This window comes from Argopecten irradians, chromosome 16, assembly GCF_041381155.1.
Source record: "Argopecten irradians isolate NY chromosome 16, Ai_NY, whole genome shotgun sequence".
Taxonomy (NCBI): Eukaryota; Metazoa; Mollusca; class Bivalvia; order Pectinida; family Pectinidae; genus Argopecten; species Argopecten irradians.
In genome coordinates, this window is record NC_091149.1 from 13282454 (window position 1) to 13406213 (window position 123760).

The following is a 123760-nucleotide window of genomic DNA, read 5'->3' on the forward strand; positions in this document are numbered from 1 at the left end:
CTCGTACTAAAATCTGCATTTGTTTACAAGTAAAGTAACTCACACTGTCGCCTTCGTTTGATATCTTATGACAGAGAAACGAGAAACAAAGGTTTAAATAAGTCGTGTTCAGAATTGTATTAATGGATATGGAAAAAAAATATTTTGGTAAAGGATTTTAGTCACTTGAAACATTGTGCAACTGATCGACGTCCACTGTATAACTAAAATGAATTGGATAATTAGTTATCAAGCTTTGCATTATTTGTTAGAACCAAAGACAACAAAGACTATGAAGCAAGTACGTTATGTAGAATAGCAGATTTCAAAACGGTCAAATGGAACACTGATAATAGAAATACATACAGCTATATCCCTGCTGTAAGCGCAACCGGTTGAAATTGTTCAGGAATCGCAGTTTCTAGCCCACAGTTCTGCCATGTTGAGTACGCATCATTTGAATAAAGTCAGCCATGTTGTTCAGTTTAAAAGCTGTTGCCCAGTGATAATTTTTGCTTGTGAGAAGACTAACAAGCTAATTTCATGCATGTACTAAATCGTGAAACAGTATACCTTAAGATATAAACTGTGATATATTAAATTAGAGAAAAAGATAAAGATATCTGTGCATGGGTATAACCAAACACACCATTTAGAATTCTAAACTATAATCGACAGCATGTCTATTTCGAGCTTTCCAAACTTCAATCTCTTTATCGTTCTTTTTATATTTGGGTATGGTGATATTGATCATACGGAGCATGTCTATTTCCATGGTAACGATTGGTGCAGGACTACTATTGTACTCCCGTTCGTAACATGTGATTGATAACTTGGTGTATGTCGTCAAACTAGTAACCGGTGACATATTAAAAGGGATTTCCCAATCGCCAGCTGAAAACATACAATTACAACATCAATATCAAAATATACAGCGTCAACGACATTTAAAATATATTTTATGTTTTAAGCAAGCTTATATCTACACGACACGAATTCTGTATATCTATATTACAAAGTTATCTGTCCTTACAGCGTTACATCATACGTTTAAGAGAAAACGACGTGTGTTTCGCTGAAAGAGTTATGTGGTCACAATGGATATCTTATCGCAATGGAGGCAACCCCGTAATGTGCAAAGACGGAATACGACCATTACAAACATTGATACTTATTGCTGGTAATAATTTCAATGATATCTAATATTTATTGGTTTAAGTCTTTATACGCGTGGTTGGTAGACTATTTGATAATGGCTTTATGCTTTTGGGAGACTGCAAAATATAGTTTTTCTCCTTGTAGAAAATGAATCCCTGTCCTTTTTTAATGCTATATTACTGAAAATTGCCACTGAACACACGGAACAGCACGCTCCTCTGATCACAATATATTTATAATAGGCAATGAAATTGGGTCAGTACTCATGAAAGATCATAATTAAAATCTAAAATAAATAATAATAAGAAGAAAAGTCGCAATGTGTAACCGACTGTATTTTTTCGGATTCTGGAATCTGTATATACAATTTCCATAACTTATTAGACGGCAAAAAAAATGTTCTTTTTTTCCTTTGCAAAAAACTTTTCGGGTCTAACTTGCTTTCGTAGCAGAAATGTTTATTTAATTCCGTCTTTATTACAGAGTTTCTACTTTGTGACAAGGATTCATGTCAATTTTCTCTGAAACTTGTGCACAAAAATAAATGACGTCACAATCAATATTAACTTACAAGAGATGACAACTCTTGAACATACATTTGTAGAAATTATTTTCGCGAAACTTTTGTTCACTCAATTTATTTCCAAGGATTTATACTCATTATGTAGACATATCCACTCCCGTCTTTTAAACATCGACCGTGAAATTCCACATCAAAATAAATCAGCATTCATTTTTTTTGGAACGCGAATAATTACATATCATTAAATATTCAATGTTATTCAATAACTTTTTAAACATTCGATTAGTTTATTCTAGGATTCAATGCATAATTTCTTGAATTAACATGCAAAGGCATTAATTTTCCATATAAAAGCAATATCAAGGTCTGAATTTAGAATGTTAATTTTAGGCTTGAACAGTTAAGTGCATTCGAAAAGATGTTGTCATGTTTAATAAAATGTTAAAATATTGATCCATTTGTCTCCCCTTTGTAACCGCGTTAGCGCTTCTCGGAAGATATGTAGATAGCTTCTGCTATTCATAGCCGCTATGAACATTAGAAAAATACATTCAATCCATATATTTACATTAGAATAATTTATCAAAATAAAAATTATTGAAAGGTTTTTATTTTACATTAAAATTATGACAACCATATACGACGAGAAACGAGATTAATGGAACAGCTGGATGACAAAGGCGTTCCACAACGTCGCGTTTTCAAGCTTCCGCCTTCCGGCGACCTATATTTGCAAATGACACAGGATGAATAAGAAATATAGTTACAATAAGTTTTGATTGACTTATTTCAGTAAACCTTAGTTGGTTCTATATCAAGAAACAACTCATTAGAGATTATACATTAAAAAATTGTGGGGAACTATCTTTATTGATATGAAACTGTTGATTGTTTGAAATCAGCTGATCGATGCACGGAATTCGTTGTATTCATAGTGTATTCATAGTGTTTTCATAGGCAAAATGTTTGTTTTTGTCAGTTGATTGATTTACTCAGAATTTGAATATAACGCCATATTTTTACACATAAATATGTCGTAATATTTTGTGCAAAAGCTAATGCCGTAGTAATCAAAATGATATTTGTACTGTCAATGCTGCATCCCCGTTCCGATTGGTCAAATGCGACTGAAAATATTTTCACCGGAGTAATGTATATCGCTTTTACATGTGTGTTCACAATTAACCTTATATTTGACCGAGAAAAAAAAGTACTAAAGTCTCTTACAACAACAATAACGTCGGGGAAATATATATTAATTTCCTTAGATGAAATTACAACACCACACTGTTAATATAGGAATTCTAGTATCTTTCTGGTCAATTCTACCCTTCGATAAAACCACTGGAAAGATATGTTATCTATAAATGAATCATTATACTAATACAAGTTGTGACAAATATAAAGGTTTTATTTTCCTTCCGCCATGTCCTCGACTTTCTGTGGATATAACACGTCTTGAAAAACCCATAAACTTGATATATATGCTTTGCACTATACTTACTCTAAAACGCTTATTCCTATCTCAACCCGGCGATATCATGATTGTATAATTAAAAGTTACTCATCGAGTTATGATGCAATTTTAGCAAAGTTTATATATTATCCATCTTCGATATATAGTTGTTACACAAATCTGGCAATGTTTCAAAATTTGTATCAGATTAGCTGCGATACACCAGCTAATGTTGTATTCAAGTCCGAAAAAGACATTAAAACGGTGGACCATCAAGTTAACAAGACAATAAAATGATGGACCATCAATCGTTAACTAATGTTGTATGTAAGTTAAAAAAAGACGTTAAAACGCTGGACCATCAATCGTTATTTGTGATTATCACAAACAAATTCAGCAAACAGCTTCCATCAATATAAAACTAATGTACTGTGATCGTAAGATTTGCATGTTGAAATATTCATTAAATTTAGTATTCAAACCACCCATCCTTACCAAATTTAGTAAACCGTATTAATATAGCAACCCAAATGACGTATACAGCTTCTCTACAGTTTTATTTAAGATACTATGTAGCCGGTTATTTATGTGATTTAAAATTTACGCATTTTTGAGGTTAAACGAAAAAAAATAAATTTTAATGGATTGATCATTTATTTGACAATTAGGGCATAAATATTTCTTCAATATTTCTTAATATTTCACGGATCATTTCTCAGTATATCATTACTGCGAAAAATTACCAACTACATGGTATAAGGCCTTTATAGGGTAATTTTACTATTTTAACATTTTCCTCATGAGTTTTACAGATTACAATAACGTTCTATTACAGTCAGGGTTTAGATGGTGGATTAAAACCGGTAAAAAATAAAAATGAAAATGAAATTCTAATTTTTAAAGTTACATTTAATAAGATTAACAATTACATTTCTTATTGAAGGAGTTACATCCCCTTATCTTCATAATGTACATATATTTTATACAACTGTTGGTTTGTCTAATCCTATTGACACTTAATATCTTGCTGTCAATAAAATATTATAATCACCGTTCTGTACGCCAACTGATGCACATGGAATACGGGGTTTTCGAGTTCCCAAAACGACGTACTATTTACCGTCGATTAGTCCCACCTTCCGGTGATTATGACGTCGTAATTTGACGTGATTTTTGTGACGTCGACGGTAAATAGTACTTTACCCACGTCGTTTTGGGATCTCAAAACCCGCGTATTCAAACCACGGTCCCGTCTTAATCAAAATACTGTCCTGATATATTTGCTCTAGGCTATGTACATGCAGCTTTCTAAACCTTAAACGCATTAGCTCAAAATAATTAAATGCTAGAGAATAGCCGGTTCGGTACCACGGCCAGCGTAAAATAAATTATAAGGGAAATTTTATGAGTATATGAAGAAAAATAATATCTATGGTAATCAATGACCTTTTAATGGGGTTTTTTTCAAATCTCTATCAGTAATTATTGTTTAAACAATCCAGATATTACTTACAAAAGTAAAACAAAGGGCAAATGAATTAATTCAATACATAACTATTTAAACTCAGGGAAACAACTATGTACAACTCAATACTGTCGTCTGCATTTTGGTTTTCTCCCATGCCGCCAAGGTAAGTCAATATATAGCTATTTGACACAAACTTTGATTTAAATTTCATTAAAAAATGGTTGATTAATTGATGAAACTTAGATTTGACAATAAAAACAAGAATTGCATGACAGTCGACTTCATAAAGTGCGTCGAATATCTCAGAACACAGAACAATATTTTAAACCGAAAGAACGTTGGTTTACTTTACATACATAGCCAAGTTTTACAAATGACTCCAGTTATGCATGCAGTCATGAATAAATAAAACGTACTAAGATTAAAATCAGACTGTAGTCATAATTCATAAACTTTATTGGTTTTTTTATTTCCTTTCCCTTTTAGTTCTTTACATTTCGCTCCATTTCGTTTCGCTTCATTTCGTTTCCTTTTCAGTAAATTTCATTTCTTTTCGCATATTACCCGACTCGCGTTGTATACAGCTAGACCTACTGTGGATGATTTGTGCTATTTGAAGAAATGACAAAAACATAACAAGAAGAGACGAAATGGATACACGCTAATTAGCGACTTAAATTTTCATTCTTTCGCTTTAAAAGTCTCGTCTTTTCGGTATTTTTTTGTCCAGAATATTATTAGAAGCTTGTTTTCATTTAAAACATTAAAACAATTGCGACGTAATTTTGAAGGCGAAAAATCGAAAACATGAAGGCGTTTAATAGCATGTGTCAATTTTGTCTATTCGTATTTGACTTTTCGTCTTTTCTTTCCAAAATGACGAGGTTTAAGAATTTTTATTTTCGTCTTTTAATTCTTTTTCCACAAAAAGGACGAAAAAATGAGTATTGTGATTTCAAATTATCGTCCTATCGGGGCAAGAAGAACGAAATGCACAAACCAGCCACCATACTGGCCAAAGTAATGGTAGACCATGACCAAGTTTCATGAACATTTCTTTACTTTAATAAATTTCTTTACTTATAATTCTCAATAGGAGAGCATGAAGGAAACATATTGAATTAAGGTGACTTCTTTAAAATCCCAAAGGCTTTCCTATGGTGGATATTAAGTTAAGAGATTCCTTAAAGATTTTCCACAGCCACCAGAGTATAAAAGGTAAAAATCATTCGAAAAAAAATCATGTTTTATCGTGTATATTTAGATCTATTTAACACAAACAAATCTATAAAACAATTGACTGTGTTCTTGTTGCATGATCAATTACTTCTTCATTCCATATATGAAATAGTACCATTGATTTTTTTACGGGACTCATATTTTAATGCTTTTATTTTGTAAAATGTGTAGCTCAACCATTCCAATGGTGGTAATGGTGTTAATTAAGTAAATTTTATAACTAAAGAAAAATATTTATTTGTTTACTCCTGGATTTGATAGAGAAAAAATACCATTTTTCAGCGGTAAAGCATCTTTAAATATAAGGAATGTTCATGAAATCTGGCCAAGCTCTATCGAAATGAGAACGCATGCACATGCGTTATCAATCATTAGTTTTAAAAGCCTACGTCATTGGCGAATAACCAACATACATGTAGATAAAATGTAATATTTATTTACGAATGAACGCGTGTGTTATCTACCTGACTGACTGTATCAACCAAATAAATTATTGTATACATATTATTAGTTATCCATAGCGTATAAATAATATTTACTAACACCGAATTGAAGATGTGTCTCTTATTGCACCAAAAAGTGTACGTAAAAACATGGTAATCTCCCCTGACTACGTCTAAAAGATACCACATATCGTTTGAATCGTGAAAATCGAGGAATCATTAAAAGTATAATAAAGTTAAGTTTGATAATGTTGCCAATAACATAAACTATTAGGTGTACTATGTATTACACAACCACCAGACCAATCAGTGTGGGCGTTGATCTTTCCTTGTCCTCGGTGGCGTGTTTTTTTTTACAAACTATAATGCCTTTTTTCTGGATGTCATTAGGCTGGAAATTATAGTGTATATGGACTGTCTTCGTACATCTCTACTTTCATGTCACCAAAGGCTATTTCAAAAAAATAATTTGCACTTTATTTTTTGCATTTATATATTTATTTATTATTATTTTTTTTTTTTTTTTTTTGCGGTATGTACTTATTTTATTGGTGGTCATCAATAACACATTGTTTTATATCTTACTTGAAAATGGAGGAATAATTAAAAAAAAGATAGATTAACAACTAATATTTACAGTTTGCACTGACATGGACTCAATAACCATGCTTTCTAGTATTATCATTATCAGTGTATAATGTTAGCACAACACGCGGGGCGATGCTATTGTTACGGGAATAGTCGATGGCGTAGCAACTGGGGGTCATGACTCCACTTTTGGCGGGAACATATGAATGACTCGATTCCAATCACCTGTTTAATCGAATTCGTTGGCGATGACGGGAGAGAAGAAAAATATGGGTACTTTAATAAAAAATATGCAACTACCGCGGGAATAAATAATATCAATTTACTTGGAAAACTGTAAATATAAGGAATAGATGTTTATTTTGTTGAGGTTATGAGGGTATAATGATAATGGAGCCCGTGTAGATTTTATGTAAACCGGTAATTTACACGTGCTCCATTATCATTATACCCTCATAACCTCAACAAAATAAACATCTATTCCTTAATTATCTCGATTATTATTACTTTGAGTACAGCGAACACAATTACCGTACGACTAAATCCCACGGGCTACTAAAGATGGCGAAAATATATCATTGATATGTTTTAATTTTGATACTTTCACTCGTTTATGATCAATTGAAATGCAGCATTGACAATGAAAATTAAAAAAAATCTTTAGTTTTAACACAAGAATGACGTCATGATTTTTGTCTAGAAATATGACGTTATGCTCACAAAAATACGACGTAATAACCGCATGGGCAAATAACTCTGTAAAATACAATTGCCGAATACCCTTCAGCGGAACTAGTAGTGATGTCTTCTTCTGAATGAATCGAAATATGCCCCTCTGTGGAGGGATCGATCTAGAATAAATAGAAATATTTCAGGGGAGACAATGTTGTGTATCCCGACCTAGGGACATTATTTATTATTGCAAAATTAAAAGAATTTTAAAGAAAAAGTTTTTCACGTTGGTTGCTACTGTAAACAAGCATTGTTTTGTTTATCAACTTCCGGTCACGTGCGGAGCTTCCAACGGGTTAATTCCCTGGGGTTATTTTCCCTCGGGGGTTATTTCCCTGGGGTTATATTCACGATAATTCCGGGGAAAAACATCTAACACACGTGATTTTGTGAACTTTCTATTTCAAATTAATCATTTTGTATGTTAGTGTTAAAAAAAAGAGAACGGTGGTTGCTCTGTGTATGCATTTGTTTGAGAAACGCAATCCTACTATTCACAATACACCTTCACATCGTGATTTTGGGAACAACTTATCTTCGAATAAAACTGCAATTGTTTATATCGCACCTCAATAATAAAATAACCTCTGATCACTAGTTTTACAAATCTTCCTTCAAATTAATACTTCCATACGACCCAAAGCGTATTAAATTTTATCGCTATATATCAGGTTAGACCGCAATGGCCGAGTGGATATTTTGTGATCTTTCTCGTGGTACCGGGACACTTAAGTAACAGTGTACCTAAAATGTAGATACGAGACGTATGTATGTTACCCTTGGCTATAAATACACAATGTATCCATCCGTAGGACAGTGATTTTTCTCGTTGTACTTTAGTATCAATAACACTATACCTGAGTGGAAGAAACGTCACACAGGGATAATGAATAATGAATGTATCTATGCGAATCCGTCAAACAGCGACTAAAGACGTGTATTAGATCTGTAACAGTGCGTACCCAGCTTACTAAACTTTCATGCCTGATATAAAATGGTCCCTATGCGTGCTAATGAAGCCCTGTCACAGTAAATCACTCCGACAACATTTTTATGTGTTTTTTTTTAGGTATCCATGTGTTTATCCTTTTTGCGTAAAGCAGCAACACAATATTTGTTATTTTACCAGTCACAAAACGTCAATTTCACAATCTGTATAATTGTTATCATTTTGTCTTCTTTTAACTGACCGACATGTTTGTATGTAACGCTTTTACACGTTCCCGAGTAGATAAGAGATAAAAAGCTGACCGAACCAACAATATATCTAAAGGTTTATCTAGAGGAAAAAACACATTTTGCACAAGGGGTTCACTGTTAAATATAATTAGAAAAATGCAATTACCACAGTTTTATAATTATCTACTTTACATGTACCAGAATTTCTCTATACGGTAGTACATTTGTAATACAAAAGCTCAAGATTTCAGAGTACAGATTTATGTCGCCTGTTATATCAATTATATATAAGCACAACGTTATTTTTCTATAAATATACAACGAACATCTAAGTATTTCTAATTATCTTGGGGTTTATGATACATGCTTGATCATCCGTTAAATCTTTGTAGATACCTATGCTTCATAAAATGTCCCTTTCACATATATTATTAACAAGTTTTCTAATTTCAATATAGACCCTGGTTGAAAAGACATATATTCTTTATGTGGTCAATATCAAGGTGTCATTAACCTTTAAATGATAGCTATGAGGTATAACGTTAATCGGTGGGTCATGTAGTCGATAACCGATAATTAACTTAGCCATAAAACCCATACATCATCCATAGCAAACCTTATATATTATGTGCAAATCAAATCAGAAATGTCGCTACTAGATTTGCAGAGAATGACTTTCAAAAATATATATGTTGACCTTCACTTTGACCTACCTATCATGCGATTCAAACAATGAAGGGATGTTTCTTATCTGACGTTCTGGTGACTGTTGCGATTATCTGTACACTGTCTTACTGGTCTGACAACCTTATGAGGTAACAATGTACACAAACATCAAACAACCATATGCCTAAGTATAAACCATACTTTTCAACAATAATATAATGACACTACAGCATTGATGTCACTATGTTTTGAAATTCTGCCGGTATAAAAATGGTTTGCAAACTGTGTTAATCTGCGTATATCACATACGTGACAATTTAATTGACTAAGAACACGGAATTTGGCAGTCCGGAAAACTCGTAATCCGGACGGTTTAGGCTGGGAACGAAAGTGTCCGGATTATCGAGGGTCCACTGTATAAAAATCATAAATATCAAAATATGATATTGATATCGTAATCATGTATCAGAATATATAACGTAATGTTACTAGTATGTGCTTGATCAGTTGAGCTAAAGTCAGTGAACTCTACGTCTCCGAAATGTACCATGTACTGTTAACCGACTGTCTGTCGTGTGCAGTTTATTTTCGCGATCCATGTTAATAGGCGCAAATATGTTATCCGCAAATTATGTCTACATTTTGATAAGGAAATTAATTTCCAATTTATTTATTTTTAAATTCGAGAATGTTAATATTCGGGAACTGAATTCTCGCATTTCGAAATAAAACTATAATGGAAGTGAAATATAAAACAATAATAGCAGTGACAAATATTATAGTATTGATCAATATTTTGTGTTTTGTTTTGTTTAAGATAGTTCCCTGAATGAAGCACTCTGCAACAAGAAACACTATGTTTGGTGTTTGAATCCTTATATAAATGGTCCAATGTAGAATTGTATAATCACAATACTTGGGAGATTGAATATGATTAATGATATCCAAAAGAATAACTTACTGTATTACAAAGGTGTTCGAATGATAATACCAAAGAACATTATTTAAAGGTAAGGATCTTTTAAATTTTACAAAATATGACACTGATTAAAAAGGGATATCTATTGAAAAGGGAGCGACCATTAATCAGAATTATATATTTTCAATTTTTGCATGAAAGATTATTGAATTTTAAATATGATTGAACGGGTATATGTTTGTGTGACAAAAAATCATTCATTCTCTAAAAGAAGAGAACGCCCTGTCCTTGCGTGACTTTCGTAAAAACAATCACATGTATGAACTTGTATACCATAATGGTAAAGGACAAGAATTAAACTATGAACGGTATAATGTGGTTGGTTGTATAGTTAATGATTAATATCGTGTGATCAGATCTGAAGAAGTGAGAAGTAAAAATGTATCGTAAAGTCTCCGCGTAAAACATGTTATTACATTTTCCGCAGTGAATTATATGGTTTTACAATGAAAATAAAAGCAATATACTTCACCCAAGTAAAAATATTTATTTTGATATTTTTACTCGCTTTTGACCAATCGGAATATTGACAATGAAAATATCATTTTGATTGTTACGTCATTAGTTTGTGCACAAAAATGTTCAGAAATATGATGTTATACTCTAAAATATGCGACGTAATAATCGCAAGGACATATATTACTGTACTATCAAATGGTGGAATAACCTTTTGAGGAACTAGTAGTGATGATCTTATATAAATAGAAGCGAGAAATAAGTAAATTAAATTGAATATTTCTTGTCTCTTACCAGTAATATTTCATCTAGTGAAGTGGATACTTTTGTTTCCACCTCATTTGATGTAATATAACTGGTATTGATCTAGAAACAAGGAATATTCTCTATACATTCTATTCATTTTCTACCCTCTTGTCCACGCCTCATGTTTGAATTTGTTCGGACATATCTGAATAAAATAAAGTATTTTCTTTGTGAACTGATTGTACGCAAATAAGGCGAAACATGATTTAATGAACATATGTGAACCAAATGTTTTTAAGAAGCCAAACAATTGACATATTTTAAGAATAACGATAGCTCCTATCATTTTACATATCCGTACATATATTGTAAGTATCTATCATAGGAACTAATATTCGCAAATGTACTTGGTTATCTAATCGGGAAACTTACTTCCATATTTTTATCACTGACATAACAATACCAAACAAATAAATGTATTACTGTAATAGTAAAAATTCAAACTAACACTATCTGCAGTATCATCTAATGATGTAAATATGACACTTCAGGATATGACTTCCTCAATAACATAATTATATTGCCCAAGGTTTGTTGAGCGACGGACAGGTCACGTGATGCAAACGAGATGTTATCGCTAGTACCCAGTAAACATCTCATAATTGATCACTTGAAATAATGAATGATATGTCTTCTACAATCTATTAAATGTTCGAAATGTGGTTTTATTTCGCATGTTCAAAATGCTTCAAAATAATCCTTTTGGAATAGAATTTATTAATAATATCTAAAGACTATATTAATAATATCTAAAGACAATACGTCTCCCGAACACCAAAAGACCAGATTTGCACGATTTTAAAACACGTTTTACATATTTGAACGAATTCTTAACGAATGTGACCGAATCTGTAAGACCTATGCTATTGATGATCTAAACAACACTTTGTATTTTGAACACGCGGTTCAATGTATTTTTGGTCATGAATATCCGAACAATTTGGTTTTGTTTATTAGATCATTCTTGACCCGGTTGTTTAAAACCTGATTAGCTTAATCAAATAATTAGTGAAATTCTCATGTCTCATTTACTGCAAAAAATGTGATTATATCTAAACTCCAATTTTATAAAATTTGTATTACCAGAAACTATTTCATCTTGATTTGAAAATTATCGTTAAACTGTGATTAGCCTAATCGGCTAATTTGAACAACTAGGACTTTGTCATTGGTGGAAGGTCACTTCTGTATGCAATATGTTGTAGTGTGAGAATTACTGTATGCTTAGAAGGTCGTGTTATATTCGTGTTGTCTATCCTTGCTAATATTCCATATCAAAGAAACACAATTTAACAAAGCATGACAATATATTTACTCGTGCCCTATCCGGGCCTCGAACTCACGATCTACGGCACCCAATCGCCTAGCCAAACAAACATGCGCCTTCTACCACTGCGCCACATCCACGTCCCCAAAAAGGGCGTTTCTATGACGAAGTGATAGTCGGTTCTATATGCTGACATGATCAATGTGGAAATTGTAAGATTAAATCTTGGGATCAACAACACATAGTGCATATGAAACATTGTGTTAAGTAAATATTAAATATCAAAGAAACACAGTTTTAACAAAGCATGACGATTTATTTACTCGTGCCCTATCCGGGCCTCGATCTCACGATCTAAGGCACCTAATCTTGCTAATATTCCTATATACATAAGATTGTCTTTTAAATGTCCATTTCCTGTTTGATTTATTTACCGTTGTAATGTCCAAATTGAATATAGTAATATAGACAAATCTGTCTCTGTACCGCTGCTGTATGAAGACTACCTGCTTGATGCTTGATAATATTGCGTTCTGATATCCCCAAATGGTCAATATCAATACCATTTGACCCCTAGGTTATAAAGATTTTTTTTTTATTTCTTAAACACATTCTTATCAGACATGTTTACAGTATTGCGTATTTCATGTTGCTTAACAGTCAGATATGTACATTTTTTAGACATATACAACATTGATACACTAACTCTTTACATAAAGAATTATTTTTACTTTAAATTTTTATTAAAAATCATACTGGTACACAGTACAATGAAGCTCTCTTGATATCATATATACGTTATTGTTATCATTTAGACACAGAGCAAAATGAAAGAGTATCGCAGACACTTGTGCTTTTTTTTTTACTTGTAGTAACATATTTGTTTTCCGACAGTATTGTGTGAATGTACCAGCGCGCATGCCCCAATCGTGAGCTTTCCCTGTCCACGTGTGATATCTTAGGTGTTTTTCGTTTGGTTGATACCAAATATTATACCGACTTTGTACGTCAGATATGTTGCTTGTCTTCACTTCTAGATTTTTATAGCTATCAAGTTAAAGGTTTAAAATATATAATGAGTTGCATAACGTTTGACTTCAAGTAAAGACTGGCTGATATTGACGATTGAAGAAATCCTTTGCCCCATACACATCCTTATTAGTACAGAGCTACACAGAAAGTGTTCTGATTGGTTGTACAGATTTATTTTGAATATTTAATGCAGCGTGACGTTTGTATAGCTGGCACAGAGGCTATAGCCTTTGAGGTGACTAAAAGGTGTTTGTAGATATTGGTTGTGGTTATTAGAGACACTTTATTAGACTGATACTCTTCTGAACAACGACGTTTAATCCTTAGCAGCGAATCATTGACTGGATCAAAACTCTCCGGTAGATTTTACTACCTTGCGTTTGAGATGGATGCAATGAAGCTTATACTCTTGTTTTTAATTATGCGTGTCTCGAATGGTAAGTATTTTTATATAAGATATCGAACGCATATTTAATGTATGACGTTATTCCATATCATATATTTTAATAATGTAATATTTTATCGAATTGAAATGTCTGCCTTGTATCACATAATGTTTGCAGTATAAAGTATCTTCATATCCTGGGACCTATCCATTTTCAGAGAGCACTCATGTGTGTCTCAAATAGTAGGTTCCTATGTACAAATCCCACTTGCATTATTTTATTTTCTAATTAACAATTTATAATATGTATAATGAATAAGATATGTATTTGAAATCGGATATATGTATGCAATGTATTGGTAAAAACTGTCAAGTACACTGGTATTTTGTATACTCTCAAAATACTTGTGTTGTGTTTTGTCGTAAATAAAAGATAGGAGTTAAGACAAATATTGAAGATGAAATAGTACATTTCCTTATTTATACAGTATACTGTTTTCTCATCTATTTTAGTAGCTGATATTGAAGGGGAGAGGGGGGATAAAACAAATATAACTCTATGAAATATTTATTTGGATGCTTTTCATAGAAATTATCGGCATAAAGTACTTATCATCCACTCATAAATTGTCTTGACGTTTGTTATCCTTTACTTAGCAGCTTCTTTTGTCAGATTGAGAATATTTTGTGTTCGCGGGGTATTTTTTCGCGATTCCATGGGACATTGATATGATCACGAAAATTTGATCGGTGAAATATTGGGAAGACATATTAATCTTATTAGGCCTTTCAGCTAGATCCGCCAGAAAATTTGAAACCGCTAAAATTTTGTTTCCTTGTTTTAATTAAAATAATAAAAAAATATTACTCGAGAACGTAGCCGGCTTCACATTAGATATGAATATGTTCCTTAAATATCCGTATTTTGTAAGCTTATTTATCTGTGTATAACCTGCTGTAAGGTTTACTAAAGTATTATTTGTTTTAAACAATCTATCTAATATGGCAAGCGACATCAATAAAGAATTCTATGTCACCGCAACCGATGGCATTGTGACTGGTGGATTTCCAAATCTATGCATTTATATTATAACATAAAACGCAGCACAGCGTGTTATATCGGTACTTATTATATTTAAAGTAATAACAAAATAATAAAATCAATTAACACTGTCCATGGAAATGGCATTTCCTCTTCTATTGTGTTAATACAAGTTTACAGAGAGCCATTACAATTTTCAAACATCACAGAGAAAAAATCACATCATAATATTAAGACATCGAATCTCAGCACATGATTTATACTTGATCCATATCAGCCAAACGAACGGAAATATGTTAAGGGCTCTAACGTAGCTATCTTAAGTTCCTGACATGACTAAATAGCTAAAAAAAGACTTGGACCTTCATTGGCTTTTGTAGTGCCCTAATTAAGCTATCTTACGTTCCTAGCATAGTTATCATTTTGTTACAGTCTCCACTTAATATCATTCATGACATTTTTAGAGTCATTATTCACAAAGCTAGCCCCCCTCCATTTACGTTTTAGTACCCTGAACTAGCTAACTTAGGAAACATATTTATTCCTAATTTCTACATATCAAACGGGTAAAGTAATATATATATATAACTAAGCTAACAAAAGGACCCAGCATAGCTTTCTTTGATTCCTAACATAAAAACATTAATATTTAAAAGTCCTAACGATTATAGCTAATGTGCAGACATTGCTATTAAGGATCCTCGACTTAGCTAACTAACCCTAACTAAATGCCCCAAGACAGCATCATAACCGTAACTAAGTAACCTACATGCATATTTCGAGAGTCCTTATTTACATAGCAAGGTTCATTTTTGATGTTTTAATTAAATAAAGAATCTGCTCTGGTGGAAAGGCATTTTTTTCTGATTACTAACTCTCTTTCTTTATTTAATTTTTTGGTAAAATTGACGTGCTTTGTAATTTTTACCGGAATTTCAATATTTCGAGCATACACACGAAAAACTAATGCAACATTTCGCAAATTAGTTGTCTGGTAAGTATGAATATTTGCAAAATTATCAAAATAAAATTTCTTTAAGAAAACAAATCCATTATTTTTGCTTAGAGTAGGTGTATATGTTACCCCTATACTATACATTTTGAAGACGAAAAATTCTTTTAAATTCTTTACATATTAAACGCTTCAAGGGAATATTTGGATGACTTCAAAAAATTGGTAGTTCGAAAGCAAAGAAGTTGCTGTTTCTAAATCCATCGTGAATTAGAGGGTTTGTGTGCTTGATATTTTGCCCACAAAATTTGTTAATATTTAGCATTTTTAACTAAAAATTCATACAACTTTGTCTTTACTTAATTGTGAATTAAAAGCCAACAGGTTATAACTCAAGATCGAAATGCTTATCATTTTCATCGCAGTAAACGTAAAAAAGATAAACAGCAATACGTAACTCTATATAGCTAAACACTTTGTTGCACTGGTCAGATAAGTAAATATATTAAAGTAAAAAAGGAGAAATTCCACCTCTCTACAAAGTGTAAGAAATGCAACTTTTCAAAAAGGTTTGAACGTAAATTTCGATCTATGAATAATTACCTGTCAATTTTTTTTTTTTTATTTTGAAATTCTTAATTAAGCAGCCAATCAGTGGTCGGGTCAAATTCTATATTGGGCCAAACTTCTATACATTGGGCCCTTCATATCGCATATGTATATATGAACAAGAAACTCAACATATATAGTGCATCTTTAATTTCCTTATATTCCCGACGGAAGAAAACAACTGAACCATTCCTATACGTCATTCTAATTACTAAATCAATACAAACTAATTAAACTGATTGATCGAAAATGTTTGAATATTAATGAAGTATTTTATAGGTTTCTACAGCCTTTGTGATAGTTGTTTGTATTGGACGGTTGTGATTGACATATAAAGACTTGATTGGAGTAATATCCTCTTGGATTGTTCAAGTCCGCCGACATCTAGTGCCAGTGAAAAACATACATTGCTTACTAACCTGTACAGATTTTGCACCTTCTGTCATTTGAAATGGAAGTAGTCCGGCTGACCCTGTTATCTGCAATTGTGTGTGTCTCGGAAGGTGAGTATTTCTCAGCATTTAATATATGCCTGTAACCGGCATTTCCATCATGTGCAAATTTAGTCCATTCGCCACTAAAAGAACTATAAAGACGCTGCCGTTTGTAATATCTGATTGGCTGAAATAGCGACGAAATTATTTCAAAAGAAAATAAATTTTAGATTACCAGGAGATGAATATGTAATATCGCTTCTGATTTGGCAGAAATAACGGCGTGATTATTTCAAAGGAAACATAATTTGGAAATTTGAAGAGATCACGTATCATATAATAGTGGATTTACAAATGAATTGGAAAGGACTTAAAAAGGTGTAGTCTGATACCCAACGTAATCAATGAACGAATCAATAAAATCTTGTTGAAATTGAAATTACATAAATATCACAATTTATAGAACCGAAATATAAGACATATATAAAAATATAACACAGATATGACTCAAAATATGAGTGTATTAATTCATCATGAACCGCGAGGTCAACTCAGAATGAATAAATTAAACTCGTATACAATGAATGACTTAATCTTATACCAAAATATGGTCGTGTAAAGTCTTTTTTGCATAAAGTCCTTAATTGTCATATGAGTAACTTTTTTTCTTATACAGGTTTTTGGAAATGGAATTAAATATATGGAAGTGTGTTTGATTTTGAACTGTATATTTTGCGTATCATAGATTTGACAGCAATTTATTCGACATAAGTTGACTGATTAGTAAGATTGTTTGCAAATTTGACAAAACCAGTGTTTTATATTTAATAAATAATAGTAACACAGTCAATCCACTTTATTTACTCAGAATACCGACATATACTAATCCTAACGCTTAATATATTAAGATCAAAATACTCCTTTTTCACAATTTGTGGCAGATTCAACGCTTCATACAAATAGTTTTGATTACAAACTTTTTTTTCTAATATTTTGCATTTTACACACTGTTAATAAAACAAACATAAAATTGTTAGTCAGAGTGTTGGATTTATTGTCCAGATGTGCTTTATTTAAAAAACTTTACTGTTAAAACTAAAAATAATATGTGAGCACAATAGCGATATAAGTGATATTTTGACTCTGTACAGAGCTTAATAAGCTGAATAAACAACATATTTTTCATATGGCAACTTGCTATAATTAGATTTTTTTCAGATCACAAAACCTTGACCTTTTTGATCAAGGTTTAAACGAGACTTCATAGACATATGTCAGCGCCGTAGATTACTAGGGTAGGGCCCAAAGGTGGCTATGTTTGGGCCGTAGATTACTAAGGTAGGGTTCTAAGACCTAAGATGGTCCCTTACTTAGTAACCCAGGACCCTAACTTACCTCTTTCTGAGTCACAACTTTGTAACAAAAGGTCGAAACTTACTGTAAATCAACTTTCTTTCTCTGCTACCCACACAATTTTCATTTTAAAACAGGTACGAGAATATTAGCATTCTTAGATTTGGAAATTGTTTGAAATTCCTATAGTATCAATGATGCAGATGTTAATTGGTGGGTGGAAATAAACTTTCGCGAACGTACTTTGATTGTGAAATCCGCGAAGTAAATCGTATGCTAAAGTAAAGAGCACGCGAAAGTAAATCGCAAGCTAAAGAAAATCACATCGCACACGTCGAAAGTAAATTAATCACGCTCGAAAGTAAACCGCACGCTTAAGTAAATCACACGCGAAAGTAAAAATCGCGCACTCGAAAGTAAATTGCACGCTAAAGTAAATCGCACCCGCGAAAGTATACCGCACGCTTAAGTAAATCACACGCGAAAGTAAATCGTAACGTTAAAGTAAAGCGCACTCGAAAGTAAATCGTACGCTAAAGTAAACCGCACGCTAAAGTAAATCACACGCGAAGTAAATCGCTACGTTATAAGTAAGCGCACTCGAAAGTAAATCGTACGCTAAAGTAAGAGCAACTCGAAAGTAAATCGTACGCCAAAGTAAAGCGCACTCGAAAGTAATTCGTACGTTAAAGCAAATTGCACGCTAAAGTAAATCGCACGCGAAAGTAAATTAAACGCTCAAAGTAAATCGCCACGCGTAAAGTAAATCGCATGCAAGAAGTAAATCGCACTGCTAAATAAAGTTGGTTTTTTGGTATCTATATCATTATTGTTTCTTCAGCAGTATATTTATAACATCCTTCTTTGTAATATATCGATCAAAATTAGAAATTTATATGAAAGGCAACCACTCCACCAAAGAATGAAATTGACTATTCCAATTAAACATGTATCGTTAAGATAAACACCATCGTAGCCTGACCTACACTTTACCGATGTGCTTGATTCGTTTTGCTCTCCCACGCAGCTAAAAACAACTTAATGTAGTGGGTCAATTGAGTTTAATGATGCTACTACACACAAAGCTATTTCACATCTCAGTATTTATTATTATTTAAAACGCATATCATGGTCATTATCCATTTTTCGTATGAAATGGAGGCTGTTAATCTTTCGTATGCGTAAGTACAACTAGTGTATTGATACAATGTTTGGTACTGATAGACAAATTTGTTCATTCATGGTTGTCACAATGTTTGTAGTAGGTGTATTACGAATAATGCTTATAACGTAGTGATTTCGTTGGTCACAGGAGTTTCGTTATAAACGTGTTACAACGTACATATGAAAGATACATAATACAAACGTATGTAAATGTTGAACACCCTATCACTGGTGTGTATAAAAACACTAAAACTAATCAGAAGTGGGGTATATGGAATATCTATGAAAATAAATCTAAAAAAACTACCCTTAAACAAATAGCTGTGGATGAATACAACCATAGCCGTAGTTAATAGTGATGGATGAGCAGACGACAATACTACTCTAGCGATTCTGATACAGATTTTATACCATTCTCTATTCGATTTATCAGTACGTTGTGATTTAAACTTTTTTTTCTATTCCGTTTTGTTTGCCTTACCTGGATTATACATTTGAGAGCAATATGCATGTCATTGTGTACATATGCTTTAGAACACTTGAAAGTAATGCTTGCAACATTGGACGTGAAATTGCATTGCATAAACTCAATATTTTTGATAACCATTTAAAAATTTGAAAGCAATATTTGTTACGCAAAACTGCTTAAAGTCCCAATTTCCGTATCTGTCTTATTTTTTTCCATGATTTAAAAGAGTGCTGAAAAAAACCTGTCCTAAATCATGCAGAGACAAGACTTAATTGAAGTCAAGATGTTTACAAGTATCGACTTTCAACAACTGCTGTACCAAAGTTATTAAGAAAGCATTATAAATATTCTTTGAAATAACTTAATTTGAAAAACATCTACAAAGTACAAACAATATCGGGGTCGAATCTAACTTGATTCTTTTGTTGGTAGTTACGTATAGTGTGGCTTCAACAAATGTCATATGCATGCCTAGGTACGAAAAGGATTGCTTTTATATCGAAATCTGTCAAACGAACACTGAAGGTACCGACTTAAGTCATTTGACGAGGCATAATGGCTTGGCTATTTGGTGACAGAAATATGTTCCTGATCTGGTGGAATATTGTTTCCTGAACTGCACTTATCGTGCAAAGCTGCAAGCTACGCACCAATTTAGGAATCCACATTAATACCTGAAGTTATCTCGTATAGACTTTTATCAAATTAGTTATAATGAAGTGCAGCGAACAATTTATATATTTACAGGCATGCAAAATATGATTTGTTTTTAAGCACAGGATAAGTACTTGGGTACAAACCGGGTCTGCGTTATGAAAAACTACGGCTCTAACGACTGAGCCAAAGAAGCACGTTCAGCTGAGTAACATTTTTTTTATAAAATTTCTAACAACATACAAGTACATTTCGAAGAATCCCCTGATAGAAGTCTATGTAATAGTTAAAAGCAGGTGCATTATAGAGATCAACCAACTAAATGCTTTTACATAGACCACAGTATTGTGGTTTTGTAATGTATTATTAAAACAGCAGAATATTGGTTAGCTATTGTGTTCTATAATTAAAGTCTAGATTCTCATATAACACTATATAGAAAAAGATTGGGATATTTAGCTCAAACTCCAACCAAGGTAACTATTTTGAAATAAGGTGCATTTTGCACTAAGAAATCCTGAACAATGTTTTAACTTAGTTATTATGAAATTGATATTTTGAACGTAAATTTCAATCTATGAATAATTACCTGTCAATTTTTTTTTTATTTTGAAATTCTTAATTAAGCAGCCAATCAGTGGTCGGGTCAAATTCTATATAATGGGCCAAACTTCTATACATTGGGCCCTTCATATCGCATATGTATATATGAACAAGAAACTCAACATCTTTAATTTCCTTATATTCCCGACGGAAGAAAACAACTGAACCATTCCTATACGTCATTTCTAATTACTAAATCAATACAAACTAATTAAACTGATTGATCGAAAATGTTTGAATATTAATGAAGTATTTTATAGGTTTCTACAGCCTTTGTGATAGTTGTTTGTTTGTATTGGACGGTTGTGATTGATATATAAAGACTTGATTGGAGTAATATCCTCTTGGATTGTTCAAGTCCGCCGACATCTAGTGCCAGTGAAAAACATACATTGCTTCCTAACCTGTACAGATTTTGCACCTTCTGTCATTTGGAATGGAAGCAGTCCGACTGATCCTGTTATTTGCAATTGTGTGTGTCTCGGAAGGTGAGTATTTCTCAGCATTTAATATATGCCTGTAACCGGCATTTCCATCATGTGCAAATTTAATCCATTCGCCCCTAAAAGAACTATAAAGACGCTGCCGTTTGTAATATCTGATTGGCTGAAACAGCGACGAAATTATTTCAAAAGAAAATAAATTTTAGATTACCAGGAGATGAATATGTAATATCGCTTCTGATTTGGCAGAAATAACGGCGTGATTATTTCAAAGGAAACTTAATTTGGAAATTTGAAGAGATCACGTATCATATAATAGTGGATTTACAAATGAATTGGAAAGGACTTAAAAAGGTGTAGTCTGATAACCAACGTAATCAATGAACGAATCCATAAAATCTTGTTGAAATTGAAATTACATAAATATCACAATTTATAGAACCGAATATAAGACATATATAAAAATATAACACAGATATGACTCAAAATATGAGTGTATTAATTCATCATGAACCGCGAGGTCAACTCAGAATGAATAAATTAAACTCGTATACAATGAAGGACTTAATCTTATACCAAAAAATATGGTCGTGTAAAGTCTTTTTTGCATAAAGTCCTTAATTGTCATATGAGTAACTTTTTTTTCTTATACAGGTTTTTGGAAATGGAATGAAATATATGGAAGTGTGTTTGATTTTGAACTGTATATTTTGCGTATCATAGATTTGACAGCAATTTATTCGACATAAGTTGACTGATTAGTAAGATTGTTTGCAAATTTGACAAAACCAGTGTTTTTATATTAATAAATAATAGTAACACAGTCAATCCACTTTATTTACTCAGAATACCGACATATACTAATCCTAACGCTTAATATTTTAAGATCAAAATACCCCTTTTCACAATTTGTGGCAGATTCAACGCTTCATACAAATAGTTTTGATTACAAACTTTTTTTTCTAATATTTTGCGTTTTACACACTGTTAATAAAACAAACATAAAATTGTTAGTCAGAGTGTTGGATTTATTGTCCAGATGTGCATTATTTAAAAAACTTTAATGTTTAAAACTAAAAATAATATGTGAGCACAATAGCGATATAAGTGATATTTTTACTCTGTACAGAGCTTAATAAGTTGAATAAACAAAAACATTTTTCCATATGGCAACTTGCTATAATTAGATACATTTTTTTTCAGATCACAAAACCTTGACCTTTTTTGATCAAGGTACAAAACGAGACTTCATAAACATATGTCAGCGCCGTAGATTACTAGGGTAGGGCCCAAAGGTGGCTATGTTTGGGCCGTAGACTACTAAGGTAGGGTCCTAAGACCTAAGATGGTCCCTTACTTAGTAACCCAGGGACCCTAACTTACCTCTTTCTGAGTCACAACTTTGTAACAAAAGATCGAAACTTACTGTAAATCAACTTTCTTTCTCTGCTACCCACACAATTTTCATTTTAAAACAGGTACGAGAATATTAGCATTCTTAGATTTGGAAATTGTTGAAATTCCTATAGTATCAATGATGTAGATGTTAATTGGTGGGTGGAAATAAAAAAACTTTCGCGAACGTATTTTGATTGTAAATTGATTGTGTAAATCACCCGCGAAAGTAAAAATCGTATGCTAAAGTAAAGAAGTAATTGCACGCGTAAATCACCCGCGAAAGTAAATCGCAAGCTAAATCACAAAGTAAAAACTAAGTAAAGCGCACTCGAAAGTAAATTGCACGCTAAAGTAAATCACCCGCGAAAGTATACCGCACGCTTAAGTAAATCACACGCGAAAGTAAATCGTACGCTAAAGTAAAGCGCACTCGAAAGTAAATCGTAAGCGCCCAAGTAAAAGTAAAGTAACGCACGCAAGTAAATAAAGTAAATCGTACACTAAGTAAACGCACTCGAAAGTAAATGCACGTAAAGTAAACCGCGAGTACCGCACGCTTAAGCACGCTAAAGTAAAGCGCATCGAAAGTAAACGTACGCTAAAGTAAACGCACGAAAGTAAATCCACGCGAAAGTAAATCGTACGTTAAAGTAAAGCGCACTCGAAAGTAAATCGTACGCTAAAGTAAAGCGCACTCGAAAGTAAATCGTACGCTAAAGTAAAGCGCACTCGAAAGTAAATCGTACGTTAAAGCAAATTGCACGCTAAAGTAAATCGCACGCGAAAGTAAATCGCACGCTAAAGTAAATCGCACGCGAAAGTAAATCGCATGCTAAAATAAATCGCACGCTAAATAAAGTTTTTTTTTGGTATCTATATCATATTGTCCTGCAGCAGTATATTTATAACATTCCTCTTTGTATGATATCGATCAAAATTAAAAATTTATATGAAAGGCAACCACTCAACCAAAGAATGAAATTGACTATTCCAATTAACATGTACGTTAAGAAACACATCGTAGCCTGACCTACACTTTACCGATGTGCTTGATTCGTTTTCTCTCCCACGCAGCTAAAACAACTTAATGTAGGTCAATTGGTTTATGATGCTAACACAAAGCTATTTCACATCAGTATTTATTAATATTAAAACGCATTCATGTCATTATGTTCCCAGTGTCCTTTATCAGATTTATATTATTTCTAAGGAAAACAAAAGCTGAATGTGATAGGCCACCCCTTAAATACCTAAACATATCAATAGATATTCCCTACAGTATTAAAATCAATAGCAGACGAATTGGTTGATTAAAATCAGAATAAATAATTGATGGTACATAGTCAAACATATATAAAATATAGTAGCTACACCAGGATGTATCTCCTATCATGAATCGTAGCTATACCAGGATGTATCTATACCAGGATGTATCTCCTATCCTTTTTTCGTATGGAATGGAGGCGGTTAATCTTTCGTATGGTCAGTACAACTGGTGTATTGGTGCTGATAGACAAACGTGTTCATTCATGGTTGTCACAATGTTTGTAATAGGTGTATTACGAACAATGCTTATAACGTAGTGATTTCGTTGGTCACAGGAGGTTCGTTATAAACGTGTTTCACCGTACATATGATACACAAGTATGTAAATGCTGAACACCTTATCTCTGGTGTGTATAAAAACACTAAAACTAATCAGAAGTGAGATCTATAGAATGTTTATGATAAATATAATCTAACCGCCCTTAAACAAACAGCTGAGATGAATTTAGATTGTGTGAGTTTAAATATATACAACCATAGCCGTAGTTAATAGTGATGGCAAACATTTCTGAGCAGACGACAATACTACTCTAGCGATTCTGATACAGATTTTATACCATTCTCTATTCGATTTATCAGTACGTTGTGATTTAAACTTTTTTTCTATTCCGTTTTGTTTGCCTTACCTGGATTATACATTTGAGAGCAATATGCATGTCATTGTGTACATATGCTTTAGAACACTTGAAAGTAATGCTTGCAACATTGGACGTGAAATTGCATTGCATAAACTCAATATTTTTGATAACCATTTAAAAATTTGAAAGCAATATTTGTTACGCAAAACTGCTTAAAGTCCCAATTTCGGTATCTGTCTTATTTTTTTCCATGATTTAAAAGAGTGTTGAAAAAAACCTGTCCTAAATCATGCAGAGACAAGACTAAATTGAAGTCAAGATGTTTACAAGTATCGACTTTCAACAACTACTGTACCAAAGTTATTAAGAAAGCATTATAAATATTCTTTGAAATAACTTTTAAAAACATCTACAAATACAAACAATATCGGGGTCGAATCTAACTTGATTCTTTTGTTGGTAGTTACGTATAGTGTGGCTTCAACAAATGTCATATGCATGCCTAGGTACGAAAAGGATTGCTTTTATATCGAAATCGGTCAAACGAACACTGAAGGTACCGACTTAAGTCATTTGACGAGGCATAATGGCTTGGCTATTTGGTGACAGAAATATGTTCCTGATCTGGTGGAATATTGTTTCCTGAACTGCACTTATCGTGCAAAGCTGCAAGCTACGCACCAATTTAGGAATCCACATTAATACCTGAAGTTATCCCGTATAGACTTTTATCAAATTAGTTATAATGAAGTGCAGCGAACAATTTATATATTTACAGGCATGCAAAATATGATTTGTTTTTAAGCACAGGATAAGTACTTGGGTACAAACCGGGTCTGCGTTATGAAAAACTACGGCTCTAACGACTGAGCCAAAGAAGCACGTTCAGCTGAGTAACATTTTTTTATAAAATTTCTAACAACATACAAGTACATTTCGAAGAAACCCTGATAGAAGTCTATGTAATAGTTAAAAGCAGGTGCTTTATAGAGATCAACCAACTAAATGCTTTTACATAGACCACAGTATTGTGGTTTTGTAATGTATTATTAAAACAGCAGAATATTGGTTAGCTATTGTGTTCTATAATTAAAGTCTAGATTCTCATATAACACTATATAGAAAAAGATTGGGATATTTAGCTCAAACTCCAACCAAGGTAACTATTTTGAAATAAGGTGCATTTTGCACTAAGAAATCCTGAACAATGTTTTAACTTAGTTATTATGAAATTGATATTTTGAACGTAAATTTCAATCTATGAATAATTACCTGTCAATTTTTTTTTTATTTTGAAATTCTTAATTAAGCAGCCAATCAGTGGTCGGGTCAAATTCTATAATGAGCTCAAACTTCTATACATTGGGCCCTTCATATCGCAAATGTATATATGAACAAGAAACTCAACATATATAGTGCATCTTTAATTTCCTTATATTCCCGACGGAAGAAAACAACTGAACCATTCCTATACGTCATTCTAATTACTAAATCAATACAAACTAATTAAACTGATTGATCGAAAATGTTTGAATATTAATGAAGTATTTTATAGGTTTCTACAGCCTTTGTGATAGTTGTTTGTATTGGACGGTTGTGATTGACATATAAAGACTTGATTGGAGTAATATCCTCTTGGATTGTTCAAGTCCGCCGACATCTAGTGCCAGTGAAAAACATACATTGCTTCCTAACCTGTACAGATTTTGCACCTTCTGTCATTTGAAATGGAAGTAGTCCGACTGACCCTGTTATTCTGCAATTGTGTGTGTCTCGGTAGGTGAGTATTTCTCAGCATTTAATATATGCCTGTAACCGGCATTTCCATCATGTGGAAATTTAATCCATTCGCCCCTAAAAGAACTATAAAGACGCTGCTGTTTGTAATATCTGATTGGCTGAAACAGCGACGAAATTATTTCAAAAGAAAATAAATTTTAGATTACCAGGAGATGAATATGTAATATCGCTTCTGATTTGGCAGAAATAACGGCGTGATTATTTCAAAGGAAACTTAATTTGGAAATTTGAAGAGATCACGTATCATATAATAGTAGATTTACAAATGAATTGGAAAGGACTTAAAAAGGTGTAGTCTGATACCCAACGTTATCAATGAACGAATCAATAAAATCTTGTTGAAACTGAAATTACATAAATAACACAATTTATAGAACCGAAATATAAGACATATATAAAAATATAACACAGATCATATGACTCAAAATCTGAGTGTATTAATTCATCATGAACCGCGAGGTCAACTCAGAATGAATAAATTAAACTCGTATACAATGAAGGACTTAATCTTATACCAAAATATGGTCGTGTAAAGTCTTTTTTGCATAAAGTCCTTAATTGTCATATGAGTAACTTTTTTTCTTATACAGGTTTTTGGAAATGGAATTAAATATATGGAAGTGTGTTTGATTTTGAACTGTATATTTTGCGTATCATAGATTTGACAGCAATTTATTCGACATAAGTTGACTGATTAGTAAGATTGTTTGCAAATTTGACAAAACCAGTGTTTTATATTTGATAAATAATAGTAACACAGTCAATCCACTTTATTTACTCAGAATACCGACATATACTAATCCTAACGCTTAATATATTAAGATCAAAATACTCCTTTTTCACAATTTGTGGCAGATTCAACGCTTCATACAAATAGTTTTGATTACAAACTTTTTTTCTAATATTTTGCATTTTACACACTGTTCATAAAACAAACATAAAATTGTGAGTCAGTGTGTTTGATTTATTGTCCAGATATGCTTTATTTAAAAAACTTTACTGTTAAAACTAAAAATAATATGTGAGCACAATAGCGATATAAGTGATATTTTGACTCTGTACAGAGCTTAATAAGCTGAATAAACAACATATTTTTCATATGGCAACTTGCTATAATTAGATACATTTTTTTTCAGATCACAAAACCTTGACCTCTTTGATCAAGGTTTAAACGAGACTTCATAGACATATGTCAGCGCCGTAGATTACTAGGGTAGGGCCCAAAGGTGGCTATGTTTGGGCCGTAGATTACTAAGGTAGGGTTCTAAGACCTAAGATGGTCCCTTACTTAGTAACCCAGGACCCTAACTTACCTCTTTCTGAGTCACAACTTTGTAACAAAAGGTCGAAACTTACTGTAAATCAACTTTCTTTCTCTGCTACCCACACAATTTTCATTTTAAAACAGGTACGAGAATATTAGCATTCGCAGATTTGGATATTGTTTGAAATTCCTATAGTATCAATGATGTAGATGTTAATTGGTGGGTGTGAATAAATTTTCGCGAAACGTACTTGATTGCGAAATCCGCGAAAGTAAATCGTATGCTAAAGTAAATCAACGCGAAAGTAAATCGCACGCTAAAGTAAATCACACGCGAAAGTAAATCGTACACTAAAGTAAATCGTACGCTAAAGTAAATCGCACGCTTAAGTAAATCACACTCGAAAGTAAATCGTACGCTAAAGTAAAGCGCACTCGAAAGTAAATCGTACGCTAAAGTAAAGCGCACTCGAAAGTAAATCGTACGTTAAAGCAAATTGCACGCTAAAGTAAATCGCACGCGAAAGTAAATTGCACGCTAAAGTAAATCGCACGCGAAAGTAAATCGCATGCTAAAGTAAATCGCACGCTAAATAAAGTTTTTTTTTGGTATCTATATCATATTGTCCTTCAGCAGTATATTTATAACATCCTTCTTTGTATGATATCGATCAAAATTAAAAATTTATATGAAAGGCAACCACTCAACCAAAGAATGAAATTGACTATTCCAATTAACATGTACGTTAAGAAACACATCGTAGCCTGACCTACACTTTACCGATGTGCTTGATTCGTTTTCTCTCCCACGCAGCTAAAACAACTTAATGTAGGTCAATTGGTTTATGATGCTAACACAAAGCTATTTCACATCAGTATTTATTAATATTAAAACGCATTCATGTCATTATGTTCCCAGTGTCCTTTATCAGATTTGTAATATTTCTAAGCAAACTAAAGCTGAATGTGATAGGCCACCCCTTAAATACCTAAACATATCAATAGATATTCCATACAGTATTAAAATCAATAGCAGACGAATTGGTCGATTAAAATCAGAATAAATAATTGATGGTACATAGTCAAACATATGAAAAAGATAGTAGCTATACCATGATCGTAACAGCTGTGACATCCATGCTTACAGTTATTTGTATACGCAGAACTCGCAGTGCTTTTGTATTGTCCTCATTGTGGAATTTCGTTTATCACATAATTAAACCTATAAATCATGTCATACGCCCGTATCATCAATATCTACGACACACATGCAATATTTACATTTGCTTTTCATTTCTACTGCGTGTATGTCAACTTACCAAGTGTGTTTGATTCATTGACGTCCAATAACAGTCAGGGTCGTGTAAGGACGGCCTCTCGTATATGCACTATTTAGCGTGTAAAAAGTGTGTGTGTGTGTGTGTGTGTGTGTGTGTGTGTGTGTGTGTGTGTGTGTGTGTGTGTGTGTGTGTGTGTGTGTGTGTGTGTGTGTGTGTGTGTGTGTGGAGGGGGATGATGTTGGAGACTTCGATATCTATGGGGGTATATGTAACACCGGAAACGTGACCACTATCACGTCATGCATGTTAACATGGTAATGTCAAATCATTACCGTCAAAACCATGCAGAGTATTCCTGGTCTAACTTCAACAATTTTAGTACAGAAAACGGAAAACTGAGTTAATAATGTAAATATAAGCATTAAACTGTCTCATTATTGGATTTATGGTCAATATAGATGACCAAGCATTGCAGACAATTTCTATAATGCGCACTAGCTTAAATGAAACTATCGAGACGTTACGCATAATAACAACATCATCTTCAAAGTGTGACGTCACACGATTGTCTTAGTAGACGGAAACGTCAAAGACTCAAATTTTGCCATTCTTATATAGAAACAAAATTGAATTTTTTGTCTATATTTGCATAAATACTAGTTATGTGATAAATATAATCTTACACTCGTGGCTATCTAATATGAACTTTGTTAAATAATCTAATTAATTGTGTTAATTGCCTTGCTACGCGCCTCATATCAAATTATTGAACGCGTGTTATAATTTTTATTTTGTGAAGCCTCTGAAGTAAGATCCTCTATTCATTTTCACTAGGCCTAGAGAATAGATTATAAGAATGGTCCAGGAACCATCTAATTATGATCAAAATAACTGTTTTTGTGTTTCTGTTCACATAACGTCATAATTCGGATGGTTTCCCCTGATAAAAGTGTGTTTATTAAAGATGCTCCATCACTGTCAAATGGTATTTTTTCACTATCAAAAACAGCAGCAGACGATTTAGTATTTTTCTTCAGTTACAAAAGTTACTTACTTAACACCATTACCACCATTGAAAAGTTTGAGCTTCTGGGCCCGGCACCATAAAACTTTCTCAGACAGATTTTTTAACTCAAGGCTATGTAAAATCATATACTTGAGTAAAAATTCTGTCTGAGAAAAGTTTTATGGTGCCGGGCTCTGATTTTACTTCAAGTTAAAAATATGAAAAATAATTAATTGGATCCCGAAAAAATTTCGTGGCACTATATCCTATATGGAATGAAGTACTGCTTGCACATGCACCAAAGGCAAAATAAATCATTTTATATTATTTTTCGTGTTAATTAGACATAAATATACACTACTAAACACCAACTATTGTTCAAATGAGGAATATCATTTATGCTCTGTTGGCGGTGGAGCATCTTTCATAACTTTTAATTATACTAGTTTTTTTTATAAATATGGGTTCTGTGCCCAGTTGTACAAAAGGTGATTAGGCTAATCACTGTATAACGACAATTTTTAAATCAAGATAAACTATTTTCTGGTCCTACAAATTTTACGAAAATTTATAACAATCTGAACACCTCTATTCTTTACTTAGTTGTTGAGTTAAGTGTTATGTAATTGCAAATTATGCTGTAAATGATAAATGAAAACTTCACTAATCATGTTATTAAGTTAGTTATGATTTGAACAACCAGGCCCAGATATTTTAAATGTTTACACTCTATCATGCAACAATGTTGGTTACATATATGTATTTTGATAAAGGGGCAGACTGTCTTGAAATTGACAATGTAAACTCTTTTTTTTTCTACAATAACTTCCATGCTCCATAATTAATTGTTTATGAATTTATTTGTAATTTGGAGGTTTTTTTTCGACAAATACCAAAAACATATTGTTGATCTTTTCTGCAAAATATTTTATTCGATATATTGTGTATTAGATGACAATTTATTTCCCTTTTGTCGAATGGCTCACACACTATATTCCCTATTTGATTATTTTATTTTCAAACACAAACGTACAGATTTATTTGTTTGATTTCTTTATTTAATTTGTTTGTTTGTTTGTTTTTTGTTTTTTTTGTTTTCGTTATTCCTTTGTTTATATTTTTAAATTGTAAATGAGCATATATGCTTATTTCTTATTTGTTTTCTATTTAATCGGTCTAAACAGCTATATTATATAACTGAATTATTGTTTTGTATCCCTGAATATCTCAATAAAATTGCTGTGATTATTAGAATCTGTTATGAAGAAATTACATATTTTTTCAGCTGGTGATTGGGAAATCACAGTGAGCATGTCACGTATTCAAAGTTCGACAATATGCACTAACCTGTCAGTGACGTTCTACGAGCGAGAAGACGACGGAAGTAGTAGTCCTGCACCAAACGTTACCATGGAGATAAGCATGCCGAGTGTATCTTATGTCAATATCCCCGACATAAAAAGACCAATGAAGATTGACGTTTGGAATGATGGAAATATACATGCTGCCAATTACCGCTTCGAACAGGTATAACAAACAACACATTACTAGTAATATGTTTAAAAAGTTATTGTCTACTATGCTCAACATCTCGAAAGATACACTAAAACTATATACATGTATATTTAGATAATTGGCCACTCACCTTGCAGACTTGATTTTTTTTATTTAATAATTGAAAATCAATATATGTTTTTATTTGTTCCGCTCCAGGACAACACCTGAGTTAGGTATTACAACCAAAATAAAAACTCATGTGAAACACATTCTAATGGTAAATCGGTCCAATTATGGTCTTTAATGGAAACTAAGTATTTATTCGATATCGCAACTGTTCAAGTAAGTAATTTATTTTTGTACACCTAAGGATGTATTCCTCTAAGAAGTCAAAATTTTCTGGCATTAAACTTTTTTTTTCGCATATTGATTTTTGGAAATAAGTGATGTGGTCATACTATATGTTTTTTCTAAGAATAACACTATGTTCAACCCCTTCCCCTTAATTTTGAACTACAATAAAATATGTGCCATTTTCAGCCATTTTTGTCAAATTTATAGAAAAATTATAGAAAAGGTTCTGGTATTAGAATTTTGTAAAAATATGAATAATTAATAGGAAAAAGGTTGCTCTTCAAAATCAGACAGAAAAACGGGGGTTCGTGTGTTTTTTATTTTTATTTTTATTTTTTATTTTTCCCCCATTTAAATATTTGTTATTTTTCATTTTTTTAGAATAAACAAAAAATGCTCAAATTACCATTAAAAATGAAATAGAGTGACAGAAGTGTATCATATCACACATAAATGCTCAATAATTTCATTACAACGAACCTAGTAAAGATTTACAGCAAAAAAATAGCTCGATACAGCAAAAAAATGCCAGATTTGAGTAAAAACAGTTTCAGTAAAAAATGGTGAAACGTTGGCTTTACTCAAAATGTAAAAAGTCACATTTTCAAAACGACCGCCAAATGGGCCATTTCTTAAAATCAACGTAATAAAAAAATCTACTAAGAATAGAAATGTTAATTTTTGACAAAATTTACAACTGGCAACTTGCTACATTTATTGATCTTTTTTATTTGAAAATCTCTTCTTTGATCTATATCGAAACGAGACTTCAACGAGACTGAAACTTCAGAGGAATACATCCTTAATTCATATTACACTTTGGTCTCCAAACATATTTCAAGTTAGTGAATCACGTAACAGATTACTTCAGTTTGACTTAACACATGGGTGCGATATATGTCGCACTATAGTGCCCGGAAATGCGGGACTATTAATGTGGCGCGATATGGAACGGGAATATATTGTGACGTCACTATTGTATGACGGCATTATAACATTGCGCTCTACCAAGGCACTACAACGGCGGAACGACTGCAACTTACGGGTAAAGGAAACAAGTTATTTCCATGCAGAAGACAAGTATCTCGTTCTCCTTTAATGTTTATGTAACGGAATCTCGTTTGTAGAAACTAAAAAACGAGACGGCATTGTAACTATTATAGAAATGAAATGGGGTTATGAAGACTCCGCTACATGAGGTACATGGGGGAGACGTAAAGTACAAAAATAAATAGAGGAAGGTTTAAACTTCCCACTCTTTCAAAATGGCCGCCGAATCGGTCATTTCTTAATATTCATACAAAACATATTCTGAAAACAATAGTAAACTAAGAAGCCTTATTTTACAAACATTACTTTATTGCAATGAACAAATAAATGTAATCGATGATCGGCGCGCTGTTTCGGAACACATCAAAGATAATTGTCACCTTTAATTAAGGATAAACTTGAATAGATTGTATATTTTATGGAGATATAACACAAAAATCTGAGTGTAGTCTAGTAGAGGTTTATGATGAGAGTACACTCAGGATTTTGTGTTATATTTCCATAACATAATATATTTAAGTTATTCCTTATAATTCAATTTACCGAAGATAAATTCTTCGAAATCACAATTAAATTTTGGAACTCTTTCTTCTGTGAAATCATTGCGCCATTATCTCAGCCGTTAAGAAGCAACGGTACAAACAACGACGCCATTTTTTCGTTTCTGGGTTGGTAAATTTTAAGCCATTGAAAATGCTCGTTACAAACGAAATTGAATTATTGTATTGCAGTTGACGATGAGGAACTCTTCCTTTCATTTGACATTTGAATGTAACTGTTATTTGGGAGCAGACGGAAGCAAGCAAACCTTATATCCGAAAGGTAAATGAATATATTATTTTAAAGTAATAAGTACATTGTCTTGCATTACATATTCAAGATTTTCAAAACATGTAAATGTAGTTAAATACAAATGCTTGAAAAAGGTAACTGCCTTAATGTTAACTGTGCTTCATGTTTTGCGTATAGTTAATTTTCTCTTTTACACATTTGATTCCCAAATCCAAGAATGTCCACCTGTAATGATTTATTAGATCTAACTGTTAAATGCATAATTCACTTTACACCGTTGCTCTACTGTATAACACCGAATATTAGTTGTGAGAAAATTGTTTTTACTTTCATGGATAATGTACTATGAAAATGAAATAACAACATAGATTTTATACATCAATGGAATTACTTTTTCATAGGCCAACCACGAATATTTATACACACGTTCTAAACCACAAATATAAGTACGCACGAATATTAAATGTTTCACAGTATGTGAATAACAATCTTACGACCTACAATTACAAGGCTATAACGTTTTATACTTGGCACAACTAAGCCACTGTGATTCATCGACAAACATATAAACTATATAAATAACGTTCATTTCATTCTGTACATTCACGACCTTTCAAATGTATTCAACTGATTTCTTAATGGAATTGCCGTATAACCGGTATTTTTACCTATGCTAAAACATCCTAACAACATTTTTAATTAATTCACATTTACTTTTTTAGATTAAAACTGTGAAATGTTTGTTATACAGTAAAACATTGTTATAACGAACCACTAGGAACCAGATAAATCATTTCCTCATAAGCATAAATCGTTATACACTCTGACAGGAAAGGGAAAATACCAGATTGTTTCTCTCAATTATTTTAAACCCTGAACTGACGTACCACTAGGACCTACATGCCCATGTGCCCATATGATTGTATTGATTTCCATTTTTTTCAAGATTTTTGTTTTTAGTTAAGCATCGGTGTCATTATTTTTTTAAAACTTTCACCGGGGTCTGAAAGAAATGTTGTTTGCAAACTTTGTGAATCTGCTTAGCGAATTCTCACATAAGTGTGCAAACAAAATGTATTTCATAGCTCGATGAAGTTAAAACATAGTGACATCAATGCTTATGGTTATTTTTTTCATAATACGTAATAGCAAAATAGTTTAAGCGTATGATTCCATTAATTTTCCAATGGATTAATTTTCTAAATCAATTTGCAACGTCGACGTCTCTATTGTGACGTCATGATAACGTCGGGTAAAAGATAAAGATGAATATTTTTTGTTTTCAAACTGCGTGAATCTGCTTAGCGGATTCTCACGAAAGTTTGCAAACAAAATTTATTAAGCAAATAAATCATTGTTGTTATAACGAGTACTTGTGATTTAGTTTTCGCTTCTATTTCTTTTCCAGAGGACCGATGGGAGATCATTGTATCATCATCTGGATTTAGCTTTCTTCCTTATTTTTATAATTTCGATATCCTTGTCCATGATATCAGCGGTGTAGGCCAGATAGTATCTTCCACTTCCATAAGTGGAACATATACAATTAATGTAGTATTACACGTTGATCGACCCGTGTATTACACAACGCTGTATTTGAGCAGATCAATGAACTCTTGCATACAGGTAAGGATGCTTTAAGGACTGCTCTGGTAACGTTCAAGTGAGTTTCTGCTAAAATCACAAATATCGTCAAGAAGCTATCTTTGATACACAATAGACTCAGTTGGTTTGTTTGTTTGTTTGATTAATTAACGTCCTATTAACAGCTATGGTCATGTAAGGACGGCCTCCCATGTATGCGGTGTGTTGCGTGTATGTTGTGAGAGGTGCGTGCCTTAGGAGACTGCAGTATATCCATGATGTGTCTTCTTGTATAGTGGAACTGTTGCCCTTTTTGTAGTGATATATCACTGAAGCATGCCGCCGAAGACACCAAGCACCACACCTCACCCGGTCACATTATACTGACAACGGGCGAACCAGTCGTCCCACTCCCTGTATGTTGGGCGCTAAACAGGAGTAGAAACTACCACTTTTACAGACTTTGGTGTGTCTCGACCAGGGAACAGAACCCAGAGCCTCCCTCAAAGGGGCGAACGCTCAACTCAAGGCCAAAAGTGAGGCGGTGCCAAGGGAGGCATAAGTCAGTTAGGAAGAAGAGAAAAGATAAGATCCTAAATTTAGTCGCCTTTTACGAACATGCAATAGGGACAGCAGGTACAATTATAACGCCCTACCTGCAGGGCAGACTGTGTATATAGAGAAGTACATTATCACCCTTCGTGGACTCATTCTGTTACTAAGTTATAAATATAATTATTATAATATCCAGATGACAACTAATAACATTTTTTTACATTATTTTCCGTTTTTTCGTTGCTACATGTTTATAACCTTACCAACTGGCAATCGTTTACACTTAATCTGTAAACACAATCGGTTGTCGCACGATAATGCCGGAACATCGGAACACTGACTTCCGCAGGTAGTGTTAATGTGCGTCAGATTTTGCTTAATGTTTCTGAATTTTGAATTCTTCGATAAAAAGAATTTAATGTTATGAAAATCTCTTTAATTATATTTCAGAAATTAAAATGTTTGAGAAGTATTGAATCAATGGAATGAAAAAGATAGTGTTATTGAGAAATTATATTTTGTGTATTTTCTGAACTTGACAACATTTCACTTATATTTTATCGGAACATTAAATTTAAATGAAATAGTAAATGTAAATGTAAGAAATGTTTTTTTTGTTATTAACTAGTGTGTAAACTGCATTTGTTGGACAGATATTTCAATTTAACGCGCTAATGCGTTTCATTTAAGATATCTGTCCAACACATGCAGTTTATACATCAGTAAACAACAAAAATTAAAAACCATTCCTTAAATACATCAAGCGAATTTTTTATGTATTGTAGTTACATAGACTGTTTATATGATGTAATTTGTGACGTATAATGCCCTTTATTGTTTATTATCATATGCTTATGACGGTATGATACCACATTTAGTCGAGAGTTCGAATCCCGTGTGGAGCACACGTCAGGTACTGACCGTCCGCTGGTCGCTGACTTTTCTCCATGTACTCCGGTTTTCTTCACCATCAAACCTGGGACGTCCTTCTATGCCCCTTGTTGTAAATAGGACGTTAACCAAAGCAAACCAAACCAAACTGCGTTAAGTTGTTTTTGATATGCTTGAAAGGGCATATATAGTTGTTTTTTCATCACAGATGACATTCAAGCATACAAGTACGTGTAGAAGTTTCAGCTTTGAATGTTGGAATCTTGGCACGCTAAACATTGACATAGGCAAAAGAAGTACAGGTAAGTTATATTTACCTTTATCTTTAAAGGCTCAATACCTTTCAGAAACAAAACAAAAAAATCTTAATAAAAAAATAACATACCAAAATGTATATCGATGGCTTTGAAAAAGTTACAACATCAAACAAATGCAAGATTCACTGCGTAATATGTGTTATCAGTGAAGAATCATTACCTTGTTTTGATTCATTTCAATTAAATTGGTCAGATGATGACAATTGTAGCTTATAACTTTTTCCGACAAAATTATCAAAATGGTTTAGCATTCGCATTTTATAAATTAAAAGATGTTTCTCTATTTATCGTGCCATTGGACAATTTGATTCGACACGGTACACAAACTTATTTTCATTGGACAATTTGATTCGACACGTACACAAACTTATTTTCATTGGACAATTTGATTCGACACGGTACACAAACTTATTTTCATTGGACAATTTGATTCGACACGGTACAAAACTAATGGACTTATTGACATTTGATCGACACGGTACACAAACATTGGACAATTTGATTCGACACGCTACAAAAACTTATTTTTTCATTGGACAATTTGATTCGACACATTGGGTACACGGTACACAAACTTATTTTTATTGGACAATTTGATTCGACACGGTACACAAACTTATTTTTATTGGACAATTTGATTAGACACGGGACACATTTTCCCACATCCACTTCCGTGGAAATAATGTGTTTTTTTATGTTTTGTAAATGGTTATAATAGCAATATGGGTCGTCGAATGCTTTCTCCTTGATGGTTATTATATACCGCCACGCTTATATGTTATGGATTTGTAACATGAATATACAAACATGAATGCCATGGCAAGATACAATAAATCATTTCAGAGTAAAATATAGGTTACTACTTTATGTGTAAACTACTTCTTTAAAGATATGATGTAGATGACAAGATAATCTTGACTGTGGAAGCTTAGCATAAAAAAGTATACATAAATGGTGTATATATATTAAAATAATTTGGAATACGTAGTATGTTGTCTATTTATCATACACCGCGTCTAAGACTGTGTGTTTCATTTTTAGGAGTGCATGGTGGTACTGTGAATAAAGCAAACATAAAATAGCTTTTAAATAATGATATGTAAACAACTTCTTTCGCGTGCGAATTACTTTCGCAAATTTCGCGATTTAAGTACATTCGCTAACGTTTATCTCCGCGAATTAGTCTCTACATCATTAATATTGACAAGCATGTTCAGTCAATTGTCAAATCCGCGAATTTTTATTTTCGCGAGCTTATTTGAAATAAAAGTCGCGAAACTTAGTAACCATGAAAGAAAGTTGGTTTTCAGTAATGAAATACGGTATTCAGTACGTTCTTTGTTTCGTTAATTTGCAGGTATTATTTCAAATTGCTTCCCGACAACTACTACAACTGCCATAATCCCGCCGATATGTATTAACACTACCACTTCAGTCCCGACAACAACTCCAACAATGACTTCAATACATACCACTACCACTTCAGTCACTACAGCAACTCCAAGAGAGACTTCTAAACATACCACTACCAATGAAGAATTTCGTACAACCGCATCAACAACAACCACTGCCGCTAGCACTTCCACAACCACTACCATACCAGCAGCCACTACAACAACAACGATGACCCCAAGCGGCTCCCAAATAACAGCCACTGAAACTACCACAACAGTTTTAGAAACAGATACTAGCGCAACAGCCTCTCCGCCAGCCCAAATGCCAGATTCGACCACCGATCCGGAGTCTGGTGAAATAACCGAGTCCCATTCAGCTTCTGTGGCAACTTCAACAACACAGATTTGGACGACTGAAAACTCAATCGGTAAGATTTGTTTGTTTTGTTTCATTAATTAACGTCCTATTACCAGCCAGGGTCATGTAATGACGGCCTCCCATGTATGCAGTGTGCAGCGTGTATGAAGTGTGTCCTGGGCGACTGCAGTATATTCGTGTTTTGTGTCATGTCATGTCCTTTTTGTAGTGCTATATAACTGAAGCAAGCTGCCGAAGTCACCAAGCAACACACCCCTATCGGTCATATTATACCGACAGTCGTCCCACTCCATGTAGCCACTATTGCCGACTTTGGTGTGACTCGGCCAGGGGAGAGAACCCAGAGCCTACCTCATACGGGGGCTCAACAGAAGGTCAAAAGTGAGGTGGCATTAAGGGAGAAGCTAGGAAGAAAAAATTAGTTAGGCAGAAAACAGATAAGATCCTGAAAGGAACATGTACATTTTATGCTTTAGAAAAAAAAAGGTTTTTTGGGTTTTTTTTCAAAAATACTTGTTGTATCTAGTGCTTTTAAAATCATTATACTATTCAAAAGAGGGTTTAGTTCTCATTTCAACGCACTGTGAAAAGTCAACAGAATTTTCAACTTAATGATAAACCAACTGCTATTGAGTTACGAATTAGAAAGATCTTCACTGCTATTTGTAAAGTTTAAAATGTTTCTTGTATTTACATGCAGTAATTGATACTGCTCTAGCGGGAAGAGAACGATATAGTAACATTATTATTATATAAACGAAAATCTTGTCAGTTTCGCTACAAATGTGACGTAACGCTCACAATAACCTGACATAAGAATCAAAACCTGACCGCAAGTATATTACCCTATTAATTTCATTTTTTGTTGACAGCTCTGTCCAATCTGTCGTGTTGTCCGTGTGGTCCGAGGAAACCTGTCACCAATGTGACTAGTTCTCAGCTTCAGGAGATTGTCATGGAACTGAGATCACATCTCTCTGTGAACAAATCTGCGCTCTCAGGTATGTACTACTTATCTGTAAATAATCTGAATATTGCTACGTGAGTTCGTACTCATTGATAACTCGGTTTCCTACTAGGGACAGCGAAATCAAACAAAAAATAAGTCATTACATACAGAGCTGAATGTTTCAGAGACTACTGGTTGGGTATTCAGGGTGCATCACTTTCAAATGTTAAGTGTGTGGGTTGGGCAACATGTAAAATGTGTGAAGAAATTTCGAAATTAATTCAACACAAGATGGAACCCCACCTACATGTTAGCAAGACGATACTTCTTTAACATTTTATTCAAAGTTATGTTAGAAGTCTTTCCCCTAGATTGGTAATAAATAACTTCATTGAAAACATAATTAAGCTAGAAAATTGAAAACGTTACCATTGTTTTCTATGAGAATGCGTTTGGTTCTGTGGACTCTAGTAAGGCATAGCCAAATAAATGAACAATGGACCTTCGAAATGACCCCTGCGTGTATAGAAAAGATTGAGTCCAAGACAGATATGTGCCTGGACTAAAGGTACATATAGCTAGTTTATTTTGAATGAAAAAGAAGTATTCTGAAAAATGATTAACCATAAATAACAATGATACGATAATCAGATTAATATTGATAATGAATAGGTAAAAAAATTACATTTTAAGGATTTTTCCATGTAGAATGCAGAATACATAAATCTCAATGCATTTGATCACACGTTAACATTCCCCTCAATCAATAACAATAAAGATTTTACGAATGCACCTTATTTATAATTTGGCTACCCAGGTGGAAGTTTTCTCTAAAGTCACTTATTTTCTATCTATGATAATCTAGATTTTAGTTATAAAACGTTGGTAGATTATATTGATTCAGTAGCCTTAATATTAGATTTCCAAATTATAACATTGTGGTCAATGGACAATGATTCAATAAACGGACTGAATTGCCGCTATGATATTTCCACACACATTGAACCGGTTAGCTCAATGGTGAATCCGCCATTTCTCCATACTGGCAATAGTAACTTTGCACAGTAAATACAATTCGCATACTATTTCAGGAACAAAAAGCGCTATAACAAGATTACATATGAAATATATTAATTAGCATTTATGGTTTTAAACGTCTATATGACTCACCAGTCTATATATAAAAAGCTTTTTTTCATGTCTTAATTGGCATTCTCTAGTTCCTTCAGTTTCGCTAGCCAAGGGTATTCAGTACGATCTGAAACAGGGAGAGTATAGTACTGAATATCCCTTGCTAGTGAGGTTGTAGTTCCCTGTATAAATCAAAAGTATGTACCATACATAAATGTACAATAGGATATAAATCACAATTGTAGTAAGGTATTGTGTAAAAACATATTCATATGAGCTGACTGCTCAATTTTATCACATCGAGACGTTGAAATATTGTCGAAGGTATACGTAGTAACTGTTGTAAATTATTTGGTATCGTTCATCCTTTTTTTCTATTCTATTATGGCCCTTTCCAGAGGGAACTGTTCTTCTATAGTGTTGTCTGGCGAGGTATAGTCCCCGAGTCGAAGACTGTTATCCAATCGAATTCCTAGTTATCATGTGATGTACTAAAATATTATATAGTGTCGCCTGCAACGCAAGTGCAACATTTAGCTAGGTATCACTTTATGTTGGCGTCGGCGTCGGCGGCGTCCGAAAAACGATTTCCGTGCGATAACCTAAGTACTTATCGTCCGATTTCAACCAAACTTGGAATATTTCTTTATATCAATGAGATCTCGGATGAGGTCGATACTGGTCAAAATCTGTCAATGTTTGCAATAGTAATGGGACTTTCAAATCGTCTAATAGATAAATCCTTGGTTTCCGCTCGTTTACTTTGTTTACTGTCTGATTTTAACTAAATTTGGTATATTGCTTTATATTGATGAGATCTCGGATGGGTTCGACACTGGTCAAAATCCGTCAATCCTTGCGAGAATTACGGGACTTTAAAATAGTCAAAACGGATAATGTATTGGTTTCCGCTCAATTACATTTGTAATGCTTTCTATCAATATGATCTCAGATGGGTTTGATACTGGTCAAAATCCGTCAATAGTTGCAAGAATTACGGGACTTGATAACTCTACTTAGTTATTAACAATATTTTCAACTGTAAATAACTATTTTTGGTGATATTCTAAGCTGCTGTGCAGGCGACACATCCATTTCCGTGGAATTCTTTTGTGAATTAATAATATAATGTAAAACGTCATTAATTCATCTATACATGATTATTATTTTGAATGTTCAATGCAAATAAATTTAAAATATTTTATAAATTATTTTGCCTAATGGGGTTTATACTATCAAAATATATTTTCCAGCTACCATTCGTAAGAAGACATGCGCAACAGACATTCGTCCCTCCTCCAAAGCGATAGGAATGACCGGGGCTGTACTTCTAGCTATCCCGTTTATTTTACTGATATCCTTTGATCTATCGAGGCTCTTTAGTTACCCTGCAGTAATAACAGTCTAGAATGTGGAAGTTTTTAATTAGTGGCCTCACTAAGGCGGAATCAACCAAAAATGGTTTTGTAAATTGATTTGATGAATGGTTGTACCAACAGCCCACTTGATTACAGGTGATCATCATTTTGACTGCGTATACGGAAGTATGGACACAGTTGGCAACTAACAAATGTGGTATCTTCATTTTTCACTGTGTATACGCGGGTATTCACGCAGATGGCAACAACAAATTTGATCTTCATTTTGACTACGCATACGGAAGTACATGTATGAATATATTTGACAACGAACAAAGGGATGTTCATCATTTTGATTACGTATACGGTAGTATGAATACATTTGACAACGAACGGTAGTATGAATACATTTGACAACTAACACATGATTGTTTCTACATTTTGACTGTATATATATATATTCTGTAGTGTTAACGCAGATGGCGTCAAAAAAGTTTATCTTCATTTTGACTACATATACGGTAGGACATTTGTATGAACGTAATTGCCAACGAACAAGGATTGCTCTTCGTGTTGACTGCATATACAATGTACGGTATTATAAACGTAGATGACAACAAAAAAGTTACTCTTCATGTTGACGGCGTCAAAGACAATTTACAACTCCTGATAGTTGATAATTTTAGCTCAAATGTCCCAAAAGGCCGGCGAGCGTAGGTCAGAGCGCGGCGTCCGTCGTCCGTCGACTTTTCACCAAAAAAAAGGTTGGGTGTAACCCCAGGGACTTGATGGGCGGGGCCAAGTATGGAAAATATAGCAATACTCCATGTGTTTTGTGTATCCATTCATAAATACGCGATGGTTATGATCCAATGCTCCACGTGTTCATTACGTATCCATTCATAATTTCGCGATGGCTATGAATACTCCAATGTGTTCATTACGTATCCATTCATAACTTCGCAATTGTTATGATCCAATATTCCACGTGTTTTTTGTATTCATTCATATCTTCGCGATGGTTATTTCGGCCCAAAATATTTTCGGAAAATTGAAAGTTATGTTTTGGGATCTATTTTGATCTTTGACAGTCAAAAATCATTTCATCAAAGGACGCAAAACAAAGCATTTCTACGTAATGTGCACTTAAGGACGATTTTAATCCAGAGGCCTTAGAAAAGGAGAGGTGTTTATAGAGGTAGAAGCGTTTCTTGGGGCAAACACAGTTAAAATGTATAATAGTTTGGTTATACACATGTTTTAAACATCTTATAGGAACCTTGATGAGTAATACTATGTTATAACCATAAACTTGTTGTATGAGTGTTCATTATAAATATATTTCGTTCTTACAGTGCCTTGCACACAGTTACAAAAAATAAGTTGAATTTTGTATGTGAGTTCATTATACAATAAATTAATGCATTTTGCTGTTAACACTTGATTATAGCACAGGGACCTGGCACAATTCTTTTAAAAACAGTATATATATGGATACTATAATACATTTTCTGTATTTGGGTTAAGGAAGTAATATCAACAGTTGTTTTCAATATAACACTGGATCCTTATAGACATATGTCTGTAGGATACAAATTACTTAAAGTAGTAAATATAGGGCAAAGACTGAAGTAATTCTAACAGTGTGGACAAATGATTGTCAAATTTTCAAGGTGATCTACCCATTTTTTCTTCTTGCGTCTTGACAAAGGGGCAGATCGCCTAGAAAATTCGACAATATTTTGTCTACACTGTTAGAATTACTTCAGTCTTTGCCTTCTATATACTACTTAGTAACTCGTATCCTACACACATATGTCTATAAGGATCCAGTGTTATATTAAAAACAACTGTTACTATTACTCCATATTGTATATATACTGTTGGTAAAAAAATGTGCCAGGTCCCTGTGGATACATACTGTTGGTAAAAAAATTGTGCCAGGTCCCTGTGGATTACAGTCAAACTCAGAACAACTAGCTTTCTTTGATTGTTTTATTTCTTGATAAGATGCACAATTAGGTTAATGTATACAACGATGGATTTCACATTATGCAAGTAGCTTGATACCTAGTGGTTTTCCTGAGACACAAATATATAGATATACTAAATCAAAAATAGTAACTTGGTAAACCCTGGAATTTTATAATGAACCCTTCCAGCTTTAGAATTTGGAGGGATCCATTTATTCTCAGGGGAGAGTGGGATACTCGACCATTCATAGAGTAACAAAACTTTTTATTCAGATAAAAGGACTAAAGAATGTGTCAATGTATATACAACACAGTAATGCTGTAAAATTGTATCTTTACTAAAAGTTCCCGACTGGAAACGCATACCATGCCAGTTTGCACCAAGTAGTTAAGTTGGTTTTAAGCATTAGAGTAATGAAAAAAAAAATTATAAAATTGTAGCATTTTAAAAGGTAATCAGTCATTGCAAAATTACTCTTGTTTGCAAGTCATCAAAAAGAACCTGTATCAAAATGAAAATTCAAAGCATTTTCCTTCTAATAGAAACCCCTTAAGTAATTTAAAAAAAAAACATTTTTTATTAAAAACGTTTTAAATCAACTCTCATAAAATGTGTAAACATTAACATTCTAGTTTTGTTTAAAAAAAAAGAGAAAAGAAGCAGGAATGTTAAAAGAAAAATTGTGATAATAAAAAAGAATATATTAATTATTCTTTAAACATCTTTAAACAATAGAAGCACAAGCAGATTATCATTTAGAACATAAGAAAGTATATATTCTACAGAGCCATATAATATTCATTTAATTTTGATACATAACAGATTAGTATATGGTATATTTTACCCTAAAACGTCAACAAAGAGCTTCTGTCAAGACTTATTAATCCTACAACTAAAATATAATATCAGATACATGTACATGTACACAAAGATTCCAGGAAAAAAGCTCAAATGTAACAATTCTACTAACAATCCATGCTTAATAAATGCCCATTAAAGGCATTTTTCTTCGCCTCTTGTTGTCATCAGAAAATTAGCAAACAAGCTTGCATGCATCAGATTTTTTGTTATTTCTACACGAAATTCAACAATTTGTTATTTAAGCATTGTTGTTACTATTTTTTAACTTCATAGGGGTATGAGAGAAATTTTGTTTGCAGATTATTTTTTCTTAACCAATACGCAACGTCTACGTCTCTATTGTGACGTCATAATTACGTCGGATTTTCGCGCCATTCTCGAAGTTTTTCTTCATAGTATATGAAGAAAAAGAATCTGCCAATCGGAGAGTTGGATTTACTATGAAAACAAATAAAGATCAATTATTCTTCGGAAAAACAAAATGTTGAAAATTTCTTTCTTTTTCACTATTTTTTCAGAAAGACATATCTTGTTATTTAATACATATATATTAATAAGCTAACATTAAAGATAACATTCCAATTTGAAAGCATAAGCCTGGGCATATTTTGATTCTAGAACCGCAAATTGACCAACTTTTACATTAATAATGTATCAGTATCCAAATTTGTTTATTGACTATGTGCTATAGTGGAAATAGATACAAACAATTTGTTTTTCAATGTGTTCAATATAATTCCAGCTCTGATATTGTTTTGAAAGCATGTATACCAGTATATTTCTATTTCTTATTAGATGAAAGAATGATTTCACTTCTAAGACCTTCATGTCCTTACAAATCTTAAAGTAATTGTAAAATAAGGACTTGTAAGGACTTGTAAGAGTTCCTAGAATGAAACCATCGATCTATACTCAGAGGTGGTGAAATAGTGAAAAGCAATTATTTAAAGAAATGTACATGTTAGTTACAGAGCTGAGACAAAAACAAAAAACTCCTTGGTCTCTTAAGATAATGTGGATCAAGGAACATAAAATTGAGCATACCATGAAGCTATATTATATATACCTAGTATATGTTTCTGAAAATCTCCATTGCACAACTAAGGCACATGTAGAGAGATTGCATGGAAATAAACAATTTTGATACATCATTATTGCATCATGTATCAAACAAATTATCTGCATTATTAGACACAAGAACAGCGGTAAACGTAACAAAACACAACCACAAAAACAACCGTAAAATTCAGAAAATATCAAAGGTTTTCATTTACTTGTGCCAAAGTTGAGTATTTTTGTTATGCAGTTTTCATGTCCTATTATCTCTGATATTTCTGCTAGAGTTACTTCCCTTGGACTAACACTACTGGGCCATGTTCGATTATGCGATTTGACTTGTTGGACCTAGTTGTTCGTATATGAATTTCAGACAGACCTGGTGAATTCATATTGTTTTCAGACGAGCTTTGATAAAGCCCTCACAGGCATGTATAATAAACTGCAGGTCCGTCAGAATTTATACTTGAAATAATGACTTTTACAAACGGTCCAACAGGTTGTTCCGAATAAACAAAAACGGCCCTGATGTAGTGACCCAAGGGAAAGTAATATAATAACTATCAGATCAGAATGATGAAAAGGCTTCGACTACATATAGCAGCTATGACATTCATATGTGAAATAATTACTGTTAACTTATTTTCATGGAAACATCATTTCATGTTTTTATGTCCAATGATGAGGATAGATAACTCTAAATAACAGAAAGTATTTATAAATTACATTTATATGAATATTGATAAATCAAATGTGGAGAAATATACACTGACAAAATTGGTCAGCCTCCTTTGCCCAAACAGAATGCATTTCAAAACAATGTTATTTCAATAAGTACTTTTCACAAAAGACTAAACAAACTAAACTCTTGATATGACTGAAGCTAATAATATCAAAATATTACAAATATTGCACCTTTTCAGTAAGTTGAATTTAAAGTACTCAATGAAAAAATTACATGATCACTTTTATAGGATGAATTATACTTCATTGATGCTGAAAATCATATGATTTGGTGTAAAGAAACTTGGTGTCATTCATAATAACTCAAAAAAAAAATATTTGGAGCCTCTTTATCAAAGTAACTACAAACATTTTATTTATTGACTCTAATTATACTACAAAATTTATCATATTATTTATTTATGAATTTATTTATTTATATGTATCTATACCCTTGTTGAGTTATCTAAGTTATCTACCTTAGTTAAACTCTCTCCCTTGTTTAAGATATATCTACTCTGATTGAGTTACATGTATCTACTTTTGTCTATATATAGCTATAATTATCAGCCTTTCTGAAGCTGTCTACCCTGAATGAGTTATCTACCTTTGAAGAGTTATCTACCCTGGCTAAATTGTACAATGTGGTTATGATATCTAAGTTCAAAAGATTTTAACAACAGTTTGATGGCACATTGTCGACTGGACTGGAATAATATTTAACCCTGTTTTAGTTTTCTATTCTTCATTAATTTAAAATCTGGTTGGGTTGTGATTAACTGCCAATCTATGCCGAGATTTCTTTTTCTTCACGAGTTATCTACCTTGTTTAAAGTATTTACCCTGATTGTGTTTAACACCGTTGTCCAGACTTTATTTGTTGTGGGTTTTTTTGTTAGACCATCTTCTAGCGCAGCTTGCATTGTTTAGTTCTGTTGATAATTAAAACTGAGTTATCTACCCTTGCTATATCTGACCCTTTTTACCTGTATTTTTTACTATTCAAAGACCTCATGTTGTATTGTTTTTCATCCAAAAAATCCAAATGAATGAATGAAAAGATGAAAACTTCAATCAATGAAACATCTATCTTATTCAAGCAATTGATTTACATGACATGTCTTTTCACAAGGACTCTGTTTTAAATATAACTTTACCAGGTTATCTCCCCTTTCATGAACATAAGTCTTTCAACACTAAAGAAAAAGCATATACTGACCTTTTCGACACAAAAATCTTGAATAAGCTCCACTAACCAGTAGCACAAATAAGTTTTTAAAATTCATACATGAGAATCAAAGACATAAACAACATACAAATATGTCAGAATGCTGACAATCACAAAATAACAATTACAGAGATTTTCACCACTGGGTATATACATACATATACCAGTACAGATTTAACTTGTAAGTCTTATACAGATTCTGTGATCTTTCAGTAGCTTATCCAATGGGAGACTACTCCAACACGCAGAGTAATAAAGGGAGACTACTCCATCACACATTGTAATCAAAGGGAGATTACTCAATCATACATAGTAATCAAAGGGAGACTACTCAATCACACATAGTAATTGAAGGGAGACTACACCATCACAAATGGTACAATACTCCAAGATTTAAGTAACATCATGTAGATTATGCCAGCAAAACGCTTCATGTTTAGTAACTTCAAAATCAGTTTCTAAGCCACTATTGTTCAGAACCTTTTTGTAACTGCACACACAGCAAACCTATAACCTCCAAAAGGTTCATCAACACTTGGATTGAACACATTCCATATCACAGCGCTTGTTGCCGAGGTCAAACTGACCTTTTGACCTCTCGGTCATTGAACTTTGACCTTCATTGATGTCACAAAAACACAAATCTAGCTTCAACGATCTGCAGCAGAATGTGATTGGAACGTCTCTGTGGCGGAACTTCTACTGGATTTAGGAAATTCTAGTTCTTCAAATATCTAGAGAAAAGAAACAAATAAAATATCATCACAGAGAGTCATTTTTGCAATAATGTGAAATCACTCTGAATGAATAGTAAGTCTGCTATTATTATGATTATTTATCAAATTTATACCTATGAAATAATTTTATTCATAATTTATCTTCTGTTATATCAACACATCATCAACACATGTTTAAAGCCTTGCCCCCTCTCCCAGCTCCTCACCTCCAACTTCCACCTTTCTTAATATTTTTGTACTTTATTTACCTTGATTAGATTGTCTAGACCCGAGAGGTAGCCATCTTCATGGTTGCCTAGCATCCATGGTTTTCTGTGCGTTAGTGTGATGCCATCCCCTATCGCCATGGCTTTGGAGAAATCGATCATCCATACCCCTGTGTGTCCCTCCTCATCATACATCACTAGTAACGAACTACCGATCATCTGGAAAATAACAAATAAATTTATGTATTACTTTTGGATTTGTTTATTTCTAAATCAATTTCTTCTTATTCAGTCTTTTATCTCTACCTTTACTTTAAATACAAAAAAAGCTACATATTGTTGAACACAGTGAATTACTATAAAGAAACAGTCATTTTTTATTTCAATTTGTGGAATGTTTAATTTGAGTGAGAAGGGAGATAATTCTAACAAAAGAAGAATTACTAGAAGAAAGGTACCATATATATACCAATGTGCCATAATAATATTACTAATATCAAACAACAAATTATTAATTATTATCAGGAACCGATGTGGTTCTTACCTCATGTGACATCAGAAATTCAGATTTTTCAAATTTCTTCCTAACACTGTGTAATTTTTCACAAATGTCACATCTCGCTTGATCGTTACTCCTTAGGTACTTTGTCAACAGGCGTTGATTCTATAGGATCAGAAATGAATATCAATAAATCATAAATAATACTATAAGTTTTGAAATTATAAGTACTTCATTCACCCTGAAAAAGACATTTAGACTCTTCTAAATCAAAGACCAGAAAAGTTCATTGTGAAATTTTAGGGGTGAATGAGTTAATTAAAACAATGCAGCTAATTATAAATGGAGATCTAATTTTAGATTAGTAACAACATCAGGACCAATATCAATATACATGTATACCCTATTACTAACCTACCAACCTTATTTTTTTGGCCAATGTTACCCTAAACAGACACATTTTTTGGCCTTAAGTACAATTGAATTTTTTAACACATGATAAAAGAAGATACAGTTATTATCAAGAAAACCAACCTGTTCTTTTGTCTTTACTTTCTTTAGATTTGTCTCCGGGGCTTCACCAGAGAGCTGTAAAGCAACATATCCACATGTTTAAACAATGTCTGTAACTCAATTAAATATCACATAAAATAACCATTACACTTTCTGCAAGAAAAAAAATAGCATTGAATAGTCTTATTTAATTTCATTTGTTTAATGTCCTATCAACTATTGTTTTCACTAGACATGTACGATTCTAAGTTTCAAACTAGGGAGAGATAATCAATTACTATAATTCTGCAGACAGATTCGTATTAGAAAGTTACAGTCCATTATGGCAACGCAGTTTAGTTTTGCATCTGCAAGTAAAATAACCATTTATTTTTCAAAACAATTAATCATAAATTATCGGTTATAAATTATACTCAGGCAAAGTGACAAACAGTCAGTGATAATTTTATTAGTCAGTGAACTTGCGACCCAGAGGTGGAGAGCATGTGGTAATATGTTGAGACATCTTAACCACTCGGCCACTGCGGCCCCTAATGACAGATAATACAAATATGGGGCCAAGTCTAAGGCGAAGGGTAAATGTGATATTTCTTTTCCAGATATTTTCTTTGAAAAATGTGTTTACAGCTGACAAGCCAAGGAGTAGGTCTGCAATATGTGATCATATCTTACCCGAAGTGCTTCAATTCTAAACCCAAATTCTGCTGTTGAACTCTCTTGCTCTCGGAACTAAAAGCAAAAAAAAAAAAAGAAATTTTTTTTTTATTACAAAATGATTATACAAAAAGTTTGATAACATCAATTCATAATACATGTAAATATCAAACAAAAATGTTCTTATTTAAAATTTCAGTATTTATTCAAATAACAGCATGGACATGCCATTGGGCAACACGATTTTAGATGACTTATAGTTTTATTATAATTTGTTGTTATAAATATTAATCCACAATATATGAGATAATTCAATCTAAACTTAATATGTATTATTCAGCGGATTACCATACACCTGTCATCAGCTGCCAAATACCTGCATTCTTATAATCATACAGAATACAGAACCATGTCAACTACAAATGTCACTTTACATGCATCTTGATCACGAACATGACAATTCTTTATGAATCGTTTTTTATGCTTATTAAACCTGTTGAACAACAAATCTGGTACACTACTGTACACGTACTTACTTAAGAAATGGTTCAATTTGAGCCTTTTTCCCGCTGGTTTATGAAACGCTACTTCATGTAAAGCACTTAATTTTGCAAAAGTCTGAAAGCATTGGTATTGCACTAATTTATATCCATGCTAATTTATATTTTTCAGCATTTGCGTCAAAATTTGACCGCACTAAAATAAGTACAGTTACATTAAGTTACAGGTACTGTTACATTAGTTACTGCATATATCGGAGTAGTTAAATAAGTAGCTATAATGCTATCTCACCTGCATATATCGTAGTTTAGTGATGGCCTTATTTTTCCTCTCTGTCTCTGTAGGAGCATTAGGATCTAGTGCCACCATTTTCTCATATAAATCTTTACGTAGGACTGGATTCTTTACTTCTGACTCCAGAAACGTTCTAGGAATGTAAAATATCACTTTTATTAAGTTTTGTTTTGTTTAACATCATATTTACAGCCAGAGTAGTTTAAGGACATGCCAGGTTTAGATAGTGGAGGAAATCCGGAGTACCAGGAGGAAAACAATCAACCAGCAGTCAGTACCTGGCGACTGCCCCACATGGGACTTGAACTCATGACCCAGAGGTGGAGGGCTTGTGGTAATATGTCAGGATATCTTAACCACTCGGCCATCCCAGTATTAAGTACAACTCGACTAAACTCAGCATTAAAATCTTAACAATACAAGTTTGAAATGAAATTTTGGTTAATTAAGATGAATTCATGATTATGAGAGAGAAAAATATTGTGATTTTAAGAAACAGGTGTGACTTTTCAACATTTAAAATTCTTTTATATTTTGTCACATTTATTAGTTGAGAATTAATAGTAGAACCACAATGTTGTAATTGCACAGGTCAGCAAGATGTCATCTTTCAAGAATACATTTTGTTGCAATTTGATAGATAAAATAGTGTTTATGAATTATTCATGAAGTACATTGACCTTTATGAATAATTGACACATTCATGTACATTTATAATTATAATAAATTTAATGAATTCATAATCTTTGGATAAATTGTTTTATTATTTTTCACTTTGTTTTAAAGATCCTTCATTCCTACATGATGTCTTTGAACTCCTCTTATTCAAAGACAGGAAGAGTTCATTATGATATTTCAGGGATGAACAACTCAAGATACAGTCCATTTACCAACCTTTTCCCAATCTTTATGTCCATAATATTGGGGTTTGTGAAGTGTTGAAGGAGATCTTCCATCTCAATAAAAACTGAGGTATGGTCAAGGATAAATAACAATATTTTTTCTACGCAAAATTGGAAACAAGCCATTTCAATATGTAGAAATAAGAAGATACACCTGTACGATATTACAATAATTAAATCCTGACAAAACTTATTCAAAATGATCAGTTTGGCAAGCAATGGCCATAAAATAAATCCTGTGTATATTGGCCTGGTCACCATGGCGACCTTATTTTTGGTAAATGAAAACTTACATGCACATCTATACATGGTCCCAAACAATGCCGTGAAGTTTCATTGAAATGGACCCTTACCTGAATGGTAACCAGAATTTCGGTACAATAAAAACCTGCATGTACATCTACATATTGTCCCTAATATTGAAGGGTGGGGCACATGGTTGATGATAGTGTGATTATTATCCTAAAATCTTAGTTATAACTAATTTAAAATGTTCAGATCATAATACCCAGCCACTGATGAGGGGGTATATTCTGTACTGGGTGAAAACAGTAAGAAGGATACACTCTGAGTTGTATTCTACCTCACGGTAGTAAATCGGGACGATGTCATGTGCTATATCCTCCATCAGGGCCTCGTATGCCTTTGTCTCTGTGTTGTCTTTCGTGATACGACGTTTCCAGATCGTATTAGGGCCAGCCGGGGCAAAGGAACCTGAGGAACATAAAAAGTCTTGAGTACATGACATATCGTATCTGACCGCATATGAGCCCCCATCACTATAAATATATAAGTGCATGCCCCTCCCTTTTTTCTTGGCCTCAGGTTAATTTCATTTACCTTGAATCTAAATTATTATTGATTATTACCGAATGGTTTATCTATTTTAATTACTTTTCAAATTAATTTGTGGCTTATAATTACTTTGTGCATTATTTGTCAAAGATTTGAATTTGGTCTGATTATTAACATCCCCTCCCCCCCCCCCCCCAACCTCAACTTTATATTTAAAGTGCCCTGGCCAAGGGCACTTCTTAGCTCAAATATGGTACATAATAGAGCTTCATAACATGAAGCTTTTCTTAACTTCATATTATAGTAGATAGTTAGCTTACATCAATTTTGTAATGAATTAAGTTAATTATTATATAATTGTATATATATATAGGTTATATCAGTTTTATAATTAATTAGATCTCGAATCTTTATGAAGTGCCCACCACATTTTCTCAATATTTTGATCACCCTGGATACTTACAGGGTTGACTATGGTATGTGTACTTGCTAGACTTGTTTATAAACTCTCCTAAAATTTGTATACACACGTCAGCCACTCAGACTGTGTAACGTAATTACCTGGATGGCCGGCCAACTGTATCCAGGCATTCTTCCGATTTTTAAGTAAAGCGTCGCTGGCTGGCGCTGTCAGATCTAGGGCAGTCTGAAACAACAAGGTGTAATATCTCTACTAAAATGTTTGACCGATTGCCCCTGTTATCTAGTAATGGCCCGTTTTAGCTTCAGAATCAGAAGGGTTCAAATTCATGTTGAGGGATGAATGTGTGAGACATTTTTATGTAATTGTATGAGATGACAAAATCATATTTCTTCTGCACTTATCATCTGATACCCAGTTGGGTCAGGTTTAGTCTCTACCAAATATAAACTTTTAATTTAGATATGACATGCACTTATCCAATTACTGGTATATATATGTGCAGTGCATGTTCATTTGAGTACCTGCATAGCTGGTCATTTATGTATTAGAGAATGGTAACTACAGTGAAACCTGACATAGTGACTGCCTCTGTATAACGACCACCTGCTTATTGAGATCCCCATTTTAGAGTCATCAATGGCAATTTATATATATATTAGGTAAAGGTTACAAGCTACAGTAAAAACTGCCTTAGCACTGCCTGTGTATAAAGACCACCTGTTTATTAAGATCCCAATTTTAGGGACATTAAAGGTCATTTATATATCAGATAAAGGTAGCTAAAGTGAAAACTGCCTTATCACTGCCTCTGTATAAAGACCACCTGCTTATTAAGACCCCTGTTTTAGGGTCTTTAATGACCCTTTATATCACAATATGACCTGGGTACAAAGACCACTTGGCTATTATACATAGAGACCAATTTACCTATAATGTCACTTTGGTGGTGATATAGACAGGATTTAACCGTGTTCGTATGCTGTGTAGGATTATATTTGTACGACCAATAAACTTAAATAACAATTGTTGGCATAGATATATAAAAAGATAGTAGAGTCTGCAGCTATCACTTTCAATAATGATAACTGTTTTGCTTTGATTGGATTAGTTACATCCTATTACTAACAGCCAGGGTCATGTAAGGATGTGCCAGGTTTGTTGGTGGAGGAAAGCCGGAATACTCATAGAAAAACCACCGACCAGCAGTCAGTACCTAGCAACTGCCCCACATGGGATTCAAACTCGCGGCCCAGAGGTGGAGGGCTTGTAGTAATATGCAGGGACATCTTATCGGCACTCGGCCAACCCAACCACAATCAACAATGGTAAAAACATTGTATGATGTTAAAGTAAGTACATACATCAAGTATGTTATACGTCAGCATATTTCGCTACTGACTTTGACATCCATCTATAATAATAATTGCCTCTTGATAGTCAAGAGGTTGCTGCATTATGCAATAGTAGCCTCTTTGAACCATGTATTATAATTTGAACAATAACGAATAGTCCTTCAAACCACAGCTTGTACATCAGGGCCATTATACAATGTATTATATACATATCTTATGTATTAGAACGGGGTCCTCATATCGACCTCTTTTATACAGACAGAATCTGTCTTAAAAGGCTAAAGACCAGCAACAGATCCTAAAAGGATAGTCTTGGAGGAAAGCCAAGTGGTCCGCGGGTTTTGGCAAATACACAGGTCCAAATTAGGGCTTGTGTAATGAAATTCGGGTCACTTGGCCACCGGGCAATGAAATTGGTCACTTGGGGGCAGGTGGTAAGGAAGTCAGGCATAAACACATTGATAAGTACATACAAATGTAATGATTGCCGCTCTTTGTAACATGAATATTCATCAACGCTTAGTTATAGATAGTTACACAATTTAAACCATATGACCTTAATTCTTTCATGTTTGTTTGTGCATAAATCATGAGTCAAAACGTCATGTATATGTGTCACTTACAAATGCTATTACATGCTTGTTGAAACACATTGAAAACATATGAAATATGAAACAACACCCACTTAAGTACAAAATTGTTTTACTTGATGGCATATTCAGTACATTTAAATGGATGTTTATGAATGAAAAACTTGTACGACATGACCTTATCACCAAGTAAGGAGTGATTTATCAGTAAAACTGTGGGAAAACACTCAAACCACTTCCGGGAGGACAGTGTTTCACTTACGTAATATTTACACACCCCTGTAGCAACAGAAATTATCTTATCTCTAACTTAAACATTGACGTAATTGTTTATTTTTTTCTCTTATTGAACTAGAACACATGATGGCTAAATAGCTACATTGTACATGTACCCATTTTTTAAGTAAAACACCAGCTGAAATCCATATAATTTAGTTGTCTCCAAATGTCAACATCAACATCAAACATTTGATTTTAGTTAATTATAACGAACCTCTGGGGACCTTAATGAAATCACTTCGTTAAAAACATTGTTTGTTATACTCATATTACCACACATTATATGAATTCTAACCTGGAACAAAAATCACAATGTTACAAGAATTTGTATTTAACATGTTTTACTGTATTTCTCACAATTTACATATAATTATCCCAAATCTAAATGTTTTTTATGAGAGTATACAGGAGTTCCTATTACAGTCCTTCAGCAGCTTGAAGCAGGAACAGTTTGACAGTGTTAGGAAGGAAAATGGCCAACATTGCTGACTCTGAACAAAAAACATGTTTGTTTTATAAAATTATAAACATCCTATTGCATTAACAGCCAGGGTCATTTAAGGATGGCCTCCGTGACACAAGTTGTCACTCAGAACACATGTATCCGTATTTTATAAAAACTATGGATCACGAACATTTCTTTCTCAACAATTCACAATTTTCTGTTTACATTTAAATTTTATCCCTAATTAACCTTTTCCTATTAGATACATGTATATTTGTGATATCCATTATCCAAATGGGAATTTCGGGGCCATTTTTTTTTTTTTTTTTTTTTTAATTTGCATCCATGAATAACAAGCAAATCAAACATGACTGCAAAGTGACCTATTAAATTGTTTCTGCATTCAATTACAGTGAATCAGTCAGAACTTTAGTGTTAATTAAAGGAAATAACATTCCTATAGAAATAAAATAATTAATCAGCATTTTAATTATTCCGGAGTATAACATTTTCTTTTTATGAAAGTTGCACATATTTTTTTTTTTTTTTTTTAATTTGCATCCATGATAATAACAAGCAAATCAAAATCGGGGACTGCAAGTTTTTTTTTTTTTTTAATTTGCATCCATGAATAACAAGCAAATCAAACATGTTTCTGCTGCATTCAATTACAGTGAATCAGTCAGAAACCTTAGTGTTAATTAAAGGAAATAACATTCCTATAGAAATAAAATTAATTAATCTGCATTTTAATTAAAACATTTTCTTTTTATGAAAGTTGCACATATTAAACAGCATAAATTGGTAACCAAAAATGAAAACATTCAACTACATGTAACCTGATTCAGACATCTTAAATAGGGTAGGAAAACCTTAATAATGAAATGGTACCAAACCATACTGGTTAAACAATACTGATACTTTTGAAGAAATTCCTTAAAGGTTTTAAGGATTTTTGTTTATTTTTTACGTCCTATAACAGCCAGGGTCATGTAAGGACGTGCCAGGTTTGTTGGTGGAGGAAAGCCGGAGTACCCGGAGAAAAACCACCGACCAGCGGTCAGTACCTGGCAACTGCCCCCATGGGATTCGAACCCGCATCCCAGAGGTGGAGGGCTTGTGGTAAATGTCGGGACATCTTAACCACTCGGCCACTAAAGGAATCGCTTATATTAAAATCTTAAAGTTTCCCATAGGAAAGCATTATGGAAGTTAAGGAAAACCCCTTAAGTTAAGGAGCCTTCCTTAAAATCTGTAATGCTTTCCCATGGGGAAATTTAAGTTTAAAGGAATTCCTTTAAGTTAAGTATATGTTCATTAAACTGGGCCCTGATGGTTGTCTAACAATACTACATATAGATTTCATTTACTTTAACATTGTAATTATACATTCACTCAAGTTATTCTGCATACAATATATTTCTCATTACATAACAGAATTGTAAGACATTTTATGTTCTAACACAATACTGTGCCTGTCTTCTTCATTTTGTCACTTTTACAGGGCAATTGTAGATTTTCTTGAAAAATTATGCCTCAATTTTTTTTCAAGTACCAATAAGAGTATTGGTTGTTTTTTTGGGGTTTTTTCGGGTTTTTTTAAGAGTAGCGATACTATATCGGTATCAAGTACTGGTATCTTAAGTCTTAAATGTCCAAACAGTTTATGTCTAAAACAGGATACTAAAAATAGGGATTGGCAAAAGTTGACAAAAGTTTGATAAATTGTGATGATTAATGCTTGTTTATTTTATTAAATCAATAGTTCACTCCCATAAAATTAGTTGGGTAATAAAATTTGGTACTGATAAATTAAATCACTTTTAATAAGCATTTTACATATGCCATATTCGCCACAATTACCGGGTAAAGTGCCCCTTCCCCAATTAGGCAGTGCCCCTTAATTCTCCCATTTGGAGGCGTTAAAGGAGTTAAAGTTACATATTAAACGCCCCTCCCCGCCCAAGGATGTTTTACAACTGTGTGATGCTTTTACAACTGTGTGATGCTTATATAAACTTGCAAGTCTTTCACAGTTAAATAAATGCCACCCCCTCCCCATATTCTATGGATTTAAGGATGTTTTACAACTGTGTGTTGCTTATAACATCGACATTGTATTCCATATTACATGTACAGATGATTTCAATTATTTGAATAGTGTATTTTCCAGAAGATAATATTCAAATAACCGGAGTATTCGAATAGGCAGAGATGGAATATTGCACCTCCAATTGACCCCCCAGTTGTCCTTGTGAGTCTTTCGCATGGGAATATAACTATGTAATAATATGTGTATCAAAAGAAAGAAGACATCATTGCCTGTTTACTGTGACAGATTAATGTAACCGAGTATAGAAAGAGATTAATATGGTAGACTTTTTTTTAGAGGTTTTTCGTTCACAACTCACATATTTGTTATCTATTAATCAGCCCCCTTTGTTATTATGGCCCTCTTATTATAACTTATTAGTATATATTGTAACCTGATTTTAGTCAACTCCAAATAAAAAAATAATAATTTCCCTATAAACTGACCTGAAGAAGATGACATTTTTCAAAAATATTCTGAAACTCTGATCATAAAAAACTGAAAGTGCTCTTACATAATACTGCCAGAAATCTAAAAAAATGCACTTTTCCATACTATAGATACAAATAGGTATAAGAATACTTTTCTTTGGTGTACCCAGTAAGGAAGACAATTAGTCAGAAATTTAAGGCAGTCAGCATTCAGCAAGCATCTTGCAAACCAGTCAAATATGTTTCAACCTGGGCCTGAATTCCTTAGCATAAAATTCTGCATAGGAAAAGCATTACAGTTTTTAGGGAAGGCTCCTTACTGAAGAATATTTTCCTAAACTTTTGTAAGACTTTTCTATGGAGAATTTCAATTGTTCATGAAACTAGGACCAGGAGCGAAAGGCTTACAGGATTCTTTTAGGTTCTAAATGACATGGCCATAAAACATATCAAATTTGTATTGACAATAAATTGTTTACAGCAAGGTTTTAGCCATCTGTTTTCCAACATCATAATTAACAATTGTCATGTTATATATACACAATCTGGTCTCACCGTTGGTATCCTGAGAAAACCTCTGTCAATCTCGTCCCATCCAGTCATCATAGAGGACATCAAAACGCTATATTACATATATACGACGCACCATAAAAACCTGGCCTGTTCATTTCACATTCCACACAGGAAATGATGATTATCCATAAAGAAAACAGAATGGTCTGAACAGTTTTTTAGTGACAGCTTGTATCTGTCAGTCTATTTTTAGTAACTACAACAGTAGAAGCATGATATAATGCATTATCAACAACTAAAGTCAGATAAAGTTAGCAAGTGTCAATATTTTGCTTATCTTATCAGTATAGATAAATAAACTAGGACTAGATAAGTAACAGTATAATCCAGGAAGCCAGGTGATTGGATTCAGATTAAAACCTGCCTTAACAACTTATAATCCTCTGTAAAATGACCACCTGCATAATCAGGTTCAGAAATTCTATGAGGAAAATCAACCAAATTGCAAGATAATTTGACCTTCATGGTTGATTATTAAAACCACAGTTGCCATAAAAACCTGTTCTAATCTTTCTCTCACAAGTTTTCTTTTTATAAACAGATTTGACTTAGTAACAACAAAACCTGTCATAGCAACAACATCTGTATAATGACCACTTGCTTATTTTTGATTACCGTATTCGACCCAATAAGCGCCCAGGGCGCTTAAAAATTGATAAAAATGAAAAGGTGCTAATAAGTCAAAATTATTGCTAAATTTATACCGTTTTATGTAGTATGGGCCCTTATTTATACCTGGGCAATTGACATTGAGGTCTCAAAAAGGGGAGGGGTGCTTATAGGGACATGGGCGCTTATTGGGTTGAATACGGTAGTAATACTATTTTCTTGTAGTGCTATAATTATAAATTGCCAATTTCTACACAATTTGTCCTGTGTATAAAGACCATGAAGACCGTTTTTTCTGTTTCCCTCATAAGGTCTTTTTGTAAACAAGTTTGACCACATGAAAGTAAAAACTGTCATGGCAACCACCTCTATAAAGTCCACCTGTTTCATGAAAACATATGTGTGGGATGCCAAAAATAAATGGACAATTTCAACATAATGTGACTTTGTACATAAAGATCATTTGGTGATAAAGACACTTTTCTTTGTCCCTTTGGTGGTCTGTATTGCCAGATATAATATTTGTAAGAGTAAATCATTAGAGAAGATAATCTATAATGTTTTCGAACCCAGAACCCTCTGCATACCAGACAAAGATGCTACTAATTGAGATACAATGTATATACATGTAATCAACAAGTAACATTCCACTGACCCAGAGACAGTATACTGACCCAAAGACAGTAAATACTGACCCAGAGACAGTTAATACTGACCCAAAGACAGTAAATACTGACCCAAAGACAGTTAATACTGACCCAGAGACAGTTAATACTGACCCAGAGACAGTTAATACTGACCCAAAGACAGTAAATACTGACCCAGAGACAGTTAATACTGACCCAGAGACAGTTAATACTGACCCAGAGACAGTAAATACTGACCCAAAGACAGTTAATACTGACCCAGAGACATGATGTACAGTTAATACTGACCCAGAGACAGTTAATACTGACCCAGAGACAGTTAATACTGACCCAAAGACAGTTAATACTGACCCAAAGACAGATAATACTGACCCAGAGACATGTACAGTTAATACTGACCCAGAGACAGTTAATACTGACCCAGAGACAGATAATACTGACCCAAAGACAGTTAATACTGACCCAGAGACAGTAAATACTGACCCAGAGACAGTTAATACTGACCCAGAGACAGTTAATACTGACCCAGAGACAGTTAATACTGACCTAGAGACAGATAATACTGACCCAAAGACAGTTAATACTGACCCAGAGACAGTTAATACTGACCCAGAGACAGTTAATACTGACCCAGAGACAGTAAATACTGACCCAGAGACAGTTAATACTGACCCAGAGACAGTTAATACTGACCCAGAGACAGTAAATACTGACCCAGAGACAGTTAATACTGACCCAGAGACAGTTAATACTGACCCAGAGACAGATAATACTGACCCAGAGACAGATAATACTGACCCAAAGACAGTAAATACTGACCCAAAGACAGTTAATACTGACCCAGAGACAGTTAATACTGACCCAGAGACAGTTAATACTGACCCAGAGACAGATAATACTGACCCAGAGACAGTTAATACTGACCCAAAGACAGTTAATACTGACCCAGAGACAGTTAATACTGACCCAAAGACAGTTAATACTGACCCAGAGACAGTTAATACTGACCCAAAGACAGTTAATACTGACCTAGAGACAGTTAATACTGACCCAGAGACAGTTAATACTGACCCAGAGACAGTTAATACTGACCCAGAGACAGTTAATACTGACCCAGAGACAGTTAATACTGACCCAGAGACAGTTAATACTGACCCAGAGACAGTTAATACTGACCCAGAGACAGTTAATACTGACCCAGAGACAGTAAATACTGACCCAAAGACAGTTAATACTGACCCAGAGACAGTTAATACTGACCCAAAGACAGTTAATACTGACCCAGAGACAGATAATACTGACCCAGAGACAGATAATACTGACCCAGAGACATGTACAGTTAATACTGACCCAAAGACAGTAAATACTGATCTAGAGACAGTAAATACTGACCCAAAGACAGTTAATACTGACCCAGAGACAGATAATACTGACCCAGAGACAGTTAATACTGACCCAGAGACAGTTAATACTGATCTAGAGACAGTAAATACTGACCCAGAGACAGTAAATACTGACCCAAAGACAGTTAATACTGACCCAGAGACAGATAATACTGACCCAGAGACAGTTAATACTGACCCAGAGACAGTAAATACTGACCCAAAGACAGTTAATACTGACCCAGAGACAATTAATACTGACCCAGAGACAGTTAATTCTGACCCAGAGACAGTTAATCTTCTCACTAAAAAACACTAGAGAGATACATGTAAACCTTACAATACCCAAGCCTGAGTTGGTCACCAATTATATCTGACAGCTAGGACAGAAGAAAATCTAGCCAAGTACTGGCTATATAGGATTGATTTATCAAGAACAATGTTGTAGTGGCCAGATGAGAATTTGAACCAAATATGAACCTCAGAATACCAGACTACATGATCTTTATCACAATCCACTACTAAGTCTAAATTTTATTACAACCCACCAGAGTTACACCTGTACATTGTCATGGAGATATCACAATCATTTAACTTCCATATATGGCTCTGAAATAATGATTTATCAGTAAACACAAGCGTTTTTTAAATCTTTAAACATATACAATGTATTTATACTAAGCATCTAAATAAGCTGATAGGCTTTCTATTAATGTTAGACTGGTGAGATACTGAGGAGATAAAAAGAACAGGATGATGATAACATGAAGTTAAAATTTTACCTTCAGTAAAAGTGACAGACAGCTCTCCATGTGTAGATGTAATTTCTTGGTAAGGAAACTCTGCATTCTCTACTTTACATTAAATCCCTTCAGAAACTATAATGTCTCAAATATAATAACACAAGTACACTCTTTTGACACAAATGTTACACAATGTCAAAAGAAACGTGTCCCCTAGATATTAGGAATAATCCAATTTTCACAGTCGTTTATCCTTTCTGAAACACTAGCTAATGTTCGTGTCCATATATAATCATAATTTCGTCAGAATATATTCAGAATAAGAAAAACATTGAATTTTCATATCCTTAAACGGTTTCACAATTCATATACACTGTAACACTAGTTCATTGTGTTAAAACAGTTTACAAGTTATTCCCCGACCGTAATGACAAGAACACAATCAAATCTTTGTGTATGTATATATAAGTCAAGAGCGAGTGTACATTACACATGCGTGGTCTGAGTAGGCTAAATGACTGTATATAACATATATATAATTGCTGCTCTATGTCCCGTACGACGTCCTTAAGTGACACATAAGTATGTCAGCGCTCCGGCTCTACGATCCTATAAGTAATAGACTGAATCACCGGACAATCACTTAATATGTATTAAGCCCCGCTCATCTGTCATTTTAAGATCCACATCATATTCTTTCCTATAAACGTGATATTTTTTACTATTATCGTCTCGGTCACTGCTCTTTTAATCATTTTTGTTTATTTCTACAGGTAATATTTACAGAAGATTAGATATCAAGGATTGGTTATATTACATCACACAGGTGTATCTGTCTTATGAGAATTACAGGTAAAAGTTACAGGTAAATAGCCTCACGAACCCCTAGCTTACGTACACATAACTTCCGATCTAGATATACTGTGATAACAGTCAATCAAGAAAAATAAATAAACAATATTCTACTTGACGTATTTTTATGACAAACACAAATTCTAGTACAACTGTAAATATCTTGTTGACAGATAATGATAATAATCACTTAGTAACAGAATTAATAAATACTTTTTTTTTCAAATTGATTTTACAAAATCATGGAAGATTATAGTTTTACCAATTTCATTTTTAAATTTGTTATTTTTTTTAATCAAAAGTATAAATGACTACCACATTAATTGCCTAAAGACTATAAATCTATAATTAACACAATTATCATACATTATATTGAGTTTACAAAAAAATGATCATACAGTTTTAAGTTTCATTTTGTGTTTTTTTTGGAGTTTTTTTCTTATTTATTTCATCAAAATTAGAACTAACTGTAATGGCACGCCCAATTCTTAATATGTTTGAACAGGATGCGCGGGAATAGGAAGCATAATCAACATGTGCATGACAGGAAGATCTAGGCATGATTTGCCACACCCCTCACCCCTCATCCCCCCTTCGCCCCCCCCCCCCCCCCAATCCTGCTTGATACACTATTCTTGCACACCTGGTCTAGATCTATAGTAGTTCAGAATCATCCATATCAGTTAACATTATTATCAGTTGACCTTTAATAATTGAAAACCAAATATTAACATAGTTTTAGAATATTGAACAAAAACACCAGAACACAAAATGAAAATAAACTCACCAAAATATGCATGTCCATCTGACCAGCCTTACTCCAAGCAATTAGTACAATTATCACAATCTATAAAAGTCTTTCGTCACGTAGGTAACTTTGATAGATAACAATTAATGACTCGAAACACTATAGTCCATCAAGTAGTCGACAAAGAATACAAAACTTGAACAATGACGAGCTCGAGTGATAGCAGATCAAGGCTCTTAAAAAACTTCTCTTACCGTATATTAAAAAATATGGGAAATTATACCAGGGGGGATTTTCGCTAATTACATGAAAGTGGCTTGACATTTTGTAATTGGATGAATTTTGTTGTTAAAAATCTGAAAGTGTATCTATTATGAAAATAACAATACAGTGAAAGTTTTATGCATGCAAATCACAAAATTAAGCACTCACGAAAATATTCATGTTTACAATCATCCAGAGATTTGTAGAATCTAGCTGTTGTTGTAGAAATTCAAAAACCACGTCTGCTCAGTGAAACCATCTATTACATATTTATCAGCAAACTTTACCTATTAAATATCTTTACACTTTCGAAGTTTTTAAATTAAATTATCACCATTTAATTTGTTGATCACTCTGCATTAGTATAGTTTACAACTTATGAATCCCAGGGATTACTTGTTTTGAACTTGTAGCCTCAAGACTAGTAGATAGCTACATGGCAGCCAGTTATTGATAAGAATTTCTCAGCAGAATTCTAATATCAGAATATCTCCCCTACTTAGAAACATATCAAGTGACAGACAAGCGAAGTTTTTAACATTAAAGACACTGTCAACATATATATTACACTTCGGCCAATGTTGGATCAATGTTGCCTTCTTCTTTCAGTATCAGATGAGAATGGACAAATAATCGAGTGTGTTTGAATGGTAAAAATATTCTAAATTTGCATATTACAGAGTTATCTAACCTTCCAAGTAGGTATTGATTGTGATGTCATGTGTTTGTGAGCGAACATCATTTTTTTAGAGAAATTACTTGAATTTCGTTCACAAAAAAAATGTAAAAATTTATTGTCTGCTCAGATTGTAATAGTATTTTTCCCCAAAACGTCTATTATAGTTACTTGTCCAAAGGTAAAGGTCAATTAATCTGCACTTTGTTCAATAACTTTGGTCATTATATGTATAACAAGTAATCTGTGGGCCCCATCCTCCCTGTTCAGAAGTTGCCTGCTGTGTCTTATTTATATGCTTCCTTCACTCTTTGCTCAAAAGCATCACTATCCCACTGGGATTTGGTTTCGGAACAGGACCCAGGTTAGATTGTCAAATTCAGTGGAGATCCCAGCAGGGTACCAATTAAATTCGAGCGGGATCACATCATGATCATGGTTGAATTTACTCTTGGGATCACTATCACTTTTGACACTAAATTTTCCCATTAATGGTCCATGTTTTGTTTTTTGGATCTTTTGCGCTATATATCATGCTTCCGTGCTTAATCTGCAAAATAGTGATCTTGCCATAATTAGGTCTAGATGATGGTGGTCAGACAAATAAGGTTGATACCTCCATAACTTAATCTTATCAAAAGTCATTAATTGTATGAAAATATCCTTAAATAAATGATAATGATTTTGGGTTTTTTTTTTGGTTTTTTTTAACAAACTAATAATTCACTAATACCACACACGTAGAAGTGACAGACAGAGAAGTGCCTTGATTTATCATCTGTAAAGCTGCTAATGATAGCAAGGTCTATTTTTTTAAAAATTGATTACAACACCAAATTGAAATGTCATTAAAACTTGTCATTAAAATGTCTGAAGACGTGAAAATAAATGTAAACTTTTTTATCAAAAGCTTACATTATCAATTAAATGAAATAATAAGTGTATGTTCTGTGACACATCATCATCGATCATCTCATAATTATTATTATCATCATTATTATCATCATCATCATCATCGTCATCATCATCAATATTATCATCAACCTCAATATCATCATCATTTTAGAATTCATTCAATAATCAGTTAATTAAGTTATCAATCCTATATTAAACTACATATTGTATATGCATATTGAACATTATTTTGTATTCCAATTATAAGCACAATTAGTTTTTAACTTTCTTGGTAAAATTTTCATATTTTATATTAATGTTACTATATTGTAAACAAAATAAGAAGTAAATCGCACATTCTGATTGGTCGAACACACTTATGAATGAATGATGTCACAATTGTCTCAACCACAGCCATACTTGGTCATAACAAGCCTAAGGAAAGTCTATGATACGAGATAACAGGACAACCAGCTAGCCTAAGGAAAGGCCACAAAAGGTGATGGTTAACGTCATTCATAACGCTATAAATCCTTTCACTATTCATATGTGTACTATAAGATCACTGATGACGGATCTGTATACATAACGTATTTATATCATCATGATCATTATTATTCACTACAGTATTTACAGAACTAATTTAGACCTAAAGACACATTTGAACTCTTCCATTACAATGACTGGAACAGTTCATTATATTTTCATGGGTGAATGATTTTTTATTTATACTTTCTTATAGATACGTATTCGACCCAATAAGTGCCAATGTCCCTATAAGCGCCCCTTCCCCGTATTGAGGCCTTCATTTTTAATATATCAAAAGACCAAGACTGCACAAAACTATAGGTTTGCAATAATTTCATCTTATTAAGCACCTTTTCACTTTTTAAGTTTTATAAAAGCATTGGGCGCTTATTGGGTTGAATATGGAACATCTTAATAATGTTCTTAAAATGTAAATACAAGCACTAAGACAATAGTATGTTCTTTTCTTATTAAGATTACTGGATAAGGCATTAATATACCAGGTAAGCACGTTAGGTTTTGTTATAATACATCCTGTCAGCAAGATCATTGTCATATGGATTTCAAAATTAATTAATAGATTATAAATGAATCTCCATCATCTTGTTGAATTAATTATAATTGATAACAAATACATTATATTCATGTCAAACTTGTTTTTCTTTTTTCTTTATTTTGTTTTTGTTTTGTTTTGTTATTCAGATAATCAGAACAAAATGTTCACCCAACCCTATCAATACTTTTAAAGTATAACCTGATTTAATAAAGCAGGAAGAGTTGAGCCCCTTATAACTATACATAATAAAAGAAGAAAATTCAAAATCAACATATTGATTATATGTTCTTGAGTCCCTTATCTAATTTAGTCATAAATGGAAGAAAATGTTATAATTTAATAGAGATAAAACAAGTTTTGTTAATCACCATCTATCAGAAGTTACTAATTAATTTTATGATAAAGTTAATATTAAGATTGATCATTACATGTAATAGAGAAATGGTATAATTTACGTGTCAAATGATAACTTACCCACATTTCACAAATTTTTAATTTGCATGTACATGTATATATAATTGCTTACAGTTTTGTTACAAAAATTATGTTTGTTCATCTAATACCATAAATTCATCAAATCATTCAGGAGATGGGGACAAATAAGAAAACATGCTACTGGTCATCAAACAAAGGCACTAAATTTTGATCTGTATAAAATTGTACAACAACATGTATAATATTGTAGAATTTTTTCTGTCCTTGACCTGTAGATCAAACTCAAAGTGACCTTGACTTGATGAAAGGTCTAGAAAAATTGAAAACTTTTGTCGTCCTTATAATATATTTAGTTGCAGGATAAAGATTTTTAAACAAAAGTTTGAATTTTAGCTTGTTAGAATGCAAATGCCAACCAGCATTAAGAAATGGAAATTTTGACATTTGGTTGTTGAATTGTTGTTAAATGAAAATGTTTGGCTGAAGTGAAATTTAGATCTTAAAATAAACACAATTATATTTGTCTGGTGAACTTTTAGTGTCACATATATATATCAAAGTTATCGCTGAGTCACTGCTGTTGATTGAATCTGATTGTTTATTTAGCCTTACGGCTTACAAGTACAGTGTACAATGTAGTTATTTGACTAATGTGTATAGTAGGACTTAACTCGGTCAATCATCGGAGACCATGCAGGTTCAGTTGGTACACCATCTGGCTTGTGTTTTAAGGTCCTGGGTTCGATACCCCGAGTCTGGCCAATACATTTTCTTCTAGCTGTCATTCTATAGCTACTGCTTCAAACCTGATGCCTAACAAGGGGCATATATGAAGTTATGAGTAAAATTTTGGGTCTTTATTAGGGCAAAGACTTGTGAAAAAGGAAGAAATTTAAGGTCTAGAGTGTATAGAATGATCATCACGGCAACCATACAGATAGCTTAATCGGTACAGATCAATTATGATATAACTGGCTAATATACTTGGAGGCTCCAATTAGTTAATGCATTTTTCTGCTTCTACTAAATTGTATTTTTTCCTGTTGCATAAAAGTGGCTTAGTGGTAAGTGGTCCCAACAGTCAACCTCTTCTAAGCACTCCACCTTAATTTTATAAACCCACAAATTAAAAGTTATGCTTATGTAGATACCAGTTAATGAGTAATTTCTTTCCCCATCTGATAGTTTCCCAGGGGGAGAGAGTTGGCTAGCGGAATCTTTCTCTTCTCTTAATTCTAGGGGAGAAAGTATTGGCTAGCTGATTCCCCCTCCTACCCTTTCGATTTAATTCTAGGAGGGAAACTGTTGGCTAGCTGATTCTTCCCCCCTTCGATTTCCCAGTCAATTTATTTCTAAGGGGAAACTATTGGCTAGCTGATTCTTTTCCCCTTTCTCTGTCGATTTATTTCTACATGTAGGGGAAAAACTATTGTATAACTGATTCTTTCCCTCTTCTTGCTTCATCTTCCACCCCAAAGCCAAATAACCTGTGCCCAGTGTCATTATTGGGGATAATACGATAGGTTTCTAACAATAAGACAACTAAGTGACTGCAATAGAACAATATGAACTTACCATAGCTAAAAGGTGAGTAAGTGTGGTATAATTGAGATTCTGTCCTTCTGAAGTCGGCCGTTTGTTGTTCATTCCAAACGCAACGCTGCATTTTTTACATAGAGGCTCGTGTTTCACGATTTTCTGATTATTTTCCTGTGCAAAACTGGCTCTCCTGTTCACCTCTTTTTCACACAGATTACACATTTTGTATCCTCGCCACTTTGGGAAGTGACCGAATGTATGACCCTCTTTGATATGTTCTCCAGACGACTTGTGTAAGTTACAGCGATTTTGTTTATCAATGTTCGTTTCTTTGGAGATACAAATGTTCAGCTCAGGAAAATTTACGACTCTAGTGGAGACACGCTTTTTATACGGTTGTTTCATCTTAGGGACCATTTCAGTTCTTGTATATCTTGATGTGATATCTTCTGAAGTTTCTATTCCACTTTCATCGGATGGGTGGTAGTGCTTACTAGCAAGACATCCCATGATTTCCAGCCAATCAAATATAGCATATACAATTCCAAAAGCAATGTTCAGTGTAATATTATAGCCAATGGAATGTTAGTTTACAAAATTAATCCGAAATCAGCATCCATCAAGTTCTATAGGCAATCAAATGACATTATATAAATCCAGAATTAAAATCCTATGATTATTCACAATTGATGAAAATGAAATCGAAAGTCAGCTTTAATTGAATTGAAATAAAATTGTTGTTGTGTTTTACAATCAATCATATGAGAACCATAATGAACCCAAAATCAATATCCTATTTTTTCAATCGAATGTAAGTTAAAAATGTCAAAGCTGCAGAATCCCATAGCTTCTACCCAATCAACAATTGACACATTTAATAAAGAAATCACCAGGATATTGCTTTATGAACTATTTGAAATATCACATCAAATTTAAACATCCAACCACCACTTGGTTTGTCCAGAAGTCATGCAGGGACATCAAAAACGAACACAATCTTTTTATCTCCCACATCCTTTGCTATAAGAGTTTTATCTCCCACATCCTTTGCTATAAGAGCTTTAAGTTCACATGTACATGATCTTTAGATAAATCACAGACCAAATATCTTTGCAAGAATGCTTCAATAACCCTTCACAAAGTTCAGATATATCTCTTCTTCATGAAATTTTTAGCTGTTTAGCAACAATCCAAAATAACTTCCAACTCATTGTATCAAAGTCATGTCATTAAGGGATAGAAATTAAAAGAAAAATCTTTAATATTTTTCGAAATATTTTAAATGAGTCAAATTTTAGTGCCTAATTATCCCGATATCCATTGATGAGTATAACCAAATCAAAACATTGACAGAAAATTCCAGTTACTGTAGAAGTTCCAATATATCCATGCAGAGTTCAAGTCAACAAACTTCAAATATTTAACGATGTTGATCAGTCCACCATACACTGCAAACTTTAAGGTTACAGCTATGGAGAAATCAAATAAGAATCGGATCACTACAAATTTATGACATACAATGTCTAATTATGTAAACACTTCTTTCCTGCTACAAGACCAGCCAGAGATTTTCTTTCATCCTAGATTGATGTTGCCAATTCAGGTATATATATAGCTATATATATATAGCTATATCAAATTCCATCATGTTAATTCAACAGAAGGTAACATTTTCTATAGTACAGATCCATCTGAAAGTCGTCACAATTTAGTGAGTCTGCGTCATTATATGCAGCACTAAGAAACTTAAATTCTGCACGCAGAGCTTAGCAATTGTATAATATTAACGTTGTTACTTTCTGTGAAAATCCATCACATTTCTATAACATTTTCCGCCTGTCTCCTGACTCCCTGAAGGGATAGTCTTCTGCTGGCCTAATTAGCTAGGTAACATGTACGCATACCTCTATACATACACCTGATAAATATACCTGTCTCGTTACAGGTAACTCCACACACAGGTAACACATCTGCTCACCTGGCGACCAAAAAAGGCTAACAAACACAACAGCAATTACCGTATACTAGATCAACTGAGAGAGCGGGATTAATAAATGTTTGTAAAGACAACAAATGGGGAAGGGTGATTCCCTTAGTCGTTACCATGGAAACAGATTAATGGCTCCCGTAATATGAGAAGGCTTTAGACACAGGTATATATATACACATGTATATCAGATATTGCAATTGTGCCTTATCTAGTGTGATGATGAATACACATTTTATTTGTGTAATTCCCCTCCATGTTGGCCTGATGACAACGCAAGGTAAGGTTGCTTGGAAATGGCATCCGGGGTACCGGGTAATACAAGTGTAAATGCAGTAGGGGCAGGGGGACAGAGAATGGGGAGTATTAGTAACAAGGAGGGACATAGAAGGGGCAAAAGAGGGGTAGAGAGAGGGTGCATAGAGTGAGTAAAGAGGGCGGAAGTGCAGTGAGGGGACATAAAGAAGTCTAATCATGAAATTACAAATGTAGCAAAAAGGAGTAAGAATGAAAGGGGCCTAGAGGGGACATAGAGTAATCAGTTCTAGAAGTATAAGAGCAGTTGGGGCAGAGGGACAAAGAAAGGGGGGAGTAAGTACCAAAGGAGGGAGGAGTAGACAAAGGAGGGGGGAGTAAGTAACAAAGAAGGGTCATAGATGGAGTAAAATAGGAGACAGATGAAGGGATACAGGCCGGTGACGAAATAGAGGGCAGAAGGGCAGTAGAGAGGACATAGAAAGGGTTACGATATATATAATTATGAAACTAGCAAAAACGAAACAAGGAAGAGAAAAGAATGTAGATGGGAGACTGGGACTGAACAAAGAAGGGGTGAATTAATTAAAGATGCTCAACCGCCAACAGAGTATACATGATATTCATCATTTGAACAATAATTGGTGTTTAATCGTGCATATATATGTCTAATTAACACAGAAAAGACTATAAAATAATTTATTTTGCCTTTGGTGCATGCGCAATCAGTATTTCATTCCATATAGGATATAGTGCCACAGATTTTTTTCGGGAGGCAAATAATTATTTTTCATATGTTTAACTTGAAGTAAAATTAGAAGCTCGACCTTTTCAATGGTGATAATGGTGTAAAGTAAGTATTTTCTGTAACTGAAGAAAAATACTAAATCGTCTGCTCATATTTTAGATAGTGAAAAAATACCATTTGTCAGCGGTGGAGCATCTTTAAGTAAAGTGGAGAGATACTCAGAGGGTTCACTATTAAACATCAGCAAAAAAAAACAGGAAGAGAAAGGGGACGTACATGTAGAGGAGTAAAGATCGAGAAAACAGAAGGTTAATAAACAGACCTAGAGAGAGGCTGGATTGTTCGTGAAGTGAAGTAGAAAGCTCGAGGATATAAAAAGGGTTAATTATAAAACTAGCAAAAACCGAATACAAATTGAAAGCTGAAGCTTAAGGGGAATACAGAGGGGTAAATTAAAGAAAGGACAGAAAATGAATAGAGGTTGAATACTTCATAGAGTGGAGTAGTAGAGGAGAGCTTCAGAGGGTTATATTATATACAACTAGCAAAACGAAACAGAAGGAGAAGATGAAGGAGCAGGGAGGGCCAGAAAGATATGTAATACAAATAAAGAGCAGACAGATTTTATTGAAAATCTAAGGCCACATTTCTGTTTTGTATTTTAACAACACAATGTGTTTTTCAGTAATTTAAAAACACTAATATTTCAACAAAATGCATATATTTATGTAGAGAATTGATTTACCTCATTTACTTGTTCGACAAATTAATATGTAAATGGTAAAATTTAATTTAGTACCATATATATAAGGAACACCGATTATCATTATCTAAGGTTAGGATAATGCCGACCGGTTATTCCACACGAAGGGTGCTCAAACTCAAATCAGAGGTTTGTTATATAGCATTATAACATATATCTATGTAAGAGTATTTGTCAGGTCTAAAGAATCCGTTTGACAAATATGAGGTATCAATCGATCACCAGGACTGTAATATAGCTATACCTCAGCTATGCCTGTATGATGCTCATAGTTAGAGGAATTTTACTGCATAAAAAAGAACCAGCACTGAGAGAAAGTGGTAGGACAACTTTTATAACACTTGTATGAGGGGAGAGATGAATTATAAAGCTAAATATACACTGCACTAAAATGTTCATCCACTAAAATGAATAAGTTTACATCATCTTACCAATTCTAATATTCAGAGTTAATCTGTTTTGTAGTAACTGGTATTGACCTTTGACCTTACAGTGGTTTGTAGTAATTGATATATTGACCTTTGACCTAACAGAGTCTTCTGTAAATAACTGAAATCACTGAATTAAATGACTTTATATGTCAAGATCTTGATGGTTATATTTAGGCTAGCTGTAGTTATATATATAATTTTGACACACAATCTGAGTATATATATATTAACAAAACATGATCATTTACCCATATTCATAATGGATTATACCATCCTTGGAATAAGAAGAGTCCAAATGTGCGTTTAGGGGTAAACAAATCAAATTCAGAAATTAACTTTTATAATTGGGTGATTTTCACCGACTTTGTGTACAGCTATATAAGAGATAGGAGTGAAAATGATATTTAGTTTATAATTATGATAATTTTCACCTCTTTTGACAATTACTGAACTATAGCATTGGTTGTGCTATTTATAGTCCAAGAACTATCTTTAAAAGTTTATCTTAATAACATATCCAGAAAATACCTTTAAATGTCTCCATGCATCAATGCTCACTTAGATCAAAAAAAGTAATCACTCATTTTCTATAGACCTTGAACTTTAATATTTTATCCAATAAGATATCTTGTTTTAATGTAAATATCTATCAAATATTTTTGTAAAATTTTAGTTACCTAGTTCATGGGACATTGTATAAATCAAACAGCGGAATAAATAACCAAAAGAGTACTGTATTTGACACCATAAGCAATCCCGTCCCTATAAGCACCCATTCCATTTATATCAATTTCACTTACATTCTTAAATACAGATTGAATTGATGAAAACTTTTAAATTTCTGCATTTGACTTTTATTTATAGTTAACTACTGATCATGACAGTTATGCAAAATTTTATGAAATGTTAGAATTTCAAGTTTTTTACTGCCCAGGACACTTATTGGGTTGAATATGGTTAGACATTCATATATATATACACACACACAGGCTATTTCAATCCATGCATCTTAATATGTAATTATCTGTAATAAGAATAATATATAGCTAGAGCCCTTGCCATCTCAAACTTTTCTTTGTGGTTACTTTGACAGTTCACATCTGTATAAGACATCAGCACAAGTAAATATAAGCCTGTATGATAATGAATGGGAGAACTCAGAATCAGCTGATAGCACTAACCCTTGATATTAAGCGTCAGGTCATCCATACTGTGTGTTGTTCGTCTCCAAGGAGAAATAGTTACATATGATTTCTTATTACATGTATACGACTATAGAAATTCAACTTTTCACTCACTAATAATTTTCTTACACCCATCACTTCCACGGTAATATTTTACATTTGATTGCATTTAAACTGTACAAGGGAGGTCACTCTGTCATCAACTAACATTATACAGGGGAGAGCACTCTGTCATCATCAAACATTATACTGAGGAGATCACTGTCATCATATGATCCTTAAACAGGGGAGACCACTCTGTCAGCTTTTAACACAATCGTAACTCCTCGAATTTAATTGTTATAGTTGACTTCAAATGTATCACAAGGACATCCATTTTGAAACTAAGAGACTATTTTTATAGCAACTGGTTGCCACCGAGGACAAAATCCTTCAAAAAATGTCAGTTCATCAATAATGTCTGTCTCGAAGGAGAAATAGTCACATTCAATTTTTTAAAATATGACTATAGAAGTTCTACATTTCAATTGAACTATTAATTTTCTTATGCGCAGTAAGAGCATAATTAGGTTTTCCGACGAAGAAAATGGTTGATTTTCTTACATATTCTAACACCTATCACATCCGAGGTAATGTTTTACACCCGAGGATCCAATACGAGGGTTTCGAGATCCCAAAACGACATGGGTAAAGTACAATTTACCGTCGATTAGTCCCACCATCTGGTGATTATGACATTATCATTTGACGTGAGTTTAGTGACGTCATAATCACCGGAAGGTGGGACTAATCAACATTGAATTTTACTTTGCCCACGTCGTTTTAGGATCTCGAAACCCCTGTATTGCATCTAGCATGTACAGGGGAAGGTCTCTTGCATAGATTCAATATAACAATTATTATAGTGTAGAAACATTTAATCTACTCTTTCCCAACACAGGAAAAATCGCTCTACCAAATTAAAGGAGGCCACTCTTTTCTTAACTTTATTAAATGTATGGGAGCATCAAAGAAAAATTAATTCATAGTCACTTGAAAGAAATAATCATTGGCTTACCATTAGGCATACAAAAGTAATTCTTTATTAAATATTTGCCATAACCTTATGATATAACCAAGGCTCGGCACCTTAAAACTTTCTCAGACAGATTTTTTACTCCAGTCTATGTAAAAGCAAAAAATCTGTCTGAGAATTATTCTATGGTGCCGGGCCCAGGAATATTTAAACTTTATTCAAAATATTTTATTTCCAATTTTGAGTTAAACATTATTTTTTAACACTCCTCACCCAACCCAACCCCTAGCCACCAAATCGCTTCCAAACCCTTTAGTGCGTACTATTATAACTTACCTGTATAGGAGCATCAGATATCACTCCATTTTTCACATCCCTCGGAGGGAAACCTTCAGTTAGTCCGTTCAACATATTCAGGGTTGTATAGTTGGCTGACCTTGAAGAATCATTCTGTTAAGGGTAGATCGTCCCTGGAAATAATTAATATTCTTTCCAATTTGCTATTCATAATGTACATAACTTAAAATTTATTCTGAGAAGGATTAGGTTTTTATTATCAAAATCATTGTTTTTCAATTGATATATGACATATGACAAAGTCGTATGAAAAAAAAAAATTAGAAAAAAAAACCTTTTATCGTATGCATCAATGATCATCTTTAAAAAAAAAATCATAATTAAAAAAAAAAAAAAACAAATATATCAAAAAAAGACAGTAACACATTAGAGCATATATAATTGAAATAAAAATTGTACACCTCGATCAGAACAAAAAAATATATATATAAAACAGCAATTAGAAAACATCTACAATTATCACTAACTGCAATTAGGTCTACGTACACTTTAAAACTTGCTTGTGGTGATTTTGGTCATTAAGATATCTGTTCAAAAATGCAGTTTACACACCAGTAAACAACAACAAAAATAAGAATAATTCCTTTCATCACATAATTTGTTTACACTAATCTATATATGAGGAAATACAATATTTTCAATTATTATATATCCCGACTGTTCAATAAAACCTTGTTATATTGCACAGTTCAAAGTTATATTGCACGCTTCCATGGAAACATTATATTGCACAGTTCGAGATGTTATATTGCACAGCTTTAGGAACACCTCGCTGTTGTTGTTTAGTTTTGACTGTAGAACACTTCCGAGGAATCACGCGTAACAGTATGTTACGTTATTGTGATGTCACAAAGGCTCACGCTCAATTTCGCGCTAGCTTTTTAGATCTCGATCGAATCAGGCACGCCATGTAAACGTTTGTCGAGTAGATGAAGGACACGGCGAATGTATTAGATTAAAAGGCTGCATGCAGGTCTAATAATGTTAAAGAAGACAAAATGACATCCAAACCGGAATTACAAAGTGACGTAGGTGGATTATACGTCAATCTTCAATATGACTTGAAGCTTCTCCGTAGGGTACGGTGCTGATGATTTTGTTAAGTGACTGTCGTATTCGTTTTATAAAAATATTCAACTAAAAAACTGGTGATTATGTAATAAAACAAATATTTCGTGGGTTACTGTGCTCTAGTTCATAATATTTACCCCTCGGTGGTGGTAATCAACAAATATTATATTGCACTCGGCCTTCGGCCTTGCTCTAATGTTTTACTTTACCGCTACCACATTAATATTGTAGCTTTTAGTATACAGGCACTGTGTATATGGGGTTTCCAGTTCGGGTCCGGGTATGGGGTACACAATATCCACTCAAACGTGTTTAACCTAGATTTCACTGGACAGGCAAAACGACAGTGAGGAAATCTGACTGCATTTTCCGCGTTCATAGTGAAATAAAGGTATGTTAATATATTATTTCGTGTCTGAAGTTGTGTTTTCCGTATCGAAAATTTATTTAAGAATATATTAGTATTAAATATATACATATTTATCCATGTTTGACGGAATACCGGCGACTTTTGTAGAGGCAGGTGTACCTCTTCCAAGCGAGCCGTTGGTTCCCTTGTCCTTTTATATGGTATATAGGCCTATAGTACACACGTATACACAACAGACTTTCTCACAACCTACGTTATAGGACAACGATGTGTTTTTATGTGTTTTTCACAGCAACGCTGAAGTTGTTTTTCATGTTTATGGATATAATGACAGTGATATAGTTTGACATACGGTATGTCGACCAACCCGTGGTAATCGAGTGAGTTGGCACACCGAGGATGGACATTTTCGGGCAACGTTAACGTTACCACTGATTTGGATGTGGGGTAGCGGGGGAGGGGGTCAGGAAGCGACTTGAACTTTCAACTGTTTCTAGGCCTCAGCTTACTGTTGTGTTGACTTCCTTATCTAACTGGATGATAATAACAATAATGCACACATTTAGTTTTGCGGGTCCTGGTGAGAATTTATACCATTGATACAATCTTGTCCGCGCCTCGGCGTACGTAATGGTTGACGTCTACGACCCCGATAGCACATGGTTTAGCATCAACAAAGGCTTTCAAATCATGATCAATCCATTTAAATGATGTAGAATGCAAAGTACATCAACAGATGGATGTAGACCACACACCTTGAGTCGTTCCAGAAAGTTGCAAGTTCAGCAACTCGAGGCGTAACTGGCACTTCTTCGGCCGGAAAAACAACAAAGTATTCTAATTTTTGACCCAATATCCAGATCTATCCGGATCTACACATAACATTTGAGGGACAAAACAACATCAGTAACTGCAGAAACAAACATACATCCATTATCACATTTATTGATATATTTTCATCAAATTTGGCATACTTACACGTACTGTTCTTGTCTATACAATCAGCTCATGATATTTGCAAAATTTTCGATGATTCATTTTCAAAATATCATTATCTTTATGCGCCGTTAATTTTATGATATCATTTCCTTCTTTCTTCTTATCAAAATAGCAACGAAAAAATCATGCTTATAATTAACACCGTTTTCTCAAAAAGTATCACCAAAATATACTAACATTTTGAGAATTACAGTACTTTCAAATGAAAGGTTTTATTTTTACAAGTACAAATAAGGACTGAAAATGATTTTTGGCAGTACTGCCAAAAGTTATTATATTTCCACCTCGTGCAGGACATTGAGTCATACGGTCAGACCATGAAATTAAATTGTAGATTACAATTATAATTAACATGTTTACATTGTTATTAGTAATTGTCAAGTGATTTCTGCAGGTATGTTTCCAAATAAACATGCATAAGGTTTAAAATACAATAATTTTACAGTACATAATTTCTGTGTTGTAACAAACAAGGCACTAAAGCAATTTGAATGGTTTCCACAGCTTTAGTCTTCAAACCATGTGGTTTTCAAAAGATTAATGAAGAAAAAATAGCATATCAAATTTTTGCCCAGTTACGGCACATATAACTTAAAAAATTCTATATAGGCGCATTTCCTTTATATCATTAATAATATTGATAGGAACTTTTGGAAGAAATTCGATATCCTTCGAACTGATCAAAATGTCGTGTCAATTGCCATATGTTTACAAATGACTAAAATTTGCATTTCTACTTTTACAGTAAAACATTTTCTGCTCTGTTTTCTGATATTTTGAGCCTATTAGGAACAAAAAACAACTAACAATATAGAGGGGTTCAGCGGACTACCCTGCTTTAAGCCATTGTTTTTGTTTCGGTAATTCGCCGACTGAGTTTATATAACGTATCATTCGTTCGTTCTTGCGTTTGTAAATGATTTATAATGCATTTTCATATTTTAAATCCTGAATTGAATCCCAGTATTACCATATAAAAATGTGTACAATTCTAAAACGCAAGTTACAAAAATAAATCAATTGCCTGCGTGTACGTAGCTGTTAGTCAGAGCTGAGGAACTTAGAGTGCAAATTTCCATCCTCTTGGCCACAATTATTTATTAATATATATTACCGTGAGTTGAAAGTTTTGTGGATTAGCATTCGTACCAAGTCCATGTAGTACATAACGTACTATACTATATTAAAAGAATGAATGAAAAATTAAAAATGCAAAACAATGCATGGGTTTTTTTTCATGTTTTGTTTTCTTGCGAATCACAAAAAATACCAGTTACGTAATCTAAAAGCCATATATGTCACAGTACAGGTACACAATACACATTGGGAAACCAGCTTTACTTGTTAGCTTGCCCTGTCCATATAAAGGCACAACGAATTTTTGTTATGTTAGCTTGCCCTGTCCATATAAAGGCACAACGAATTTTTGTTATGGTCGTAATGGCCAGATTCAACCTTTGGGCTAAAAATCCTCCCAGGACACGGGTTTAGCTCCGAACTCAGGATATATCTGCATCTATTTTTTGTAGTAAAAACGTAGTAAAAAAAAGTCACGTGCTTATACATTCATGCCATTGACCGGAATATACAATTGTATTATGGGTAACTAGTGATCACGTGATTGTGTGTTTACTTCCAAATATGGCGATAGTTTGCTTGCCATTTCTTCGGAAAAATTGATTTATTTGAAAATATTTAGACTCCAAAATGTTATTAATATTGCATGCATATAATTTTGACTCGCACATACATGTATGTACTGTTTTAGTATAAATAATGAAGTAAAATGAGTTAAAAAACTGCCATTTCACGTTTTGTAAATAAATGATAAGATGCGAATTGACCAATTAAATAGGTCTAACCGTCTAATCTAGGATCAGCGAAGATCGGCTACTCCCGGCTAAATTCGTAGAATTCTAAATTTATATTGATATATATATAATTACCTGTTTTGGGTTTCAGAAGAAATACATATAACACAGAGAAAATAAGATCTTCGTCAAAAGGCCAAATTATATATATACTAAATACCAGGTCAGAGAAATCACTATATTTGGAAGTAAACACACACTCATGTGATCACTAGTTACCCATAATACAATTCCATATTTTTTCGGCCAATTGCATGAATGAGGTATAAGCACGTGACTTGTGTTACTACGCGTACGTTTGACTACAAAGAACGCGTGTTTTTACCATTATTTGGAAAATCCATTTTCTTTTAGTTATGCTGGTTCTTGAAATCCATAGGCCTAGTGAATTTTCATTTATAAAGAAACATATTCAAAAGGATAATTATATGATGATTTAGTAATTTGTTAAAACAGATATTAGATCTCTAGTAAAAAGGTACTGAACCGTGCATGTATAAAGGTTTACACAAGGTACACAAGGTGATGCCTTTAGCTGCTTACATATTATTAACTTTATTTCAGTTGCAATGCTTCCTTATATAATCAACTTGATTCGTCATCATGACTGTATATATATAAGGATTATCGGAGTGTACTCTCATCATGAACAGCTTCGCGGTTTATTTAGAGTACACTCAGATTTTTATGTTATATCTCCCGATAACATAAAAAAATCTATTCAACTTAATCCTTATAATTCAAATTACTAAAGATAATCTCTTCAATACTCAAAATTCATTTTGGGACTCCTTTGTCTATGAAATCATTACGCCGTCATCTCAGCCAATCAGAAGCAACGTCACAAACGGCGACGCCATTTTTGCCTTTATGGGCTGATAAAGTAAATTTTTAAGCCAATGAAAATGCTCGTAACAAGCAAAATTGAATTATATATTTGTAAAATTCTCGTAACCCCATCCAACGTTGCCCCTCGTGACGTCACATCCAGTTACCGGTATTCCCCAAATCAGCGTGAGCGACCGATTCCCTGATTAGCAGTCAATATACAGGTAAAAATCGGGCACTTCAGAGGACGGTATATCTCGGTACTGAAGCTGTCAATTTTGATGCGGTTTTCAACATTCTTGTCAGGATATCAAACAGAATAACAGATCACGATATAATTTTCCGTTCCGTTCCCAGTTTCCCACATTTTCTTCGTTTCCACCAACAATATATATTACAAATTAAACTTTAAAATAGAGCAGAAGATGTAAAAATAAGACAGTTTATTAAAGCCTATTGGGCTCATTTTGCTAAAAGGAGAAAAAAAATCGCAATTACGCGTTATTACGCGAAACTCCATGGTTATCACACATTTTTGTAGCTATGAGGAAATTATCCACAACCTTCAAACCAAACGGTTTAAAAAGGTCAATTTTTGGTTTATGGTGTTATACCACTCTGACGTACAAAAATTATTATTTTATATTCTACTGGGGCAGTATAACACCATATGCATATAAACTGAATCGAAGGCCCCTGATTTTTATATTAGATATGACGTTTCTCTGAAAAAAAATGTCAATAGAATTATTTGAGGTGCTTGTTACTAACAAGAAAAAATGATGGTCATAGGACACTGCCCTGATGAACTCAACTTCTTGCACAGTGGAGTTACATCTTCTTTGACATCGTAGTTAGCTCAGTTCCAGCTAGTCCAGCTGGTTGTGGCGCGTTTTGTTCATTCACTAGGTTGTTGTTGTTGTTGTCTGGTGGTGCCATATAAAAACTGGGATAAAACTTGAATGTTACTGATTTCCAGTGAATCGGTTTTTAAACGAGTTTAGAGTAGGGGCTTCTACTACAAAGTTAGGAAGGGAGTTCCACGAATCTACCACTCGACTACTAAATATACTTTTGTGTGACTTAAGTCTTGCTCTGTTTCTTTAAGATGCTCCATCGCCGACAGAGCATAAATGATATTCATCATTTGAACAATAATTGGTGTTTAATCGTGTATATATATGCCTAATTAACACAAAAAAAAATAAAATAAAACAATTTATTTTGCCACCTTTGGTGCATGCGCAATCAGTACTTTATTCCATATAAGATATATTGCCACGAGATTTTTTCGGGATGTAATTAATTATTTTACATTTTGTTACTCAGGGGCGTAGCTAGAGTCTTTTACATGTGCAAGCCCAGGCGAGGGGTCTGGGGGCCGCCTAGGCCCCCAGCGGGTCCAGGGCAGCGCCCTGGTTAGGGGGTTCAGGGGGGCGAAGCCCCCCGACGGAAAATCGTTTTAAGGAAATGTTTAGCACCGAAAATGATATTTGATAATGCTTGGTATTGCTAAACTATATTTATTAAAATCAAAGGTATAGGACTGTTTTCTACCTGTACCTGATAATTATGTGTTAATGTTTAGTACTTAAAAAGTATATGAAAATCTCATGATAAGTCCTGCATGTATCTTGAGTGACTCTAATGGGATTTGATGATAGATTGACGGAACTTTCTTACGTTATCGAATTTTTTTATGTGTAAAAATCGAATTATACATATATGTGAAAAAATGAATGAATATAAAAACAGCGCCTCATATTGTAAGGAATAAAAGTCGCACTGATTGAAAAAAATAGTATTTGTCTTCTTAAAGTCTATCTTGACGGGAAGTTTTAATTCTCTATACAATGTATCGCTCCAACAAGAGTATATGTGTCAGTATATTGTGCATTTACTAAATAGAATCTTTTCCGCTAAGCCTGCCTATATTATAAGTTGTTGTTTTTTTGTCTAATATATAGACTTTATATTTGGCAAAAAAATAAATAAAAAGCATAATAATATAAGCATGTTTTAGCGGACTATCTAAGTAGAATGTACTGTGTGTCACTATAATTTGCGAGGTGTCACTTTCGATATTTCATCTGTCGTCCTTTGACTTTTCGTGTCTTTCGTTTTAATCTTGAACAAGCCATCTTGTGTCATAGAAGATTCATATTAACGCATAACGTATATTTCAGTATTATTAATTTTAGATAAATCATCTACGTAAACGTTTAGGTTATTTTAACTTTGATTTTAATTTACATTCAAGACTTTGACGGATCTACATAGATGTTTTAACTTTACAAGACAATGAATAACCCATACTAGGATTTTTTATGTGCAAGCCCGGGCTTTTTTTTAAAGAGCAAGCTACGCCCCTGTGAGGTGCGTGTTACTAACAAGAAAATAAAATGAGGTCATAGGACACCTGCCTCTGATGAACTCCACCTTCTCGACAGTGGAGGTTATATCTTCTATGACAATCGTAAGTTATGCACAGTATTCCCAGCTCGTCCCAGCTGGGTTTGTTGGCGCTTTTTATTTTCAGATTCACTAGGTAGTTGTTGGTTGTCTGAGGTGCCCTAATAAAAACTGTGAAATAAAACTTGAATGATACTGATTTTTCCATTGAATCCGGATATTTTATTAAACGATTTTAAGAGTAGTGTCTTCTACTACAAAGTTTGGAAAGGGAGTTCCATGAAATCTACCACTCGCCTACTAATTATACTTTGAGGTGACCTTAAGTCCCTGCACTGTTCTTAAAGATGCCGACCCTACGGGCAAAGAGCAAGCTACGCCCCTGTATCAAAATTATACACATTCAGACATAAAATGAGACAATTCGTTTGGCACATCGTTCCTTTGGTACAATCAGTACTATTATCCTATAGGTATGGGAATAGTCCCACGAACTTTTTAAGTCTTGAATGGTAATTAATTTTCATATTTGTAACTTGAAGTAAAATTAGTAGCTCAAACTGTTCAATGGTGGTAATGTTCGTAAAGTTAGTAACTTTTGGTAACTGAAGAAAAATACTTAATAGCCCTGCTCCCTGTTATGATCTAGTGAAAAAATACCATAAGTACAGCGTGAGTGTAGCATCCCTTTAAAGAGTTTTTAAACCGTTACCCTTCTTAGTTACCAGTGGTTAGAATTGTAAATAGCGCTTGTCTTTATCTAGTTTATATCTATCCGTTCAGAATTTTAATAGACTTCCAATCGTCATCATTCCTTTTAACGTCTGTATTCTAAGGTGGGAAGTCCTAACTTTTTAAGTATTTGAATAGGTATGGTAGATTTTCAATAGAGTGAATTCTTTGTATTAGTGGCTCTTCGTTGCACATTTTCAAGAGCGATCTGATCTTTTTTTAGCAATGGAGACCATTATCTGGAATTGCATATTCTAAGTTGGTCTAATTAGGGCATTTTGTATAGGGTTAAGAACATAGTTTATATCTATATAGACAAATGTCCTGAATATTAGCCCCAGTATGCGATTTCCTTTGTTAAGATGCTTGACTAACGAGTGCTGATAAATTTAAGTTTTGTAGTCGAAAAGTACACCTAAATCTTTCTCACACTGTACCTTCTCTATTTGTTCATTTTGTGTGGAAGGAATAAAGTGTATCTTTTTCTAGATTGCCTATGTTTAAGGTGTTTGTTTGCATTTCCTTAGTGTCCTAGTTCAAGGCTTGTTATGTTCTTACTTGAGACTCGGTAGGGCTATTGTTGTTTCTAAAAAAAAAAAAAAAAAAAAAAAGAGTCATCAGCAAATAGTTTGATTGTGCTATGTTGGACTACTTTGGGCAGGTCAGTATGATATCATATTATATCAGAAATAGAACAGGACCTAAGACACTACCTTGTGGTACACCACTAGTCCAGAAGATTCACCATGAATAACAACTCGATATGCAGCATGTGTAGGATGGATAAGAAGTCTTCTTTCCACTTCAGTATTTTTCCAATGATGGCCGGCCGTAACCTTTAGTTTTTAAGTAGATTTTTTGTGAGGGACTTTATCAAAAGCTTTACTGAAGTCAATATAAATTGAAATCGATATTACTCCCTTTGTCTATGGCTTCTGCCCAGTGTTCAAGGACCTCCAATTTTTTTTGATTGTAGTACAGGATTTACCAGATCTAAAGCCATGTTGATGTTCTGTGAAGAGATGGTTCACGTCCATATGATTACAAGCTTGTGTCCCTAATAATTCTTTGGAGAATTTTGCCTGGGATTGAAGTCAGACTTATTGGACGGTAGTTTTCCACTTTGTTGTGATTCCTACTCTTGTATAAAGGAGCCACATTTGCAATTCTCCAATCATCTGGAATTTTCCCTTCGTCTAAAGATTTCCTGGATATAATTTCCAAAAGTTGTGATATTTCATTTGAAGTTTCAACAATAAAATGCTAATTTTGAGGCTTTGGGGATTTATATTTAATTTATAAATTGTTTAGAATATGATGATATGAGCATGTCATTATTATCGATAATGTTAATAACCTTTTTGGTACTCTACAAAATTATCGATCTCTCGTTTAAACATTCACATCTTTAAAAATTAAAAGCCGTCTCGTAAAGGTAATCGGCCTTTAACCTTTTACCTTAAATAAAATCACAGTATTTATTTGACCATCAAAACATGCGCTCATGTTAATCAGGAAAATTACAATCTCATGGGCAAATCAGCCAAAATTGACACATGTGCACTGCAATGAAGGGATTAAGCTTATACAAGCTCAATTTTAATTAAACAATAGGTTTGTTTATGGCAACAAGATCACCGTTCCAAATGTCACAACTCGAAAATATGGTGACCATTTTACCGCTGATGACCTTTGGTTCTAGTCAAAATCAAAGAGCATCACAATCCCATAATTCCATATAGGCAATACTCCAATCCGTTTGTGATTACCTAGCTCTCTCAACTCCATACCTTCCCAAATTACAACATGTAAGTATTCTGTTTAGTTAGTGATTGAAGAGATGAAAATCCTTTGTGACATTATATGTTGGTCAATGGCAATCAGAATAAAACAAATAATTAGTATTAGACCTGCATCCATCCTGACAACCTGGTGTGGACTTTGAATGAAGGTCAAGGTTATTCGTTTGAACAGACTTGAAATAGATAAGTTTCCCCTAAATTAACCTGATCATTGATCAAGCAACAGGCTCAAAATTATCAGGTGTCTGTTTATTTTTTTTTTACTTGACAACTTCCTTATGGAGATGTTGTTTCAGCATACCTATTGAACTCCAATGACCTTGAAATGAAGGTCAATGTCAATAATTTAAACTGTAATTTTAAAACGCTTTCATCGAATATTCTCTGTACTCTCCCCAAATAAAGAGCAAGGTAAATATTTTGGCTTATTTGACCAAAGTAACCTGTACTGAATGTCAAGGTAATTCATTTGAGCCACCCTAGCTTACTACAGACCTGTAAAAGGTCTCTGAATGTTTTGTGTATTGCAAAGAAGCTGTTCAAAATTCAATTTAATTGACCCTGTGACGTTGGATGAAGCTTTAAATTAGGTCATATATGTACTTTAATAGATTCCTTTTAAATAATAATACTAATAATTCAGCCTGTCTGATTCATATGTGACCTTAAATCGAGGTCAAGGTCATTTGTTTATATGAAACATGTTCAGCCTCCATCCAGGCATGCTGCAGACCCGGGTAACCTTGTACCTCCACGGATTAGTTCAATAGAATTGATTATAAGCTGTTTAAAGATTTTAAAATATTTGACCTCTGTGACCATGAATGAAGGTCATGGTAATTATCAAACAAAGCTTTTCACATGGCTACGTAATGTGGTTACTAAAACTGAAAACGTTTATTGTTTACAACAGATAATGCCAAACATGAGACAATCTGGCGGCCTTAAAAAAGTATAAATGTCCCGATGTTCTGTTCATATTGATGTTTATTTCTCCATGATGTTTGCAGACTACTATACAGTGGTCTGCATAGGACATATATATATAGGATCTTACGATGTGATCAAATTTCATATGAGATTTTATGAACAACGAGTCTAAGAAGAAGTTAATTTTTGCCAGCCTTGGTCGTTTCAAGTTTCATTAAAATCTCATATGAAATGATCGCAAATTTAAAATACTTTTTTATCACAAATACCTTCTTAACAGAGAATTTCCACTCAAATTGTATTCCAAAAATCTTAGCAGAGGCCGCCATTTTGTCCCGCCGGCCTCGTAATCCTGACTTCATTTTATTGGTTTCTGTCTGACGTCACAATGAACTTCCAGCCAATATAGAATCGCTCCAGGTCATATTACAACTAGTGACATACGCAAAAATATTTACACGGGCGAAATCACTGGATATCAAGCTGATTATGTGATTAAAAACAGATATAGGAAACACAAACTCAGTGTGCTACATGTAGAGACAAACACATTGATAATACATGTACCGTATTTTTCTTTGTTAATTAGTGCCCAGAATTGCTTGAAATATTATTTTGACGAAGTGGGGGCACTTATTAGTGAACCAAAATATAAATTGTGGATGAAAAAATTCAGCCATCTTTTAACTCTTTCTGTACTCATAACACATTAATCTGCTATAGTAAAACATGGATATGCCTTATAACCTTTGAGATAAATGATTATGTTGTGATTCACATGTAAAAGACTTGCAAATTATTGTAATATGAGACACAAATATATAACCGTGCGTGCTGATGTTAGAGTCATCTTATGTTATAAAACATCATTAAATCCAAGGGATGGGGACGGTTTTACAACTTCAACTCCTTCACAAGAAAAGTGAATGGACGCTTAAATGGGGAAGGGTGCTAATTACGATGAATACGGTAATACTACCATTAATCAATCTTCAGTACATTTTTGTTTTCCCCAATTCTGATAACATAAAGAACCTGATATTGTAGAGTTTACCATTATATTTCCATTCAGTTCCAACAGCACTGGTTTTTCTAATTTTATTTTTAAACATAATTGTACATTTCAAAGGTTCTTTTTATGACCACAGGCACCTGGCACGAAAATTTTTAACCAACAGTATACATATATATACTATAATATATATATGTGTATACTGGTAGTTAAAAAAAATCGTGCCAACTCCCTGTGTTTATGACCATTCTACTGTTGCACAAATTAAAGTAATACATAAGTATCACATTTGATATATCTGATACATAGGAAAGGTAAAATCCTATGTATCAGAAGTCTGTCAACTACCTCCATATAAAGACCACCTGCTTAATATATTAAGACCACTTTTTCAGGGTCAAAATGTTCAATTGAGCACAATTTGCTTTATGTATAAAAACCACTTGGGTATAAAGACCTATTTTTCTTTTTCCTTGTATGATCTTTATAGAGAGGTTTGACTATTCATTTTACATCATAAAACTTGCACAAATCACTTATGATAACAGCTCGTTTTGTGATAGCTACAAGTTGATTATATAACTATATAATGCAATTGCATTACCAATAGACTATAACTAATTTAAAATTAATTTCAACTGCTATACACAGAACAGATGTAGTTAACGGTAGAGTGCTATGAACACACCAGAACACATACTTCGGTTAAAAAATCTTGCGAATCACAAAAAATAACATCTTGCGAATCACAAAAAATACCAGTTACGTAATCTAAAAGCCATATATGTCACAGTACAGGTACACAATACACATTGGGAAACCAGCTTTACTTGTTAGCTTGTCCCACACAGAAATATTTGTCCGATATAAAGGCACAACGAATTTTTGTTATGGTCGTAATGGCCAGATTCAACCTTTGGGCTAAAAATCCTCCCAGGACACGGGTTTAGCTCCGAACTCAGGATATATCTGCATCTATTTTTTGTAGTAAAAACGTAGTAAAAAAAAGTCACGTGCTTATACATTCATGCCATTGACCGGAATATACAATTGTATTATGGGTAACTAGTGATCACGTGATTGTGTGTTTACTTCCAAATATGGCGATAGTTTGCTTGCCATTTCTTCGGAAAAAATTGATTTATTTGAAAATATTTTAGACTCCAAAATGCTATTAATATTGCATGCATATAATTTTGACTCGCACATATGTACTGTTTTAGTATAAATAATGAAGTAAAATGAGTTACAAAACTGCCATTTTCACGTTTTGTAAATAAATGATAAGATGCGAATTGACCAATTAAATAGGTCTAACCGTCTAATCTAGGATCAGCGAAGATCGGCTACTCCCGGCTAATTTCGTAGAATTCTAAATTTATATTGATATATATATATAATTACCTGTTTTGGGTTTCAGAAGAAAAACATATAACACAGAGAAAATAAGATCTTCGTCAAAAGGCCAAATTATATATATACTAAATACCAGGTCAGAGAAATCACTATAATTTGGAAGTAAACACACACTCATGTGATCACTAGTTACCCATAATACAATTCCATATTTTTTCGGCCAATTGCATGAATGAGGTATAAGCACGTGACTTGTGTTACTACGTTTGACTACAAAGAACGCGTGTTTTTGTACCATTATTTGGAAAATCCATTTTCTTTTAGTTATGCTGGTTCTTGAAATCCATAGGCCTAGTGAATTTTCATTTATAAAGAAACATATTCAAAAGGATAATTATATGATGATTTAGTAATTTGTTAAAACAGATATTAGATCTCTAGTAAAAAGGTACTGAACCGTGCATGTATAAAGGTTTACACAAGGTACACAAGGTGATTGCCTTTAGACTGCTTACATATTATTTTAACTTTATTTCAGTTTGCAATGCTTCCTTATATAATCAACTTGATTCGTCATCATTACATGTATATATAAGGATTAAGTAGAATAGATTTTTTATGTTATGGAGATATAACACAAAAATCGGAGTGTACTCTCATCATAAACCGCTTCGCGGTTTATTTAGAGTACACTCAGATTTTTATGTTATATCTCCATAACATAAAAATCTATTCAACTTAATCCTTATAATTCAAATTACTAAAGATAATCTCTTCAATACTCAAAATTCATTTTGGGACTCCTTTGTCTATGAAATCATTACGGCCGTCATCTCAGCCAATCAGAAGCAACGTCACAAACGGCGACGCCATTTTTTGCCTTTATAGGCTGATAAAGTAAATTTTTAAGCCAATGGAAATGCTCGTAACAAGCAAAATTGAATTATATATTTGAAAAATGCTCGTAACCCCATCAAACGTTGCCCCTCGTGATGTCACATCCAGTTACCGGTATTCCCCAAATCAGCGTGAGCGACCGATTCCCTGATTAGCAGTCAATATATATCAGTAAAAAATCGGGCACTTCATAGGACGGTATATCTCGGTACTGAAGCTGGCAATTTGATGCGTGTTTTCAACATTCTTGTCAGGATATCAAACAGAATAACAGATCACGATATAATTTTCCGTTCCGTTTCCAGTTTCCCACATTTTCTTCGTTTCCACCCAACAATATATATTACAAATTAAACTTTAAAATAGAGCAGAAGATGTAAAAATAAGACCAGTTTATTAAAGCCTATTGGGCTCATTTTGCTAAAAGGAGAAAAAAAATCGCAATTACGCGTTATTACGCGAAACTCCATGGTTATCACACATTTTTGTAGCTATGAGGAAATTATCCACAACCTTCAAACCAAACGGTTTAAAAAGGTCAATTTTTGGTTTATGGTGTTATACCACTCTGACGTACAAAATTATTATTTTATATTCTACTGGGGCAGTATAACACCATATGCATATAAACTGAATCGAAGGCCCCTGATTTTTATATTAGATATGAAGTTTCTCTGAAAAAAATGTCAATAGAATTATTATTTGAGGTGCTTGTTACTAACAAGAAAAAATGATGGTCATAGGACATTGCCCTGATGAACTCAACTTCTTGGACAGTGGAGTTACATCTTCTTTGACATCGTAGTTAGCTCAGTTCCAGCTAGTCCAGCTGGTTGTGGCTTCACTAGGTTGTTGTTGTTGTTGTCTGGTGGTGCCATATAAAAACTGGGATAAAACTTGAATGTTACTGATTTCCAGTGAATCGGTTTTTAAACGAGTTTAGAGTAGGGGCTTCTATTACAAAGTTAGGAAGGGAGTTCCACGAATCTACCACTCGCCTACTAAATATACTTTGTGTGACTTAGGTCCTGCTCTTTTTCTTAAAGATGCTCCATCGCCGACAGATTATAAAAGATATTCATCATTTGAACAATAATTGGTGTTTAATCGTGTATATATATGCCTAATTAACACAAAAAAAAATAAAATAAAACAATTTATTTTGCCACCTTTGGTGCATGCGCAATCAGTACTTTATTCCATATAAGATATATTGCCACGAGATTTTTTCGGGATGTAATTAATTATTTTTCATTTTGTAACTTGAAGTAAAATTAGTAGCTCAAACTTTTCAATGGTGGTAATGTTGTAAAGTAAGTAACTTTTGTAACTGAAGAAAAATACTTAATTGTCTGCTCCTGTTTTTGAAAGTGAAAAAAATACCATTTGTCAGCGGTGGAGCATCTTTAAAGAGTTTTAAACCGTTACCTCTAGTACTAGCTGTGGTAGATATTGTAAATAGCTTGTCTTTATCCAGTTCCGTTCCGTTCTGAATTTTATAGAGTTCAATCGCATAGTTCCTTTTACATCTGTATTCTAAGGTGGGAAGTCCCAACTTTTTAAGTCTTGAATGGTATGGTAGATTTTCAATAGAGTGAACTCTTTTAGTGGCTCTTCGTTGCACATTTTCAAGGGCGATCTGATCTTTTTTTTAGCAATGAAGACCATACCTGAATTGCATATTCTAAGTTGGGTCTAATTAGACTTTTGTATAGGGTTAAGAACATAGTTACATTTGTATATCTATATAGACAAACATCCTGAATATTAACTGCTTGACTAACGTAACGTGCTGACTAAATTTAAGTTTGTTGTCGAAAAGTACACCTAAATCTTGGTGAAAGTTTCTCTCGCTGTACCTTCTGTATTTGTTCATTTTGTGGATGGAATTATGTGTGTCTTGTTCTAGATTGCCTATGTCAAGGTGTTTGCATTTTTTGGTGTTCGAGACCATTTTCCAGTCTCTAGACCAAGTGAATACAAAATGTACACTGTTTATGTCGGCTTGAAGTTCTTGAGACTCGGTAGGGCTATTGTTGTTTCAAAAAAATAGAGTCGTCAGCAAATAGTTTTATTGTGCTATGTTGGACTACTTCGGGTAGGTCATTGATATATATATATATATCAGAAATAGAACAAGACCTAAGACACTACCTTGTAGTACACCACTAGTCACATCTACTAGTCCAGAAGATTCATCATGAATAACAACTCGTTGTTGTAGAATGGATAAGAAGTCTTCTTTCCACTTCAGTATTTTTCCAATGATGCCGTAACCCGTTAGTTTTATAAGTAGATACTTGTGAGGGACTTTATCAAAAGCTTTACTGAAGTCAATATAAATTGAATCGATATTACTCCCTTTGTCTATGGCTACCGTCCAGTATTCAAGGATCTCCGATAGATTGGTAGTACAGGATTTGCCAGATCTGAAGCCATGTTGATGTTCTGTGAAGAGATGATTCCTGTCCATATGATCTACAAGCTTGTCCCTAATAATTGTTTGGAGAATTTTGCCTGGGATTGAAGTCAGACTTATTGGACGGTAGTTTTCCACTTTGTTGTGATTCCTACTCTTGTATAAAGGAGCCACATTTGCAATTCTCCAATCATCTGGAATTTTCCCTTCGTCTAAAGATTTCCTGGATATAATTTCCAAAAGTTGTGATATTTCATTTGAAGTTTCAACAATAAATGCATAATTTTGAGGCTTTCTTTATTTTAATTTAATTGTTTAGATGATGATGATAGGTGTCATATTAACGATAAGTTAATAACTTTTGGTACTCTACAAAATTATCGATCTCGTTTAACATTCACATTTTAAAAATTAAAAGCCGTCTCGTAAAGGTAACGGGCCTTTAACCTTTTACCTTAAATAAAAGTCACAGTATTTATTTGACCATCAAACATGCCTCATATCAGGAAAATTACAATCTCAGGGCAACAGCCTAATTGACACATGTGAACTGCAATGAAGGTCAAGCTTATACAAGCTCAAATTTAATTAAACAATGTTTGTGGGGCATACCGTCTCCAAATGTCACATCGAAAATATGGGACTATTTTACCCCTTTTAACTTAAATAAAATCAAAGTCATTCATCCATATTTTCTATAGGCCCCAGTCTGTGTGACCAGCTCTCAACTCACCTTCCCATGTACATGTAGTTTCTGTGATTGAAGAAGATGAAATCCTTTGTGACCTTATATGGAGGTCAATGGCATCAAATAAAACAAATAATCAGACCTCCATCCGGACACCCCTGTGACTTTGAATGAAGGTCAAGGTTATTCGTTTGAACAGACTTGCTATAAGTTGCCCTAAATTAACCTGATCAAGATACAGGCCAAATATCAGGTATCTGGGTTTCTTCCTTATTGAGATGTTGTTTAGCCTATTTGAACTCCAATGACCTTGAATGAAGGTCAATGTCAATAATGTAAACTATATTTTAACCCTTCACCGAAGTATTCTCTGTACTCTCCCCAAATAAAGAGCAAGGTAAATATTTTGGCTTATTTGACCAAAGTAACCTGTACTGAATGTCAAGGTAATTCATTTGAGCCACCCTAGCTTACTACAGACCTGTAAAAGGTCTCTGAATGTTTTGTGTATTGCAAAGAAGCTGTTCAAAATTCAATTTAATTGACCCTGTGACGTTGGATGAAGCTTTAAATTAGGTCATATATGTACTTTAATAGATTCCTTTTAAATAATAATACTAATAATTCAGCCTGTCTGATTCATATGTGACCTTAAATCGAGGTCAAGGTCATTTGTTTATATGAAACATGTTCAGCCTCCATCCAGGCATGCTGCAGACCCGGGTAACCTTGTACCTCCACGGATTAGTTCAATAGAATTGATTATAAGCTGTTTAAAGATTTTAAAATATTTGACCTCTGTGACCATGAATGAAGGTCATGGTAATTATCAAACAAAGCTTTTCACATGGCTACGTAATGTGGTTACTAAAACTGAAAACGTTTATTGTTTACAACAGATAATGCCAAACATGAGACAATCTGGCGGCCTTAAAAAAAGTATAAATGACAAGTGTTCCGTTCATAATGATGTTTATTTCTCCATGATGTTTGCACCACTATACAGTGGTCTGCATAGGACATATATATATATAGGATCTTACATGAGTGTTCATTTCATATGAGATTTTATGAAACTTGTCTCAAAGTTTTTAATTTTTGCCAGCTTGGTGAGCAAAAAATTAAAACTTTGAGACAAGTTTCATAAAATCTCATATGAAATGATTGCAAATTTAAGATACTTTTTTATCACAGAACTACAAATACCTACATAACAGAGAATTTCACGTCAAATTGTATTCCAAAAATCTAGCAGAGGCCGCCATTTTGTCCCGCCGGCCTCATAATCCTGACTTCATTTTATGGTTTCTGTCTGACATCACAATGAATTTCCAGCCAATGAGAATCGCTCTAGGTCATATTACACTAGTGACATACGCAAAAATATTACACGGGCGAAATCACTGGAAATCAGGCGGATTATGTGATAAAAACAGACATGGACACAACTCAGTGTGTTATATGTAGACACACACATTGATAATACATGTACCGTATTCATTGTAATTAGCGCCCTGGATGCTTAAAATATTTTGACGAAGGGGGCACTTATTAGTGAACCAAAATATAAATTGTGGATGAAAAAATTCAGCCATATTTTACCTCTTTCTGTACTCATGACACATTAATCTGTTATAGTAAACATGCATATGCCTTTTAACCTTCTGAGATAAATGATTATGTTGTGATTCACATGTAAAAGACTTGCAAATTATTGTAATATGAGACACAAATATATAACCGTGCTGATGTTAGAGTCATCTTATGTTATAAAACATCATTAAATCCAAGGGATGGGGACGGTTTTACAACTTCAACTCCTTCACAAGAAAAGTGAACGAACGCTTAAATGGGGAAGGGTGCTAATTACAGTGAATACGGTAATACTACCATTAATCAATCTTCAGTACATTTTTGTTTTCCCCAATTGTGATAATATAAAGAACCTAACATTGTTGAGTTTACCATTATATTTCCATTCAGTTCCAACAGCACTGGTTTTTCTAATTTTATTTTTAAACATAATTGTACATTGCAAAGGTTCTTTTTATGACCACAGGCACCTGGCACGAAAATTTTTAACCAACAGTATACATATATATATACTATAATATATATATATGTATACTGGTAGTTAAAAAAAATGGTGCCAACTCCCTGTGTTTATGACCATTCTACTGTTGCACAAATTAAAGTAATACATAAGTATCACATTTGATATATCTGATACATAGGAAAGGTAAAATCCTATGTATCAGAAGTCTGTCAACTACCTCCATATAAAGACCACCTGCTTAATATATTAAGACCACTTTTTCAGGGTCAAAATGTTCCACTTCAGTACAATTTGCTTTATGTATAAAAACCACTTGGGTATAAAGACCTGTTTTTCTTTTTCCTTGTATGATCTTTATAGAGAGGTTTGACTGTATTTATTTTACATCATAAAACTTGCACAAATCACTTATGATAACAGCTTGTTTTGTGATAACTAGAAGCTGATTATATAACTATATAATGCAATTGCATTACCAATAGACTATAACTAATTTAAAATTAATTTCATATGCTATACACAGAACAGATGTAGTTAAAGGTAGAGTGTTATGAACACACCAGAACACATACTTCGGTTAAAAAATATAATAATTATGAGGATAAAAATTGTAAAAAAAACATAAAAAATGAAAACCTTCCCCAAGACACACTGTAAATATTTTGTGTATAAATTCTAAATTATTGCATCACAAAAACAAAAAAATACTGGAAATACATTGTACTTTAAAAACACAAAACCATGCATCCATGAAGAGTCATTTTTCCATAAGTTACAATTTAATGTATAATCAATAAGAAATCAATTAAGAATTTCAAACTACATTCTGTAGATATACATTGTCTGGTTATGGACATCATAGAAACTACAATTGCCTAGATAGTGTTTGAGACTTTTATCAACATATTCAGAATTCAATGCTTTTTGCAACTACATGCACATTGTATATGGATACCTTTGTGTCATATGTTTGCTGTATTTTGCATTATATTTATATTGAAACCTTATTTCTTCATGCCTTTGTGGTTTGTTCCTTCCCTCTCCTTTTATACATAGGTAACCATTTTGAAGTAGTTTCAATAATCATGGTTAAATGGACACTGGTTTTAAAATGTGGAATATTTTACCGTAAATTAAAAACAAATCAAATTACATCAATGCATGGCTCTCTTGGCTAGTATTGTAATTTTAAGTATATTTCTATTTCATAAGATAGCTTACGAGGAAAATACACTGTAAAACAAGAAATATTTAATATTATTCTGTAAATTTCGTCACTGTAATGATATTTGGATGAAATGAAAATGAATGGGAACTGAATGCAGCCCCCCCACCCTTAATTTTAATTAATCTACAACAAAATAGATATCAATTGAATTTGATATATGTACAGATGAACAGGAGCAATTTAAACAGCCAGGACGGAAATAAACAATAGTCTAGAACTCCTGAAATGGGACGGATTCAAAAGAACACAAAAATAATTTATATGCTCTTAGTAAGGTGGATTCATTGTGTGTCATTAAAGTAAAACAAAAATCTAGAACTTTAAAATAATAGCTATACACTACAACACAAAACCTTTGGGATTGGTGCATTAAAACAGTATTGTGTACAGGACGGATTAGATAGATACAAAACCTTGTACAAACTTAAAACAGATTTTTATCAAAAGATATAAACATTTCCTGGAGACTCTGACAGGAACATTATTAGCATAATTACATATACATATATAAAATAAATATGCCCAGTCAAAAATGAATATTCCTTATTTTGCATATCAAGTTATCAGCTATAAATTATCCCTTGTAGTGTAACATTGATTGTGACACACCAACGTGGAGTGAAGTTATGCAAAAAAATCATATCAAACATACTTTTCCAGGGAGAAATGAAGTGAGTTTTGGCTCACAAAATCAATGATGTCACAATCACAAACTTTTTACTTTACACCCCGAAAGGTGAGGTAAAACTAATGTAATATGCAAAATATCAGTCAATAGTACATCAACAATAGCATGGGATCACAGTATGCTTCAAAGGAAAACATGGCTTCAACCAACCTATTCAGGTGTCAATTTTAGTTAGTATAGGCATTCTAGAGACATGAAAATTCTTCTTAATTTATTTGACATTGACACCTGGAAATTCATAATGAACTCTTCGAGTCTTTGTATTAAAGAGTTCAACTGTATTTTTCAGGTGTGAATTACGAGTTAAATTCAAATATTTTGTTAAAAACATGGTCAAATTGATTAAAAGTAAAATTTTACATAAAAAAAAAGAAAATAAAATATGCTTATTAAGATTTGATTGTCAGAGAAAAACGTCATAAAGGTATATGTCATGCATGGTTACAAACTAATTTGGTAACAATTGATATACATGTACATGTACCTAAACACAAGGGCAGATAACTCTAAAGACTGAATACATGTATCTATAACCAGATTTATTGAATCGTAAAGGACTGAACACCTTCTGACCTAACTGAAGATCTGGCGCAAGAACAAAAATTTTAATTTTAATTAATTAATCTACAAAAATAGATATCAATTGAATTTGATATATGTACAGATGAACAGGAGCAATTTAAACAGCCAGGACGGAAATAAACAATAGTCTAGAACTCCTGAAATGGGACGGATTCAAAAGAACACAAAAATAATTTATATGCTAACTTAGTAAGGTGGATTCATTGTGTGTCATTAAAGTAAAACAAAAATCTAGAACTTTAAAATAATAGCTATACACTACAACACAAAACCTTTGGGATTGGTGCATTAAAACAGTATTGTGTACAGGACGGATTAGATAGATACAAAACCTTGTACAAACTTAAAACAGATTTTTATCAAAAGATATAAACATTTCCTGGAGACTCTGACAGGAACATTATTAGCATAATTACATATACATATATAAATATAAATATGCCCAGTCAAAAATGAATATTCCTTATTTGCATATCAATTATCTGCTTAAATTTCCTTGTAGGTACATTGATTGTGACACCATGTGTTTGCAAGCATATCATCATACTTTCCAGAGAAATGAAGTGAGTTTTGCTCACAAAATAATGATGTCACAATCAATACTTTTCCCGAAAGGGAGGTAACTATGTAATATGCAAAATATAGAATATCATCAAAGATGGGGATCACAGTATGTAACATGGCTTCACCATTCAGGTGTTAGTATGGCATTCTGACATGAAATTCTTAACTTATTGACCCCTGGAAATTCATAATGAACTCTTCGAGTCTTTGTATTAAAGAGTTCAACTGTATCTTCAGGTGTGAATTACGAGTTAAATTCAAATATTTTGTTAAAAACATGGTCAATTGATTAAAAGTAAAATTTTACATAAAAAAAAAATAAAATAAAATATGCTTATTAAGATTTGATTGTCAGAGAAAAAGTCATAAATGTATATGTCATGCATGTTTACAAACTAATTTGGTAACAATTGATATACATGTACATGTACCTAAACACAAGGGCAGATAACTGAATACATGTATCTCTAACCAGATTTATTGATTGTGAAGGACTGAACACTTTCTGACCTAACTGAAGATCTGGCGCAAGAACAAAAATATGTCATAATTACTAGCTTACAATGTATTCATTGAAAATGCGTTCAAACTGTTGAAGCCAATTTGGATTAAGGACTGCAGTAAGGTTTATAGAGATTTAAAAATAATAAAATCTAATTTAATTAGGACCACATTTAGGTCATCCTAAATCAAACAATGGAAGTGAAGCAGGTTAGCAAATATTGGGAAAATTACAAGTCATGTAGATAAAAAATACCTATTAAAAACAAACACCTGCCTAATACTTACTTAATACAATGTATATATAATAATAAACAATTACATTTAAATGAATGCACATAATAGATGTTTCAAGAAACAAAAATATCACAGATATTGCAATTATACAATCATAAACTATAATTTTTATATGAGCACTTATTCAATGTTTTGATTCTATGAATGTATGAATGGCATTTTTTTGAGCTCTAATGAAATTACATGTAGTGTATAAACTTCACATATTCACCATCAACGTTAGTTTCAAAACCATGAAAACTCCAAAAACAGGATCTCAAATTACTTTCGCAACCAAGATCTCAAGATACACTGACAGTGTTAAGCTCATCAACTGCTGCCCCAAAACTGGAAATCTTGTAGCTGAACCTACATTACGCTAACATCAGAAATTGACCTACATTGTCCAACAATAACTGTAAATAAATCAAATGATATCTGAAAGCATAAAAACGAAGCTATATGCTACGTTTGTAGAAGATTTTTCACTGTTGAACTCGTATCTACACTGGAACTTCTCCGTGATAATACTTTTCCTCCGTAGGGTACATCAGAATCTTTCATCTCTGTAGCCCTCTTATATAACTTAGCTGCCGTCTCAAAGTCTTTCTGTAATTACGAAACACCGATATTTACCGTTAATACAAATTATTTTTGCTTTTTAATTTTCATTATTTCAATAGCAACATTAATATCAGGACAGTTCCATGATATTTAGCAAAACCTGTACGTATAACTGAAGGAAAAAAATAATTACAGTAATGATTTATAAAAATGTATTACTGGTAAATGTAATTCATTAAATAAATGTATTCTTAAGTATTTAAGTACCATTAGTTAATGCTCCTATCATAAACTAGAAACTCCAACCCTAACATAGAGAGGGACAGGTGATTTTAATATGTAATACATCATGTTAGTATATTGTGATTCCATTGTTTTCGAACAAATTGCATCTTCGACAACTTTATGATATAATAAAATTACCTGTTCATATTTCATAACTGCCAAGTTGCGTAAAGTCTCTGCGACTCGTGGATGGTGAGCACCAAGACTTTCCTCATAAATCTTCAAAGCCCTCTCATACAATGGCTCCGCTTCAGCATACTTGTTCTGAAATCAATAGAGCATCACGTCACAATACATTATACATTTCCAGGTCTAGAAATAATAAAAAGTTGATAAATTTAAAGATGCTCCACCGCCGACAGAGCATACCACTCATTTGAAAAATTATTAGCGTTTAATTGTATTTATGTCTAATTAAACACAGAAAGTAATATATAAAGTAATTGATTTTGCTTTGGGTGCATGCACAATCAGTACAGTTACTGTATATCATGTACTTCATTCCATATCGCACATATTACCAAGGATTTTTTTCAGGATGCAATTAATTACTTTTTAATGATCTTATCTTGAAGTAAAATTAGAAGCTCAAACTTTCCAATAGTGGTAATGGTGTAAAATACCCCGGTAAGTAACTTTTGTGACTGAAGAAAAATACACCTTCTGTTTTTGATAAAGAAAAAATTGTATTTGTCAGTGGTGAAACATCTTTAAGAATCAGTGATAGATTACTAACAAACCTAGATGGTAATATGAGTAGGCTTAAAAGAAATAAAAGTTTTGCATAATCATCAGGTTTTGCAAGTGCCCCAATGCCTTACCCATCAATGCCTTAATTAACTTCCAGAATAAACGGCAAAAAATATCTTACAATAATGTACTTTGAACCAAACACCATGTAACAGGAGCCACTCCGCTCTTGTAAATACCATTAATTGGTTTGATTTATAGGTACATGAGTGTGTATTAACATCCTATTAACATTCAGGGTCATTTCAGGATGGCTTTTTGCACTACAGATACCACTGAAGACACCAAACAACACACTCCACCCGGTCACATTATACTGATAACAGGCAAATAGAGGTAGCTATGACCCTATCATATCAATTAATTTTGTAGATATGAAGGTTAGTAATACAGTTAATCTAATTGAAGGTTACAAAATAAGGTAAAGCCTGTAATGAAGGTTAGTAATACAGTTATTCTATTGAAGGTAACAAAATAAGGTAAAGCCCGAGACTTTCTGAGGATAATACATTACATTGCTGTGGATATATACCTGTTGGGAATAGAGAACAGCCAGATTGACCAACGCTGTGGCTACAGACGGATGATAAGCACCGAACGACTTCTCTCGGATCTCTATCGCCTGTTTGTATAACGGCTCTGCCTGCTCATATTTACCCTGAAAAAAACCCCATGATTATTGCATAACAAAATTATCAATGTTTTATATGTTCTCCCAATTTTTTTTATTTGAATTCAAATGTCTGATTATAGAAATATGAAGAAAATAGAGTATATTTAAGAAATAAATGCCATCACATCTATAGATCAAATAGGACAGGAAAGAATATGCATTGGTGTGAATATGGGTAGCATCCAGGATCATAAGTGCATCATATGTTTCATAGTCAGTTTGGCATGAAGAAGTCTTAGAGTTGAAAAAAAAAATGGATTCGGTAATATGTCCCCCCTTCTGGAAAACGGGAAAATCACGAAATCATCAAAATGGAGTTCAGTATATGAAAGATTGCCAAAATGCAATTTGACAATGTACATGTATCGTAGGATAAGAGAATTTAATAGGCTAGAGTATATTTATGTTTCAGCTTACCTGTTTCCTATAGAGAGTGGCAAGGTGTTTCACTATCGTCGCAACGCTGTCATGGTTAATGCTTAAATACTGAAACACAAAAAAGTAATTAGTAATGTGATTTACATCTTACATTGTCTATCTACTGTAAATTAACTTTCTTTTGTGTGGATTTTAACGTTTCAAACTAAATTTTGTGAAAGTGTATCTCTGTGGATTAATATTAATATCTACACCATTTATATTCAATATTACCGGTAATTTCCATTCAATTTTTAAATCAGGGAATTTTACTTACTGAGCACTTGTTTTGAAATGGAAAAACTTTGGATAACATTTTTTTAACAGCATTTTTTTCCGTTTTTCATTATAGATATTCAAAACAGAAAGGATATTAATTATAACTTTTGATCATAACTTTAAAGTCAGAATTAGTCTACAAGTTTGACTTGGTTTTACACAGAATATTAATGATTCTTCATACCGTGTAGCCAGTTATTTTCACGGGTCAAAATTTGCAAAAGTAAATTTCAGTGTATTTAAATTTTCGCAATCTGGCTTTAAAGAAATATAATACTTGACCATTTCTCAATATATCACGGATCAAATTTTCAGGATCATAGCAATGACCCACAAAATCGTGAAAATATATCCGCAAAAATATCTGGCTATACAGTATTAATCTTTTATCAGTACCTTGCTACGGATCTGTAGTGCCCGTTCATAAAGTGGGGCGGCCTTATCATACTGTTTACGGTCGTTGTAGAGAGCGGCGAGATTGTTTAGACTCTGAGCAACATCTAGGTGGTCTGGACCCAGTGTCACTTCTCGCATCTCTAGGGAACGTTTAAAGAAAGACTCGGCAGTTCTGACGATGAAAAGAAACAGTTACTAGAGTTTTGAAGAAATGAGATATGTCATAGCAACAGAAATAAATCTTTTCTACATCAGATACTCAAACAATGAATTACAAGATAATGTAACTTAGAAACAAAGTAATAATAGCAATATCGCCAATAATAATTGTACTATTACATGGATTATATTGTATCTAACTATATAATTTGAATGAAGAATTTTTTTCGACAAACTAGTCAAAGAGAAATTCAGAAGCATATATAATTATAATAAATAACATCAAAGAAATAAGAGAATACAACAAAATTTTGGAATTTTAACATCATTTCTGTTGTATAATCAGCAACCAATATAATTATAATTCATACTTGTTTTCCATCCCATAAAAGTCTGAATTTGAGAAATATTTTGAACAGAAAACAAATATGTGATATACTTTACTTACTCAAGATTATTCTGAAGATAATATAACACTCCTAGCTCGTTCAGAGTTCGTGCTAGGTCCGGGGAGTCAGGACCTATTGCTAACTCCTCGAGCTGGAGAGCTCGCCTCTGTACCACAGATTTTACTTGTCCCTATAATAACAAATGAGATGAAACCTGCCTTAAACGACCACCTCTCTATAAAACCAACTCCTTAGGATATAATAATAAGACCACTTTTCTTGGGTCCAAAACTGCCAGCTTTAATACAATTTAACTTGTGCAAAAGCACCAGCTGTCTACAAATTTATACCAATTTTTTCTGTTCCTTTGGTGGTCTTTACAGACAGGTTGAAATACATTTTTGTAACAAAACTTTTTGAATAGATTTTTTAGGTAAATACAAAATTTTAATTCTAATGTCTTGCAGACAAAAAATTCTAAAGAATGTTCTGAAATCTTTTGAATTAATTACATGTAATTTCACAAGAGGTTAAATAGAATTATGAACATAGATGATACATACGGAATGTGAACGTGGAGTTTTGGCTTTCTTTCTGATAGACATAGCTCTCTTCTTCAATGGCTCTGCTAAATCATGTCTGAAAACACAGTTAAATTTAAAACATGGAACTGATAACACGTCTTAAGGGTATTAATAGTATTCTCAGCCAACAAATCAACGAAACCCAGATACTTTGTAAAATTTATCTAATTCAAACTTATATTATTTGAATTACGACAATAATTTTACATCAAGCATTCATTTGGTAACAACTTACCATCTAACATTTTAAAAATATTGACTTGTATCCGTACTAACATCTCAAAATTATCTGGCATATAAACATACTTGTCTTGTTTTTGATAAAGTACTGCAAGAGCATCCAGTTCTTTAGCAACAAGGTGGTGATCGCTCCCGTAAGCATTCTCATACATGGTCAGGGCCTGTTTATAGAAATCCTCTGCTGTCGAGAACTTCCCCCATTGGGCATGTAGCCCGGCCAACTGGTGCTGGGATCGAGCCACAATAGGGTGGTCAGGATCTAAGGCGATCTCGCGTACCTCTAGGGCCCTCTGTAGGGCAGGTACAGCCTGTAAACAATGGTGTAAATACAGTAAAACAATGGGGTGGTCAGGATCTAGGGCGATCTCACGTACCTCTAGGGCCCTCTATAGGGCAGGTACAGCCTGTAAACAAAATTAAGGTATTAATAAATCAAAACCTGACTTTTCTGAAATGAATTTTTTCAGGTTTGGATATATTTTACAAAATAGGTCATTTCATTGAACAAATTGAACATTGAACAGAGGCCCATTTTCTGAATACTCTTATCAGGTTTTCAACGGATAACTGAGAAGTTTGTTTGAGGATTTCCATTTATATGTATTTGACTTCCAAGGCCTTAAAAGTAGGATATCACTGTATTCCAGTATGTCACAGGGCCGAAATCAGATATCTAGGTTAATTTGTCACTGGGGAAAACCTAAAATTGCATAAGATAATTGAGGGGAAAACCTAGTTGAGATGATATCCTTCGATAAATACTAATACCTGACTGAGAAGGCCAAGATCTTTGAGGAATCTGCCTTGGGACTCGTACATATCAGCGATCCGTGGGAGTGTCACAAGGCCATTGTGTTGGCCCACCGCTGAAACAGTTAAATTGTTCTTATTACCAAAATAAATACAGCGACAAACTTGTGGTCTTTGATTAAAGGCTAAAATAACAATGATATTACATAGCACATTGCCAGAGAGTGATTCAAGAAACCTTAAGTTAACTGTAACTGTTTAGAATGAATAACTAAGTACTACGCGTCTGTATCTAAAATATCAGAACCCTAAAACAGTAAAAGCTCTTCACTTTTGATGTAAGATAATGCAAGTCCACTGCAATTCTCTTAGTTTTAAAACGGGTCTGTTTTTGTTTGAGAGTAACCATTATATTCAATTTGGCTTTAAAAAAATTTGAAAAATAAAACAGGTTAAGCATATTTTAAATTAGATTCCCTTCATTTGAATAACACACTGCATCATAATGATTGCTAATATGTACTTGAATATACATTTTGGATATCGATCTTAAATAAGTGTTCCATTGATATGAGACTTTATGAGCCTTGACAAGCAAAAATTAAAACTTCAAGACATGTTTCATCAAATCTCTTGTAATATGAACAAAGTTTATCACATAACTGCAACAATTAAACCTAAATTAAAAAGAATCTAAATGTCAAATTGCATTGCAATCATCCAAAGAGGGGGACATTCAGTCATGATATCCTCATATCCTGATGTGATGTCATTGAATTTCCAGACAACAGTATTTTTTAACTACATAACAGTTACTTACTAGCCTCCATACTACGCGTGGCCTGGAAATAAGCCTGAGCCATACTGTTTTTGTCGGAGGCGATAAACTGCCAGTAACTGATCAATTCAGCACAACGTCCTCTGTAAAAGGTAACAATATCTTTATAGTTATAGTTATAAAACAAAACATAATAATGTAGGCACTCATGGGGGTGGAGGCGCAATGTCCTAGGATGCTGAAATTGTAGACATTCCTAATAGAACCAGTCGTGGATCCAGGCGAATACAGAGGCCTCACTATAAGAATCCAGGTATAAATCATAAACGGGTGAGTCCAACATGACAGTTTTGTTAAAAAACCTGATGATTGAACAGAACTGCTTACATGCTCCTATTGAGGCAACATATATAAATAACTCTCCTATAAAGTCATCAGCTTTTTGAACATCATGTTGGACTCACTCCTTTAGGATTTATGATAATACAGTATAACTTATCTGAACCAAACGCCACTGGGACCAGCATATTTGGCCGATATAGCCAGAGTTTCCAGATTATACAGGTTTAAATTACATGTACTATCTTAATAATTTAAGAAGGATTAACCAGGCTTTAATTAATATGGTAAAATGTCATATAAACTTATGTTGTTATAGACAGGGATCTAAACTAAAGACAAGTCAATAGCAGTTGTAATCATTTGCTTACATCTGATTAAGTCACTGCTCTACAGATAAACTGCTGTTTTATAAGATGCAAAGAAGTTCTTTCAAGGATTGAAATTACAGTTTCAGGAAAACAGTAATTCTTTGTCCAGATCCTGTAGGTCACTTACCTGGCATAGAACCGCTGGAATAAACAAAGGTTGAGTATACATTTCTCTAGACTGTCCTTGTCCCCTGTCTGTCGGATGAGCCAGGGCAGTTCATCTGATACTCGACATGTAAACTTCCCTGGACTGAAATACAGTGGTTGATCAAATACTTATTATAACAAGCATTAAAATGTCTTAATAAGGCATCAATGGTGTACTGGTGTATTAGGCTGAAAAACAGTGTTTGATCAATTTCTTATTAATAATATCACAAATTAATAACAAGCTGTGTTGATATAGCATCAATTATGTACCAGTACATAGAATGACCCCTGAGCCCTGCAAATAACGTTAACCACCATATTAAAGCACTACTCCTGGAATTGATTTTCGGCAAAGCTCTGTCATTTATGTACATTTTGTTTTGTATTTAGATTTTTTTCTACTATTAAGTAGAAGTCTGCCATGTATACACAAATTGGACACTGCATGTGTAAGCTATTCAAGATGACTGAAGTTAGTGTTTTTTAATTAATGTGAAGCGTATTTGGCCACAAACAACTGCAGACTGCCCTTATAACAATAAAAGATTGCTATCAAAACAGAAGTTATATTTACCTTTGGAATTGTATGAAGTATTGTATAAGGTCCTGTCTTAGCTGTGGTACCAGTTTTCCCTCCTCCTTACCAAAACAGTAGTCCTGTACAGCTTTCTCTACCTAAACAGGGATTCAACAAGGAAAACACATGTGACTATATTTGTTTGACGTAATCAAATTTCAGCACAAAATATATTTTGTAAAATATTTTGTGCAGGTAATAAATAAGAAATAGCAGGTGTATCCACTCTTAAAACAGTAGTCCTGTACAGCTTTCTCTACCTAATCAGGGATTAAACAAGGAAAACACTTATGACTATCTTTTTTTGGCAAGGGATTATACAAGGAAAACAATTGTGACTATAATTTTCGTTGAGGGATAATACAAGGCAAACACTTGTGAATATATTATTTTGGTGAGTGATTAAACAAGGAAAACAGGAAGTTGTGACTATATTTTTTAGGCGTAATAAAATTTAAGAGCAAAATTTATTGAGCAAGTAATAAATAGATGAACATGTAATAGCAGATGTGTCATTTCTGTTTCATTTTAGACTTGATGGCTGGCAACGACAACCTGTCCATATTGACAGTTTTTCTGCCTCCCTTTTAGTGGTCGTTATATACAGGTTAGAATGTATATATCTAATACTAAGTTTTTCTGCCTCCCTTTTAGTGGTCGTTATATACAGGTTAGAATGTATATATCTAATACTAAGTAGAGGGTTCTCTCTTGAAAACAGTCATATAACATTACCTGTTCATGAGCGAAGGACAATAAGCCGCCCTGGAACTTGAGGACTAGTAAATCCACCAGGACTTCTGTGAACAATGCCAGGAAGTTCCAGGTAAGGCCCTGAACAAGGTACAGAAGTTCTATCTCATTCAATCCACTCCGGCTCACGTAGATGTACCGTAAAATCTGTCAGGGATGTATCAGTTATTTTATGAAGCATAAATCAACACTTAATGGCTTTCAAACATCAAACTAGTTAGTATAATATGAAGATTTCATGGGTACACTTTTAAATTTTTTCTTAGGTTTAGTGCGATCTTCGAACTATTATACAATTAAAAATATCAATAGTTTATGACACAGCACTTACTATATCCATAATTTTTTTCAAATGAATTAAACATCTATAATTACTTAGTATATTTGTTTTTCAGAATAGCAATTTGCTTTGAAATTCCCAGTAAACTATCGTTATTCAGTGCACTACTTACTGTTTTTAGGAAGCCGCGTGTATCATGTGATTCGAGTGACACCCTGACGAGGTCGAGAACCTTACTATACAGACTGACACAGTCTGGACATGTTAACATTACGTCAAGATGGCGGCCTACTTTACCTTCATTTTTAGCATAACTGGAATATACATAAAAACTGCACTTAATGCTTTTGGAGAACATTGTATAAGCTGATCATGGGAAAAGCAGATTTACAAAGAAGCAATAACTAGAATCAATATGTATTTTACATCTTTTTATTTAATTGAAATGATTTTACACCCTTTCAAATATGCATGTAAAATATATTTAATTTGTACATGATTTTATCTTAGACTAATGGAAACACAAAATACTGTTGTTGCATTGATGTAAATAAAGCTATAGTAAACAGAAAATTTCAAACAATGTTGAAATTTGAATTATATTGAAAGCTAGCAGAATAATGTGGAAGGAATATGTATACCTGCTTGGGAATTGCGATGACACCATGACATAGAGTTAACCTACCTGGCAATATTTAAGGAATAGATTTTTATAATGTTGAGGTTATGAGGGTATAACGAATACGGAGCACGTGTAAATTATGTAACTCCGGCCAACTTACCTGGCTATATGACGAGCTAACACCATGACATACAGAGGACAACACGTTGGCGCCGTACGGCAGTGGGTGAGGATCAACGTCTCTTCCTCCTGACTAATCTGAGTGTTTTGTATGGCTAGTTCAGCATGGATCAACTCCTTCACATTCTTGTTACTCAGTGGCTCCACCTGTAGAGTTGGCCAAGATCTAAGGGGAGATAACATTCTATCAATTAAAAGACAAGATGCTGGATATTGTCCTGTAATCCTTATTCAGGCAAAAAGAGTCATCTGCAGTTTCATATTAATCATGATTGATCTCATAAGGAATTTTAACAATGTCCATATTGATTCTGCTATCAATTATACTTATATTTTGTCTAAAACGATTAGTTCACATAACAAACAAACTAAAAGATACTGTATCTCGAGTCATGGAATTATATTTTCACAATATTGCTGCTCATTGCCATGGTCACGAAGATTTGATCTGTAAATTTAGCCATGGTCACGAAGTTTGATCTGTAAATTTAAAGTATTTTTGAAGAAATATTTGAATATTTTTTAAGCCAAATCACCAAACTTTGATTCATAAAAATTCAATTTTCTAGTATTGGAGCCAAATCATGAATATTTTGACCCACAAAATAACCAGCTAATATACAGTACATCAATACAATGTAATTGTGAATCCCGCACCTCCATGCTTGTGGGCAGGTCTCGTCAGTAACAGACACGATCACCCTCGTGTCCACGGGGAGGGGATCCAATAGCCACTTCAGATGGACTTCTGCTTGCTGTGGAAACAAACAATGAGAATTTTTAAACATTAAAGAAAAAACAGGTTAATTATCATTGCATTTTTACGAATCTATTCTTAGATTAGTGTGCTCTTGCATGTTTTCAATTTTATTTCATGAAAAAAATTGTTTTGCAAAAAATATCTGGAAATTTTGCATCTTTATCTAAAAGGTTTCCAAACACTCTTTATTAACAAAATCAAACATCTCTATTATTTATCAATGCTTAAAACAACCTTCTGGTCATTAAAATTAATTGGCAACATGCGTTTGACATGATGTTGATTTTTTGTTGAGTCAGTTCAAATTTTCATTTTCAACAATTAGCGTAATATTACTGACAAACTGAAAGGTGATAAAGCAGTTGTACTTAGTTGTTGAATCATAAGTTTCTGCAGATTCTTGTAGATCTTTTGAGTAAACCACATATTTCTCTAACATCATACCTGGAATCTGTCTATGGAGTCCATCACTAGTATGACACCGCCCACTGTCTTAGCGGACACTTTCTCCAACCATCTTGGAAACTCTTCTACAAGTCGTCCAGGGTCACAAGTCAAGGCAGGAGGTGAATTAACTTGCTGCATCAGCTAGAATAGAAGCCAGATACACTTAAATTAGGAATGTCTGCAGGATATAAATGCTCCTGATTTTATTGTATAAAGGCAGGATGGCACAGAACTAGACTGGACCAAATGCACACCAAATCATTTGTTTAATATTGTCTAAAATATGACTCGCAAAAATAGGGATAAAACACAGAATAATTGTCATACTGACCAATAGTCATTTTAGGGACTGCAGAATTAAACCAAAAATAGATTCCTGGAAATCCCCTTATGGGCACAAGATTTCATAGAGATATGAATGTTTTGAAGCCTGCTGATTGGGTATTCAGGGCGCATCAGTTTCAAAATTATTAATATTTAATGTGTGGGTTGGTTAATACATTGTAGATGTAAAATATGTAAAGAAATTTTAAAATTCTGTCAAGTGTGCTTCTGACAAGAGGAGGTAATCAATATTGGAATTTCATGAATATTTTGGTCAATTTTTGGTGCAGAATTCAACAAAAGATGGTACCCCCACATGAAAGTTTAGCAAGATGGTAGATCTTAATTTCTTTTTATTCACAGGTAAGCAAGATGCCATTCTTAAAAAATTAGTGACTGGTGACCAGACTTGAAAACTCTATTTAACCTGAACAGTGGCAAATGTTAAAATATTGTTATATATAGGGAAATCATTTGGTTCTGCGGTCTCTATAATTGATCATGAGCTAAGCAATATCGCATGTACCCTCATTGGTAAGCTTGAAGTATAAAGAATAAGTATGAATACCAGAAGTAAAATTGACCATGACTCTAATGATACCATTGACAGTTTTTATCTGGTTGTGAGTTTGTTATAGCATGTACAGCCATTGCTTCTCACTACTACGGTCGAATGAAAAATGCTAACAATTTTAATCTTACCTGAGCGGTCAGTCTGCGAATCATGTTGACAGCATCAGCACTGACTGATGAGTTACTACCGACGAAATGATAGAGAACCAAACTACTGGGAACCTTCTCCTGTTGTAGCTGTATCCTGTATAAACCCAATAATGACCTGGTATAAAGTCATGTTTTTAAATAAGGCACTTATTTCTACAAATAAGCCCATCTTTGTTTGAAAACAAACACAGGTTTTGTCTGCTAATAACCCCACCTTTGTCTGTTAGTTAGCCTACCCATATTTACAAATACATTTACCATATTTGACCACAAGTAAGACCCCTCCTGTTAATAAGATCCCCACCTATATTTTTAAAAATTCAAGAACCAGCTTTATTTAAATGAGATTTTTTATCAATATAAATGATGTGGATGCTACTTTGGGGAGATGAACTTGTGTACTTGGATCGCAAAATTTGCGAAAGTAAATCGCATGCTATGGGAAGTTGTATTACAGTAATATGTACAACATGCACAGTAATAGAATGTTTAGGGAAAGAGAAAGAGAGTATCATTTAGATGTCAATTAATAATTATTGCCAGGACACCACAATATTTGTGATCTTACCACTTGGCGAGAAGAAGTGAACGTCCAGTTCCTGACGATCCCGTCATCAACAATGGAGGTAGTGGGCCAGCAGACAGAACATGGCCGTTTAATCTCTCATAGTGCTATTAAAAAAAATTATGAATTACTCAACAACATTTATTGAATAAAATTACTAAGAGCTAGCAAACATACTATAAGATTTGTTGCAATTGGGTTTGTAATTTCTTATACACATGTAATAACTATTGGATTTCGGCCCAAAACTCACTTTTTCAAAGCCAAGCTCACAACTTGAACGCTTGGCAAAGTTTATTGCCTCCATTTGTTCGAGGTCACCATGGATATCAAAGATGGCGCCCCCACAAAGTTGTTCTGGTCCCTCTCCTTCTATTAAGCCATTGTCCTCCTCTTCCTGTTTCTCCAGCTTGTTGCCTACACCAAGTTCCTAATAAGAAAAAGACAAAACATTTAAATAGCACTATTTTTTATCAAATTTAGGCCAAGTGTGAATCTTCAATTGGAAATCAATTTAAACCTCATGAAATAAATGCTTTCTTTTTAAAACTTAAACATCAAATTTACAACTAGAAAATGTTAAAATATGAATGTACCTGTCCTGTCTCAGATTGGGAAATTGAAGCATAGCATCACCAACTTTAGCAATTAGTCTTAGAGTGATATTATTAATCTTAAAAGGAAGGAAATCTATATTTTGTACTTGCCCCTTTTAGGATTTTCTCAAGTTCAGCACTGGCCTGTTCCACACCTCTACTGGGTACAATGTAGCCATCAACGACCTTGGCACAGCCCATCTCCCTGACCTTGGCCTTCAGCTCCTTAGCCTCACTCTGGCTTGTTCTGCTTCTGTACATACAGCAATATAAACCAGGCTAGTATAAATATCTTACATGCTTTGTAATTAAAATGCTTAATTAGTTAGTATCCAACACAAGTTTTGAAAGAAAATATATGAAGCAATCAATTCTAGAAACTTCTGCACATTGTTAGCTCTGTTGATTTAATGACTTTCTTTGAAATAACAAAAACAAATTGAACTGTTTGCAATAAGCTGTTGAAGTGCCTTAAGTTTGTTTCTCATCAAATGATAAATTCATTTGATTCATTTTTTAACTGTTAGGAATAGGCATGGGAAAACTCAAGTGTTATTAAAAACTGTTACATTGTACACAGTAGTTCAAACATTGGGTTATTTTTTAAAATACATCTTAGGATAAAAAAAGAAAGACACTATGATTATTTGGTTCTCAGCTAATTAAAAGCTTTGCTAAATCTGTTTTTAATTAGTAAATTTGAAGACAGCTAGGTCCCATTCAATGGAAATCTTTTCTTTCATTTCATGTACTGTTTTATGATAAGTAATTAACAGTTCTTCTTTACCCTTTGGATTCTCGAAAACAGAACACTGATGACCGCCATGTTGGATTGTCAAAGAATCCATGTTTGTACTCCATCGATGTAAACCTGGGAGTACAGAAGTCAATTGTAACATTTTATAGTATTTTTATACAAATTTTACTCAAATGAAAATATCTCAGCTCTGTTCTGACTTTAATACAAAATTTCTAGTTGACCGTATGCTTCTAAAATAGTTCAAATTACCTCCCCTTTGTATTGTTCCAACATACATGTATGTAAGCAACATAATTTTTTATATTTCAAAATTCATTTCCTTCATTACACACAAATATAAACACTTTAATTAGTGCATATTAATCAATTCATTGTATTATTTCAAATTATATCCAAATCTTCACAAATTTTATTTCAAGACAAACCGTCTGATAATTGTTGAATGTGGTTCATAAATAGTTTAGCATTTTGAATACTCTTCCCTATTTTATATTGATACGGAGACTTGAGTTTGCCTTCTGTTAAGTAAACAAAGATTGAGATAAAAATGTTACTTTACTGGGAGTATACCTGTCAGTTGCTTCTCCAAGGAATGCTAAAAATATGGAAGACTTGGCGATCTGTTTTTGTCTGGTACTCATATGGAGGTCAATCTGTAAACAATTCAAAATTTAACACACAATCATAAAATGAAAATATCAACAGTAACACTTTCTTTTATTAAACATTTAAGTAGTATTTGTTATTTTTAGTAAAGCAGGATTGGACTAATCAGTAGAGCATTTGTCTAGTGTTTTAGGGTCATGGGTTCGAGTCTTAGCTTTGCCACCAAATTTTCTCTCCTATTACATTATACAAGTAAAATCATTAAGGAGAATGTAAAATAATACTATAACAGTAAAACCTGTCTTAGTAACCACCTCTGTAAAAAGACCACCTGCTTAATAAGACCACTTTCTAAGAACCCCAAAGGGCCAATGTAAACACAATTTGTTTAAAAACCACTTGCATACAGCTTTGTCCATTACATTGCCTTCATAGACAGGTTTGATTGTATTTAAAAGTTGTTTTACAATAAGTGAACACATTCTAATTTAAAAGGAGACTTCAGTTTGACTTCATATCATCCTTACCTGCGTAGATGGTGGGTTGTTCTCATCAAAGACAAGGTGAACTAAAGCTAGACAGCGACCTTCTGCCTCACAAATACTGGACAATTTTGGCATGTATTCCTGTAAATAGAATTCAAATTTAAATCTTACATCATGAAATGTTTGACTTTAAAAAAGAGAAGGAATTCAAGCTGAATACAACAGATTTTAAATTAAAACCGATCTATACATATTCATGAACATCACCAAAGGGAATAATACTTTTCTTCTTGGAGCATTGTTATGTAAATTATGATTAATTTACATTTACATACATAAAGTTAAAATACAGAAATATAATATAAAATATTCAGAACTTTTAAAGAATGAATCTGAACATGGTGAGGAAAAAGATGCAGTAGCTATGGCAACTACATTCAATCACATCAAGCAGAAGCGATAGCCAACCGGTCCCTGTTTGGGCCTGATCAACCAAGCTGGAGCACCTCTGGAGGATGCTGTGGAAAGCACAGAAATGTTTATGGAGGATCAACCTAATGAGGGTCTGGCCAGCATTGGAGACATCAAGTGTATAAAGGTATTATGGAGTCATTTATCAATCTGCTTACATATATTGTGTAGAATGTCTAAGCTAAATCTGTTGATAACTATCATCATATATTACCTTGTTGAGAATCTCCACTTCGGCATGGGAGTCTCGCGGGGCTGAGATATAGACCCGGAGAACCGGGCTGAGGGAATGTTCTGGAATCACCGGAACCATCTGTGTAAGATTGGCTAACACAGAACTCCAGTCCTCTGTAAATATAATATATACAACTTACAGCATCAAATTACTGATAATGTAACTTCTAAAGGCAACTAGAATTTATTTCAAAATTTAGCAATAACATCAAATTCAAAAGACAGTAAGTTAAGGGGCCATCTTATAATTTTACAATACTTTCTAACAGATTGTATTCACATGCACTTCAGTCAGCATGGTTACTAAATATTCAAATGTTGCTTTTGAGATACCAAAAACCATTGTGGGTGAAGAAGATTTACCATCGACCAGTCCCACATTCCAGTGATTGACATGATTTCTGTAACGTCACAATCAAAAATAAATTATACTTCACCCATGCTGTTATGGAATCTCTAAACCCCTGAATTAACACACTGATACAACAGACAAGAATCGTCTCTTTTAAATCTGAGGTAATTCATACCTCTATTAACATTTGTAAATGGTCCGTCTGTGTCCATCATGCTGTGAGCAAACTCTGGACCTTTGATTGTTGGCTGGTGAAGCTGTATTGTACTGCCAAGGGATGGTTCACTCTCCAATGCAGTCCACCAGTCTCCAGGGTTACCTGTAGTAAAATACACAAAAAGCAGTGATATGAGCACAGAAAGCAGTGACATAAGCACGAATAATGGTGATTTAATTCACCAGTCACCATGGTTACCTGTAGTAAAATACACAGAAAGTAGTGACATATACAGCAATGGTGATGACAAAACAACCGACACCAAGGTTACCAATGTGAATTGTGACATGTTCACAAACAATGAGGATGGAATCCACATGTTTTCAGAGTTTAAATACATAATATGATGAATTAAACAGAAAGTTGTGACACATACACGAACAATTGTGACTAAGCACAAATTGTCAAAGTTACCAATGGCAACATACACAAACAAATCTGTTTCCTCCATTACTAAAATAACACTATGTATCCCTAAACAACCACCATGTATATATATATATATTATGAAAACAGCCAAATAACCTTACCCATGGCAGGTTCCATGAAGTCACTATTGGAAGCTGTGTCTGCATCATCGGCATAGCCATGGGTCAATTTGGATAATTTGTTTTCTAACTCTCTTTTGGCACGTAATAGATTCTGGATTTCATATTCTTGGTTTTCTCTAAAAATCTGAAAAATAGAAATGATTTTGATAAGTAGGGAAGCATAATTATATAATTAATTTTTCTACGTTTTCATACCAAATCTGGCTTTCTGATTGGCCAATATTTTTTTTGCATACCACTATGAAAAAAAAATCCGAGAATGGCGCGAAACCCCGACGTTAACGTGACGTCACAATAGAGACATTGACGTTGCGTATTGATTCAGAAAAAAGAATCCCTTGAAAAACCACAATAATGTTACATTTAAACATACTTCATTTTATCAAATAGAGTATAAAATTAATTATAAGTATTGATGTCACTATTTTTTAATTTTATCGGGTTATGAAAAAAAAATTGTTTGCAAACTTTTGTGAGAATCCGCTACGCGGATTCACACAGTTTGCAAACAATTTTTTTTTCATACCCCGATAAAATTAAAAAATAGTGACATCAATGCTTAAATGAATAAAATGGTTGCTAACTTGATGGTTTGTAAATTTTCAAGTTTTTGTAGATGCCACAAAACAAAACAAAAATTCAAAGGATGGCTATTCCAAACAAACAAATCCAATAATTAATCAATAACAAAAGGGAATATCCATAAATTTGAAATACAGGGGCAAGGGTTTTGAGTTAATAACACCCTCCCCCTAACTTCAGTAAATGTGACGTCATTATTCACCAACCTTGATAGCCTGAATGGCATCACAAACAACATTTATATAATTAGAAATACACTATTCTCCTACCAATCAGTACTTAGACCTTCAATTTGATTTCCACATACAACTGTGTTTACATTTCATAAGAAGCAAAGCTTTGAATTCTTCGATGCCCTGAAACTCACTTTAAATTGACGTTGTACTTTATCTCTGTCCTGTTCAAATGCTCCAGACCTCGCCAAAGCCTGCTGCTCCGCGTCTAAAGCACCATCCCTCTCCGTTCTTAGATTGGCACAGGTTTTCTGTAGCACCAGTAGTTCGGCTCGTAGTCTTTTGTTTTCTATTGTCAGTCGTTGTTCTTTCCTTTGCATATTTGCGATGTCATTTTCTTTGTTCAATCTGAAATACCGGTAATCATTTGATGCAGTAATAGATAGAAAATAATACGACACAAAAGTACAAAAAAAAACTACAAAAAAAATACTTCAAATTGTTTCACTGCTAAGGGCAAAAACATGAAGAAAATGAAAATGATGTTTATTATTGGCCCCATATCATGCAGAAACATTGATATTACCCCAACCTTTCCATCTATCAAGGACAGAGACGAGTTATAAATCCATCATGGGAAAAACTTTCTGTTGTTCATCAGGTTAAATTTGGTTTTTGTCTAATGTACCCTCATTCACAGCCCTTGAAAATACTCATTCTAGAACAAGCAACACCATTACAATGCCAGGATATGTATTCACATTATATTTCTTTTCCACTTCTGTAGATAAATATATTTATAACATTATAACTTTAATATGTACATTAAAAACTGGCCCATATCAGATTTTTTTTAAAGATTGATTCAACATTCGAAGCATAACATGGGGGAAGATGAAACATGTACATTCGAACAGCAATTATAAGACCTCGGATGGATTCTGCCATTTTTGAAAACTTTTTTTTTTTTTTTTTTTTTTTTTAATGTACAGTCCTAGTACACAGCTAATATTTCCTAACCCAAATTTACCTGAAATTCTGATCAAGATTTCTTGACCTGAAATTGACCAGATATTGACCAGAATTTCAGGTGAAGAAATTTTGACCTGAACTTGACCAAAATTTCAGGTCAAGATATCTTGACCTGAAATTCAGGTTAGGAAATATTGGCTACATGTATATTGGATCAATGTTCATTTCCAAATGCATGACTCTGCATATCTCAATTCTTTGAATATGAATTTTATGTACCTGTACATCTCAAAATCTTTCCGTATTTTTTCTGCCTCTGGATTTTCCAAATCTATGGACAGAGCTGAACGGAGACTGCCTCCTTTTGGTTTTTTACTGGCACCACTACGAAGCCCGAGTTTCCCTCGGGGCTTCATTTCGATGGGGATTCTCTTGATGACGCCATGACTACTTCCGTCAAGATCCGTGCCCAGGATATCATCATCTTCATTGTTCCTCAGGAAGGAACCTCCCGTCCCCATGGTAAAATGCGGTATATAATTTACAAACCTTTGGATAATCAAATTGTCAGTCTTTTAATCTTACATTATGCGTTTTGGTGTACGTGTCTAAAAGAATCTAGAAAAAAAAAAACAGAGAGAAAAGGGTATATACACATTGTACAGTACAACAGCAGATCTGATGATTCCATATAAGTGATAGATTATGACTTCATCAAGTATCAAACACCAATGCTCACTAATTGCATGTATATAATTTTTTCTTAACTCCTAACTTCCATGACAATACTTTTTTAATCTCTTATTGTTACTTTAAGCTCATATTTATACAAATATAATTATAACAACAAGATCAGAGTTGACTGATCAGCCGTTTTCTTATCAGACGTTATTTTGCCGACAGTTTAAAAAATGTCTTGTTGTTTCATAACATTGTAATTTGTGTTGGAGTAAAACGAGAACCATATTTTTTAAATAAAATATCTGCCCAGAGAGCACATTGACATGACACACATTAAAAACATTTATGAATGACAATATATCCCGTAGTACAAGTTTGGCATATTCCAGTTCTCGTGAGAGAATTAGAAAGTAAACAAACTTTGTTATCGTATTTATCTGATATACTGCCTCGGTTGTGACTGAAAAAACTGATGGGTGATATGTTTACTTTCTGATTAATACTTACGTTAATTATCTTACAACAGAAACCAACAATATCACAAGCAGAATAGGCATTATCTAGCCGTATCAGGAGTTCTGAAATAAGACATTTTCACGAATGTTATGTGACGGAAGTGAATATGATAAAGGGAGATAACTCTCATATACTTAGAAACGACACCGGATGTAGATACTAAATGTACACACTACAGTTTAGGTAGCAGACCAGAGAGTTTAGGTAGGCTATGTAGCAGACCAGAGAAGAACAGCCTGGCCCCGGTCTATATTTCTATTAAGTGGGGAGCCCCTGTTTTGATCCATGCGTAAAAAAATAAAAATAAAATATATTCTGAAATTGGTACATTCAATATGGAGGGTTTAAAAAAAAATAAACGTTTAAAACAAAAAATGAGTTTGAGATTAAAATTCTGGGCTCCTCCGGAAGTGCGTCTTGACCGGAAATGCTAGCTTTACTTGAAGGAAAATCCAGTGCGCGGGGTTAGGCAAAAATATTAAAAAAATCCACACAATTGACCTATGAAATACATTAGCTTGTTTTGCCATTGGGATAGAAGTACTCAATTTAAGGCAGGTCTTAAGAAAAAATTGTGTACAATTTTCTGTAATTTTGGGCTACAAATCATGATATTTTGCAATTTTTCAGGTAATTTTTTGTTGTTACCATGGTATTCACATGCATGAATAAGCGCAGAATATGGCCAAATCTTTATTAAAATATCAAATTGTAATTTTGCAAAAGTTGTGCAGATTATATATATGTACTTTTCTACAGGTATTTTTTTTTACAGTTAAATAACTATATCTATATTTCTAAGGCATGCGCCTTATTTTGATAGATTGTCCAAATCTACTGTTTTCTGCTACTTTATGTGCGTTATGAATACTTTTAGTGAGCAAAAAACGACACATTGAAGATTTACCTAATATATAGACAACTCGCGTTACCTATGAAAATATAAAATCGTAGCACAGATTTGGCCTACGCTACTTTTATGCAAAATACAAGCCATGTGTAGGCCTGTAGAAGGCGACATGGATATCGGGAAAGTGATGCGGTACTAGCGATGTTCGTATTTAATTTGAATGTTTGCAATCTGATTAAAACACAGATCCTTATAACCACTCCGTTCAATAGAGGATCTGACAATATTCCATAAGGGGTCACGTCCAGACATTTATACCACGTGTACTTCAGAGCAAATACAGTTTCTACACCATACAACGTCAATTGAAAACGTCTTTTCGCCCCAGTATACATATACTATTAGCTTTGTTGTGCACTTGGGGCGAGATGACTACATACACGAAAATAATTTGGACAGCTTTTTCAAATTATTTCGTCCCCAGTCAAGATTCTGGCAGTGTCAATTTGATTGGCCATTTGAAAAGGTCATCTTAACGTGACCCCTAATGGGATGTTCTCAGATCCTCTTATCCAACGTAGTGATAATAAGGATCTGTATTTAAATCAGATTGGAATGTTTGACAACATGTCGTATATGTCGACCATGATTCCACTATATCAACTCTGAGTGGTCCTCAACTACACGTTTGTTTTTTTTTTCGTTTTTTTTTTGTTTTTTTTTTGCTGTTTTTTTTTTTTCAACAAAGTTCAGTGAAGTGATTGTTATTACTCAACCAAATGTGTAATCGGTGGGTAGCTATTATAAATGTGTGAAATAGAAGTGTCTCGGAAGTATTTCATTGCGCAGAGTTGTTAAATTTCATAAATGGGGTGTAACATGGGGGTGTACATAAGACCCCAATGAATAGGCATGTACAATGTATTAAAAATATGTCACTGAAGTAGTGTCACTTTCATGTTTTTAAAAGGCAACGCGAGCTGACTATATATCAGGCCAAAATAAATAAATAAATAAAGAAAGAAAGAAAGAAAAACCTAAAAATATAGGCAGGTTAAGCGGACTAGCCCGATCCGAACGCACATATTAAAACAATTTTTGACACAATGATTCCTTGTGCTGTGTTTTATCTTTCGATATAACTTATATTTCATCAAAGTAGTGTAATTTCATAAATCGCCATGTATCACTATTCAAGGAGCTATAATACAATGTATGTGTATGCCGCACTCGAGCAACACATTTTGCTTTATCTGAAACTATGTTGATAAGAATTTATATCGCCGATCTCTGTTTTCCCGAGCCTAGCCAGGCATTTAACAGTTAGGTGACTCAAAGAGTTTCTTATGATGATATTTCTGCAGTTATATTAGGACTGAAAAAATAGCACTTACAATTTTTTTTCCATATATAAACAATGCATTTGTGGGATGACTGCTTTTCTCCGTCAATGGTAAAACCAAGGAAGTCAACAACAAAAGAAGCAACAACAAAAACACTTGGATTTGCCGAGAAATGATTTCATGATGGACTAATAAAGGGTTTATCGATACAGATTATATTTTATGTGTTTGAAGACGTAAAATCCATTTGCACTGGTCACTCGACGATACACTCTATCCGAAATGGCGACTGTCGTGGATGTAAAAGCAAATGTGTGTTAAATAGAAACGGAAGCCATGGTGGATAACTTAAAAAATGCTCCACCGCTGACAAATGGTATTTTTTCTCTATTGAAAACAGGAGCAGACGAATTAGTATTTTTCTTCGGTTACAAAAGTTACTTAAATTACACCATTTCCACCATTGAAGAGTTTGAGCTTCTAGTTTTAATTCAAGATAAAAATATCAAAAAAATTAATTACATCCCAAAACATTATGTGGCACTGAATCCTTTATGAAATGAAGTGCTGATTTTACATACACCAAAGGCAAAACTATTTTTTTGTTTTAATTGGATATATTTATACACATAATTAAACACCAATCATTGTTCAAATGATGAGTGTCATTTATGCTTTGCCGACAGTGGAGTATCTTTAACAGACATTTACGAAGAGATAAGTCTGTACTATTGAGTAAATGAACGCTTCTGAAGTAAGCAAGTATTTACGATAGTTTTATTATCTGTGGTGGCCCAGGAAAATAAATCATCATGAGTGATGCTGTTCGGTTGGAAAACACTGCGGATGAAATATCCAGATAAAACATCAAATGGGAATGTAAATGAGATCGAACTACCGCACAAGCTGTGGATCTGATTCTGTCAAATTTGGCCAGATGGAAACGGAGGCATGGATCTATATTTGTTCTGTTGTGAAGTGGAACAAACATATCCAACCAGTTGACATTCTGCGTCAGTGTGAACGAGTGCTAGAAACATTAGAAAATCCTTATAAAAATGGTAAGGATACTGGGACGTCCACTTTATGCAATTCTTCTATGAAGTAAGGGCATTTGTGGTATCGATCCAAACAGTACAGGTATACAGAATCAGCGTGTGATATGAATAAAGGAACTTAATCAAGGGATAAGAAAATTTAATTCCAGAAACAAATTTGTGTTTACTAAAGCTAACTCTTGATCTCTTGGTGTAGAAAGTAAAATCAACTTTATAGAAAAATCAGTACCAGTAAAGGTCGAACAATTTTTCAAAACAAGAAAATGCGAGGTATTAAACAGGTATGCAGCAGGATATTAGACAAATTGTAGATGACAGACACTTCAGTATATGGATGACCAACACGGGCGTTACTGACATTAATGATAAATGGATTTTGTGAGTCAAAAAGGGAATTGGTCAAAAAAGGAAGGATGATGGCCATAGAGTCTTATTATTTTCTGATTAGAATTGGAAATTACACCTAATAGGCAGGGACCTAGACCTGTAAAGATAATGTTCAGAGATAAGGAAAGAGAAAGTTACTACAAAGTGGCAGGGAATAAAAACCATTGACCTTGATATGTTGAAGTCAATTTACATTGTATGTGACTTATCCCAAAATAACGAGATTCCAGCAAGGAACTAGAAATGGAGAAAAAAAAATCAGAAAAAACCACAGGAGAATTAGTTTATATCGGAGGCAATAAGGTGATGAAGGCGATCCAGTTGATAAAGCTAAAAGGAAGAGGCAAGAAACGAATATAAACAAAGAAAAACACCGAAGTCAATATCATGGACAAAGATACAGCAAGGGGATTAGATCTCAAGTTTAAAATACCGGAGGGGAACTGCGTATGGCCATTTCTACCACAGGTTTACTCTATGTAGCATCTTTGATGCTCCATTTGTTACTATCATTGACATTATATCAAGCCCTGGACTATTTTATAGTAAAGTGGTGTTCATATTAAATTTATGTTAAAGATGCTGTAAAGTGGGTTTTTTCACTATCAAAAACAGGAGCAGACGATTAAGTATTTTTCTTCAGTTACAAAAGGTATTTACTTTACACCATTACCACCATTGAAAAGTTTGAGCTTCTAATTTTACTTCAAGTGGAAATTACAAAAAATAATTAATTGCAACCCGAAAAAAACTGTTGCGCTATATCCTATATAGAATAAGGTACTGATTGCACATGCACCAAAAGCAAAATAAATTATCTTATATTATTTTTTGTATTAAAAATTAAACATACATATACATGTATAACACAGAAATAATATAAAATAACATGTTTTACTTTTGGTGGATGCATAATCAGTACTTCATTCCATAAAGGGCATAGTGCCAGGGACTTTTTCTGGACGCAATTAATTATTTCTAATATTTTTATTTTGAAGTAAATTAAAAGATAAAATTGTTCAATGGTGGTAATGGTGGAAAGTCAGTAACTTTTGTAACTGAAGA

General features: G+C 33.5%; 3 protein-coding genes and 1 long non-coding RNA gene across 5 annotated transcripts; 2 read left to right on the forward strand and 2 right to left on the reverse strand.

The window, feature by feature from the left end:
• The first annotated feature begins 38726 nt into the window (after positions 1 to 38726).
• LOC138310002 (hepatitis A virus cellular receptor 1-like) lies at positions 38727 to 42691 on the forward strand. Its single transcript, XM_069251152.1, has 3 exons — positions 38727 to 39093; positions 39917 to 40045; positions 42624 to 42691. Exons 1-3 carry the CDS (start codon positions 38727 to 38729, stop codon positions 42689 to 42691), a joined length of 564 nt encoding a protein of 187 aa, XP_069107253.1.
• Positions 42692 to 44463: 1772 nt separating this feature from the next.
• Positions 44464 to 71039, reverse strand: LOC138310638 (inositol-trisphosphate 3-kinase homolog). Its single transcript, XM_069251920.1, has 10 exons — positions 69521 to 71039; positions 53987 to 54071; positions 53195 to 53344; positions 52623 to 52695; positions 51726 to 51861; positions 50952 to 51008; positions 50301 to 50354; positions 49812 to 49931; positions 49310 to 49486; positions 44464 to 49058 (listed from the first exon to the last, which is right to left on the reverse strand). The coding sequence occupies exons 1-10, from the start codon at positions 69992 to 69994 to the stop codon at positions 48975 to 48977; spliced, it is 1410 nt and encodes a 469-aa protein (XP_069108021.1). The 5' UTR covers positions 69995 to 71039; the 3' UTR covers positions 44464 to 48974.
• A 698-nt stretch (positions 71040 to 71737) lies between these two features.
• Positions 71738 to 107962, forward strand: LOC138310639 (uncharacterized). The gene is made up of 3 exons (XR_011206463.1): positions 71738 to 71751; positions 107740 to 107814; positions 107878 to 107962. It is a non-coding gene; the product is annotated as an uncharacterized lncRNA (long non-coding RNA).
• On the reverse strand, positions 97882 to 118477 carry LOC138310637 (nephrocystin-3-like). 2 transcript variants are annotated; one of them, XR_011206462.1, is made up of 30 exons: positions 118140 to 118477; positions 117083 to 117296; positions 116113 to 116257; positions 115541 to 115684; positions 114994 to 115127; positions 114351 to 114449; positions 113788 to 113870; positions 113245 to 113328; positions 112569 to 112710; positions 112115 to 112291; positions 111865 to 111968; positions 111276 to 111390; positions 110247 to 110390; positions 109700 to 109797; positions 109023 to 109208; positions 108413 to 108554; positions 107943 to 108107; positions 107205 to 107305; positions 106608 to 106730; positions 105813 to 105913; positions 105011 to 105108; positions 104309 to 104550; positions 103982 to 104057; positions 103478 to 103608; positions 102871 to 103042; positions 102196 to 102264; positions 101638 to 101763; positions 100494 to 100619; positions 99240 to 100115; positions 97882 to 98156 (listed from the first exon to the last, which is right to left on the reverse strand). XR_011206462.1 is itself a non-coding variant. In XM_069251919.1 (29 exons), exons 1-29 carry the CDS (start codon positions 118379 to 118381, stop codon positions 99972 to 99974), a joined length of 3927 nt encoding a protein of 1308 aa, XP_069108020.1. In that variant the 5' UTR covers positions 118382 to 118477; the 3' UTR covers positions 98205 to 99971. The 2 variants fall into 2 exon arrangements, 1 of the variants encoding a protein (XP_069108020.1); XM_069251919.1 differs by lacking the exon at positions 97882 to 98156 and having other exon boundaries at positions 98205 to 100115.
• Positions 118478 to 123760: the final 5283 nt, after the last annotated feature.

Bases quoted from the DNA above. Each gene is read 5' to 3' on its own strand.
- LOC138310002 (XM_069251152.1), top strand. From the start codon at position 38,727: ATGACTTCAATACATACCACTACCACTTCAGTCACTACAGCAACTCCA. The intron at 39,094-39,916 runs GTAAGATTTGTT...TTTTGTTGACAG, and splicing joins GACGACTGAAAACTCAATCG to CTCTGTCCAATCTGTCGTGT. The intron at 40,046-42,623 runs GTATGTACTACT...TTGTACCAACAG, and splicing joins GAACAAATCTGCGCTCTCAG to CCCACTTGATTACAGGTGAT.
- LOC138310638 (XM_069251920.1), bottom strand. From the start codon at position 69,994: ATGGGATGTCTTGCTAGTAAGCACTACCACCCATCCGATGAAAGTGGA. The intron at 52,696-53,194 runs GTATCCTTCTTA...ACCATACCTCAG, and splicing joins GGTAGAATACAACTCAGAGT to TTTTTATTGAGATGGAAGAT. The intron at 51,862-52,622 runs GTTGGTAAATGG...TTACATTCCTAG, and splicing joins GACATAAAGATTGGGAAAAG to AACGTTTCTGGAGTCAGAAG.
- LOC138310637 (XM_069251919.1), bottom strand. From the start codon at position 118,381: ATGGGGACGGGAGGTTCCTTCCTGAGGAACAATGAAGATGATGATATC. The intron at 112,292-112,568 runs GCAAGTACAAAA...TTTTCTTATTAG, and splicing joins TTGAGAAAATCCTAAAAGGG to GAACTTGGTGTAGGCAACAA. The intron at 107,306-107,942 runs GTAATGTTATAT...ATCCCTGTTTAG, and splicing joins TGTCCTTCGCTCATGAACAG to GTAGAGAAAGCTGTACAGGA.